Raw genomic sequence first — 144,179 nt, 5'->3', positions numbered from 1 at the left:
GGAATATTTGTTTTCAGAACATGTTGACCTCAGTTGTGCACATGTTTTCTTACACTTCTGTTAGGACAAAGATGGACACTTGGTTTGAAAGCTGCCCTCTCAGTCATATGGTTCCCTGTCATTATTCTTTATTAGTCTATCAGCTACCACTAGAACTTTTAGACCTTTGCTTTGATGCTGCAGTTTTATTTCTATAAAGTATTAAAAACTAAAACAAAACAAAACCAAAATACCCCTTGAGAGTTTGTTGTTTATACCTCTTTCTGTAAACACACTTTTTGGCATCAATGACACTTCGACAAGTGATGGACTATACCCTTAGTATTCTTGTGCTACACCATCGTTGGAATTTTTCCACAGAAACAGTTTAAGTAGCCATATGAATGAAACAGTTTTTAAGTCAATGACTCCTTTCTGCAAGAACAGGTGATATGACCACATGACTGGGCTTTCCTGCTTCCTGACAAGTTGTGGCTGACATTTAAGTTCCTTGCATGCTGTTCAAAATTGTGCTAAAAGACTGGGCCAGAAAATAGGTACCTGCTACCTTTCAAACAGCTCCACACTCCATTTTGCACTCCTGAAATGTAGCAAAAAATCTGGCCCAATAATTTTTGGTCTTAGTTTTCCTTTAGCGATGATTGAGGGAGGTCAAAATATAGATTCTGGCCTCCCCACAGAAATCTTATTCACTCCATGATTACTGTATTTTTGGTTGTATTTTATATGACTGTTTTTATATTGTAAGCTCTTTGGGGAAAATACTTTGTATGTTTTTGTTATTTGCAGAGTGTCTAGCATACTTTGGATGGTATATCAAATTAGACAGTATTCAGAACAAATTGCACCATTCATGCTTGCTCCTACAGTTTCTGTAATTTATATCCTTTTGTGGACAATTTAGAGAATCATAACTCATGAAGTCTAAATGTCTGCATACTGACTATCAAATTAGTTTGCTCTGTAGTGGCAATTTGGAATATACTTTCCTGTGTAAGAAAGCACAGTCAAAGTAATGATAAAGCAAAAATGTGAATTTTGTCGATCTAGAAAAACAAATCTGACTTTTTTTTTTTTGAGAAGGCTCATTAATGTGCTTCAGTGGGGAAAAGAAAGTAAACAGATATTGGCTGCTGGCTGAGGTATGCACTTTGCTGTTTTGTTCTATTCAACAGTAGCTGACTGTTTGTCAATAGATGTGAACATATTTGTCAAACAGAATTAAGCACAGTGATTTTTGATTTTGTTCGTTTGTTTAGGTTTCATACTGACCACTACAGAGTTGCTGCCACACACTTGGAAATCATTGGCTACATTGCTGGAGAAAGAGCATAGATTTTTGTTTTTTAGGATCTTAATTTGTCTATTCTCCAGGGCTAATTAAACTTGCCCCAATAGCAACATTAAAAATGTTATAATTGTCCTGCAGTGCTTCAGGGCTAATAACAATATAAGACGATTATGATGTGCTAGCACATTATGTACAAAATTCTCAGCAAGAGAGATACTGAAAGAAGAGCATACAAAAGGGAGTTTATATAAGAGCTGAAAGAATGTTGAGAGTATCATACAACAAAGCTAAAACAATAAAAGTTGTACAATTATTGAGAGAAAAGTGAAAGTAAGGAGTATTGTTTAGTGGTTAGAGGCAGTGACAGGGTTAGAACATCTGGATTCCCCTCCCATCTCTTCCATGGACTAGTTTAATTTTGGCACTTCAATTTATCTGTTTGTGAAATGATTGTAAGTGTTACTAATACATATATATATATATATATATATACTGTGCATCTTATATACTAATATATATATATATATACACACACTCTGCATCTTAATTGTTCTGGGCTAGATGGGGCCTTTGCTCAGTGACCTGAGTATGATACCATAACGTAAATGCATTGTGGTATTCAGAGTTACTCCCATACATTCTTCCCACCCTCGGCACACACTCATTCATTCAAGTAGGAAACTACTACAGCACTTTGCTGATTGTAACATGTTTACACCTCATTCCAGCTCAGCTCCAGGACTTGTTCTTTGGGGATACAGAGAGCTAATATTCTCCCCATTACTTCCAAGCTGTTTGATAGTGTGTTGGTGGGGAGGAGAGAATTTCAAAACACATAGGCTATGTCTACATGAGAGGGACTTTCCAACAGAACTGGGCTTTGTTCAAAAAAAAACAAAACGTGGAGGGTCTACTGCAAAATGTGCTGTCTACAAAACCTGGCATATCTGCCATCAGCATTGCACTTCTCAAGAGATTGTCCAAGGAGTCTGGCTGTTCTCTGTTCACAGAGAGGATTGCTCTTTCAATCTGCTTTTGTGTGTGAACGTGATCTGTAGATGAAAGTTTTGCTGGAAGATATCTTCCACCAGTAACACCAGTATCTTCTGTCGACAGATAGCTGTAGTGTACATGTAGCCACAGAGCATATTCTTAATCTACACTCCCATTACTCCTAGACCCAATGTCTCTTTTCTTCATGTACTTGTGCAGTCATGTTAAGGGAAGCTGTTAGTAATTGTGCAGGTGGAGTATACCCATTTTAGAAATCAAAGTAATATACATTGGTGCAAACATAGTATGGATTGGTTACACTTGGAATTTGCATGGCGCAATCACATTGCCAGTTCAGGCAAATATGTCTTATAGATATGGATTTACTGTGGATTCAACAGTAACCAAAATAGCCCACGTACCATTGCATGGCACTTACAGTTTAGTTAATAATTCTTAAGAAAAAACAGATTTACCTTATTTAAACATTTCTTCTTTGTCTGTAAATTTTCAGAATGACTTACCACCTAATCAACACAGTATTAAATGTGAATTGCAAGTATTAGCATTGAATGAATAATTTGAATTTTTCCCTCTGTTGCTTATTTATATGAATATCCCAGCAGGAAATAGAAAATAAACTTCATGATGTATAGTAGTGATGAGAGCCTTTGGCCTGCAGGCCAGACAAATTTCGTCAGGGTTACCTGCTGGTTAGCCACCGGATGGGCTTTTAACTTAACATCTGCAGCCACCCAGCCTGCAGTGAATATTTAGCAAATAATTTGTTTTGAATTTTGAAATGTTCCTTTCTGCCCAGCAATCAATTAGCATGGGTAATACTCCAGTATGATGACTTTCATGACCATCTCATGTGGTCACAAAATTAGTTGAGTTTGTATATAATAAATACATACAACACTAAATTAACAAGAATCCAATATATACGTATACATATAAAATATGGTTACTGAAAAGCCGTAATACTGTGTTTTATACTGTCTCTAAGTCAATTAATTCACATTTAATTATTAGTGGATTGACATAGTAGCATTTCCTAAAGTTAAATTTATGCCTCTGCTAAGAATCAAAATTCCTTATATTAATTTGCAATTTCCTTACAGATATGTTAAGCTTCCATCCCCTCTCTTCCCTCCTTTTTAACAAAAACTCAGAGTCTTTGAATAACATAGGCTTCCCAGGTACAGAAAGGGTATTATATAAAAGGGAACACAACTGATAGCTTTCTTATCTGTGAATTATGTAAACTCTAATTTAACTAAGTGGAGTGTACTCTTTAATCATGTGAGCTCCCGAAAGCCATGAAATGTGATATCTTGGAAATAGTAGGAAAATGTATTTGCAAGCTTGTTTGTTGAATCCCGCTCACAATTCAAGTTTGTCTTTTTTTAATATTACGTAGCCAGCCTATGTGTGCAAAAGTGCGTTGGGAAGAGCTTTTATTCATGTCACTATGGCTATTGCATATGAATGTACACATTTGGGCAAGCAGAAGAATGTTGGTGCTGCTAAAAACAATATCTTCACTGATAAATGACAACAGGACTTTGCACAAGAAGAAAGTGTCATCAGAAAGAGTGGAATTCTTGAGTATTTTTGTAGGTGTCCTAAATTCAGTTCCAAGCACTGTGGTGATTTCCTGTTTTTGTTTACACAAGGAAGTTAGGGCTCAATCTTTCCAAGCAAGACTAGATTCAAGTGCAGACCTGGGTTGTTGGACATGAGGGACTATTTTTTGTTGTTAGAAATTGAGGGAAAAGTGAAAAGTATGAAGTAAAATGTTTCAAGTATTCCACATGTGGATTCATTTTTCATTCATAAAATTATGGATCTTTATGGAATCTCATGGAACCTTCCAGACTTTCTGAGAACTATATTTTCCTTGAATATCCTAGATGCTTATCAGACATGAGCTTACTTGGACAGTCAACTGAAGCCAATGAATTCAACATGAGGACAGGAATCCAGCTTGTGCAAATCCTGGTAAGATCACTGAAATCAATTTCTACTGTGTTTTGGTAGGCTATCCTATTCTAAGTAAATATTTTAAGCAAGGCATTACAGAGTCAGTCAATGTACATTGTGGCCACATTTAAATGGGTGCTTAGCACAGGCTTCTAGAAATTGCAAAAGGTTGCCAATTTGCATGGCTAATTAACATAGACGGGGGGCGGGGGTTACTGGCCTAGGGATGTCCACATGGTCTCTGTACTGCTAGCATCCCGCTCTTCTGACAAGTGAAATCTTGCACAGACATGCTAATTAGCCATGTCTATTTTCTAATGGGCAACCATTTGAAATTTCTAGAACCCTCATTACCATAGCTCTGCCAACAGCAGTGCTGAGCTAAGCACCCATTTAGACGTGGCCTGTGACTGATAATACTTGGATGAGAAGCTGTCTTGATTTTGTTCTTAGCTACAGAAACAACATATTGGCTACCACAGAAATTATGGAAAACTTAGCTGTCAAGCTGGTCTTCAAGTGTTTATTTGAAGAAGAGACACTTTAGTTACACAGGCAGACAAGAGGTGATGGAAATCTCAGAAGAAAAAAATCTAGAGGCAGTCCTTTTATTCATTCATTGAAATTATTCAAGTGTCCATGAAAGAAAAGCACCATGAAAAGGCATACGAGGTTTTTAGTGCCCTATTAGTAAGTTGAGGGTGGATGGGGAAATGTTCTTGAACAATTGTATGAACCTTCACCACTGGCTGACTCATGGGGAGTGTTTGGACATTAATGGTGAAGACCTCTGTGCCAAATTGGACATCACATTTTGCCATGCTGGAAGCACTCTTCAGTCTAAGTTTTCTAATTCGTTCTTAATGTGGAGCTGAAGGACACTTTCCTAATGTGTGATTAGCTTTGAGGATTCTGCTCATGGTGCTGGACATAGTTGTAAATGGTGTATGAACTTTTTCCAAGTTTAGCCTCATTGCTCAATGATGGCTGATGAGAGATTGACATTGTTTTCTATTTTATCACTTGAAAATACTATCGGGCAGTCCTTCAGTCTTTCTGATGTTATACTTCTTCTCGCAAGGGAAAACGTGAGAAAAGTGACCTTTTAAACTAACTTTCTTAGGCAGTCACCTACAATAAAGCTACTTAGTACTCATTCACCCAGTCTTGGTGTACAATTCAATATCTTGATGTTAGTACATTTCAATTATAGTTGACATTTAAAAGTTCCTCTATCCTTAGAGGAAAATATTTTATTAGTTTCCATATGGCATGAATAAATACAAATTTACAAATCCTAATTGTGCAAATTTATTGCTTATTGTATAGGGATAAGTCCTGCCTACAAACTATGGATCACAGTTGTGAAACGGGTTACAAATGTACTAAAAGATAAGATATTTGAAGTTTAAGATATGAAGGTGGAGTACTGAAGATGCTTCTCACCTACAGTACTGTTTGATCTAGGACAAAGGGTCTCAATCTTTTTGGTATGTAACCCGCTTACTGAAATCCATTCCAGGGACCACCAGACAACCACCCATGACGACAAAGTACCTTTGTTTATCTCTAAACTTATTCATATTACTCTACTAGAGCTATAACATAAGGGGCCACATAATCAAAATAATTAAACAGACTAAATACATTAGTTTTTTCACTCTAATTTACCAAATTTCTTTTAAATAAAGCAAAAGAGTCATTTATGTCCAAAACAAAAGGTTTCCATGCTGTCTTTATTTACAGCAGAGGTGGGTAACCTTTTTCAGTTAAGAGACACTGATCTACAGAAAAAAATCAGTAAGGGGCCACCCAAGAGAGAGGCATCCCCCAGAAAAACAGCCCTCACTGTTGTAGCCCCCCCCCAATTGAGAATGCTTGCTCTTTTGGCACAGCAGCCTAATGTGGAGACAGGGCCATCGAGCTTCAGGGCTTTCCACAGTCCAAATTAATTTTTTTGGAGTGCCAGAGTTAGTAGTTTTTTTGAGCTCCCCCACAGGCTCTTGCATGAGGCCAAAAATGAGGGGGTCCTGTGTGCAGGAGGGGGATGTTGAGCAGTGGGCTAGGGAAGGGACTGAGGGTGAAGATCTGGCCAGAAGCAAGGTTGCTGGAGTAGGTTGGGAGTAGAAGTATGGCCGCAAGGGAGGACTCAGGAGTGGCCTGAGGGTGGGAGGTCTGTCATATAAAAAAGGTGTAGCAGTGGGTTGCAGATGGGGTGTCTGTCCAGGAGAGAGGGTGTAGGAACAAGATAGGGTGTAAGAGCAGATTGGGAGTCGTGAGTCTGGCCAGGAGGGAGGATGCAGGAGGAGATGGAGGTGAGGGGGGCGTTAGGGTGGCTAGCCAAGTGGAGGGTGCAGGAGCAAGGGAGGGTGAAGGAGCAGGCTGGCCAGGAGTAGGGGTTGCAGTAGCAGGTTGGGACTAGTGAAGGAGAAAGGGTGAAGGAGCAAGGGAAAGCTGGGAAGGAGGGGGAGCAGGAGTGGACTGGTGGTGGGAGAGCTGAGTGGGGGACATAGTAGTGGGATGAGGGTGAAGGTCTTGCCACCCCCAGATACTGCCCTCTGCTGCTCCCACTGTCCACAATTCCGGCCAAAGGGAGCAGCGGGGAAACCCTCCCACAAGCAGTTACCTGCACTGCATTCTGGCAGCCTAGGGGAGGGGAAGGGGGAGTGGCAGTGTGTGGAGCCCTCTGCAAGCCAGATCCAGCCTGTGGGATTTGGGGCTGCCCACCCCCACACCCACATGGGAAGCAGGGCTGGGGCACAAGAACCTCACAGGAGGAGGGGGCTCTGTGGGGCTGGAATGCTGGAGAGGGGTGAGTGTTAAACCTCACTGCCACGTGGCTATGCAGGAGTGGACCTTTAGTGGTTCAGAGACCATGATCTGAGAACCAGTGGTCTAGGGCCAGCCGTGCTGTGGAACATTTGACTTCAGAACCAACAAAGAAATTCAACATGTGCTTACCTTTAAGCTTGTGTCTACTTTCAGTTACTAGGTTTTGCTTCAATGAGACCAGAGTGCCCAGCCTTTATAAGATTGACCCCTTCATCTCTCTGCCTCAGTTATTCATCTATAAAAAGGTATAACAGACTTCTGCCCTCACAAGAGGGTTGCAAGGATGAACAGTATATCAATGACTAAGAGGCAAAGAGGGCCGTGTAAGAAACTGCACACTGATAAATACTAAAAATGCACAGGTCTGCTTATCTTCCACTAAGTCTTTCCCTAAAGTACTTCCCATTATCTTTAGTTTCTCCTTATTGATTAATATGTGAAAACCAAAAACCCATTAAAAATCTCAATAAACAATTTTGACGGATCTGTAAAAATCCTCTGCAATCCACAAGCTGTATATAAAGGAAGAAATGAGGCAAACCTCTGGATTGAATTGTTCTTTGTACACAGTACATTTCGATCAGATTTAGCACTGTAACTTTTGTTAATTCTTGGGATGTCTGATGCTTTAAGTAAGTATAAGTGGGAGATGGTCCAACTATTATGGGGAAAATTTTAGACCATTAACATAATCCCAAGTCAATTGATGTGGACCCTGAGACTCACTGATGTAGCTGTATTTTTGCACAGTAGACATACCCCAAGTGTGTTCATCACCTTGAAGAATGAGTTGAAATGAAGTATAGGTGTTTACAATAACAAGGTTTGGATAATGTGAGTTGTGAATTCATTGATATTGGGTAAGTACCCTTCCATCTAATAGCATATTATTTTCCTGCCACTGACAGCCTTTAAAGCAAAAGGCATCAGTTTATGAAAGGTGGTAGCAATGATTTTTAAAGTTTTTAAAATAAATAATATCCTCTCCTAAAATTAGAAATTTCTCACTTAGTTTAGTCTAGCATTCTCAGGCACTACTGTGCCTCCGAGGGTTTGATTCCAGTGATGAGTGGCATCTGGGCTGAGCACAGGATCAAAATCTCCAGAGAGATAGTAAAGTTTGTGAAAGTTGTTATGGGACTGATCTTCATAATAACTGCTGGGAATTCTAGGAGTCCCAGTTTATTTAAAGAAAGAGTTCTGGAATGCCATGGGGAAAATCGCTAATGTGAAACATCTGAATAAATTAACACTTTTACACTGAATCATTGAATTGTAAATATTTGTTTTCTGGTTACAGACTAAGGGGAAAGGTTCTTTAAGGTCCTTTTTCAGTTCATTTCATGCACGTTCACACAGCTTTCATTCACAGTAACAAGACTTCTCCATCATTCTGCGTCAAACAGGCAATTTACTTGACTTCTATGGGCCCAACGTTTCTCATTAGACCAAAAGCTCATTGGACAGAAATGGGTCTATTAATGTGAGTAAACTACAACGTATGTGTAAGTAATTGTGAACCCTGTAATGGTGTTCTTCTATATGTGATCAATCTCACTGATTTCATTAGGCATGAGGCTCCACTTGCTCAGCTCTCATCACAGGAAAAAGGTCTTAGACTGTACATTGTCAGGGCAGGGATATTGTATCTCGCTATACTATAACATGTGTTAGTATACTTCTCACAATTCAACAGCTGCAGTGTAACTATGCTTGCAGTAGGGCACTAGCATTGCAAAAGCCCAATAAGTAAAAGTAGCACTTAACAAGTGCTGTGATTTCACCATTATCTACTGACCAGTTCTGAACACTACAATTCTGACCCCTAATTTAGAGTAATACATTCCTTTGACTATGGCCACCTTTCAGCTTAAGAGATGGTGGTTAGCCATGGCAGTGAGGATCTATGGGTAGTGTTTGATTCTGCAGCTTCCCTCATGGCTTCTCTGTCCTATATTGGATTTGCACAACCGATTGCAATAACCACGTCAGTCTATTTCTGAATCCTTGAGTCTGAGAGCTTTTCCTTCTAAGACAAAGTTATTTTGCGTGGCCTGTGCATATACTATTGAAGGGTGATGTGCTCTGTCATAGCAATCGTTGCCAAGTATTTCAATTGTGTTTCTGGATGGACTTGATCTGCGAGTTATTGCAGGCATGTGAAAGTGACACCGGCAAATGCTTTACCTGTGATATTCAGTAATAAGATGCCTCTGTAGTTGTTGCAGTCATCCTTGTTGCCTTTGTTTTTATAGACAGTGATGTTGTTTGCATCCTTCATATCATGTGGGACAGCTTCTGCTCTCAAACATTTTAGGAATAAATCATAGAGGAAGGGGAAGATCACAGCTTAGTTTGCCCTCAGGACTTCAGCTGGTAAAATGTCATTTCTTGGTGTTTTTCCGTTAGAGACACCATCAAAAGCTGAGGAAGTTCCTCATCCATAGGCTCTGCATCTAGCTCAGACATTTCTGGAAGAGTTGCAATGAGGTTGTCAAGTTCAGGTTGTATTGTACACACATGGGAAATAAAGACTGGAATAGTGTTCCACCCATGTGGACATCTGCAACTTTTTATCTGTGATCACCTGTCCATGTAAATGCTTTAGTGGGTGATTTTGGTCATGTTTGGTCTGAGTGTTTTCTTCAATCCATCATACATGGTTTTCAGGTCTCCCAAATCAGATGCCTTTAAATATTAGAACATATGTCTGCTCGATGCTCATTTGCACACCACCTGGATTGTCTCTGAAGAACAGATCTTGCATGTTGGAGTTGATCTCTTGTACTTTGAGATGGGTTCTTTATATGATTCAGATGATCCTTGTGTTTTTCTTCAAGAAGAGGCCTAAGAATGTCAGCATTTTCATCTACCCAGTCTTTGTTAGAGAATTTACGTGTTCCAAAGGCAGATTTGGCACATTCATATATTGCATGTCTCAGCATAGACCATGTTTCATCAACTGTTCGTTAGTCAGATTTGTGTTCCATTTTGCAGGTGAGATCATCTGCAAAGAGAGCATTTTAGCTCATCTCTGGTATTGATAGTATTGATTTTTGGCTTATTGCTTTCCTTTGTTATGTAGAGTTTCTTTGGGATGATTTTCACTCTGCTGATGATTGTAGCCAGACAGAGTGTCCCCCTTACAAGCCAGCTTGCTCGTTGCCCCCCCCCCCCCACTGAGGAGCACACAGGGCACGGAAATGGCTGCTGACAGCACAGTCTTTGATGCCCTCATTGAGGCCCAGATATGCTGGCTTATTGTGACCCTGAGAAGAAGAAAGTACAGCTAGAAGGCTAACAGGCCAGACTGTCAACATGGGGGGGGACCCTCAAGAAATCACCCCAGCTGGCATTGATCAATATGATGCACACACAATCACCCAGAAGGGGACGTGCCCCGCCCGCACAAAAGAATGTCCTGTACTCCTAAATTGTTTATCTCTTGTCTTACAAGTGCAAACTAAGTAGAAATGCCCTTGTAACAAACTGGAGTCACAAAGACAGACCAGTATGATCTGGCACCATAGATAAGAAAGAGAATACGTAACCCAAAAGGGGGTATAAAAGATGGGTCCAGCAGAACTCTAACTTTGAGTGCATTCGACCAACTTCCTGCTGGTCGGGTCAGGTGATTGCCTCCCGAGGTCCACAGCTGGGGACGCCCAACCTCGTATTCGTCTTTCCGTCGGAATTGAGTGACCGATCCAGCTTGGCTACGCTGGTATCGAGAGACGCAGAGAGGGTAAGATACACCCATGCTAGGTCTTTGACTTTTTTTTGTGCACAGCTAAAGAATTAGAGCTCTGTAACTAGTATCAAGATATCATTGTGTTAGATGGTAACAGATATCTTTGTATTGGATTGTAACGTAACTTGTTAACACCTGTACTTTGCTAGCATATAAGAAGTAAACAATAGCCTTTTGTAACCGCACGCTTATAACTGTAGCTTAATAAACTTGTAACTAGTTAAGATCCAAGCCTAACTATTTTGTTAACCCTTTTGTCACTGCAACACAGCCGGCACAACAAAAGAACTTTAACCATTTGGTTACAACAGCCTGGCCGTAGGTAAGAGTGCTAGGAGCTGCCTGCTCTAACAGTAAAACCATGGGTTGCTTAGGACCCAGGGGAATCCGTCAGCCTGTTTTGGCTGCTTGCAGCGATGAGCTCTCTGCTCTTGTAGTTTTAAACTTGGATGATAACAAGGGCATAGTTGGTACCTCACCGCACATTACCTGGCCCACCGGCTAACAATGATCAAGGAATGATCAGTGTCACAATCTGCACCGGACCAGCAGTACGTCCTTAATTTACCTGGGGGGTTTTGGGGACCATGCCGGAGTGGGTGTTCGGAGAAGTCTGGGCCAGGCTGGGGGATGAGAGGGGAGCTGTGGGCCAGAGGGTGTTGGGAGTGGGCTGGGTCAGAGGATGCGAGGGGGCTGTGGGTGACAAAGTGTTGGGAGCAGGCTGGGCCAGGTTGGGGGTACAGCCGCTGGGTGTGGGGAGATCAGTGATACCTTTGAAAACACAGGAAATCATTAAAAATTCTGGCAAAGTTATGGTAAGAGTTCTATTACATTACAAATACTCACAGCTATCAGATGGACGCTCCTGTCAGGTGAACCATTGGTGCCTATATCAAAAATGCTTCAGTTCCCCTCCTCTTGTTAATACGAGCCACAACAGGGTAGCAGGATGAAAGCCAGAATCATATCCTAAGGAAGAGATTTTCAGAAGGGCCTAGAAGATTTGTGGCCAAATAGCATTCTGTGGCGGCTTAGTTAGAGAGATGAAACCCCAAAAAATGTGTGCATCTGTGGGAAGGATAAGATTTCAATATGGGAGTATTTTAAAATGTCTGCTAAGGAAAATTAGGGCATATTTTATAATATGAAAAAAGTAAGTTTTTTCTGAAGTATTGTTGCAAAAATTTGGAAACTAAATTGAATAATTGATATGTGAAGCTCATCATCATCATCAATAACTGTGGGCTCAGAGCCCGTTGGTGTCTGATGCCTCTCTCACTATTTCCTTCCATCTTTCTCTATCCAGTGCAGAGTGATTTAGTTTCCGTAGACTAGCTCTGCACCAATCTACTACATCATCTATCCATTCTCTGTGGGGTCTGCCTCTCCTATTCGAACCATCCATTATGCCGAATACTAGGGTCTTGATTTTTCATTCCTCGTTCATTCTGCAAATATATCCAAATAGTTGTAGCTTCCATTCTATAACTTTCTGCAGCAGGTTCTCTTTTGTCTGTATCTTCCTATATATTTCTCATTGGTGACCTTCTGCATCCATCCTATTCTTAGAATCTCTCTATAACAACTCCTTTTGAACGTCAATATTCTTCTTTTCAAATTTTTCTTTATCACCCATGTCTCACATCTGTACAATGGGCTGCTGAATACACACATTTTCAAGACGCCCAGCTTCGTTCATAAGCTAATTGCTTTGCTTTTCCAGATCTTCTCCATCTCCTTCAAACTTGCTCTTGCTTTTGCTATTCTAGTTGCTATTTCCTTCTTACAGTCTAGATCATATGTTATGTTGCTCCCCAGATATGTGAACTTCTCTACATTGTCTAGTTCAATACCATCCAGACTAATCTTTCTTCCTATTTCCTCATCTCCAAATACCATTGTTTTTGTTTTATCGATGTTCATAATCAGTCTGTACCGCTTCCCTTCTTCATTTAACACCTGCACTGTTTTCACTAGCTTCTCGTCATCCTCCTCAAAGATAACTATATAATCCACGAACCTCAAGTTGTTAATTCTTTTCCCGTGCACAGATATCCCTTCTACCTCTTCCTTGATCTTGTCCATTGCTCTCTCCAGATGTGTGGTGAAGATACTTGGCAATATTGGATCTCCTTTTCTTGTACCTTTACTTGTTTTAAACCAGCTTCCCAATTCCCCACATGTTCTCATTGCTGCCTCCGCATTATCATTGATATTTTTCAAAAAGCATATTAGTCTGCCATCCACTCTGTATGACTCCAACACCACTCAAGTCACTTTCTGATCTATACTGTCAAATGCCTTTTGCAAATCGATGAAGCAAGTGTATACATTTTTGTTCTTTCGTTGAGCTTTCTTCGCTATCAGTCTTAGTGCCAATATTTGCTGTATGGTACTTCTATCTTTTCTGAAGCCTGCTTGCTCGTCTGCTATATGTTCCTCTATCTGTGATCATAATCTCTCAGTACCATCATCAGCACCTTATCTAGATGACTCATTAGGGCAATCATTCTGTAGTTCTTGCACTCCAATGTACTTCCTTTCTTGGGTATTATCACTTGCACAGATCTTGTACATTCCTTAGATGCCTTCCCTTCTTTCCATGTTATATTACATAGTCGGTGTATTTCCTGAATCGTGCTTTTTCCACCGTATTTGATCATGTCTCCTGTGATGTTATCACTTCCAGGGCTCTTGTTGTTCTTTAGTCGTTTCACTGCTCTTTCTACTTCCTCCTTGAAATATCGGTTTCGTTCTCTATGCTTGTGGGGGTATCTCTTTCAATTCTTCAATCAGTCTCTCTAAGGCACTTGGGTCCAATTGTGCTCTGTATAGATCGGTGCAATATTTCATCCATTGCTGCACAATCTCTTCCCTGTTCATGAGCACTTCTTTGTTCTCATCATTGATCACCATCTCCTTCGGTTGCCATTTCCTATTAATATTCCTAATTGTTTTATACACCTCCCTAGTCTTATATTCACCATAATACCTCTGAATATCTTCATATTGCTCCTCTAACCATTTATCCTTATCCTTTCTGGCTGCTTTCCTTACCTCATTTCATTTCATCCTATATTGATGTGTTGTCATCTCAGAAACATCTCTTCTGATCTTCAACGTTCTTTTCTCTTGAACCAACTAAGTGTCTTCTGGGTAATCCACTTCTTATTGATCTTTTCTTCTTCTGGAACAGTCTGCTCAATTGCCTCTTCTATAGCGATGGCTATCCCTGCGACTCTCTTGTCTAGGTCTCTCTCTGTGGCGGTATTCTTAATCTTCTCTTCGAGCGCTGTTCTGTATTCATTCCCTGTTTCTTCCTCACATAGCCTCGCCACATCTCTTCTTTTCTTAAACTGGGTCTTACATTTTCTTTTAAGTTTTAGATTGATGTTTGCGATCACTAGACTGTGGTCTGAGTCTATATCCGCTCCTTGGAAAGTTCGGCACTGCTGTACTGATGTTATCCTCCTTCTTCTTATCAAAATCATATCTATCATGTTCTTGGACTTCCCATCATTTGATCACCATGTCCACTTCCTACAGTCCTTTTGTTGGAATCTTGTGTTGCAAATCACCATCTCCTGCTCTGTAGCAAACTCTAACAGTTTCTTACCTCATTCGTTCCTTTCTCTATATCCAAACCTTCCCATGACTCTCTCCCAACCTTCATTATCTGTTCCAACCTTCCCATTCCAGTCTCCTCCGATGATCAACACATCTTTCTTTGGTATCTCCTCCACTGTCTTTGTCAAGTCTTTATAAAATAGCTCAATCTCTTCCTCCGTACTGTCCAACGTGGGTGCATGAACCTGAATGACTGAGATGTTGAACAGTTTTGCTTCGAATCGTGAGACCATCATTCTTGCACTCACCAGTTTGTATCCATAATGCTCTTCTAGCTGTTTTGCTAAGAAGGAATCCAACTCCTGCTTCATGCTTTGTTTTGTTTCCTGACCAAATGACTTTGCAACTGCATATCTCTCCTGATCCCATCCAACTCATCTCTGCCAGTCCAAGTATGTCACATCAAAGCAGCTCTAATTTTGCAGTTGCCCATAGTGTTCAGACGTTCCATGTTCCAATGGATAGCATATGTGTTAGGTGTAATTTTCTTTTGGTAGCCAATTTACCAACCCAACCCCAATTGCTCGATTGGTATTGGGGACCTCGTTTATCTGAGTGACATCCGAGCTGGCATCTTTTAACATTGTACTGGCATCAGATTTCATTTGTATTGCTGTTTGACAGTCAGCACATCGACATACATCTGACCAACCCTCCTCCTTCATCCAGGCTTGGGACTGGCATGGAGCTCTCAGTGGCTTCATGGTGGAGTTAATATGTGAAACTGAGATATGTCAATCATCTTTTATGTGCACAAGTAAGTTCTCCCCTAACCATTCTGGCACCAGAATGTACACAATATTTATGAACCAAATATTCAAAATTGGGTTCCTGAAGACAGAACCCTAACGTAAGCATGATCTGAAGGAATGTTTTCCTAGCAGATAGCTGGGAGGTGGTAATACTTTGGCTGGGTTTATGAAAATAGTTTACTCCTGCTCTGCTTAGATAGCCAGCAAATAGAGTGGTGTAAAATAATCAGTAATCAGTTGGGATTGGGTTACAAATCATTTTAGTGTTGAATTTAGGGCTAATGAAATATGGTTACCAATGTTGTTATTATTGTAGGAATACAGGAAAGTAGAACGGTGCTACTGGGGCAGCAGAGGTGGCTCTGACCATCTGACATGGCATAGGCAGCACTGAGTGCTTGGCGGTGGAAGTTCAGCACAGTCCAGGCAATCCTGAGGGCTGCCTGTCCATAGGCTAACCTCCTCTGTTCAAGACCCCATCTCATCTCAGCTGACATCCCCCCATTGTTCAGGTTCTGGAGAAGTCTACCACCAACCCTGCCTTTAGCCGAAAGAATACAGGGGCTTGAATGCAAGAGCCCTGTGAACATAAGAGGGACGGAGACAATTGTCTTAGCCAGGAGGTTGCATGCCCTTTCCAAAGGTCTTCCTTGACCTGGTTTAACTCATTACTCTCCAATTTTCAAAGAAAGAGCTCAAGAGGATTTATTTGGAGCCTCTTTTTTATTTTAAATGATTAATCAGAGCTGAAATCAATTGTGGTAGAAGTGTGTTTCTGCCTTGCTTGCTAAGCACTTGAAGTCACTGAGAGCTGAAATCACTTGTGATGCAGCAGTGTTTCTACCAAGCATGCAAAAGAGGGAAAATTACTAAGAAACTGATAAGCGGAGGCTGCATCAAGAAAGGCCAGTAGCAGCAGAAGGTGACTGACACTCATCTGGTGAATAGTACCTGGGAAGGTGGAGAGGAACAACAAACAGCCATCATGGTGCTCATAGAGAAGTGTAATAAGCAGCCAGGAGAAAAGCTGATGGAGAAGTTTGAAGAGAGCAGTGACCTGGCAGCCAGGAAGGTGGCTAGTAGAGAGGTGTGGCAAGAGTGTGAGCAGGCAGCCAGAGTGAACAACCAGCTGGCAGTGGCCAGGATTAGCCAGTGAACAGCCAACAAGGATGCTAGTAGGAACGGGTGGTAAGGGAATGCCCAAGCAGTGGAGTAAGTATAGTATCTCTTCCCCCGTCCCCTCCAGCTAGGGTGGAAGATGAATCCTGAAAACACATCTCTGAACTATGGGTGTGCATGGACCAAGGAGAGCAAATATGCACTGAGTTGCTGCATTTAAGAACATGACGGGACACAGGGCACTTGCGGGGAGGGGATTCATGGTTCATGTTTATGTGCCCAGTTTGCCAAATTAACTATGAGTTATTTTTCTCCTTGTTTAAAAAGTTTCTTTACTACTCTTAGATGTTGTGATTGCAAGTGAGGATTTATTACCCCTTAGAGGCACCCAGGGTGTGTAAATTTCCCAGATTGCTGAGTAGGAGCTCAAGCCAGTCCTTAGTGGTATCGATGAAGAGGATCCTCTCCGTATTGAACAAGGCCATGGCTGCTGATGGGTACACATTTATGAAGGGTTATACTAAAGAAAATTATTTAAAAGCAAAAATATGGAGTTTGAAACCTAAATGTGGAGTCTTAGAGGGTTAGGGTTAGAAGCCTAGCCTTAGATCTCCAGCTTGGGAAGATTTGTCAAATATACATGCACACTGAAAATATGAAATAGTAAATTATAATATTTATTAAACATTTTTTCATGCATCTTTGGTCATCACATTTGTATTCTGTCTATTCTCACATTTCCTGTGGATTTAGTCAAACATTTAAAATTATAATGTGCTTCACAAGGCTTGTTTTTTGGGTACATCAATGCTTGATGGTGGAGATGTGGTACCTAGCTTGCATAAGTTTTAGTATAAGCAACTTGCCAAATATGCTTCTTTGGTCTCCAGCTGTGGAATTCCTTTCTCCATCTTACTAAAGAAGTTTGAATCCCAGGATAGGGCTTAAAAAAACCCTATTTAAATGACAAGTCTGAGATCTAACATCTTCATAGTTTTCAGAGCTAGACAGGGAGTCTTAGGATTTGTCTATGCCAGGGAGTTTTGTCAACAAAACTGGCATTTTGTTGACAAAACACACAAAGAATCCACATTCCCAAGTGATTCTGTCAACAGTAAATTGACAGAATGCAACACCTCTCTTGACAACATTCTGCTACTCACCCAGGCGACAGAATGCCTCTGTCGACAGTTTCTGTCAACAGAAAGTCAGTCTGCATGTTCCAGGGGGCCTTCTGTTAATAGACAGACATCAGGCAGTCCTGTCTGTTGTGCTTCTGGTTGTCCGTTTTGTCAAGAAAACAGCCAGTTAGTCCAGCTGATCTTTGTCAAGAGAGTGGATCACTCTTTTGAACTGCTTTGAAGTTGGGCCACAGTCTGCCAACAAAATTTTGTTGGAAGATATCTTCTGACAGTAACTTCAGTTAGATCACTCTAGTGTAGACATAACCTTATAACGCACTATAGGAAACCAGGGATCTAGAGATCCAGCATCTTAAAATGATGATTGCTCTATATCAAATAAAGCTATTTTAGGTTATATTCAAAGTTTATGGGTCCCTCTGAGACCTCTATTATTGAATTAATGCTAAATAAGAGATTTACAAATGGAATAATGAAAAAAAGAAAATTATATAAAAAATTGAAAACAAAGAAGAGGGGCTTGTAAAAAAGTGTAGAATTGTCAGAATAGGACATTGTAGGATGATAAAAGTTTTTTAATGACACGAGGGCTACATCTACACGTGCCCCAAACTTCGAAATGGCCACGCAAATGACCATTTCGAAGTTTACTAATGAAGCGCTGAAATGCATATTCAGCGCTTCATTAGCATGTGGGCAGCCGCAGCACTTCGAAATTGACGCGGCTCACAGCCGTGCGGCTCGGCCAGATGGGGCTCCTTTTCAAAAGAATCCACCTATTTCGCAGTCCCCTTATTCCCATGAACTGATGGGAATAAGGGGACTTCGAAGTAGGTGGGGTCCTTTCAAAAAGGAGCCCCGTCTGGACGAGCCGCGCGGCAGCAAGCCGCGTCAATTTCGAAGTGCCGCGGCCGCCCACATGCTAATAAAGCGCTGAATATGCATTTCAGCGCTTCAGTAGTAAACTTCAAGATGGCCATTTGCATGGCCATTTTGAAGTTTGGGGTACGTGTAGACATGGCCTAGGTGTGCCTACACTAGAATGCAATGTCGAAGTAGCAAGCCCAACTTTGAAACAGCATGCACCACATCTACACACAGCATATGCTACTTCGAAGTTGAAATCAAAGTGAGACATTAAAATCTCTATTCCTATCAGAAAATGGGAATAGCACCCTACATTGACGTCTAATGTCGACGTAGGACACGTGTAGACATTCTGCATCCTGCTACTTCGAAATAGCGTGGTCCACCATGGAAGCAATCAGCTGTTAGGCGGAAACGTGCTGTCCAGATCCTGTTGGGGCTCTATGATCTCTGCACCCAGTGGTTCTTAAAGCTGCACAGAGCCAGAAACCCTGTAGCAGGAAGCTGACACCGTGCAGGCAGCAGCTGTGCCATGAGGCACCCCTGCATGGCCCAGAGAGTGCAGATGGCAGCATGCTCACCCTCTGAGCACCCCCAGGGCTCCCCCCCAAGGCCATCCCAGGGCTCCCAGGCCTCCAGCCAGCAGAGCAGGAAGTGGGGCCCCTCCTGGGCCGACTCGGAGCTTCATGAGCTGCTGGGGCTCTGGGGTGAGGAGGAGGTGCTCCATGTAATGGGGAGCAAGTGGCAGAACTCAAAGGCATTCGCCCAGCTGGCTGAGGGCCTGGCCACCCAGGGTCACCCTGCCTGCATTCCTGACCATGACAGGAGTAATGTCAAGGAGTTGCAGCAGGGTTACACCCAGGCCCGGGACTCAGCCAGCCAGTCTGGGGCTGCCTCTGCCGCTTGCCCCTATTATTGGGAGCTCAGGGATATCCTGGGCCCCTGGGACACCACCCCCCAACCCCGGCCACCCTTGACACCACAGCCAAGGAGCCCCAGCAGGCCTTGGAGCCAGAGTTGGGTCTGGAGTCCATCTGTGCAGGCCCAGGGCCAGAGCTGGCACCAGCCACCCTGGCCAAGGTGTGGTCCAGTGAGGAGAGGGAGCTTGTGCTGGACATCCCCTCCCACAGCTCCAGCCAGGCATCCACCAGATGGGCCTCCCCTGATCATGGCAGTGAACTGTTGGGTATGTACACCACAGAACATGCACCTCCAGGGCATAGGGTGGGGGTACCATGGGACCACCCCCCCATCCCCAGCAGACCCCAGCCTGCCAGGGTCTGGGCAGACCATGTCTCAGGGACAGTGCCACAGCCACCAGTGCCCATCAGCACCCTCACCCACGGACAGTGCCATGCCTGCCCTGGTGGGAGGTAGGTGGGGGTGGACCACTGGAAGGGGCCACCCACAGGGCCACTGCACGCATCAATGGGGGACAGGGGATGGGGATGAGACAACCATGGGGGGATGGGGGTGGGCCATGGGTCAGGGCTTGATACTCATGGCCTCCCTCCCCCCTGCCCCTCCTGTTTTCTCAGCCACACCTTCCGAGGGCCAGGACAGCATGGCACCATCCGTGGTCCTGGACAGTCCCCTGAGACTCCTGGACCATCACCACAGGAGGCACCACTGGTGCCTGGACAGGCCCGCCCCTCCGGGTCCAGAGCGCACCACCCATGACCCCAAGGTGGTCACTGCCCTCCAGCGTCAGGTGGACATCATGGAGTGGAAGCTCCACTTTGAGGAGCGGGAGGCCGCCTGGTGCCAGGAGGCTTGGTGGGACTTTATGGCCACCTTTAACCATGTGGCCTCCACCTTTGAGGAGCTTGGGGCCTGGCTGCCCCCCCCGTTGTCCTCTGTGCTGCTCTCCCTGCTGCCCCGCCTGATGTCCCGCCTGCCACCCCTCCTCATGTCTTGCCGCATGTTCTGCCTGCTGCCCTGCCTGCCAGATCCGCAGGTCAGGAGTCCACTGGGGCCGAGGACCAGGCTCAGGACCCACCCAGGCCACACTTCTCCATCCTCCCAGCCCCCAGCTGGACTCACCAGGGGCCCCAGCTGAGGGAGGGGAACAGCTGTCTGGACACAGCGGGGGTGTTGCCCATCCATCCCTGCCCTGGAATGATGTGCTGATGGCTGGCCTGCCAACATCTCCCCTGTGTATATAGTTGTCCCACCGTATATAATTATTTTCTATGCTGCTGTTTGGCCTGGCAGCTAGGGGCAGTGGCCGGCTGGGGGCAGCCTGTTCCAGCCTCCAGTGCCCAGCCCTGCATGAAGGCCTCCCCCTTGCTTTGCACCAGGTTGTGGAGCATGCAGCAGGCACCTACAACCTGGGGGGTGTTTGGGAGGCCCACTTCCAGGCAGGCCAAGAGGCAATGTCACTGGCCCTTCACTTGGTGGGTGTGGTTCAGTTGGGTGTTGTGGTGCAGCTGCCTGGCATCGAAGTGGCCAGTGTAGAGGCACATAAGCCAGAACTGGAGTGGGTAGGCAGCATCTGCAATGAGGCAGAGGGTTACACTGGTGTCCCCCAGAGGGATCTCCCTCTGGGGGATGTAGGTCACCACCTCCAGCCGGCGGTATAGTCCTGAATTTCAGAACACACGAGTGTCATGGGTACAGCCAGGTCAGCCCACATATGCGTCCTGGAAGCAGCCACGGCTGTCCACTATGGCCTGCAGGACCACAGAGTGATAGTCCTTCCTGTTGATATAGTGCCTGTCAATGTGGTCTGGGGTGCAGATGGGGATGTGGGTCCTATCGAGGGCCCCGAAGTACTTAGGGAATCCCATGGTGGCAAATCCCATGAAGGCGATGTCCATGTCCCCAGCTCAGATAACCCTCTGCAGAAGCAGGACATTGAACGCACACACCACCTGCAGGGAGGGGACATGGATGCCCATGAGCGTATGTAGAGTACAACCCCCCACTGGGTCGCCCACCTCCCAATGTGTTGAGGACCAGGCCTCCTTACCTCTATTACGACAACCCTGACTGTGGCCTTGCCAACGCCAAACTGCTGGCCCACAGAATGGTAGCTGTCTGGAATGGACAGCTTCCAGACAGCTATTGTGACCCTGTTCTCAATGGTGAGGACGCACTGCTTCCAGGTGTCCTGGTACCTCAAGTTGGGGGTGAGCCACTGACAGAGCTCCATGATGGTCTGCTGGCTCATGCTGAAGTTCTGAAGCCACTGGTCATCATCCCATTCTGCCATGACCAGGTGCTCCCACCACTCGGTGCTAGAGGGGTAGCTCCTGAGGCAGCGGGCCACCCGGCAGCAGGGGGGAGCAGAAGGGCCCGATGGTCCAGGGAGTCCCATTGTGTCCCTGGGGAGGGCTTCCCTGCCAGAAGCTGCTGGGCGGCCATCCGTGCAATGTCTAGCAGGGTGCCTGCCCCACAGGAGGTGGCTTGGAGGGATTCCAGCTGCTCCTGGATGTACATGTCTGCAGGCTCAAGGTCTGTGAGGCTTGTGTTACCAAGGCAAGGCTCATGCAGCGCAGGCCAAGTGTGTCTGGGAGGGGCCCTTTAAGGGAGCGGCATGCTGTTGTGTCTTCCCTGTGACCCCGTCTGCGGGCTTTCTTGGCCCCTTATTTCGAAGGGGGGTGCTTGTGTGTGTGGACACTCTGCGTTTCCTTCCGGGGCATCCCCTTTCAACGTTCCACGTCGCTATTTCGATGTTGAACATCGACAGCACCAGCCCCGGAGGATGTGTGGACAATATGCTTCGAAGTAGCCTATTTGCATGTCGTTACTTTGAAAAAGCCTACTTCGACATAGTGTCCTACTGTAGACATAGCTACTCTGGATGAGTAGCTAAATGTAGTCATAGTGCAGTCACCAATGAATAATCCAATATAAACTCATGTCATTTAAACCTTTATACATCATTACATCTTTCTTCTTGTTCTGTCTTTATGAACTCATGTACACACTAATAAAAAAGAATAATAGTGAAATATATAAAGGTGAAATAAATATAACTAGGAAAATATACAATATACGAAATATATAAATAATAGTGAAATCTGGAGAACAGTATCAGAATATTTTAGGTTAAAACAAACAGTGGAAGAGGCCAGTCAAGTCCCTAAAATACAAAAACAATGCTCACTAAGTGCACAACAGAAAAGACACTAACTGATGCCATCTATTATTGTCCATGTACTTGCTATCTTGGATTACTCCAGGGTCAGTAAGGCATAAGTGATAAGTAAACTGGGGCAACTCCAAGCCAATAAATCATTGGAGCTGCACTGAAGTTATCCAGCTGTGTGAAATGATACTAGGAAGAAAAACATCTCAGTGGAAAGCAGTGGTATTGGGAAATTCACTGGGTATGAGTTAAATTGTAAAGTAGTGAGAGTAGCCAGGGCTAAACCAAGGTAGCCCTGGAAAAAATATCAGAAACTCACAAATGCAGACTACCATTCTAACCTGAATAACAAACTGAGAGAAATTACACAGTGTATAATAGTAGTTATTGTTTAGATGTATTGACACTCTAAGAAGCAACTTAGGGCCAAATATTGAAGTCTTTGTTTAATTCCTATTTCTGATAAATTTACTGCATTCAGAAATTTGCAGACTCTTAAGCAAAAAAGACAAAAAGCAACACGAACCTATAGACATTTATTCAATGCTTTCCATTCCCCAGCCATAAGGTCAGAAAGAGTCATCCAATGGTAGCATTGCTTCTGAACAGGATATGTAGTCAGGAGACAGACTGTTCCACAGACCAACATGGAGAAGCAGTCTTCATGCCTGAAGGGTCCCACGTCTGAAAGGATAGCCTCCATTTCCCCCACTGATTTAGGGACTCAGCAGATTATGGATACTGCAAGTATCTTCTAGAGTATGGTTTCCTAAACTGGGGGGCATACCCCCATGGGGGATGTGAAGAAATTCCAGGGGTGGTGCCAGGCAACCAAGCCACCCACCCATCAGTCATTCCCCACATCCCAAGAAAGAGCTGGCACTTGCTTCTGGCTCGCAGCCCCTGCCATTTCACATGAGCAACCCGGCACAGCCACAATAGAAAGCAGGCAGCTGTCAAAGGTCCCACATGGAGCTAGCTGCCTCCTGCAAAAGTGAGTGTGGGTTGTGGGGGGAGGAGGAGGATGTGTTTAGATGAGGGGCTGATGTTGCCTGGCTTTGGGGGAAGGGAGAGGCTCAGGCAGGCAGCTGACAGTCGGCTGGGGTGGCTGGCCAGCAATTAAAAACAGAGGTGGGGTGGAGTGAGGGTTTCTCAAAAATCAAAAGGGGGAGCGTGATGGGAAAAAATGTGGGAACCACTGTTCCAAAGGGTTAGGGAATTTTCAAATATATTAACCCATCAGATACGTCAATTTAGATCTCCTTTCCCATTTTCTTCTGCACAGGGCCCCGAGTGGGGACTTACATGGTTTAGCCCCTGTGAAAGATAGTATGAAAAGTAAATCCACAAATAATGTTCTTTATTTATTTGGGACCTGTTTCTGCCTCTGCTACACATACTGGATAGTACCTTACATTTTGAATTGTCCTATTGAGTTTAATGAAGTAACTCATAAACCCATACTCTAGCTTTGAGGATGTAAGCTGATAGGAGTCTATGTCTAAGGAGTATTCAATGACTTTCATTTCAGATGAAGTTTCTGTTAATCATACAAGGAAAATCTAAAATTGTACTAATAATAATAAAGAAAAGCAAACACTGAAAATTGAGTTGTATCACTAAAAAATAAGGAATGTTCAGTGCCATAGAAGAAATCTTATTTGTAGTGTACATTGCACAAAATACATTTAAAAATCACTTACATTTCATCTGTAGGGAAGGTCTAATATTTACCTCCCCTACTATTTACCTGGAAAATCATCTTTGAACTCAGACAATAAGTGATAGCATAAGAATGTCCCAAACAGACACAGGGATTAGGCAAGGTCAAGATAAGTTCAGAAGGAGGAAATGTGACACCCCTCCACCTCAGAAATACAAATAAGATTTTTCTGTCACTTCACTACATTTTAAGAATGAACTATCAGTCAAATTGAATAAAAGACAAAGGAACATCTCATGCCACATCTGAAGTCTTTTGACATTTTTTCTCTAGAAAAGGAGAATTTTGTGTTTGGTGAATTTCTCCATGAAAATTGTAATTTCTATATAATTATATTTCCCAGTTTGGGTTCCCTTCTAATTCCTGGATTGACTATCATAAAATCAATGCCTACCTGTTATGCACCAAGGACAATAAGGAGACTGATTGAAAGCTGGGAATTTATTCTACTCTGAATTCATTTAATGTTTCATAAAGAGAACTGATATTGTCTTAACTTGTTACAGAAGATTCCATAATACAATATATACAATAAAAATAATGACTTGAGAGTATGAAGGAAATTGTTCTTTGATAGTCATTGCCTCTTATCACTGGTAATTCATCATTACTTATCTTTTCAGTTCCAAACATTCAAGGTACTCTTAATCTCCTTTTACTTGTCAAAGTACAAACTAGCCCTGTTTAAAATTGTAAAGGTGTTATCACAATTCTATGTCACAAAAAACTTAAAATTATATAAGACATAAGGTTTTTTTCCTTTAAAAAATCAGTTCTAGCACTTTAAGATTGAGCCACTGTACTCAGAAGAGGAGAAATTTCTCTCTAGTTTGTTTCTTGCTAAACTAAAACTACAAATGAAAGTATTAAATATATAAGACGGACAAAGGATCAAAGTTTCCTCTTATTTACATAGGTAGAGGGTTTTTTAATTTTTTCATTTGCACAACTTAACTCTTTGGATGTTTCACAACTGATACCCTCTACATTCTATTTTAAAAAGCAGAAATGCCCTTGAGATCTCCTTATTTTTGTCCCATGTATAGCTCAGCGTATTCCAGATCCCTGGTTTTTGTTTATTATTTGTTTATTATTTAACCTACAAACTAGTGCAAAGGGAATTGAAGGATCTCTTTATTTTCCCTTGCTACATATAAAAATCATTAGTAGTTAGTCAAGATGGTGATTAAGCCTTTTCAGTAAACCTTGTAGATTCTTCAGGAAAGATCAGGATTCCCATTCTCTGTACATAAATACCATGGAACTCAGTTGTATATGCATACCTTTTATTCTGCTCATGCTGCAAATTTATTTCACTTAGTTCTTCAGAAGACTGGCCCATTGTTCAACTGGCCCATTGTTCACAGAAAATAAAACAATTGGCCTAACAGAATTTGAGCCATTAAATTGTGAGGTGATACACGTAAGCCAGAAATCCAAATCCAAGCACAAAGAAGTACTTTCCCTAGACTCAGGTCTTGCCCAAGTTTAGCCATCTAACTTTTGCCCAAACTTCCCAGAGGTGCAGAGTTCTTCAGAGAAGGTGAACTTGTTCATCTGAACCCAGCCCCCAGATTCCTGCAGAAGTCAAGGCAGTGGGGCATGTACCACACTCAATTGTCCCCTTTCACCCATCCCAGAGTGAAGCTTACACCTGATCTTTTTTGAACATTGCTAATGTCCTGGTCTTCACTACATTCTTTGCCAAGGAGTTCCACAGACTGACTGTGAGTTGTGCGAAAAATACTTTTTATTAAAGGTGTTATAAAACTGCTACCTATAAACATTTATTTTTAATGTCAAAATATGTTGGTTCATCAACATTTCATGTCATGTTAGTAAATACATTTAGTGACACATGATTCACCTTGACAAACTTCATCTGTGCTTTTAAAATGTGTCCATAAGCAGATCACAATTTTGTCAGGTGTATTCAAGTCACACTTATTCATAGAAAAAGTTCTGCAAATGGTTCTTGATCTGGAGGTCACTTTTAAGCAGTTCACTGTCAAGATTTGACATTTTTCCTGTCCTTTTAGTCCATGAACATTTCTAATTCTTCTAGGGTTAGCTCACTCTTAAGCAGCCACACAGATGAGTGAAGGATCAAAATATGCCACATCAGATCTGGCTTGAGCTATATGTAATGGCTGCATCCGCACCAGCAAGTTCTTTTGAAAGCCTTTTCAAAATGTATTTTGAAAGAACCCATGGAGTGTCTACACACAAAATCATTCTTTCAAAAGTATGTCAAAAGAATGCAGCACTCCTGTCGAAAGCGTTCAAGTGTGTCTACTCTAGGAACTAACTTTGAAATTAACTTCGAAGTTATGCAGTATATGGATGTAGCCTGCAAAGAGTCTACACACATTTTGCCTTACTTTGAAATTAACTTTGAAGTAGGGAGCCCAAATTCGAAGTCCTTACTTCATTCCCGGGAACATAGTAGTGCCCTACTTCCGAGTTTATTAACTTCAAAGTAGGGTGTGTGCAGACACTCTACTTGGAAGTTGCTTACTTCAAAGTACAGCTTTGTAAGCAACTTTGAAGTTATTTTTATAATGTAGACACAACCTTCCACTCTCATTTCAGGAAGAACACCTTTGTCTGAAAGCTTGTTTTGAAAGAAACCTTGTAGACAGTCCTCAGGGCTTTTCTTTCAAAAGAGCAGTCCTCACGGCCGTGGCTACACTAGCCTTCGCTTTTTGAAAGAGGGATGCTAATGAGCCACTTTGGCAGATGCTAATGAGGTGCTACCATGAATATTCAGCACCTCATTAGCATAATGGCACCTGCACACATTTTGAAAGTGCTGCTTTCAAAACACATGCTGCCCATGTAGACAGGGGCCTTTCAGAAGGACCCCCTGGATTTCGAAAGCTCCTTTTTCCCAAAACCAAATGAGAAGAAGGGGCTTTTGAAGTCTGGGGGTCCTTTTGAAAGGCCCCTGTCTACACGAGCGGCATGCACTTCAATAGCAGCACTTTCAAAATGCACAAGCCTGCCACTGTGCTAATGAGTTGCTGCATATTCATTTTTTATTTTTTGTCTATTTTGTCTACCAAATTTTAGATTCTGATTTGAGATACTGAAGAAAAAAAAATTATGTTCTTTCCTTATTTATCTGGAGTCCAGGTTTCATCAATGTAGATACAAATCAATCTCACCCTGTAGCAGCTAGTTTGCAGCTGTGCCTGAGCTTATTATTAATTTACTCTGGTACTCATTAGCATGCACCAAACTGGCTCATTAGCATCCCTCTTTTGAATGGTGAGGGCGAAGGTAGCCATGGCCCATAGCTCCTGATTTTTCCATCCCTGGCCCATTCTTTCGCAAGAGTGGGGTCTGTGAGGACACTCTCTTTTGAAAGAACAGATCACTTTTTTAATATGTTTTTTTGTGTGTGGACACACTCTTTCTTAAGAAGTTCTTTTGGAAGAGATATTTTAGAAGGGTTTCTTTCGAAAGATCTCTATAGTGCAGACATAGCTAGTGTGGATTACAATGGGGGAAGGGAGGAAGGTTCCTTAAGGCCAGTAGGTTCTCCACAGGTGGGCAGAAAGGGATGGGGCAGGGTGGAGACTGGCTCAATCCATTCAGTGCACCAATCAATGTAATTCTAAGGGACATGTTGGCTACATCTACACGTGCATGCTACATCGAAATAGCTAATTTCAATGTAGTGACATCGAAATAGTCTATTTCGATGAATAATGTCTACACGTCCTCCAGGGCTGGCAACGTCGACGTTCAACTTCGACGTTGGGCAGCACCACAGCGAAATAGGTGCTGCGAGGGAACGTCTACACGCCAAAGTAGCACACATCGAAATAAGGGTGCCAGGAACAGCTGCAGACAGGGTCACAGGGCGGACTCAACAGCAAGCCACTCCCTTAAAGGACCGCTCCCAGACACAGTTGCACTAAACAACACAAGATCCACAGAGCCAACAACTGGTTGCAGACCCTGTGCATGCAGCATGGATCCCCAGCTGCAGCAGCAGCAGCCAGAAGCCCTGGGCTAAGGGCTGCTGCACACGGTGACCATAGAGCCCCGCAGGGGCTGGAGAGAGAGCGTCTCTCAACCCCTCAGCTGATGGCCACCATGGCGGACCCCACTATTTCAATGGTGCGGGACGCATATCGTCTACACGTGCCCTACTTCGATGTTCAACTTTGAAGTAGAGCGCTATTCCCATCCCCTCATGGGGTTAGCGACTTCGACATCTTGCTGCCTAACATCGATTTCAACTTCGAAAGAGTGCCCAACACGTGTAGCCGTGACGGGCGCTATTTCAAAGTTGGCACCGCTACTTCAAAGTAGCATGCACATGTAGACGCGGCCATCCTATTTCAAGTTTATGACTCATATGATTTAATTCTGCTTTCAAGCACAGGAGGAAACTGGGTGTGTGATTATGTGCTTCTGAATCACAGTTGCATCAAACACTGCAACTATAGAACTGTTCCCTGTTCAGCTGTCAGTTGACAATTTAGCTCCAGTTGGATAACGTCACAAAGTCCCTTGTCAGCCTCTGTGGGTCCCTGCGCTTCCTGGCGGATCTGTGCTGCCTCAGAGAATCATGGAGGCCCCCCTTTTGCCCAGGCCCTTCCAAAGGCAGGGGTCTCCGCTTAGCGAGCCATCCTCATCAAAGGCAGGACCAGTACAGGGAGAATAATACCAGTCCCCTTGCAGGCCCGCTCCTGCTCCAGAAAGTGATCCCTCAGGGGAAGTGTGGGGGAGTCCAGACCCACCCTCTACCCTGGACTCCGGCACAGGGTCCCTATGACAACAGGAGGCAACTGGCAGGACCTTTACCCCTGCCCCAAAGTAGTAGCCTCACCCTGGGCCACTTCGCCCACCACTTCCCCGTGGTATCTTTTCACTGTACCCCTGCCCCTGCCCCTGCCCCTGCCCTTGCTCTGCTCCTCTGGTGCACCTCCCAAAACCTTCCCACCTGCTACCAGATGGGGAGCCTTTTATAGGGAGCACAGGGTCTATCTGACCAATGAAGGTCTGGGCCGAGACAGGGAACAGAAACACTCTGTCCTCTAGGCTGCAGGGCTGCCACGGGGATCCCATGTGGGGAGCCCCACAGTTGGGAGGTGAGGTGCTGGGGGGTGGGCAGCCTTTGGCTGTTTCAGGCCCCCCTGGGGCTGTCTTTTGGCCCCCTTTCTGGGCCAGCTTCTCTTCCCTGCCTTAGGCAGGCTGCTTTCTTCTCCCCTACCCCACCCCACCCCACCCCTCCCACCTAGTTTCTTCTGGACCTGTGCATGGGTGGTGTGAGGGGGGACTCCTGCTGCCCTGCCTCTTGGCGGGGAGGGGGGTACCCCCCTCCTTCCATCTTCTGGGGGGGACTCTGCTGGCCCTCTACTTGGGCCCACCTTTCCATCCACTGGCTGCTGCATCCTCACGGCTCCGGAGGAGGTAAAGGGCTTTCTTGGGCGGCGGCTGGGCTCCCCCCACAGCTTGCTGTGGAGTGGCTTGGGGTGGTGAGTTTGGGAGGGGCCCCTCCCCACCGGGGCTCCAGAGGGGTGGCTGCATAGTTGGGGGTGGGGTGTTAGGGTGTAGTCCCTGCCCCACCCCTGCAGCCACCGCCTCCTTCACCGCCCCACCCCTCCACACCCAGCTGCCGCCGGGGCCCTTTCCATCTGGGCCCCACCCTAATCATCTGCCCCTTCCTCCTTTCTGCCCCTGTGGGGCTCTGCAGTGGCTGCTGTGGGCCCACCCTCAGGCACCTGTGGGCACATTCTTCCCCCTAACCCCCTTCTCCTTTGGTTGGCTCTATTACCCTTCCATCTTCCCCCGCCTCTTTTTGTGCCCACGCCACCCTCCCCCTCCCCTTTCTTTTTTTTTCTGTTAGGTGCCTGAGCCCCTCCCTTTCCACTCACTCACCTCCCCACACTTACATATATAGTACCCCCACACATATCCCAGTGCAGTACCAGGAGCTGCTTACCATCTTGTGCTGGGAGTTGTGGCCTCTTGCACTTCCATTTCCTCCCTCACTCCTCCTGCCCCACCCCCATCTGGCCGGATCCTCAGCTTGGCTGGTGCGGGAGGGGCAGCCACTTCCTCCTTCCCCCCTCCTCCATTCCTCCCCTCCCCTGTGCTCTTTCCTAAAGGTCCCCACCCTCATAAATCCCCTTGGCCCTTACACCCCTCATCATGGCCACCATACCTATTGGAGGGTAACTCGGTGACACCCCCCTTCCCCTCCCCTTCACTGTCACCCCTTCCACCTCTGAAATGGAGGCCCCCTCATCCAGGGCCACCAAGGTCATTGCCTTCTTGTTGGCCGAGGGTGTGGGTGCAGGCTTCAGTGCTCCTGCCATCCCCACTGCGGCATCCTCCATTAACTTTGCCCCAACCCCAACCCCACGAAGGGGTAGGAAGGGCCAGGGCCAAAAGAAATGCAAGAGCCCCACCCAGAAGGCCAGTCCTCCCATGGTGGAAGCTCTTACCCCAGCTGCTGCAACACCATCCAGCGCAGTTTCCCCTTCTCCCCGCTCCCCTGTTCCCACCACCGTGCCTGGGGTCTCCAATCCCTCAGCCCCCAGGTCATATGCCCAGGTGGCGGCTGCCACCTCGCAGTCTGCTCCTTCTGCCTCTGCCAGGACTACCATCCCCGACGGTTGCAGCCCCTTCCCTGCTCTCACCAGGAGGAACGGAGTCCACTGCCTCCTGGTGGCCACCTCACCCCACGTGGAAACCTACTTGCAGGTGTTGGCATGGGTGGTGGGGCCCGCGGCCGTGGTGGTGGCCTCCCAGATGTTCGGGAGGATCGTCTTCTTCCTGTCTTCGGAGGCCACCACCCAGGATATGGTGGAGAGGGGCTTGGTGGTAGGGGGCATCCACGTGCCCCTGGAGCCGCTGGAAGACCTGGGCGTATGGATGGTGTTCTCCTCTGTCCGCCCTTCCTCCCCAACTCCACCCTTCTGCCTTTCCTTGCCACCCTGGGACATCCTCTGTCAGTCCTGAGCCCCCTCCCTCTAGGCTGCAAGGACCCCGCCCCTCGGCATGTGCTTTCTTTCTTCCGGCAGGCTCGTGTACAACTGTCACTGGCAGCACAGGGCGGGGTAGCCCAGGAGGGGGCCATACTGGTGCCCCATCAAGGGGCTCAGTACCGGGTCTTTTATACTCTGGGGGAGGCCCGGTGCTTTGTGTGTCAGGTGACGGGGCACATCCGGAGGGACTGCCCCCTGGTCTGGCATGAAAGAGAGGAGCTGGGGACCTCTTCCCACCCAGGAGGTGCCAGCCACGAGACAAGCGGCACCCTGACTGTGACAGGCCCTGGACTGCCCCTCTTCCTCTTGGCCCAGACGGATCCATTGCCTCTCGGGCATTGGAGGGCACCCGACTGGGTGGTGCCGGGCAGGAAGAAGTGGGCGCTGGAGCCCGAGCATACACAAGAGCTGGGTCCACAGAGGAAAGGGAAGCAGGGCCGGTGGCAGGACCCAGGCAGGGCTCACCCCAGGGCGGGCTGTCCCTTCCCCCTACTGCGCCAGCCCCTCTTTCCCTCCCTCCCTCCTCGCTGCTGCCTCAGTCCCCAGGCCCTTCCTCCTCTGCCACCCAGCCACCCTCATCAGAGGACTGGGTGCTGGTAGGGGGTAAAAGGAAAAAAAGGAGAGTGTGCGCCCGGCACCCCACCCTGTTGGAGAACAGGGTGGGTGTGCCCCGCAAGGTGACTAAAAGGACCACCATCCCCAGTCCACCTGTTGAACCCCCAGCCACTGACCGCCTGCCGGGGGTGTCCGGGGCCAAGGAGGCAGCGGCTGCCATAAAGGACGCCACCCCTCCTGCCCCAGAGTCAGAGCCTCAAAAAGCGGAGATGGCCTCCGTTGCCCTCTCGCCCTCCTCTGACACCCTTCTGGCCGCTGCCCAGGTTGCCCCTGTGGAGCGTCTGGAGGAGGTAAGCCTTGGCTTCACCCTCCTTTCGCAGGAGGTTGAGGCCCTGGGTCTCACCCCAGTGGCCCTGGATGCAGACGGCCTTCTACTGGAGGCCTGCAAGCCGTCTGTTTATTCCCCACCTCTCTTGCTCCCCTTCTCCCCACCCACCAGCGCTCCTTTAACTGCCACCCCTCCCTCCTCTGGGACGTCGCAGGGTGCGGCCCCCCCCCGTCAACTAGGGATGACCTCCCAGAGGAGGTCGGCCAGCCCCTGGATGCCCCGGGAGGACCAGAATTCTCCTTATGCCCCCTTTCCCTCCTCGGACCTGAAAACTCCCAAACAATTCCCCCCGCCCAGTTGGTTCCCGCTGCCGAGTGCGTGGGCACCATGCTCTTAACCCCAACTCCTCTTCCACCGTCTGTGGAAGTCCCCCTTCCTGAGGTGCCCTCTGCTCCCGTCCCGGCCCCTGCTCCCACCATGGCTTCCCCCTCCCCCCCACTCCTACTCTCCTCCCTAATCAATGCTCCACCCTAGAACCCATAACTCTCCTCCCTCCAGATCCTCCCCCTCCCCCAACTGGAAGGTTTATATTGTTCCCAAATCTGAAATAGTTGTGTGTGAAGACAAAGTTACAGAGCTCAGCCATCAGATGTGCTGTAGCATCATCAGGGATACTGTTCCGGACAGCATTTATTCCATCTTTGTGTGGGATGTTGATATAGAGAGCCTCGCACTTTCACAGGCCTTGGGAGGCAGACCAGTCTGTGCCCACAGACAACCTGCCAACCTGAAGCAAATCCTAACCAGCAACTATACACCACACCACAGTCACTCTAACTCAGGGACCCATCCATGCAACAAACCTCGTTGCCAGCTCTGCCCACATATCTACACCAGCAACACCATTACAGGACCTAACCAGATCAGCCACACCATCGTGGGTTCATTCAGCTGCACATCTACCAATATAATTTATGCCATCATGTGCCAGCAATGCCCCTCTGCTATATACATCGGACAAACTGGACAGTATCTACGTAGAAGAATAAACGCACACAAATCAGATATCAGAAATGGCAATATATAAAAACCTGTAGGAGAGCACTTCAATCTCCCAGGCCACACAGTAGCAGACTTAAAAGTAGCCATCCTACAGCAAAGAAATTTCAGGACCAGACTCCAAAGAGAAATTTCTGAGCTACAATTCATCTGCAAATTTGACGCCCTCAGCTCAGGCTTAAGCAAAGACTGTGAATGGCTCGCTAAATACAAAAGCAGCTTCCCTTCCCTTGCTGTTCACAACTTCAGATCAGCTGCTGGTAGTAAGCCTCATTCTTGCTGACTGCGCTAACCTTGTTATCCCCAGCCTTGCTCTGGCTTATTTATACCTGGCCCTGCAGCTTTCCAAGACCAGCATCTGATGAAGTGAGTCTGTGCTCACGAAAGCTCATGCTCAAAACTTCTCTGTTAGCCTATAAGGTGCCACAGGACCCTTCGTTGCTGTTACAGATCCAGACTAACATGGGTACCCCTCCAATACTACTTGTTCTGTCACCTCTAAGGTTATGGTTACACTACAGCACTTTGTCAACAGAAATCACTGTTGGGAGAGTTTTACTGACAAAACTTCTGTTGACAGAGTGAGGCCACACACAAAAGCCAATTGGGAGAGTGCTTAGCTCTGTCGACAAAGCAACTGGACTGCATAGCTGCTGTCTTGACAAACTAGGCACCTGAAAGCACAGCAGACAGGGCTGCCCATTGTGGTGGATGCCCTATCTGTAAAGAGAGCCTTCCCCCAAGGGGCTACATAGATTTTTGTCAACAGTATCTGTCAACAGCAGCATTATACCTCATGGCTTTAAGGCAAAACACTGCTGGCAAAAATTCTGTGTTTTGTTAAGATGTCGTTGACAAATCCCATTGTACGTATGCACTGTCCATGAATTTTGTTGACAAAACTGGGGTTTTGCCAGCAAAATTTACTGTGTAACCATAGCCTAAATAGGACGAAGAACAACTGAACAACCTTTCATTTATCTTTGAACATTTTCATTTTTTTTTTCCATTTTGTGCCTAGTTGTTGTTTCAGAGTGCTGAAGAAAATGGCACCTCAGCACCTGAATAGAGGCTTGGAATAATTCCTAATTCTCCATTTTAGTCAGCCTCAAAGAAAAAAAGAATATCAAGAGAGAGCTTTCTTCAAGATAACTGCAAGGTAATCACACTTCAAAAGAGAAAATGTCATGCAGCTTGCTGTTTTTTTCAGCATTTTTAATTATTTTACAGCACTTTTAACCATTTTTTCAGAATACTTAAGAAAATATAAAAGAAAGCAAGCGGGGTAACATATAATAAAATTTCACACATGAGAAAATTCTGACTGTAAATGACAAGTGTGCCTGAATATTTCAACAAAGTTCACTTTTCCATTACAGTTTATTTGTTATAAATTAAAAAAGAGCAAGTTCACATTGTCTTATCTCTTTATCTATTACTTTAGCAGACTTGTTCACCCTTCCTTATTATGTTGTCCAGGATATAAAATTAGAATGAAAAGGCTTTATACATTAAAACCTAGAATTTTTTTTTTTCTTTTTGAGTGAGGGGAGAAAAGGCCTGCAATATATGGAATGAACTTTATCTTGGAGGCTTTCTGGTTTAATTGATGTGATCTGACCTCGCCATTAGTCTAGCTGGAGGCAAGCTATTTCTGTCGGCATTACTTTTCATTATTACTTTTGTGTTGAACCTCAGTACCTGTTTCTCCATATAAATGTGTGACAAGAGCTAAAGAACACAGTTTGGAAAGCCATTCAATTTCTATCTGTTCTTCTAGTTTCAGTGTGAACCCACTCAATTGTACTCCTAACCAAGCACCATATATCAAAGTCTGTTTTATCAACAGAAATTTGGAATACCAAACTTTAGATTCTGATTTGAGATACTGAGGAAAATTTATATTCCTTCCTTATTTATCTGGAGTCCAGGTTTCATCAATGTAGATACAAATCAATCTCACCCTGCTAGTTTGCTGCTGTGCCTGAGCTTATTATTAATTTACTCTGTTCTTCCTTGCTGCAGAGTGAAGGAGACAATCAAGTGATACATCACATAAACAATTAAAAACCATCCTTGTGACTTTAAGCTATTGAAATGATGAAGAGCCTGTGCAAAATGTAACTGTCCTTGAATTACTTTCATTGTTAAGCATTAGACAGCATGACAAATTTTAGTCCTTCTCAGTCATTTAGAATGGTATCTACAAAGCTCTGTCAGATGTTGATTTATCTTTATTATTCTCTAGTAACTTGGGTTGACACAGGATTGATTAAAAAACACAACAATACTACATGGATTACGTTAAAAACACTTACATGCCTCATTGTTTTTCCCCAAAGATAAATGCAACAGACTTAGGTATTGTAAAACAAATGTCATTAATTCAATTTTCCTGAATGTTGTATTAATCTCAAGCAAATATCTGCCACTCTTCCTCATTTCAGGCATTAATTAAAGATGTTGGTTTACAAATACATTTTCATCTGCTTTTGTGTAGATTATTGAAGATCTCTACTGTAAAATAAGTAAAGATCTTAAAGTGGTCCAGAAATAATAACTTTTATTAAACTTTTTTCATTTCTTGGGAACTACCTTATAACACACACATACGATAACCGAAAGAAGATGATTTCTGGAGAATTTGTGGTGTACCTCTCCTCCCAGAGCTGAGCTTTTTCTGGATAAATTTGGTAGGAAGTATTTTTCCCCTTTTTCAAATAGATAGATAGAAAGCCAGGGACTATAATGCTCTATAGCAGTTGAAAAGCCGCCTCAATCAGTTTTAAAGTAATGTTGTTTTGGAACTTAACTTGAATTTTACGTTTGGAAAAATATATGCATTGTTTTGGCTCCAAGAGTCTTCAAAATGGCTTTGCCATAGAAACATTCAATTACTTCCATTTTGTTGGCATTGCTAAGAAGCCTATGTTGGTGTTTTAGTCATGGCAATGTGGAAGCTACAAATATTTTGGATGAAAACATGAAACATCTTATGACACCCTATTGCTTGTAAATATGTTTGAACCAAGATGGAGAACATCAGGGTTTAAACATCTTTTTAATGCTGTTTATGTCACAAAAGTATACCACTTGTTTTTCTATTTCGTCTTCCTTTGCTACTTTCTGCTATCTGTATCTACATGTGTACAGAGTAAGGATTAAAAAATAAATTTCAAAGTGTTTATAAATATATATTAACCAAAGAGTATGTGGGGTGTTGGGCTTATATATGGCAAAAAGCCTAATACCTGCCTTCAGTGTGAGATTTGTGATTTATACCATGTGTGAATCAAATGGACATTCTTTCTTCATGTTTATTTCCCCATTGTATATATATGCAAGGTTACTTACATGAGTTCTTTGGTGGTTTTATGAGTTACTCCTGTGTGTTTACATAAGATATCAGGGAGTTGCAGGAATGAGGCTACATTATCAAAAGGCAAGAGAAAATATAGGAAAAACATTTGATGTCATATTCTATAATAATATTAACTCAAGCCTTGAAGATATCTAATTAAAAAGCAATAGTGCATTATCTTCCTCCCACTAACGGAAATGGAAAACTGTCATTGATATCAATGGGAGCAAAATCAACAAATATAATATGAGCCGGATTCATTGTTATTTAGTCCCAGTCTGATAGAGAAGAAAAGGCTTTCCACCAACTCTGAATTATCTCTGCAGCAGCCATCCTGCCTAAAGCTCTTTTTTTTAATTCTGGTGATTCTGCAACCCTGCAATGTCTCATTGCAGCAGAGTTACTTGTTATAGGAGGTCTGAGGACTGTCCATGCTAAAACAGCCCCTGCAACACTGGAATTAAACAAGGAAAGATTAGGTCACCGCATTTCCATCCCTATTCCTTACTCTATTCCACTTTAGAAGACAGAGTTTAAAATGATGGAGAGGGAGAAGGAAATTTTGTCTTTGAATTCTTAATTTAAAAATACTAGCCAACAGAGTATACTATGAGTTCTTAGGCATGATAGCTACATCTACACTGGGATGCTACATTGAAATAGCTTATCTCGATGTAACGAAATCGAAATAAGCTATTTCAATGAATAGCGTCCACACATCCTCCAGGGCTGGTGCCGTCGACGTTCAGCATCGACATTGGACAGCACTACATCGAAGTAAGCGCTGCAGGGGAGCGTCTAAAAACAAAGCGGTGCAAATTGAAATAAGGGTGCCAGGAACAGCTGCAGACAGGATCACAGGGCAGACTAGCACTTCTGGGGCAACAGCAAGCCGCTCTCTTAAAGGGCCCCTCCCAGACACACTCAGCCTGCACAGCATGCGGTCTGCAGAACCACAAGCACGCACACCCCATGTAAGCAGCATGGACCCCCAGCAGCAGCAGCAGCAGCAGCAGCAGCAGCCAGAGGCCCACACACCCACCCCTGGAGGAGCAGTGGTTGCCCTGCTCAGTGCCATGCAGGAGGCAGCTGACCATCTTTTATTTGAGGAAGATGAGCTGTCCTCGGGGGATGAGGAAGCAGCCCCAGACCTTGCTGCCCTCCCAGCCCCCCCGCCCCCCACCGCACACGCCGCCTGCTGTGGAGATACCCCACAAGCACGGACTGGTGGGAGCAGCTGGTGCTCGGCGAGTGGGACAATGACCGCTGGATCCGGAACTTCCGAATGAGCTGGCAGACATACCTGGAGTTCTGCCAGTGGCTCACCCCTGCCTTATGCTACCAGGACATCCCCATGTGACGTGCCCTCACCGTAGAGAAACAGGTCGGCATTGCTGTCTGGAAGCTGGCCACTCCAGACAGCTACCGATCCGTAGGGCAGCAGTTCGGCGTGGGCAAGGCCACCGTCGGGGCTGTCCTCATGGAGGTAAGAGGACCGGGGGGGGGGAGCCCGGGGGGGGAGCCCTGGGGGGGACGGAGGGGGAGCCCTGAGGGGGAGGGCCAGACACACCCTGCACACCCCTCGCCAGTGCTCTCTCATGCCCTTCCCCTGCAGGTCGTCCGCGCAATCAATGCCCTGCTCCTCCACAGGCTCGTGTGGCTTGGGGACCCGGATGCTGCCATTGCAGGGTTTGCCAGCCTGGGATTCCCAAATTTCCTTGGGGCTCTGGATGGCACCCATATCCCCATCCGTGCCCTGGAGAACAGCAGAGGACGCTTCCTCAATAGGAAGGGATACCATTCCGTGGTCCTCCAGGCCTTGGTGGACAGCTGGGGCCGCCTCTTGGACATTTATGTTGGCTGGCCTGGTAGCACCCACGATGCCCGGGTGTTCAGAAATTCAGGCCTGTGCCGCTGGCTGGAGGTGGGGACCTACATCCCCCAGCGGGAGATCCCTCTGGGGGACACCACCATGCCCCTCAGCCTCATCACAGACGCGGTGTACTCCCTCCAGCCCTGGCTCATGCACCCTTACACGGGCCATGTCACAGCCAGCCAGGAGTGGTTCAACATGCGCTTGAACCATGCATGCCAGGTGGTCAAGCGGACTTTTGGCCTCCTCAAAGGGCGCTGGAGGTGTCTCCTCACCCACCTGGATGCAGGCCTCACCAACATCTCCCAGGTTGTGGGAGCATGCAGCGCACTCCACAACCTGGTGGAGAACAAGGGAGAGGCCTTCTTCCAGGTCTGGGCTGTGGAGGCTGGCAGGGCCGATGTCCAGCCACCCGCTGTCCCCAGTCTCCAGGTCGACCCTGAGGGAATTTGGGTCCGGGAGGCCCTGCGGGCCCATTTTGACAAGGCTGCGGGGTGAACGCTGGCAGGGCCAGCTGCGGGTGAGCCATCCACTGCACCCGCCCATCCTCCACAACACTCCCTGCCCCCACACCCACACCACAGAGAACCCAAGAGCACCCCCCCACACTTCTATGCAATAAAATGGAATTTTTTTAAACAAAACCCTGCAACCTTGTATTATTAATATGAAAACAGAAGAAGGGGGGAACTATGTACATGGGGGGTCAGGTACAAAACAGGGGTAGAACAAAAACTATTTACAAAGATGGGGGGAATGAGTCCAAAGGAGGGGGCCTTGGGGGTCAACGTCCTTGGCCACGCACCCCTATTGTCCTGCGCCTGGTGTTGGGGGGCGTGACCCACGTCTCGGCCAGAGGCCCGGTCGAGGCGGCGTGGGGGCCGGGAGAACAGGCAGATAGGGCCGGGTGGTGTCTGGAGGCCCATGGTCCCCCTCAGTGGCAGGCCCCAGGATGGCCGATGGTGGAGGGATGGTGGGCAGAGCGGCGGGGGGGGGCAAGTGCCATGCGATGGCATCGAACGTGTCCATGAAGGCCCCCCAAGCCTCCTGGCACCAGGCCAGCGCTCGCTCCTGGAGGGGGAGCTGCTGCTTCTCCACCTGCAGCTGCTGCTCGGACACCTCCAGCTAACGCTGGGGGGTGGCGAGCAGCTGGGGGTGCGTGTACGCCCATAGATGGCTCCGCCTCTGTCAGGCTCATCCTGGGGCTGGTCCGTGCTCCTCCATGGGGCTGGCCTGGTGGGATGGCCCCAGTGGGCTCTCCGGGACCACAGACAGTGCGCCAGTGCTCTCCGGGCCCTCTGATGGTGCAGCTGTGGAACAGAGGGGGGAAGAAGAGTTTAGACAGCCGATAGTCTGGGCCCTGACCCATGGCCCTTGTCCCCCCACCCCTCTGCTGCTGGTTCCCCATCCCCGTCCCCCGGAGATGCTGCTGCAGATTCTGGGTGTCCAACCCCGCCCCCCGGGGGACCATAGGTTCCGCTCCCCCCATCCCCAGGGATGGGGCATGGTGCTGTCCTGCTGCGGGGGCAGGGGCTGATGGACTCTTCTGAGGGAAATGCCACTGCTGTCCTCAGAGCCATGGTCATCTGGGTGTGTGGAGGGCCCTGGTCACCTCTCTTGTCCCCGCACCTTAACCCCAGGGGTGTGCACCATGGGGGTACATACCTGACGCTCCACTCCCACGGTCGGGGGACAGCCATCGGGTGGATGTCCTGCTGGAGCTGCGGGAGGGGAGGATGATCTGGAGCCCCCAATCGCTGGAGGCCTCCTCCTCCTTCTTCTCCGGTGTCCTGGGGTGGGCCCCTGGGGGGGCCCCTGGGGTGCAGGGCTGGCCTCCGAGGTGGACTCCACCTACGGGGCCTGCTGGGGCTCGTCGGCCAAACTGTCAAGGGTGGCTGGGGGGTAGAAGGTGTACCGGGGGCCCAGGATTTCCCTGAGCTCCCTGTAAAAGGGGCAAGCGGCGGGGGCAGCCCCAGATCGGCTGGCCGTGTCCCGTGCCTGGGCATAACCCTGCCGCAGCTCCTTTACCTTACTCCTGACGTGATCAGGAGTGCGAACAGGGTGACCCCAGGCAACCAGGCCCTCGGCCAGCTGAGCGAACGCATCCACGTTCCGCCTCTTGCTCCCCATTACCTGGAGCACCTCCTCCTCGCTCCAGAGCCCCAGCAGGTCTCAGATCTCGGCCTTCATCCAGGAGGGGCCCCGCTGCCTCTTCCCCCGCTGGCTGGCAGGCTGGGAGCCCTGGGTCCCCTTGGGGGGGTGCCCTGTGCGTGCTTGGGGGGCTGGCTGGCTGCCATGGGGTGCAGGGTGCTGGCTTGGGGCTGCAGAGGGATGTACAGGCTGGGCACGTGAAAGTGCTGCTGCCTGCATGAGCTCTCAGCTTGCTGCACAGGAAATAAGGGGGCGGGGAGCTTTAAGGGGCTGCTGCATGCGGTAACCACAGAGCTCAGGGGCTCGAGAGAGCGTCTCTCAACCCCTCAGCTGATGGCTGCCATGGAGGACGCCGCTATTTCGATGTTGTGGGACGTGGATCATCTACACGTGCCCTACATCGACGTTCAACGTCAAAGTAGGATGCTATTCCCATCTCCTGATGAGGATAGCGACTTCAACATCTTGCCGCCTGACGTCGATTTTAATTTTGAAATAGCGCTCGGCGTGTGTAGATGCGGCGGATGCTATTTCGAAGTTGGTACGGCTACTTCGAAATAGCCAGCTAGTGTAGATGCGGCTGATGAGATCTATCTATTTTAAACACGTCTCAGGTGAAATATTCCACTACCTATGCAGCTTTCTTATGTTGCAGTGTCATAGATATTACAAAGCTGAGTACTTTCTCAGGAAGTAGACTTTGAACAAATAAGTACAAGTAATACAAACTAAGAACTGCTTCATTTAACAGGTGGGACATTTGGAATATTGCATCTGTAAAAACTTGTATGGGAATAACTGTTATAATATATGTTAGTAATATTGAGCAGCAGTCAAATCTCATCAGTTATCTCTGCTTTCCATCCACACGACTAAATTGAAAGCTGGAAATGTGAGAAAGAAACAAACAGAAGTATAGATTTTCATATCTTATTCTTAGTTTGTAGAATCTGCCATGTTCATAGAGCCCTCGGGGATACTGCCTGATATTAAAAGTTATGAATAAAATTCCTGCTCTTACATTTAATAGTGTGGGATTTATCTAATGCATTTGGATTTTTAGTGTACCTAATAAACTGGATAAAATCCCAAATTAATAGTGTTTGCCTGTATGTGCTTGGCATGAATGGCGTTAATGAATTCACTAGCCTCTTTAACTTCAAGGCTTGAGATGATCTGAAAACTGGAATATTTTCCTTATTTGCCACTTCATTTCTACAAAAGATCCATTTGGAGCTGTCCCACACTGCAGTGTAGCATTTGATATGGTCAGATATTCAAGATTCAGTGCATTCATTAAAATCTACATTTAGCTACAGTTATTATAAGGATATATCTGAGGTATCTTATTGTACTGCTATATTTAGAATAGGACATTATCAGGGCTCTGCCTGATGCCTTGGAATGCTAGTTGTTAATATGGATGATTAATGACCATCAAAGTATTCACTTAGATTCTTGACTGTGACAAAACTATGCTCAGACACATTGGTTATGTCTACACTAGAGTGATCTGTCAACAGAAGTTACTGTCAGAAGATGTATTCTAACAAATATTTCTTTAACAGATTTCAGCCAGACTGCAAAGTGGATTGAAAATGGCCAAATGGAATCACAGCAGACAGGGGTGCCTGGTGTCCTTGGAGCTTTTTCAACTGAAAGCTCCCCAGAGTGTTCAGACTGGCTTTCTATTGACAGATATCTGACGACGGAGGTGTTCTGCTTCTTGGGGGAGTGGCAGAACACTGTCAAAAGTGCCGTGTTCTGTCAATTTACTGTTGACAGAACACCTTGAGAATGTGGACGCTGTGCGGGTTTTGTTGCCATAACTCTCTAGTGTAGACTGTCACTGAGAGGAAGGATACGAGGAAGCTGGTGGTGACTTTCTAATCTCCAGGGCTGTGTATACATCACAGAATTTTATTGACAAAACTGGGGTTCTGTCAACAAAACTCATGAAGCATCCACACGACAAATGTGTTATGTCAGTAGAATGAAGCAGTTTTCTTGGGAGAGTTCTGTGTCTCCTGTAAGAAGCATAACACCTCTGTTGAAAGATTCTGTCGACAAAAATATAGTGTAGCTGCTTTGGGGGAGGCCTTTGTTGACAGAGAGGTCTCTGGTTCACCAGGGAGTCCTGTTTGCAGAGCTTCAGGTCAGCTGTTCTGTTGACAGAGGGCTGGGCAGTCTAGCTGCTCTCTGTTGACAGACAGCTTTGATGGGTACATCTACTAGGTATGGATGTGTTCTGTTGACAGAGGTTCTGTTAGGAAATATATCCTGACAGTAACGTCTGTCAACAAAGCTCTGTAGTGTAGACCCAGTATTACAGCTCAGGTATGCCACAACTGCATGTATATACCTCCAAATTATGCTCCTTAAGGAGTAAACGTAGTGCAGCTAAATTCTACCATACTTGTTCCAGGTTCACTCATTCCATCTTCTCACCCCAGGGTGAGGACAGTCATCTGGCATAGGACTGCTTCCTGACCCCAGTTCCATGAGACAGATTTTCTACTAGTTTATCTTGAGCTGTACAAAAACTGACTTGTCAGAAAAGAAAATATGGACCTTCTACTTCTGCAGGTAAATACTGAAGGGGAAGTCTGTCTAACCTATCTCTATTCTCCCAATTCTCATTCATTTGTTCATGCAGGAACACAATTCAACTGAAATAATTTTTGAAAGAGAGAATAGTATTTTGAAGTTATTTTTTACTTCTTCAGATGTTTACTTCATATTGCCTGTAGCAGCCTTTTCTGCGCAGCTGACACTGAGAAATTTACATGCTTTCAGAAGTACTGTCTCACAGAGCTATCTGTGGATCCACACTGGAAAGGAAATTCAAAGTAATCTATGCTTAAATCTCAGAATTATTTAACATCCAGGTTTGTCAGTATCTTTAAACAGGAGCAGCAACAACAAAGTCTAAATTTTTTGGGAACCCCAGATATATCACTGTTAAAATGTAAGTGTATTATTATATTATATTAGTGTCTTACTTAACAAGTAATTCCTTTAACTAGAGGGACACTGAGACCGCTTCTACACGGGCAGCTTCTGTCAACAAAACTGGGCTTTTGTCAACGCACCTCACAGAACATCTATGTGCTTAAAATGCTCTGTTGAGTTTGTCGACAAAACTCAACTGTTCATTCGGCAGCATTATCCCTATTGTCCATCTGGTATAATGCCCTGGTTGACAGTGGTTTTTGTTTTTTTGTTTTTTTGTTTTTTTTTCTTCTTTTCTTCAACAGAGTGCCCATGTAGACAGCTCTGTCAACAGAGAAGGCTTCTGATTCCCCAGGCAGCCCTGAAAGATCTTCCAGTCAGCCGTTCTGTCAAAAGAGGACAGGGCAGTCTGGCCGCTCTGTCAACAAAGCCACTTGCTCTTCCTATCTGCTTTTGTGTATAGATGCTATTTGTCAGAGGAACTGCTAAGTTTTCTGTGTCAACAATGACCTCAGTGACCTCTGTTGACAGAGAATGACCATGTAGACATGGCCTGACAGTTTTGTTTATTTTATTTGCTTTTCCTGCCATTTAGGTGTATTTTGCAATTACAAAAGATAGACAGTGCTATGATATCGATACAGCGCCTCAGAGTTTTTGCATTTGTTGGCAGTTTCATGTGTGCCTCAGAGACTCAGAGGCCCCTTAGCTGCGTGGATCTTTCCAAAGACAAGTGTCTCTGCTAACTGAGACATTCTCATCAGAGGCAAATCCTCAGGGAAGGTGGAGCAGACCCCTATTCCAGTGTTCAGGCTGCCCATTTATCCATCAGATCAACCCTCCAGGGGAAGGGTGGGCGGAGTCCAGTCCCACCCACTACCCTAGACTTCAGCCCAGGATCGCTAAGAGACAGAGGTGGCTAGTGGGGTTCTTACCTCTGCCATAAAGTAACAGCTTCTCCCTGGGCTACTTCACCCTCTGGTACCTGGTTGCTCGGGTGGTCTTTCGGGCGATTGCTCTGCTCTGCTCTGCTCTGCTCTGCTCTGCTCTGCTCTGCTCCATCCTCTTCCTCCTTGTATGCCTCTCCATTGCTTCCCCCCTTTGTCTGGAGGGAAAGCTTTTTATAGTGAGCCAGCAGGTGTCTGATTCGCCTAGCACTAATCCTTAATGAACCGTTGCTGTGAGCCTAATTAGGAAATAGGAAGGCATTGACCCAGTTCCCCATATGCATGTCTTCTATTAGGCTCTTGCAGCCTACAGGTTGTGGTCTGCCACAACAGGTTGTGAAGAAGAGAGCATTTTATTTCTTTTACTTACCCTTCTTGTGATCCTATCCCAAAACTGAATCCCCATCTTCCTATTTCACATCAAACTATTTGTGATGTGTACAGAGAACCCTGCTAACGCTGTGCATGGGTCCAGGGTGCAGAGAACCTTGTGAGTCAGAAGAGGCTGCAGTGCCATATAAAAAGGTAAGAGCAACAAAGGGTCCTGTGGCACCTTACAGACTAACAGAAAAGTTTTGAGCATGAGCGTTCGTGAGCACAGACTCACTTCATCAGACGCTGGTCTTGGAAATCTGCAGGGCCAGGTATAAATAAGCCAGAGCAAGGCTGGGGATAACAAGGTAAGCTCAGTCAGCAAGGGTGAGGCTTACTACCAGCAGTTGATCTGGAGGTGTGAACACCAAGGGAGGGGAAGCTGCTTCTGTATTTAGCCAGCCATTCTCAGTCTTTGTTTAAGCCAAAGCTGAGGGCGTCAAATTTGCAGATGAATTGTAGCTCAGAAATTTCTCTTTGGAGTCTAGTCCAGAAATTTCTTTGCTGTAGGATAGCTACTTTTAAGTCTGCTACTGTGTGGCCCGGGAGATTGAAGTGCTCTCCTACAGGTTTTTATATATTGCCATTTCTGATATTTGATTTGTGTGCGTTTATTCATTTACGTACAGACTGTCCAGTTTGTCCGATGTATATAGCAGAGGGGCATTGCTGGCACATGATGGCATAAATTATATTGTTAGATGTGCAGCTGAATGAACCCACGATGGTGTGGCTGATCTGGTTAGGTCCTGTAATGGTGTTGCTGGTGTAGATATGTGGGCAGAGCTGGCAATGAGGTTTGTTGCATGGATGGGTCCCTGAGTTAGAGTGACTGTGGTGTGGTGTATAGTTGCTGGTTAGGATTTGCTTCAGGTTGGCAGGTTGTCTGTGGGTAAGGACCGGTCTGCCTCCCAAGGCCTGTGACAGTGGGGGATCATTGTCCAGGATGGGCTGTAAATCCCTGATGATGCTCTGTAGAGGTTTTAGCTGAGGACTATAGGTGATGGCTAGTGGTGTTATGTTGGTTTCTCTCTTGGTCTTGTCTGTAGTAATAGGGTTCGTGGCACACATCTGGGTCTGTTGATCTGTTTTTTCACTTCCTCAGGTGGGTATTGCAGTTTCAAGAATGTTTGGTAGAGATCCTGTAGGTGTTTGTCTCTGTCAGAGGGGTTGGAGCAAATGCGGTTATATTTTAGTGCTTGGCTGTAGACAATGGATCGTGTGGTGTGTCTGGTCAGTACTGACCGCTACACTACCTTCATGCCTCCAGCTTCCATCCCAGACACACCACACGATCCACTGTCTACAGCCAAGCCTTTCACAGGCCTTGGGAGGCAGACCAGTCCTTGCCCGCAGACAACCTGCCAATCTGAAGCAAATCTTAACCAGCAACTATACACCACACCACAGTCACTCTAACTCAGGGACCCATCCATGCAACAAACCTCATTGCCAGCTCTGCCCACATATCTACACCAGCAACACCATTACAGCAGCTAACCAGATCAGCCACACCATTGTGGGTTCATTCAGCTGCACATCTACCAATATAATTTATGTCATCATGTGCCAGCAATGCCCCTCTGCTATATACATCGGACAAACTGGACAGTCTCTACGTAAACGAATAAACACACACAAATCAGATATCAGAAATGGCAATATATAAAAACCTGTAGGAGAGCACTTCAATCTCCTGGGCCACACAGTAGCAGACTTAAAAGTAGCTATCCTACAGCAAAGAAATTTCAGGACCAGACTCCAAAGAGAAATTTCTGAGCTACAATTCATCTGCAAATGTAACGCCCTCAGCTCTGGCTTAAACAAAGACTGTGAATGGCTGGCTAAATACAGAAGCAGCTTCCCCTCCCTTGGTGTTCACACCTCCAGATCAACTGCTGGTAGTAAGCCTCACCCTTGCTGACTGAGCTTTCCTTGTTATCCCCACCCTTGCTCTGGCTTATTTATACCTGGCCCTGCAGATTTCCAAGACCAGCGTCTGATGAAGTGAGTCTGTGCTCACAAACGTTCATGCTCAAAACTTTTCTGTTAGTCTATAAGGTGCCACAGGACTCTTTGTTGCTGTTACACATCCAGACTAACATGGCTACCCCTCCTATATAAGTAGGTGTAATATTTCCATCATGGAGTTGTGATCTCTGAGGATTACTTACAGCAGTCCATGGGCCCACTCAGCCAGAAATTCTTTATCACAGATGGCTTAAACAATTTATATTAGCCTTCAAGACCATCCATGACACCACTTCCCCGATTTACCTGACCTCATTTCTTCTCATGAAAATCTGGTCCAAGAATGCTAATGTCATGTTTGTTCACATTTTCCATAGACATCTCCTTCCTAATATGAAGCCACCAGACACTTAAGTCAAACGCTCCTGAAACCTGTTTTTGACCATGAAGCCTACGGTAAGTGAATCAAAAAGCTACTTACTATCTTTAAGGCACAGGTTCCTGACAATATTCCTGTAAATGCCTTACTACTTTATTATATCCTTATTAGGTCTATCACCAGTCCTATGAGAAGCTGCAAGGAAAATTGGCATAAGGAAGCCCAGATATCTTCCATTTGAATATTTTTTAAATATGATACAAGTCTCTGCATTCTTGAAAGCTGTTTTCTTTCCCTTTTTCTTTTTCTTTTTCTATTTTTTTAAATCCAAAATAAGGGACAGTTTGTGGCATAACTGCAGCCTGCATGTTGTTGTGCTGAGTTCTGCGGTGGTATGCTAAAGAGTCTCACTTCAGCAGAAGACTTCTGGCAGCATTTTCTTTTATGCTTATCTAGCTCCACTAGTCAGAGCAGAAATCGGAAAGAAAATTATTTAATTGTTTTGTAATGTCAAGGCTATGCCGACCACTTGCAATCAGACACAGGCACAAACTTAAAAGGCAAAAAATATGTCTGGGAAAGCTGTAGATCAGATGGTTTTTAAAAGAACCCTCTAAGAAGGTTGCCATGAAAAGTATTACTCAACCAACTACTTCTGCATACTATATTGTAAAAATATGATATTTAAGTATATCTGTCTTTTTTCTCTATTTTTTGTTCTTCTTCAATCTATCAGTCTATAATCATTTTGAAAGACAGCAAATTGTCAGATTAGGATTAGAATAATTGGAAAAAGATGATCCTGGTCATGGTCAATATACTTTTGCAGCACTTGGCTGAGTACAGCCCTAGATAGGATTTCAATGCAAGCTTAAAATAAACAAATAATTTCAGATATGTTATTACTTTCCATTCTCTAAAATAAACTATTAATTCTCCCCTGTACTTGATATTCCTAACATTCACTGGAAAAACCTATCTGATCAAGGTATTATTGATCTACATAAATACATGCATGTTGAGCTTTGCGACTGGGTGCTTGCGAACAGGGTGAGTGCTAACAGGAGGGAGTTTTGAGAGGGGAGTTTAGAGGGGGAGCTTGGAGGGAGCCAGTGACTTCTATTGCCCTTAAACTTAAATCCTTTATAACAACCTCTATCTGAAATATTTAATTAAACCCTCATATATAATTAGAGTAGGAAATGGAGGCAGAAGCCCAGCAGCAGAGTGGGGGCTATCCTGTTTATTGTGTCAAGTGCAATATGTATGACTACCTACCCTGTGGGTGGGTGGCGTATGTGTGCGCTCGATGCAAGGAGCTCCTGGCCCTCAGAGACCGAGTGCGTGCTTTGGAGGCCAGGGTGGCTGAACTGGAGGAGCTAAGGAAGGCAGAGGTGTTTGTTGATGAGACTTTCCGGGACATAGTAGGGCTGTCCCACCTCCAATCTGACAGTCCTGATTCTGTTACGGAGGATGAAAGGCTCAGGGAAGCAGAGCAGTCAATGGGAGCAGAGGGAAACCATCCCATAGTTGGGACCCTCCTTCCAGAGGGTGCTATGGTATCCTCTCGCGCCGAGGATACTTCTCCGGGGGAGGGAGCGCCAGCTGTTAGGAAGAAGCAGGTTTTAGTAGTGGGGGATTCGATCATTAGAAATATAGATAGTTGGGTTTGTGATGACCGGGAGAACCGTATGGTGACTTGCCTGCCTGGTGTAAAGGTTGCGGACCTCTCGAGGCATTTAGACAGACTTATGGGCAGTGCTGGGGAGGAGCCGGTGGTTGCGGTACAAGTCGGTACCAATGACATAGCGAAGGGTAGAAGAGATGTTCTGGAGGCCAAATTTAGGTTACTAAGAAAGAGACTGAAATCCAGAACATCTATGGTGGCATTCTCTGAAATGATTCCAGTTCCACGCACAGGGCCAGATAGACAGGCAGAACTTCAGAGTCTCAATGTGTGGATGAGATGACGGTGTAGGGAAGAGGGGTTTAGATTTATTAGGAACTGGGGACACTTTTGAGGTAGGGGGAGCCTATACAGGAATGAGAGGCTCCACCCAAATCAAGGTGGATCCAGACTGCTGGCACTAAACATTAAAAAGGTCATTGAGCAGTTTTTAAACTAAGAGGTGGGGGAAAGCTGATTGGTGCGGGGGAGCACCTGGATCGGACGGAGACTTCTCTTACACGAGGCTCCATAGATAGGGATTCCCTAGAAGTTAGTCAGATAGGGAATGTGGGAAATAATATATGGGCAAGATCAGATGTGAAACAATCACCTATAAAAAAATCCAAGGCGTCTGTGAAAGGCGGACATATAAATAGTGGTAGTTTTTTAAAGTGCTTTTACACAAATGCTAGGAGTCTGTCTAATAAGATGGGTGAACTGGAGTACCTCATATCAAAGGAGGAAATTGACATAATAGGCATCACAGAAACATGGTGGAATGAGGACAATCAGTGGGACACTATCATACCAGGATATAAATTATATCGGAAAGACAGAACAGGTCGTGTGGGTGGCAGAGTGGTACTATATGTGAAGGATAATATAGAATCAAATGAAGCAAAAATCCTAAAGGAATCAAAATGTTCCATAGAATCATTATGGATAACAATTCATTCCTCTAATATGAATATGGCATTAGGAATATATTACCGACCACCTAACCAGGACAGTGATAGTGATGCTGAAATGTTAAGGGAGAATAGAGAGGCTATCAAAATAAAAAACACAGTAATAATAGGAGATTTCAATTATCCCCATATTGATTGGATACATGTCACCTCAGGACGGGATTCAGAGATTAAATTTCTTGATGCCTTAAATGACTGCTTCTTGGAGCAGCTAGTACAGGAACCCACAAGGGGAGAGTCAATTCTCGATCTAGTCCTGACTGGAACGCAGGATCTGGTCCAAGAGGTAACTGTTACTGGACCGCTTGGAAATAGTGACCACAGTATAATAACTTTTAATATTCCTGTGTTGGGAAGAACACCGCAGCGGTCAAACACTCCGGCATTTAATTTCAAAAAGGGGAATTACACTAAAATGAGGAAGCTAGTTAAACAGAAACTAAAAGGTAGAGTAACTAAACTAAAATTCCTGGAAACTGCATGGAAAATGTTTAAAGCCACCATACTAGACGCCCAACTTAAATGTATACCCCTAATAAAAAAACACAGTAAGAGACCTAACAAAGAACCACCATGGCTTAACAGCCATGTTAAAAAGGCAGTGAGAGAGAAAAGGGCAGGTTTTAAAAAGTGGAAGTCAAATCCTAGTGAGGAAAATAGAAAGGAACACAAACACTCCCAAATTAAGTGTCATAATGTAGTAAGAAAAGTCAAAAAAGATTTTGAGGAACAGCTAGCCAAAAATTCAAAAAATGATAGTAAAATGTTTTTTAAATACATTAGAAGCAGGAAGCCCGCTAAAAAAGCAGTGGGGCCCTTGGACAATAAAGATATAAAAGGAGCGATCAAGGAAGACAGTGCCATTGTGGAGCAATTAAATGATTTCTTTGCTTCAGTCTTCACGGCTGAGGATGTTACAGAGGTTCCTAAATCTGAGCCAGCCTTTTTAGGTGACAAATCTGAGGAACTCTCCCAGATTGAAGTGACATTAGTGGAGGTTTTGGAGTTAATTGATAAGCTGAATAGTAACAAGTCTCCAGGACCAAATGGTATTCACCCAATGGTTCTGAAAGAACTCAAATGTGAAATTGCGGAGTTATTAACAGTGGTTTGTAACATATCCTTTAAATCCGCTTCGGTACCCAATGACTGGAAGATGGCCAATATAACGCCAATATTTAAAAAAAAGGCTCTGGAGGAAACCCTGGCAATTATAGACCGATAAGTCTAACATCAGTACCAGGCAAATTAGTAGAAACAATAGTAAAGAATAAAACTGCAAAGCACGTAGAAGAGCACAAATTGTTGGGCAAAAGTCAGCATGGTTTCTGCAGAGGGAAGTTGTGTCTAACTAATCTATTAGAATTCTTTGAAGGGGTTAATAAACATGTGGACAAGGGGCACCCAGTGGACATAATATACCTAGATTTCCAGAAAGCCTTTGACACGGTCCCACACCAAAGGCTTTTATGTAAATTAGGTGGTCATGGGATACGAGGAAAGATCCTTTCATGAATCGGGAATTGGTTTAAAGACAGAAAACAAAGGGTTGGAATAAATGGTCAATTTTCACAATGGAGGCGGGTAACTAGTGGTGTTCCCCAGGGGTCAGTCCTGGGACTGATCCTGTTCAACTTGTTCATCAATGATCTAGAAAATGAGGTAAGCAGTGAGGTGGCAAAGTTTGCAGATGACACCAAGTTGTTCAGGACAGTCAAAACCAAAAGGGATTGTGAAGAACTACAAAAAGATCTCAGCAAACTGAGTGACTGGGCAGCAAAATGGCAAATGAAATTTAATGTGGGTAAGTGTAAGGTAATCACATTGGAAAAAATAACCCAAATTACACATACAACATGATGGGGTCAAATTTAGCTACGACAGATCAGGAAAGGGATCTTGGAGTTATAGTGGATAGTTCTCTGAAGACATCCACGCAGTGTGCAGTGGCAGTTAGTAAAGCAAATAGGATGTTAGGAATTATTAAAAAAGGGATAGATAATAAGACAAAGATATCACACTTCCCCTATATAAAACTATGGTACGCCCACATCTTGAGTACTGTGTGCAGATGTGGTCTCCTCACCTCAAAAAATATATATTGGCATTAGAAAAGATTCAGAAAAGGGCAACTAAGATGACTAGGGGTTTGGAACGGGTCGCATATGGGGAGAGGCTAGAGAGACTGGGACTTTTCAGTCTGGAAAAGAGGTGATTGAGGGACGATATGATAGAGGTATATAAAATCATAAATGGTGTGGAGAAAGTGAATATAGAAAAATTATTTACCTTTTCCCATAATACAAGAACTAGGGGACACCAAATGAAATTGATGGGTGGTAGGTTCAAAACTAATAAAAGGAAATTTTTCTTCACACAGCGCACAGTCAACCTGTGGAACTCCTTGCCGGAGGAGGCTGTGAAGGCCAGGACTCTATTAGGGTTTAAAAAAGAGCTTGATAAATTTTTGCAGGTTAGGTCCATAAATGGCTATTAGCCAGGGGTAAAGTATGGTGCCCTAGCCTTCAGCACAAGGGCAGGAGATGGATGGCAGGAGATAAATCACTTGATCATTGTCTTCTGTTCTCCTTCTCTGGGGCACCTGGCATTGGCCACTGTCGGCAGATGGGATACTGGGCTGGATGGACCTTTGGTCTGACCCAGTATGGCCATTCTTATGTTCTTATGTTGTTATAAATACATTGCAACAAGCTAAACATAACATGATAATTTTTCAAATAAATTTGTTTTTGTCCCCGTGCCTCCTTAATTTTGAAATAAAACTAATCATTCTGATCACAACTTAAGCCTTTCACATTGTATTTATTGATGACAGACCTAAGTACTACAGGTTGAACCTCAATAGTCCAACACTCTCTCGTCTAGCAACCTCCATAATCTGGCATGATTTTAGATAGCCAGACAACCACTTATGGCTGTGGCCGATGTTCCCAGATCCCATAAAGTGTGTTTATGTTTACAGCCACCAGTCTCATCTCTCAGTGTTCTGTACTATTAATTGGATGTAATTTACCCCTAAATGTCTCCTAAGAGTCCAGTAAGCAGTGGAAGTGTTGGAATATGACCTCCCATAGTCTGGCCAATTCTGTCATTTGGCACCAGTCAGGTCCCTGAGGGTGCTAGACTAGAGAGGTTCAACCAGTGAAAATGTATTAATTCAAACCTAAGCATGTATAGCGGCTCAGCCTGTAGTAGTTAATAAAATGCAAAATAGATTATATTATATTATATTATATTATATTATATTATATTATATTAGCGCAATCATTCATCATTCTTATAGCATTTTTTCAGGGGACTGCAGTTTAAATAATTCCAGCCTTCCATTCAAAACTTTCTATTTTTTCACTGATTTGTATTAATGTGACTGTTAAACCACTTTCAATACAAGCTTTCAAGCTACAAGCAAATATATTTAACAATCTAACAATGGTTTCACAATTTTTAAACTATGCCTATAAATTAATTTACAATTTATGGGGCAATGGGACGCAAAAATACACTATATTTCACTTATGTAAATAAACTGGCAAACAATCTATAATATAGTCTAATTACTTTTATTTTATCTAAAGAAAAAATTAATCTGCTGCATTCATAAACTAAGAAAGGCAGCAATAAAAACTTATACACTGGAGTTTTAACATGCATGGTTTTCAGAATATTGGGGTTTAGGTTTATGTTTCACAGGAAATGTAATCTCCGACTTTTTTCACTACCATTCAATCTGCTTCTGAATCTAATTAAACCAGGAAGTTCTATTATAATAGTGGTATCTTATACACAAGTTTGGACAGCAAGACTTTCTTTGGCCTAGTTTGCAGTTTCCTCGACATGAGTGAAATGTTGCCTTGGTGACTTTGTTATAAGTAAACTTGCTTACCACTGCTATATAGGACAAAGGGGAAGTTTTCACCGCAGGAATTAAATTGAAGCGCACCAGACACACAAAATATGCTGCCAAAAAGCAATTAAGAAAAAGGCCAATAGATAAACTGGAATGTTTGAAAAAGCCCTTATATAGAGAAAAAGGTCAAAATGACCCTGTCAACATACAGAATCAGTACATAATAAATGAGCTAAAAGAAAGACTTAAGAGGAAAATATCAAATATAACAAAAGTTATGCCAGTTGGAGTTTATTGTATGAGTTAGGCTGGCTTGACGTGATATTTTCCTTGACAAATCCTTGCTGAACATTACCACCTTATTATTTTGCAGGAGTTTGTAAACTGATTGCTTGATTATTGGCTCCATTATCTTTCCATCCACATTACGATGACTGTTCTGTAATTCCCCAGATTACCCATGTTTCCCCTTTTAATACATTTTCACTCTGTTTGCCCTTTTCCAGGCCTCTGAAATCTATCCCTCTTCTATGACTTTTAAAAGATAATCGCTATTGGCTCGTCTATCTTCTCAGTCAGCTCATTATTCTAGGATGTATATCATCAGTCCCTGGAGAATTGGAGACATCTAATTTCTTTAAGTAATTTTTAACATGTTATTTTTCTATTTTCATATCTAATCCTCCTTTGTTTTCACTGGCATTCACTATTTTAGTAGTCCAGCCACTGCTATCCCTTTTGGTGAAAACCAAAAAAAGAAATTACTGACCATTTCTGCTAGTTCCATATTTTCTGTCATTGTCATTCTGCTCCCCTCCACCTCTATTGAATGAAGGGGCTACTCTATCCTTGGTCTTCCTTTTTCTTCTAATATATATGTATAATATTTCTGTTACCAATTATGTCTCTAGCTAATTTAAATTCATTTTGTGCCTTAGGCTTTTTAATTTTGTAAAAAAACAAAATCATACTCCTGTTTTTTTTTTTAAGTCATCCTTTGAAATCTGACCTAGTTTTCACTTTTTGCAGGGGTTTTTTTTGAGTTTCATACCTCTTTTTGATTTACAAGATCTCCTGGTTACTTTTCCTATAAAACATGACAGTTTAATTCTGTGCATTTAATACTGCCTTTTTGAAAAAAAACAAAAAAACAAAACCTGCAAAGTCTCTGTAATAGTTTCCCCCTTTAGACTTGCTTCTTACTGGATCAGCTCGCTGAGTTTGTTAAAGTCTGCCTTCTTGATATCCATTATCTTTATTGTGCAGTTTTCCATCATATCATTCCTGAGAATCATGAACTTTATCATTTCATAGGCTCAGAGGGATAGCCATGTTAGCCCTTAGCTTCACAAAAAACAAGCCGTCCTGTACCATCTTAAAGATTAAGGGTATGTCTACATGGCAGTATTATCTCAAAATAAGTTATTCCAGAAGAGGGATTCCAGAATATTTTTTTTCAAAATAATGCTGCTACACACAAAAAGCAATTCAAAATAGCACTATAGCATATTCTGAAATAAGTTCTATTCCTTGTCTATACAACCCTTATTTTAAAATAGCTGTTGCAAAATAGGCACTATCCTATGTGGAATGAGGTTTACCAATTTCACAATAAGCCAACCACTATTTTGAAATTCTTTTGAAAGAGAGGTTGTGTTGTGTAGATGTTAGTGAAGTTATTTCGAAGTAATGGATGCTATTTCAAAATATCCTTGCTGGGTAGACATACCCTAACAAATTTATATATTAGGTAATGAGCTTTTGTGAGTAATACCATGTCTTCTGAAGAAGTGCTTCTTACCCATGCAAGCTTATTATCTAATAAATAAATTTATTATCCTTTCACATGTTACAGAAATACTTTTTTCTATTGTTTCATGATCACTTTCCCGTATTTTTCTAAAAAAATCTGGAACAGCTTCCCCCATAGGAGCTTTCCCCTGCTTTTAAAATGAAATGTGTAGTCTCCAAAACATTCCAGGATCTTGTAGGATAATCTGTGTCCTGCCACATTATTTTCATTACTTTCCCAACAGATGGCTAAGTAGTTGAAGTCCCACATCTATCTATCTATCTATCTATTTATCTATCTATCTATCTATTTGTTATTTTAAAAAAGCATCATCCTCGCCCCCACAACCTTGCTGGTTAGATGGTCTGTAGTAGATGCCGCACTATGATATCAGCCTTGTTTCGTATCCTTTTATTTTTACTCAGCTAGTTTCCACAAGTGATATTTACATCTCAACCTCAGTTCAAATGTACCCATTTTGAATACATAAGGCAGAAGCTACTCCTTTTTTCCCCTTCTCTGCTTCCTGAAGAAGCTGTATCCTTCTATACCAATAATCCAACCATATGTATTATGACATCGAGTCTCAATAATGCAAACTGAATTGACTGAACTGACTTGTTTTCTCTTCTCTTGATGTTCATAGCTCCTCTCTGATAATGTCCACCATGCAAGGCACTGCATTTAGCCATTTTGAGTGGAAATCCATCAACCTCATGCAAAAACTTGCACAGATACAGACAGATATCATCTTCCTCTCCAAATGAAAACAGATGGACATCATACCTAAAGGACTGAAGGTGACAAACCCAGTGAAATCCACATACTACACAGATTATAGTGAGAGATTGTGCCACGCACTCTCTAATAAACTGAGAAACCACCTGATCAGCATCCTGTACAGCAAACAGGAAAGCATCAAAAAAATAACTCTCAAATCTCTAGATTCTCATAAAAAAGCAACCTTCCACATAAACCTTCACATGGCTGGACTTTACTAAAACAAGACAGGAGATTTACAATGCACATTTCTCTTCTCTACAGAAGAAAAAAGACTGTAAAGTACCTAAACTCTTACTTTCCATATGGGGACATAAGTGGTACCCTTAACACACCCAGCAATATTGTCAATCTATTCAACTACACACTCAGCCCGACAGAAGAATCTGCCCTTTCTCAGGGACTATCTTTTTGCCCCACCACACGCACAAACATGATATAGTTCTGTGGGGATCTGGAAGCCTCCTTTCTCTGTTTCCATCTGACCATCAACCTTAGCCTGGACCAGTCTACACAACAGATCCACTTCCTGGATACTGCTATGCAATTAAGTGATTGTGACATCAACATCACCCTATACCTAAAACCCACAGACTGCTATGCTTATATACACATCTCCAGCTTCCATCCAGGGCACACTACACGGTCCATTGTATACAGCCAGGCACTAAGGTAAAACCACATCTGCTTCTATCCCTCAGACAGACACAAACATCTAGAAGACCTTTACCAAGCTTTTCTGAAACTACAATACCCACCTCAGGAAGTGAAGAAACAGACTGACAGAGACATGTACCCAGAAGACACCTGCTACAAGACAGCCCCAACAAGGAAAACAAGATAACCCAACTGGCCATCACATACAGCCCCCAGCTAAAGCCTCTCCAAAGCATCATTAGTGATCTGCAACCCATGCTGGACAACGATCCTTCACTCTCACAGACCTTGGGAGGCAGGCATATCCTTGCTTACAGACAGCCTGCCAACCTTAAACAAATTCTCACCAGCATCTACAGACCACAACACAGTAACTCTAAACCTGGAACCAATCCCTGCAACAAACCTCGCTTCCAACTTTGGTCACATATCTACACCAGCAGTATCATCACAGGACCTAACATCAACCACACCATCATGGGCTCTTTCACCTGCACATCTACTAATATAATATATACGATCATGTGCCAGCAATGCCCCACTGCAATTTACAGTGGCCAAACTGGACAGTCTCTATGTAAATGAATAAATGGGATAAATCAGACATCAGGAATGGTAACATACAAAAACTTGTAGGAGAACACTTCAGTCTCCCTGGATGCTTAGAGAAATATTCAGAATAGCCATGCTCATGACCAATTTAAAGAATACTAATGAGGCACTGAAATGCATATTCAGCACCTCATTAGCATGGTGCCAGCCACAACATTTTGAAATTGCAGCTTTTCACTCCCGCACTGCTTGTCCAGAGGGGTGTCCTTTTCTACAGGACCCTGTCAACTTTGAAATTCCCTTATTCCTATCTGTTGATAGGAATAAGGGGATTTCAAACTTGACAGGGTCCTGTAGAAAAGGACTCTGCCTCTGGATGAGCCACGTGGGAGCGAAAAGCGGCAATTTCAAAGTGCTGCAACCAGCGGTGTGCTGATGAGGGTTGCTTTATTAATATTCTTCAAAATGTCCATTAGCATGGCCATTTCAAAGTTTTCTCTAAGTGTAGATGCAACCTCAGTAACAGATTTAAAAGTAGCAGTCCTACAACAAAAAAAAAATCAAAAATAAAATGGAAAGAGAAATTTCTGAGCTGCAATTCATTTGCAAATTTGACTCCATCAACCAAGGATTGAACCGAGACTGGGAGTGTTTGGTCCATTACAAAAGCAGTTTCTCCTTTCTTGATGTTCACACCTCCACATTAGCATCTGAAAATGGGCCACACCCTCCTTGACTGAACTGACTTGTTTTCTCCTCTCTTGATGTTCACAACTCCACATTAACTGTTGATAATGGACCGTATCTACCCTGACTGAATAGATTTTGTCAGCTCCAGCTGTCCCCTTTACTGAGACCCGTTCATTAAATCCTCCTCTGAAACCTCTTCTCCCACTCGTGCATCTGATGAAATGGGTCTTTGCCCATGAAAGCATATGCTCCAAAATATCTGTTAGTCTGTAAGGTGCTGCAGGACTTCTTGTTGTTTCTGAAGAAACAGATTAACTCAGCTACCTCTCTGAGAATGATGCTAACCATGTCACATTTGTTTATTAACTTACATTTTGATTTCTTTGTGCTTATTCCACACTTATCTCATATAGACATAGAAGATTCTGAATTGACTTTGTCCCTATTGTTCTCTTTTGTGTTTCCCATATCCCTGCTCTAGCAGCCCATGGCTACGTCTACACGTGCAGCCAACATCGAAATAGCTTATTTCGATGTTGAGACATCGAAATAGTCTATTTCGCTGAATAACATCTACACGTCCTCCAGGGCCGGCAACGTCGATGTTCAACTTCGACGTTGCTCAGCCCAACATCGAAATAGGCGCAGCGAGGGAACGTCTACACGTCAAAGTAGCACACATCGAAATAGGGATGCCAGGCACAGCTGCAGACAGGGTCACAGGGCAGACTCAACAGCCAGCCGCTCCCTTAAAGGGCCCCTCCCAGACACAGTTGCACTAAACAACACAAGATACACAGAGCTGACAACTGATTGCAGACCCTGTGCCTGCAGCATAGATCCCCAGCTGCCGCAGAAGCAGCCAGAAGCCCTGGGCTAAGGGCTGCTGCCCACGGTGACCATAGAGCCCCGCAGGGGCGGGAGAGAGAGCATCTCTCAACCCCCCAGCTGATGGCCGCCATGGAGGACCCAGCAATTTCGACGTTGCGGGACGCGGATCGTCTACACGGTCCCTGCTTCGACGTTGAACGTCGAAGTAGGGCGCTATTCCTATCTCCTCATGAGGTTAGCGACTTCAACGTCTCGCCGCCTAACGTCGAAGTTGGTGCCGCTACTTCGAAGTAGCGTGCATGTGTAGACGCAGCTCATGATTCCTTCAGATTTTGATCCTTCTTCCAGGTCTCCTAGCTTTGAAGTCACCTGTAGGTTTATTTCTTCTTTTTTGTATTAGCCCAACTGTTTTTTATCTTATCCTTTCCTTTCTCCCCTAAAATTAGAGGGGTGCTAACAAGATAATTCATCTTGACTGTTCTCTTGAAATATGGACTGAATACTAATGCTAACCAATCTATTCCAGAATGTGACAATCTGAAACTATATCTCAAACCTGAAGAAGAGCTCTGTGAAAACTCAAAACCTTGCCTCTCTGACCTACAGAAGTCAGTCCTATAAAATATTACCTCACTTAGTTTGCCTGTTTAATTCTATAGTACAGAATTACTAGTTCGCAGTACAAGTTCTTCAGTATGCGTTGGAAACCTCATGAGTGTTAGTTAGAGTTGAGTACATGGATTGCTGACAATATTTGGCCATTAAAATACAGCAAGATTTAATCTGCATTTTTAATCATGTACATGTAGTTTTAAAGAAAAAGAACCATTAAGTTGTGACTAACCTGTATTTTAAAATTTGTAAGTTCCCCTGGTGACAGGAAAAAGAAAAAAAAACCTACTGGTTGCTTGTATTTCTAGGAAGATATGCTTTATGGCAAAAATTCAGCCAAACAAACAAACAAACAAACAAACAAACAAATAAGACATGATTAAGCCTTTTTCACAAGGGAAAAAAAGATATTACCCTCGTTACACCTCCATTGATCTTTAATTGCTAGGAATAAATAAAACACAAATGTGTTTAAACTCTAATGTTTTGGATAGCTAGTGGTTTGTATGCCAGGAATCTGGGCAAGACTAGGAAAAAAATGTGAAAGAACTACAGAGAAATAATAATTGTTCTATACCCTTCCTAGAAAAAAGGCAGGTGTATTTTAGCAAAGTCTGTCCTTTCAAGATTCCTAAGCTAATTTGCCTTTGCAAAAGTTTAAGTTAGTTCAAAGAAGTTTTAGAAAAATATCAAAGTTTTGCATGTCCATATTGCAGAATCACAAGAAACAATATATTTCAGACATACAATATGTGATGCAATAATGAAAGACTTTTTTGTGGTGGTATAAAGAAATAGCATAATCAACAATATAATTACAAGCTTTCTAGTTCTAAAGGTTGATGCTAATGGGAATCTCATAACTATATGTCTGTACAGCAGACTGAAATTAATTAATTATCCCATTTTGTCATGATGATCATGCATCTGATGAAGTGCGTCTGCGCTCACGAAAGCTCATGCTCAAAACTTTTCTGTTAGTCTATAAGGTGCCACAGGACTCTTCGTTGCTGATGATCATACAGTAATCCCTTGAGGTATGCAAAGGTTGTGTTCCACGCAACCCTCACTTACCTTCAATTCACATAAGTCAGGGAGGGCCGGGGAGATGTTAGGGCTCTGGGAGGAGGGCAGAGGGTGACCATGGCTGCTGCTTCCCTGGAGGTCCAGGAGAGGAGTTCCAGTAGCCGTCACTTCCCCAGGGCTCTGTGCAGGCAGAGCCCATGGAAGCCACTTCTGAGGGGCTCTCAGCAGGGGGAAGGGGGTTTTAGCCTGCCTGGCTGGCTGCTGAGGCAGGCAGCTAAGCAAGCGAAAAGCCTTCCTCCTACTTTCCCAGAACAGTGCCTAGTTCATCTCCAGGAAGGCAGAGAAAGGGGCTTTTAGCCTGCCTGGTTGCCAGCAGCTGCACTAAACTAGGCTGGCTACAGCCCAGCAACTTGGAATTAATGCAAAGTTTAGAGCAATGTGAAGCCGCGTAAAATGAGGGATTGCGGTATTTATCTGATGTTTCTAGGAACTTCACCCTGTAAAAATTCCAAGTCTTAAATATAAGTAACAACATTTTATTTTGTCTTGTATTTGGTTCAAGAAGTAGGAGTAACTTTTTTGTATCCCATGTCTTTTCTTGGAATTTCTGTAATGATTTGAGTACATTTCCAAATAAAATTATATGTCTAAGAATTAAACACTAGATTTTAGACTGCAGTGCCCAGATTATTTAAATTAACTGGCTCCAATGACTTCACCATAGAAACAGTAGGCCAGATTTTTAGGCACATGCTTGACAAAACTTTTGTCATTCATAGGTGCTTTAGGAATGCACACGAACAATGAAGTTTTGTCCTGGCAAGTGCATCTGTGAATGTTGCTGTGTTAGCAGAAAAAAGTTTTCCTGCTGACAAAGTGAAACACGTTCATTAGTGGAAGGAGCATTCTGTCAGCAAAAGTGCCAACAAACAGAATTCACACATAGAGTCATCGGGCTGGAAGACACCTCAGGAGGTCATCTAGTACAGCCCCCTGCCCAAAGCAGGACCAACCCCAATTAAATCATCCCATCCAGGTCTTTGTCAAACCAAGACTTAAAAACCTCCAGGGATGGAGATTCTACACCTCTCTAGGTAACCCGTTCCAGTGCTACATAATCCTCCTAATAATTAAAATTGTTAGTCTTTACAGTGTAACATGACTGCTTCTTTAGGTTTGGTTTGGTCTGATTTGATTTTGTGAAGCTGCAGACTAAAAAGCTGCCCCTCTGAGACTAACCATGCTCTTACTGAAACAGACTTTCCTAACAACCAAATTAGACCTCCCCCACTATTGCTGCCCCTCGTTATGTCATCTGTCTCTACTGAGAACAGCCTCTCTCCATCCTCTTTGGAACCTCCATTCAGGTGGTTTAAAGATGCTGTATAATCCCCCTCACTCTTCCCTTCTGCAGACTAAAGAAGGCCAAGTACCTCAGCCTTTCCCTGTAGGTCATGTGCACCAGCCCCCTAATCATTTTCATTGTCTTACACTGGACTCTCTCCAATCTGCCCACATGCTTTCTGTAGTGAAGGACCCGGAATGCATGCAGTACTCCAAATGTGGCCTCACTATGCGAAATAAAGAAGAATAATCACTTTAGATCTTTAGAAACATTCCTCTTAATATAACCCAATATGCCATTAGCCTTCTTGGCTAAAAGATTCATACCCAGTTTTACATCCACTGTAATCCCCAGGTCCTTTTCTGCCAAACTGCTGTTTAGCCCGACAGTCTCCAGCCTGTAAAAGTACCTGGGATTCTTCTGTTGAATGTCATCTGATTTCTTTTGGCCCATCCCCCAGTTTTCCTACCCTCCAACATATCTACCTCTCTTCCTAGCTTAGTGTCATCCACAAACTTTCTGGGAGGCTGAGAGTTCAATCCATCCCCTCATCGAGGTCATTAATAAAGATGTTGAAGAAAACATGCCCTGGAACTGATCCTTGGGGCACTCTGCTTGAAACTGACTGCCAGGAAGACATTGAGCCATTGATCACTGCCCATTGAGCTCTACGATATAGTCATCTTTCTGTTCACCTTACATGCCATTTATCCAATCCATACTTCTTAACTTTCTGGAAAGAAGTATGCCAGGAACCATATCAAAATCTTTGCTAAAGTCAAGGTATAATATATGCTGTCCTGGCTCCTTCCCCACTCTAGCAAGATAAATGCAGAAGCGGGGGCCAGCAGAAGTACCTCCAAAAACTTATCTACCAAGTTTTGGTACAAACTCCCCTCCCAAAATCCTAAAAACCCTCAGATTTTGGGGATAAAATTCACTGCCACCACCCAAGTAATAATAAGGAAACCAGGGAGAGACTACTTGGGAAATCTCAGCCCCAAAAGTAAAAACCAGGACACCAACATTAACCAATACCAAGTTAATAAAAAGAAAAAGAGAGAACTTTTATTATTACAACAATGTTCGTGTTGCAAGCCTCATGACAAGATGGAAGAGTCACAAAATAAAACACATGGGGAGTCTCCACCATGGGTCTAGAACTTAGTTACGAGGAGAGTAAAAGAACATTTCTAAAAAGTGCACAGACATCAGATCCCACTTCCCAAACCATAAAACAATAAAGCCTAATGGATCTATCTAAACTTTACCCTACTTACAGAAGATTGGAGGGCCTGTTCTTGGAGGGAGATATTCTGTGTCTCTCTCCCTCATGGCCGGAAAGAAGAAGCAAAGATAGAGAACAGAAGAGAGAGGAGCCAAAATTCAATTCTTACCTACATTCCTATAGGCCAACCCCACCTGGCTAAGGAGGTTAACCCTTTTACTTCCAGGCTGCTGGCTAACCCTCATGATCATGACATATGCACTGACTTCCCCATGTCCACAGAGTCAGTAACCATGTCATAAAAGGGAATCAGGTTGCTCAGGCATGACTTTTCCTTGGTGAATCCATGTTGACTATTTCTGATCACTTTCCTTTCCTTCAAGTGCTTCAAAATATATTCCTTGAGGATCACCTCTGTGATTTTTCTGGGGACTGAGGTCAAGCTGATCTGTCTGTAGTTCCCTGTATTGTCCTTCTTCCCTTTTTTAAAGATGAGCACTACATTTGCCTTTTTCCAATCATTTTTGAGTTGTCCCTGATCTTCATGAGTTTTCAAATATAATGATCAAAGGCTGCAGTCATATGTGCAGATGCACCCTAGGATACATTAAATACAGCCCCATGTATTTGTGTATTTCCAGTTTTTCTAAACAATTCTTAATGTGTTATTTCTCCTCTGAGGGCTGCCTACATCATCTGCCAGTAGGTTACCTCCCTCATCGTGTAAGGGTCACACGCCTTCCTAGATCATCCTTTTTTTGCTAACACACGTGTAGAAAACTTCCTTGTTACCCTTCACATCCCTTTTGAAGCAATTCCAGTTGTGCTTTGACCATCACAAGTACACCTGTGCATTCTCAAGCATTATATTTATACTTCTCCCTAATAATCCATCCAAGTTTCCACTTCTTACAAACTTCCTTTCTCTGTTTAAGCTCACCAATGATTTCATTGCTAAGCCAAGCTGGTTGCCTATCTTATTAGCTTTTCTTACTGCACTTTGGGACAGTTTGTTCCAGTGTCTTCAACAAGGCTTTTTTTAAAATACTGCTGGCTATCCGACTCTCCCTTTTCTTTCATGTTATCATTTCAGAGGATCCTGCCAATCATTCCTGTAAGGCAATCAACGTCTGTTTTTCTGATGTCCAAGGAGTGTATTTTGCTGCTCCCTTTTTCTCCTTTGGCCAGAATCCTGAAATCTACCATCTCACTATGACTTCTTCCCAGGTCGTCACCCACATCTACTTCCCCTACTAATTCCTCCCTGTTTCAGAAACAGGTCAAGCAGCACATGGCCTTCCTCCCAAGGTCTGCAAGTCTGCCTAAGAAGATGCTCTCCCTGCTCTTCATTAGATGGATCTCATCTCTTCCTAGCAATCCTTGTGTCTGGTACAGCATCCCATGGTTAAAGAAATCTAAGCCTTCTCTCTGACACCACCTCCACAATAACACATTTACATCCAAAATTTGATGATCCCTACCTGGACCTTTTCTTTCTACAGGGAAGATCATAGAAGCATAGAATCACAGAGTTGAAAGGGACCTCAAGAGGTCATTGAATCCAGCCCCCTGCCACAAGCAGGATCAACCCCAAATAAGTCAGTCCAGCCATGACTATGTCAAGCTGGGACATAGAAACCTCTAGGGATGGAGATACTACCACCGTGCTAGGCAACACATTCCAGTGCTTCACCACCGTCCTGGTGAAGTAGTTTTTCTTAATATCTAACCTACTCCTCTCCTTCTGTAACTTCAGACCATTACCCCTTGTTCTGCCATCTGTCACCACTGAGAACAGTTTCTCTCTATTCCTTTTAAAGCACCTCTTCAGGATTTGAAGGCTGCTATTAACTCACCCCTCGGTCTTCTCTTCTTCCAGCTAAATAAGCCCAAATCCCTCAGCTTTTCCTCATAGGTCATGTGCTCCACTTGCACCTCAAACTCCTTGATCCTTCTTCCCAGAAGACTTTTAGTGATTAAAAGCTGCATAGTACAGACATTAGGTGGTGTAAATCAGCATAACTCTGTAGAATCTCATGGAGTTAGATGATTTTCACTAACTGAAAAATCTGGCAAACAGGTTTTGCACAAGAAACTCTGCATATTGCATATACTCACTTTTTTTTACATAAAGATACATTAAGTTAATAAACATGATATTTTGTTTTACTTGTATCTACAGTAAGTTGTATTCAGATTAATGAATGACTGCAAATGACATTTTATATATTAATGGTTATCAGGGTTTCAATTATTTTGTAAATATACTCAAATGTACATTGTGTTTTATAACTTTTATGTCAAATACGACCTAAGTTTTGTGGAATTGCTTTCAATTTATTAAATGCCACCCAGTGCCCTGTTTACTAAAATACCCTAAGGAAAAACACTAATTTTGGTTCCTTTGAGTAGTTGCTCTATAGTTACAGATATTATTGTAATAATTTGCATTTCTTCGCCACTATATTGCCACATCCAGCAATTCCTTTGTAACACAGCCTCCCTCACTGACTTTAGTAGATTTTGGAGTGTGAAGAAATGGCAGATTTGAGATGATTCTAGGAAAGTGGGGAGATTATTACTAGTTAATCTAAATTGTCAGACGTTCATTCTTAGGTAATGCCCTGCAGTATCAGCATACTTTCATAAATCCCAGTCTACTAGCAGTGACTGTCATGGAAGAAGAACAAACTAGAAGCACTGTTTGGGGAAAATCAACACATTTTTTCTCCCTTTTAAATTGCTATCCTGTTTGTCTCATGATAATTACTTTCTTACCTGTTAAATAACTCCTACATAATTGATAGGGAAAAATAAATGCAGCACACGATAAATAGGCAAGTAAAACTTCTGGAATTAGAGTAATTACTTTACATATCTGGGCTGTGTAAAATAAATTACCTAATCTTCTAACTTTATGTGGTAATATTAATAATTTGTCTTTTTTCAGAAAATGAGACAATTAGACGTTGAATATGCACTAGGTTTGAAGGTCAATTGATTTAAGAACATCATTTGAATTAATCATAACATCATTCAAATAGTTACTAGCTGAAACAGATAATTGTCTACCTTAAAATTATCTTACCTTGAGATGCACTAAATGTAGATTAGGAATGGGAAATGGGTTGGAAGCAATCCAAGACTACTTGACTATAAAGAGTTCATTTCACTGGAACGTATCTGAAATGTTACTAAATCACTTTATTACATCCTAGCTCCTGATGAGAGAGGAAATCTAAAGGAAGACGGGACATATCCTCATGACAACTGACACCATCTGAGAATCTGTCTTTAGGCCCTTGAGGCTTAAAAGACTCAACTATAAGCACAGACATGGGAAGCAGTGGTGTGGGGTGGGGGTGCTGCAGCACCCCTTCAGATTTTGCACTTTACCTGGGGAACCTAGCTGCCAGCTCACACCTATGGAACCTGCTACTCCCAGCATCTCAACCACCATCTCCAGTGATTCCCAGCCACCAGCCCAGCAGCTGCTGAGGGTCCTGGCCATCAGCCTAGTGGGATCCTTTGCTTCCCAGGGTCCCAGAAACACAGCCCACGGGCTCCACTGCAGGCCTCAACCATAAGGCTAATACCTGAGACCCTGCAACCACCCATTGCTGCAGTCCCAGCCTCAACCACTGAAGGGCACAAAATGGGTAAGGCAGGGGTTGGGAGGGCACAGTTCAGGACCTCCATCCCAAAAATTGTTTCAGTGCCACAGAGGGTAAGTTAAGATTTGATACATTGAAGGCAATTCATACGCATATGCATATTTTGTTTAGATTTTATTTTTACTGGTTGCTGCTCAACATGCTGGGAGACTTCACAGACTTCTCCTCACTGAAATTTACCAGCCTGACACACAAACATTAGATGATATATGAGCAATTCACAAAAACATAGGAACATCTTATGGAAAAGACATCTTGTGTCTCCATAAAAACAATGAGAAGTCTTGTGGCACCTTACATACTAACAGATTTTTTGGAGCATAAGCTTTCATGGCCAAAGACACATTTCTTCACATGCATCTAATGAAGTTGGTCTTTGCCCATGAAAGCTTATGCTCCAAAATTGTGTTAGTCTTTTGGGTGCCACAGGACTTCTCATTGCTTTTCCAGATGCCAACTAGCACAGCTAACCCTCTGATACTTGTGTCTCCATGTTTATCTCTTTGCCAATACAAGGTTATTCAGTTCACTGTACTCTGAAGTGGATTTTCTAATCTAATTTTAAATGACTCAGACAATAAAGTTTCTATCAAATTCTTTGTTTGACTGTTCAAATGGAACATCATTGTAGATGGAAGGAACCAGAAATCTTTTAATTATGGCTATAATAAAAAAAAACAAAAAAAAATAACAGAAGGAAAATAGCTTAGGTTACAAAATACAGTTTTGTTTTGTTTTATAAATTACTGCAGCCTTAAGTGTACATGACCTTCACCTAATTTGGTGTTTGTGCACATATTCACATCAGAAAAGGGGATGACTTTAAATTCTACTTCAAGAACAAGATCGGAAAGTCTACTCAATTTGTGGATTAACCACATTTAAATGAGAGTCCAAAGCTTTCCAGTATACTTTCTGTACCACCTATGATAAACAGGTTGAAATGAAAATATTATGGAGACAAAGAAATAGAAAAAAATAGCATTAACATAGTGAATTAAGGACATTTTATAGACAGTCTTGTCAATGTTGGTAGATGAATGAGAATCTTTAATTACCATTTTGCTAAGAAAAAATGGCTTAGAAAAGTAACTGAGTGTCTAATAGATTGAGAGCCAGATCTCTGTTGCGTAATTTCCAGCACTTTAGTTTAGAATATGTATTGTGCATATGCTTAAGAATTATTTGTCAGTTACCTGTGGGTTCTGTTAACTGTTTTCCTGACATACACAGTGTACATTTAGTGGTTCAGATTTATGCAACCTTTTCCATTTTAATAGGGGTTTTGCCAGTCCAGGAGCCAAAGTATCTAGTCCTATTTGTGAACTCAAAATCTGGAATAGACCTGGCATTTTGAAGGTTTTATACATTTTATTTTCAAGGACAAATTTTAGCTTGGGAGGAAGTGTGACCTTGACTCTTGATATAGAAGTGAATATGGCCCTAACATCACTACAGATCATTTAATTTAATCTCTTTAGTGGTACAGCAAGGAAGACTAGAAGTAAGTCTGGGAACAGAAAACGACAAAGGGTAAAACAGCCGACATGAGTCAAGTCTTGTTAGTATCTGGGGTTTTTAATATTTGAGCTGAAATCCTCAGCTGCAGTGAATGCAAACTTGGTGTAGACAAAATAAAGTAGGGAGAAGAGACACTAAGTTTTATTTTCTGTTCTTATGATTCTGATGTGGCTGGGGAATGAAACAACCCCTCAGCATACAGTACTGCTGCATTATGAGCTTCTATAAATTATATTGGCTGCAGTTCACAAGGGCTTCTGTTTCAACTGAGTATCATGCAGAAAGCATGGTACTCTCCACACTTTGCATCTGTCATTGGCATGCCCTGACATAGTCCCCATACAGCATGTATGGGGAGTAAACAGGAAGTAGCTTCATGGCTGCTGAATTTATGCATAGTACTCAGAAGCATGCCCAAGAATCTGAATATTGACGTCCATTATTTTCTGTTTGGGAGGAAAAGAACAAAACAAAATAACTCCTCTTGAGGTATAAGTATTCTGAAAACATAAATACTCGATTGTGAGCAGACATTACATTATTAAAGTATGGCATCTACTAGAGAAAACATCTTAATCTGACAAAAACGCAAAGATGTAACATAGATGATTTTTTTAAATAAAATTAATTGGAAATACAGTGATGGGAAAAAAAGTTGCTTTTATGTTTAAATTATCCTGTTTGTTGTTTTTCTTAGTACTCACAATAATGTGGGTTTCCAGGTTCTAGTCACAGGGATTTGTTTCTGCTTGTTATGCACTGTGCAATCTTTCTCTTTTTTTTGTTGTTGTTGTTTCTATCAAGCCCACATAAAGACATCACTAAGACAAAAGTCATGGCATTTCAAATGGGCAATAAATGCAAGTGTCCATTTTAAAGACGAAAGGCCAGATTTTAGGTATTTAGGTATTAGTATGCTCTGTGTTGCAATGCCTTAATGAGTTAGGCTGTGTCTACTCTCCAAATTAAAGTCACATTTTTGAAGTCAACTTTTTTACCACTAGACTCTATAAAGTTGAACATGAGTGTCCACAAATGTCCAGAAAGTCGACATATTGTGTTGCCACATTGCCTTGGCCAGGTTTGACCATGTCAGCAATACATTTTGGCTATCTATTGCACAGTGCCTGCTGCCCTGTTGCATTCTGGGTTTTTGCCAGAGTGTTATGGGAAGAAGTATGCTGGAAGTGCCTGTGGGTGTCTGATGTTATTATGCCATCATGCAATGCTCCCCCGCACACACACACTGCCACCTCTGGAAAACAAACAGTCCAAGAAATTTTGCACCATTTTTGGGCCATTTTTCCAATGCTTGCCCTGGCTCCCACTATTGTCTGGCACTAGCATGGGTCCTGAACAGCTTGGAGTCATTGTGTAGTGTGTTATGGCCACTTCCCAAAATGGCATGCAGTATTTTATTGGACAAAGCCAGTTAGGTGGTGGTAGATGAAGATGATTTAGATGATATTGAAGGACCAGAGATCAGAACTGCAGAGCTGCTGGATGCCCTGGTTTCATTACATGTAGTGGAATGCTAGTTCTGGAGACGTGAAACCAGTACTCACTGGTGGGACCACATCCTTTTGGAGGTCTGGGATGACCAGCATAGTCTGCACAACTGCTGCATGTGTGAGGCTATTTCATGGAACTTCATGATTTGCTGCCCCCAGCCCTGAAGCACAGCAATACCGAAATGAAACCTCCTTTTTCAGTTCACAAGTGAGTAACAATTGGTCTGTGGAACTATGCAATGCCTGATTGCTACTGGTCAGTGGGAAATCAGTTTGGGATGGACAGATCTACAGTGGGGGCTATCAGTACACATTTGCTGCAGAAGACCATGACTCTGGGAAATCTGCAGGACATAGGGGACAGCTTTGCTGCCATGGGGTTTCTTAAATAGGGTTGGACAATAGGTGGAACAGACATTCCCACCCTGGGATCAGACCACCCAGCCTCAGAGTACATAAACTGCAAGGGGTACTTTTCCATGTTGATTCAGGCATTGGTGCATCACAAAGGTAATTTCACTGACATCTATATGGGATGATCAGGAAAGCTTTGTGATGTGTGCATCTTTAGAAATTCAGGTCTGTACAGAGAGCTCCACGATGGGACTTTCTTACCAGACCAGGAAATCAAGATTGGGGATGTGGAGATGCCCGTTGTGATACTGAGCAACCCTGCTTACCCTCTGTTCTCTTGGCTCATGAAGCCATACACAGGCATTCTGGATTTCAGGAAGGAGCACTTCAATTACAGGCTAAGCAACTGAAGAATGGAGGTGAAATGTGTCTTTTACCATTTAGAAGTCAGATTCATGTGCCTTTTGACATGTTTGGACTTTTGAGAAGCCACCATCCTCCCCCTCCCCTCCCCACTACCCCATGGTTTCAGTCTGATATATTTTCCATAACATCTGTGAATTAAAGGAGGAAAGTTTCATGCCAGCATGGGTTGCAGAGGCAGACACCCTGAGAAACTCTTATGCACAGCCAAGCACAAGGGCAATTAATAATTCACATACAGAAACAATGAAAATCAGGGAGGCTTTGTAACTAGCTTTATCAATGAGCAGACAGCAACATGAATATGCTTCATGTAACTATTGTGATACCAGCCCCACCCCCGCGCAATGATGTGTGTTTGATCTTTATGAAAGCACCTCCAACTGCACCCTGTCCCATGTCAACCAATAAATGTCAGCCAATAACTGTGGCTTCATAAAAGCATTATTTTTATTTGGGGGGGTGAGGGTTAACAAGTAGGAAAAAGAAGGGAATCCAGACATCATGTGTCATCAAATTGAACCTTTTGCAATGTGGAGAGGCCATGTGAGTGGACCATGATACTGTCCTTGCCCTCCTCCACCCACCACATTCGGAGCTCCCAATGTGTAGGGGTCAGGCAACATCGAGGAAAGGTAGGGCAACAGACTGAGGAGGCCACATAACTGCATGTTTTGTGGTAGGTGTCTCTCTACAGTGCCAGCATGGACAGTAGAATGTTGGTTTACACCTTGACAGCTGTCAGGAGCTCTTCCAAATCCTAGGTCCTGCATTGGAGTATGCTTTGCCACCATTGCTAGGTCTATTTTATGTCAGCAGCAGCTTGGGCTCACTTCCTCTGTGCTGTTGAAGCTTCTGCAGGATGAGGTCCTGTTTGATCTTCTCCTGAGGCACATCACAGCAACATTGTCTTGCTGACTCATGCTGCCTGTTGAAGACAGTCAGGGTCAAAATTTAGATACAATTTTTAAATGTGACACAATGCACTGACCCATACAATGAGTGGGTCTCTGACAATCACCACAACTTTTGTTTGGCTTCTTAAGGATGACAATGAATCAACCTCTGCAGAACAGAAGCTATTAGTTCTCCAGACCATTTCACTGGGGACATAGTAAGATCCTGGCTGCTAAAGGAGGTTGAGGGGTTGAAACAAAGCCATGTAAAATGGAAACCATATAAAAAAAAAAACACCTTTCTCTGAAGTTCCTCCTAAATCCTCTTCAGGGAAAAAGCCATTTAAAGCTGGGAATGCCTGCACTGGACATGCTAGTGTCTGGGACCAGGGTCTGCACAGACCAACAGTCCTGTGTTTGGTGGGAGGGTTTGAGCTCACCAGCCACACAGTAGGCTTTGGCCGGGGTCGGCATTGTGGCGGTGGTGGGGGGGTGCACGGCAGGGGGTTGTTCATCCATGTGAAATGTAAAGCACAGGAGAAAGAAAAAAACTTTATCCTAGATCCTGTGCAGGGAAAAAGCTATTTAAAGATGGAAAAGCCCATGTTGGACTTGCTTGTGTCCAGGGGCAAGGTCTACATAGCCTGGTAGCTGAATGGTAGGGGGGAGGTGATGAGCTTGCCGGCTGCGTGGCAGGCTTGGGGTGTGGGTTCATCCCTGTAAATGTAAAATGCAGAAAAAAAAACTTTCTTGGTGGTTCCTTATAAATTCTTTGCAGCGCTGTGGTTCCAGAGGATAACCAGGGAGCCCTCCAGAAGCGTGGTGGGAGGGGAAAGGGCCAGGCGAGACCACCAGCGTGGCAAATATAGAGCCTGCCAGCCATGTGGGGCAGCAGGGCAGTTCTGGGAAATTTAAATGGCTAGGCAGGACTGTGATAATATTAAGGAGACAAACTTTAGTGAAACTTTCTCTGCTTCTTCTTGTTTGCAAAAAGAGAGATGAGCATACTAAGAATAACAGAAAGTGAAAAAGAAAATAAGTTCATACTGTGTGAGCACTGGGCTGGATAATTTGCCACAATACTGTGTGGGGTCATGAGGCCAGATTACTTACTGGTGGTGTGGCATGGAAAGGTGTGCTATAGTAGAGGCAGAATAAATCGGGCCTCCCCAAAAATATCCTGTGAAAAATAAGAGAATACCTGATTGAGACCTTTATGTAGGGCTCCAAAAAGGATAAGCACTATACACACAGAAATATTAAGGATCTATTCTAAGGGGTATAGATCCACTGCACCTAACCTGCCACACTCTTGTAGCAGTTTAAAAAATATGCTCAACAGAAGTAAACCTATATGCCAACCCAGCCTCAACCCACCTGTAACAATTTAAAAAATATACTCACCAGAACAGCCCTTTTCATCATTACTGGACTATGAAGTATCAGGTGTCAGTGAGGGGACTGTCCCAGGGTGAAGATCTCCTGGGTGGCAGGATCACCTGCCTCAGGCATCTGCTGATGGGTGGTGTCCTTCTCTTCATCATTCTCCGCTTCCTCCTCATTCACTTGGCTCTCTCCAGAGAGTTGAGTGTGGTCTCCTGAGGAGTCCATGCAATCCTTGGTGACCATGGTTGGGTCCTTCCCAAGAACTGCATTAAGTGGCTCATAAAAGTTTTGAGAGATGTCCCAGATCACCCACAAAGCACATCACCTTCTGATGTGCTTGCTGAGCTCCTTGATTTCTATCGGGCATTGCTGAGCATCCCTGGTGTATCCTTTCTCCGTCATATCCTGGAAAATCTTCCCATAAATGCTTCTTCGCAGTTTGCTCAGCACAGGTTTGTCACCCCACAAAGAAATAAGTTCCTGGATCTCCTGATGGCTCCATGGCTCTTTTGTGACCTTGAGAACTCTGATGAGAACTAGAATCCTGAGAAGTCATGATGACTATGTGATTGCTCCTGAGAGGTGCGCTCCTGAGGTGTGCTATCTGCACTGGTCAGAAAGAAAATTAATTCAAATGCTCAGGCTTCCTGTTATCTACTTTCTGCACTCCTGGAGAGCAGCGGAGGTGAATACGACCAGAATGAACATATGTAGGATATTATGGGATACCTCTAGAGGCTAATAAAATTGATTTGAAGTAACACTGTTTCCACACTAGAATTAATTTGACTTTCTAAATTTGAACTTGGAGTTCCACTGCCTGGCAGTTTCTACACAGGCCACTTCCTTTGGAAGTGGCACGCTAATACACGGAGAGAAAGATGCTAATGCGGAGTGGATGCAAATTCCCCGCACCTCATTAGCATAACATCACATGATTTGGAGTCTGGAAGACCGTTCTTCAGGACTCCAAAATGCCATCTAGAAGCTTGGCCCTGCGGGAGTTTCCAGAAAGACTTGCTTCTTCCAGAAGCCCCTTCTTCACAAAAATTTTTGGGAAGAAGTGGCCTCTGGAAGAAGGACTTCCTTCTAGAAGCCTCCCCTGGGGGCCACACTTCTACATGGCGTTTCGGAGTCTGGAAGTATGGTCAAATCACGTGACGTTATGCTAATGAGGCATGTGGAATTTGCATCCACACCTCATTAGCATCTTTTGCTCTGTGTATTCTGTACTGAAATGGCCCCTGAGAGGGGCAGGGAAAGAAAGTTGACCTTACCACCCTTTAAAATTCGTATTTGCAGTGAAGTGTAGACATAGCCTTAGTCACCTAAAACTCACTTCCAAATGGAAGTTAAGCACTTAGGAGACAAGCAGTGAGATTTATCTTGCTATGTTTCTAATCCCCTTGGAAAATGGGTAAGATGAAAGAGTCATTTTTAATGTGACAGATCTTACTTCTCTGTGTCTGTTACAAAAGTCTGATATGGTTGCCCTTCAAGGAAAAAAAAAAAGATGAACTCAGAAAGGATGACAGAGGGAAAAAAACTAACAAAAATAAATAAAATGTTCTGTTTGCCATCTGATGTTCATAGCTTGTTTATTGAAAGAATGTGGACACAGTGCAATGCTCATATCTAGGTTATCAACTTGTGGCTGGTTATTCTCAATATCCTTAATCAGGAGGTAAAAAGAAACAGGGATTGTTTAGTCCCTTGTATGTTACACTAGCCACTAGCCATCACAATGGCACAATAGCAAACAGAGATTCAAGCTGGTCACAAAGGCATTTTGCAGTGCTGAAATATGCCAGGAACTGTTATCACACTGTAATGGATAAACCTCCCTCCTACACACTAAGAAAACATAGGTCCCTAGACCAATATCTGCCACTGCAAATATTCTTTGTTTATCTCTATAACCAGTGATGTCCTGCAGTAATGGATTTTTAGATATGTGGTTACTTTAAAGAAATTTCCTGGTAATTGGGGAGTGATGAAATCTGGAAGATTGATACTCTTTTGCACAGAAACACACTTTTTTATTACCTTTAAATGAACCACACTACCTGTTTAAACATTTCAAGCTGGTTTATGCCACAAATCTGTATCTTCTTGCAAAAGGGAGCGTGGAGAACAATTCCTCAATGGGAAGCCATTGTGTTTTGGACTGACATAGATCCTGCTTAGGGAATCAGTCTCCACTCTAACAGTGAAAAAGTGCAGAATAAGCTCCTTTGCATTCCTGGATAGTGCTGTTGTCTTCAGCATAGAAAGTACAGCTATTACTTCACTTTTTTTCTGCCAGCTTTTGAAAGACTAACACCTGTAGCTGTAGTACTTTTCATTATCCTTTTACTCAAGGGAGCACAAAAACCATAGTGCAGTTGGCTTCCAGCAGAGGAGGGGACTTTTGTACTGTCGCCAACCTGCATATCTGTGCTGCACTGGCCAAAATCTTGCTTCAAAGAGCTGGATGCAGAATAAGGTTGCTATTTATCTTACATTTCTGCCTATTTACATAGCAATTAATAAAAGGAAGGGTTTTTTTCAATGTTGATGGAAAAGAGATGTTATAATCTTTAACTGACACACATCTACCTGGAGCTGGGGAACATGGTTGAGATTTGAGAGCTTATGTAAGTGGAATATGGACGTTTGCAAATTTGGGAATATATAAGATTTAGCTCTTGCACTCAGCTGGAAAATACATCATCTTTGGAATATAATGTGCATACAACTTTACTGAGAAATGCTTTATTAGGGATATTACAGTACAGAAATACAAGACATTAGGTGATAAAAAGCCTATTGAAAATAGACAGGCGCTAAACAAATGAGTCTTAATATCGGACTATGCTCCTGGTAACAGACTTCTGTTCTTTCTTCTGGTTCCAGTGAATTCACAAACTTCACTGCAATGTAATAAATAACAAGAAAACAAACAGACAAGCAAAAACAAACAAACAAACAAACAGCAAAAGCCACACATTAAAAGGTGTTCTGAACAAATCTGTAATCTTTTGTTCCATGTAAAGTGAGAAATGTATATTTCTTCAGTGTTTTAGCATTTAACACAAAAATTCATAGCAAATAAAATATCCATTCAAAATAAATGCTAAAGAGCCTTTTTTGTGATAAGCAATGCAAATCAATTGGCTATCAGTATGGTAATTGAAATCAATTAAAAGATATTTGAAGAAGTGAAAAAGGTTGAAACTAAAATATTACAAAACTTCTCTCAAACACTGGGGTCAGCAATCTTTCTGTGGCAGAGTGCCAGAATTTGACTTTTGACCTCTATGTACGGTCCAAGTGCTGGTTATATTTTTTAAAGTTACTAATAGTCCTACTTGCAGCAGCATCATTAATAAATAATGATGAAAAGTATTACCGTTGAGGTGGTGGTTGGTAGCATTAGTTGGTCTTTTGTTAATCCACATAATCCATGGGGGAGTAGGAGTGGGGTTGAGCTCCTCCTTCAAGTGCTAATGAAAATTGTCATGCGTCTCATTCTTAGCACCTGTGCCAGGGGTTGCCGTCCCTTCTAACACTATTGGCTAAATGGCCCAATTGACAGCATGTTGCATTCCCCTATCAGGAAAAAAAATATCAATGTTAGCATCACATAGCACAGTACTCAAAGGGACAAAATCTGTACAAAAAATTCTCCATTTTCATTCTCAGAGAACCACAGAGAAATATTTATTCAAGTGCAATACTGATATCCCAGAGGAATGAAAATGAAGGGGACAGAGGTGGCATGGCATCTAAAGAGGTTCATGAACTTGAGTGGCAAGTTCAGCACAGATTGTCAAAACAGGGTAGATATCCCCAAATATTGAAATGTTTTATAATTATACTTCACCAATCCAATGACAACTCTTATCTCCTGGGGTGCTGTAATGGCTTTACCTTAAAGTTCTCTTGAGAATTCCAGTCAATCTTGTTACTCAGGCAAGCTGCACTTAGTGGGTTGTCACATAGCAAAAATCACAAAAGATGCATGTTCCTTCCAGTTCCCAGAGATCAATCCCTTTCCCCAGCAAATTGCATCTCAAATTTCACACCAAAGACAATGCTTCAGTCAATCCTATAGTACACTAGGGATTTATTAATTAGGAAAAATTAAGGAAATAAGTAGTTACAGGTTAAAACAGATAACTATAAATACACAAATTATTACCATCTTTGGTTTTAAAAGGTGACAAATTTGTAGTTACTAGACAGTATGGAACGTCTTCTAGCACTAACCTAGACTGATACTAGGGATCTCTGCTTTTCCATAGCTCCAACCCTATTACAATTGAAAAAGTTGTACAGTATCTTTCTTTCTTTCTTTCTTATCCGTTTTGCACATAGCATGCTGTAGCCAGACAAAGTCTCCCCCTTACAAGCCAGCTTGCTCGCTGCCCCCCCCCGCCACACCGAGGAGCACACAGGGCACGGAAATGGCTGCTGACAGCACAGTCTTTGATGCCCTCATTGAGGCCCAGATATGCTGGCTTATCGTGACCCTGAGAAGCAGAAAGTACAGCTAGAAGGCTAACAGGCCAGACTGTCAACAAGGGGGGGGGGACCCTCAAGAAATCACCCCAGCTGGCATTGATCAATATGATGCACACACACAATCACCCAGAAGGGGACGTGCCCCGCCCGCACAAAAGAATGTCCTGTACTCCTAAATTGCTTATCTCTTGTCTTACAAGTGCAAACTAAGTAGAAATGCCCTTGTAACAAACTGGCGTCACAAAGACAGACCAGTATGATCTGGCACCATAGATAAGAAAGAGAATACGTAACCCAAAAGGGGTATAAAAGATGGGTCCAGCAGAACTCTAACTTTGAGTGCATTCCACCAACTACCTGCTGGTCGGGTCAGGTGATTGCCTCCCGAGGTCCACAACTGGGGACGCCCAACCTCGTATTCGTCTTTCCGTCGGAATTGAGTGACCGATCCAGCTTGGCTACGCTGGTATCGAGAGACGCAGAGAGGGCAAGATACACCCATGCTAGGTCTCCGACTTTTTTGTGCACAGCTAAAGAATTAGAGCTCTGTAACTAGTGTCAAGATATCATTGTGTTAGATGATAACAGATATCTTTGTATTGGATTGTAACGTAACTTGTTAACACCTGTACTTTGCTGGCATATAAGAAGTAAACAATAGCCTTTTGTAACCACACGCTTATAACTGTAGCTTAAATAAACTTGTAACTAATTAAGAGCCAAGCCTAACTATTTTGTTAACCCTTTTGTTACTGCAACACAGCCGGCACAACAAAAGAACTTTAACCATTTGGTTACTACAGCCTGGCTGTGGGTGAGAGTGCTAGGAGCTGCCTCCTCTAGCAGTAAAAAACTGGGTTGCTTAGGACCCAGGGGAGTACCTCACCGCACATTACCTGGCCACCAGCTAACACAGGCACAGGGATAATTAGCCAGGTCTTTCTACTGTGATGTTCCATGGGAGTCGTTTTAGTTTTGAGCATCCACTCTGATGGTCAAGACAGAATACCTTCTTGCAGGTTGAAAATGTTAGGAATTTTTTAAGTTTTGTAAGGCAAAAATATAAATATTATATTATAGCATGCGATGAAGATTTTGTGATAAGTGCATATTAGAATCAGGGAAAATATTTCCATTGACTTCAAAGGCTTTAAATTCCTTTCCCCCCACCCCCACTTTGAGTGCCATCTTCCCAATAATGTAAAGCAATGAAGACATTGAAAAAGTGATGAATAATTTGCTGGCTTGATAAGTGCTGTGCTTTGGGTCCCAAAGCCATGGAGTGTACCAAGGATATATTGGACAGCTTGTTATAATTCAAAAAGCTGCAGACTAGGTCTTCTCTCTCTCTCTGTTCTCTTTCTGGTTGTCTAAAGCAGATGCCACACTATAAATCAGGCCAACAGTGAACTTCAAATAATAACTAATATATAATTTCAGTCTCACTGGTTGGGTCTGCACTTGCTCCCAACTTTGAAGGGGGAATGGAAGTGCTGGCATGTGTGTAGCCGTAGGCACTTTGAAGTGCCCATGCAACTTCAAAGTGCCTGTGGCTGCACTCATGCCAGCACTTCAAAGTTTGAAGCTTCGAAGTTGCCACAAGGGGAAATTATCCTAATGAAGTGCTGTGTATTCACTGCAGCACTTCATTAGTGACCTCCTGTGGTCCTGATTACCATTCCCGCTTCGAAGCTGGGGGCAAGTGTAGACAAGCCCACCCAGATTAAAGGATGAATTGGAAGTTTCTCATAAGGCAATTCATAGCTCAGTTGGTCTCATGAATTGTTTGACTCAGACAGGTGAAATTTCCCTTTATTATATAGCACAAGTGGATGTTGATTCTTCTGAGTCTGAGCCTGCCTAAGTCCGATGAGGCATCCCTGAATCACAGAGTGTGACAAGTTATCAGAAGCAATTACCTGCAGATCTTGTGATAGACACCATTTCCAAGGAAATACCCAGCTCATCTCAACCACGTATACAAGTTTCTCAGAGATGCAGGTTCTTCTCTCCCCTGTTTGTTGCCACTACCTGACTGGGAATACTTCTTTTGTCAGTGATTTCAATGGTACATATTGTTCCCGCAGCAACCCATGCCTATCGCCACACTAGTCCATTCCCACTCCAAGCTGCAGCTGCTCCTGCCTTAGACAATCAGCTTATGACTCTGAGAGTGAGGAAGAGAAGCCTAGGACCCCCAGGCTGCAAACAGATGTGTTTTTGGCTGCATTTACTATCAACAATAGAGCCACTCACAGCAGTGAAGTAAAGAACTTGTGGAATTATTTGCAGGATTAATTCAAAGCTCCCATCGTTCTAAATATGACCTAAACATGAATTTCTACTTTGAACCAGAACCCCTTTACTATACAGAACTGTTCCTGGTATATAACATGAGCCATATCTATCGATATGATTAACTTAAGTGTACCTGCTTTTTACTCTTGTTTGCATTGGATGGTCAACATAAGTAAGGGAGACTGAAGCAGCGATTATATTCAGCTTGTGCATCATCAGAGTTGTTTACTAAGTTCTATGCAATTATACCTGTGCAAATCCAGCAGAAGCATGAGGAGGCACAGGTGCAAATGAGGGACTAATTTTGCTTGCAGAATCTTTATTATTGATGGTAATGTGTGAGATGGAAAGGATCCAATATGATTCTCAGAGCACTGGCTGGGTTTGCAGGGCTGACAGGAAAACACAAATGTTTACTTTGTAACATGAGGATGTTGGCTAAAAAAACATTGAAAAACAATAAATGGCTTTAAAAAAGATACTTAGAAGGAAATGACATTTAATATTCCCCACCTCACTTAAAAATCCATGCTTTTGTTAATATTGTGACACCCATGTCATTTAGCATTTCTCAGGAGTCACAGCTGGGCTGATAGAGCCATTACGTATGATGATACATAAATATTTCTCTAAAAAAACTGCATCAGTGATCTGTGTTGTCACAGTTTGGACAAAGTCAGAACTCTTGACTAGAGGCCAAACAAAGTCTTTAACCAGAAATAAGCTCAGTGCAGGACCACAAAATTTATATTTAACCAAGTAAATGTAATGCAACAATACTGACAATATTCAATACAAATTACAAGCATTCGAGTGAAAGTTTGAGTCCTGCCCAGGCCCTGCCCATGTGTAATGATACACAGCATGCAAGAATGGTAACTCCTTCCTTTGTCTAGTGGAAGGCAAGGAAATCTGCCCCCCCCCCTTTGGAATTTTGACCAAATCTCAGTGTTAGGATAAATGAACCAACAATGGGGCCCTATAGAAGCCCTCACCCAAGGGTTATTCTGCCTACCCAGAGCTGTCGAGAGACTTCAGCAGGCCCTGGGCAGAGCTAGCTCAGGGGCCTACAGAAGGGTTGGGCCCTTGTGCAGAAGGGGTTGAGCTGGGGGCTAGTCTCCCCCAGCCAACTAGTAATGCCATGGAAACTGGGGCCTCCAGTGACAATTTAGAGTCCCCAGGGCTCCAACCACTTCCATTGCTGAGACTGCAGTTGCAGCAACCAGAAGCCCCATTACCTTTTATGTCTCCAGGCACTGGGGCAGCTGCTCCATTTGCCCCCACCTGTCAGCAGCCCTGTCCCCATCAGCATGCAAAGGTTGAAACTGGCCCGACCACAGAAGAAGATTTGGGCAACCCCCAAGAGGAACTCATGGCTGCAAGCCTTATTTCCTTAGGCACTTCAGGAGGCATGGTGGAAACTCCAAATGAGACATAAAATGGGCAAACATTGAATAGTGAGATGCCCTTGATTCCCACTGCATCCAAACTTTTGCTGATAGGAATAAGGGGATTTAGATGTTTACAAGGTCTTTCTGAAAAGGACCCTATGCGTAGACAAGCTGCACACAAGAGAAACACAGCACTTTCAAAGTGCTAAGGCCGACAGCATTCTAACGAGGCGCTGAATATTCATTTCAGCACCTCATTGGTATTCTCCGATTTGGCCGTTAGCATGGCCATTTCGAAATTTTCCCCTAGTGTAGACGTAACCTGTATGTTCATTCTGAACCCAACATCTATCTTATCTTGGGTCATTTAATAAAGATTGTCATAAATTAAAACATTGTTACTAGGAATAAAGGGTAGCGATAACAAGTTACTGGCTGTAACCTCATTGAAAACACTACATTGAGTTCCCCAAAGCACTCCACTTAGTAGATTTCTGAAAATCATTATTTGCTCTCCTGTGACATACTTGCTGGCAATTAGCTTCTATATCATATTAATCTTTCCAGTCACATAAATGATATTATCGGGTGTGCTAGATTCACGCTAATAAACCAAGTTCTTCTAAGATATGATCAGAAATACGAGATATGACTGAACAACCTTTTCTTACTCTGCAGCACATCCATGGGTTTTCTCTAAGCAGATGTTGTGCATTAACTGTTCATATTAAAAGAGTAAATTATGTACATATTAAAAGGTAATCATGTATAATTTTAATTTACAAATCTGTTAATTTTACAAGTGGAAAGGAATGCTGGGAATTTGCGCGTCTTGAAACTCTGTGTCTGTAAGCTTGTTTTGCACGACTCTGTTAGATGCAATCCCTTGGCAAAAATAAAATGAAAATAATGTTTGCTTGGAATTCTTTTCGCAGAGCGTTGCACTGTGCCTCAATTTTGGCCTCTTTTCTACTCCATAAAAAAGTCATCCTCTTTCTGTAGAAGTAGAAATTTTTGAAAAGAGGCAAAGTTATTGTACTTACCTGTAGCAGGTTAACTTACAGATTGAGTCAACATCCATTCAGGTAAAGAAGAGTCTTTCTTTTTGACTCAATGGGGCTACGTCTACACGTGAAGCCTACATCGAAGTAGCCTATTTCGATGTGGCGACATCGAAATAGGCTATTTTGATGAATAACGTCTACACGTCCTCCAGGGCTGGCAACGTCGATGTTCAACATCGACGTTGCGCAGCACCACATCGAAATAGGCGCAGCGAGGGAACGTCTACACGCCACAGTAGCACACATCGAAATAAGGGTGCCAGGCACAGCTGCAGACAGGGTCACACGGCGGACTCAACAGCCAGTTGCTCCCTTAAAGGGCCCCTCCCAGACACACTTGCACTAACACCACAAGATCCACAGAGCCGACAACGAGTTGCAGACCCTGTGCATGCAGCATGAATCCCCCGCTGCAGCAGCAGCAGCCAGAAGCCCTGGGCTAAGGGCTGCTGCACACGGTGACCATAGAGCCCCGCACGGGCTGGAGAGACAGCGTCTCTCAACCCCCCAGCTGATGGCTGCCATGGAGGACCCCACAATTTCGACGTTGCGGGACGCAGATCGTCTACACGGTCCCTACTTCGACGTTGAACGTCGAAGTAGGGCGCTATTCCGATCCCCTCATGAGGTTAGCGACTTCAACGTCTCGCCGCCTAACGTCGAAGTTAACTTCGAAATAGCGCCCGACGCGTGTAGCCACGACGGGCGCTATTTCGAAGTTAGTGCCGCTACTTCGAAGTAGCATGCACGTGTAGACACAGCTTGGGTGTGTCTATGCTAGGAACTAACTTTGAAGTTAACTTTGAAGTTTGGCACTACTTCAAAGTAGCCTGCAGAGAGTCTGCATACATCTTCCCTTACTTCAAGGTTAACTTCAAAGTAAGAGAACCCAAATTAGAAATCTTTATTCCATTCCTTTGAATGGAGAAGTGCCCTACTTCAAAGTTTAACTTCAAAGTAGGGTGTGTATAGACACTCAACATCGAAGTCTGGTACTTCAAATTTGTACTTTGAAGTAAGCAACTTCAAAGTTATTTTTGTAGTGTAGACACGGCCAATGGGTTTTGTATAAGATCCATACAAGAGATTTCACCAATTTGAGATGAATTAACAATTTAAGAGGTATTGCCCATTTGAAGCAGAGGAAAATATTTTACAAATCCATAGAATCTTTGAAAAGAGATTAAACAAAAAGGGCTTGTCTACACTACCTCCCTACTTCGAAGGGAGGATGGTAGCAAGTTGTTGGGAGTTTGTCAATGAAGTGCTGCGGTGTATAAACAGCACTTCATTAAGCAAATTGTTGTCCCCCCCCACAACAACTTTAAATTGTTAAACTTTGAAGTGCCAGCTCATGTCTAGCTGCAGCTCACCCGCCGGTACCTCAAAGTGTCCGGGGTACTTTGAAGTCCGTTTATTCCTCAAAATTTATAAAGGAGTAAAGGGACTTTGAAGTTGCCCAGGCACTTGGAAGTACTGGCAGGTGAGCCGCAGTTCAACACGATCTGGCACTTTGAAGTTTAACACTTCAAAGTTGCTGTGGCGGGGAATTTGCTTAATGAAGTGCTGCATATGCACCTCAGCATTTCATTAAGAAACTCCCAACACCCTACTTACCATCTTCCCTTCGAAGTAGGGAGGTAGTGTAGACACAGGCAAAGAGTCTAATTTATTTTTTAATAATGCATGGAAAAAGTCTGGTTGATTTCAATAAAAATAGCCTTGACAAATTGGAGAATAGGTCTAAAATCATATAAATGAAATTGAAAAATGAGAAGAGCAAAACTATTTCACTTTAGACAGGAAATCTGAAATGCACAACCACAAAATGGGGGATAACTGTGTGAGTGGTAGTACTGCAGAGCAGGATGTCAGTAATATAGTGGACCAAAAACTAAAGATTAGTCATCAAAGAGATGCGCCTGATAAAAAAGCTAATATGGTTTTGAAGTGTATCAGCTTGAGTGTTGCATGTAAGACACAGGAGTGTAATGATGATGCTCTACTCAGCATTAGTAAGGCCCCAGCTGGAGTACCATGTCCAGATATGAGCACCAGTTTAGGAAAAATGTGGACATACTGTGAGGAATCTAGAGGACAGACATGGAAATTATGAAAGATTTACTAAAACAGGTCTGGTTGGAAAGTCTGAAAACCTGGGGAATTTTTAATATTTTGAGAAAAGAAGACTGAGCAGCATTGTGCTATCTCTCTTCCAATATATTAAGAGCTGTTATAAAGAGGATGATGATAATTTTTCCTAAATAGCTACTGAAGTGAGGAAAAGAAATAATGGGATTAATCTGCTGGCTGGATATCACTTTAGGTTGGATATTAGGAAGCACTTTCTTACTGAAAGGGTTGTTAAGCTCTGCAATAGACTTGCAGGCAAGGTCATGCTGTTTCCATTATTGGAAGCATTTAAAAAATTGGACAAACAGCTGTCAGGAAAGATCAAAGTTTACTGTTTCTTACTATCATACAGGGAGCTGTATTTAACGATTTCTCAAAGTTGCTTCCAACTCAACATTTCAATGGAAAGATTAAATTGTGTGTCTGGACTTTCGGTACAATCATAGAATCACAGAAGACTAACATTGGAAGAGACCTCCAGAGGTCATCTAGTCCAGCCCAATGACTGAATCAGGATCAACCTCAACTAAATCATCCCAGCAATTTGTCCACCTGGGCACTAGGAAAGCCTCTAGGAATAGTGATTCCACCAACTTCCTAGGGAACCTATTCCAGTGTTTCACCATCCTTCAAGTGAAATAGATTTTTTTCCTAATATCCATACTTGACATCCCTTACTTCAGCTTGAGACCACTGTTCATTGTTCTATTACCAGCCACCACTATGAACAGCTTATTTCCATCCTCTTTTGAACCTCCCTCCAGGTAGATGAGGGCTGCTACCATGTCCCTCTTCACTCTTCTATTCTTCAGAGTAAATAAGTCCGGTTCCTTCAGCCTTTCATAAATCAAATGTTCCAACCCCCTAAGTAGGCATCCTTCAGTCTGCATAGACTATGGATTGCACCCTTTATAGTTTCAATTGAGGGCTTCATTCACAGCATCTACTGTAACTATGAAGACCCACACGAGAGTGACAGTCCTTGCTGCATCTCTTGCAGATGTGGTGGGTGTCTGGCAAGTCCTTATTGTGCTTTCTGTGCGCTCGCTTCTCCTCTGCTAGCTGTCTGATTCTCATCTCGCCCTTCTGAAGGCCCCTAATTATTTTCTTTGTCCTCTGCTGGACACACTCCAATTTGTTCACATCCTTTTTCTATTGCAGGATCTAAAACTGAATGCAATACTCATGATTTGGCCTCGGATGGCCAAATAGAGGGGAAATCACATCCCTGAATCTGCTAGCAATGCTCCTACTAATGCAGCCCAATGAATGTGGAGAGATAGGTGCCTAGAAATAAAGTCCACAAAATCTAGCACACTATATTTGGGGTTGTCTAAGGTGACTAATGGGAGACTCTGACAAGAGAGGGGAGCCCTATGCATTGATGATAGAATCATAGAATCACAGAGCTGGAAGGGACCTCAATGGGTCCTTGAGTTCAGCTGCCTGCCACAAGCAGGATCAATGCGAATTAAGTCATCCCAGCCATGACGGTGTCAAGCTGCGACTTAAAAAAACTACCCTCCCCCTCCTGGTGAAGTAGTTTTTTTTCCTAATATCCAACCTACTCCTCTCCTTCTGTAGCTTCAGACCATTACCCTTTGTTCTACTGTCTGTCACCGAGAACAGTTTCTCTCCATCCTTTTTAGAGCACCCCTTCAAGAAGTCGAAGGCTGCTATTAAATCACCCCTCACTCTTCTTTTCTGAAAAGTAAATCAGCCCAAATCCCTCAGCCTCTCCTCAAAGGTCATGTGCTTCAGCCTCTTAAACATTTTCATTGTCTTCTGCTGAACCACTCCAGCACATTGACATCCTTTCTGTACTAGAGGGGCAAACACTGGACGCAATACTCCAGATGAGGCCTCACCAGTGCCAAATAGAGGGGAACAACAACCTCTCTAGATCTGCTTGAAACGCTCCTTCTAATTCACCCCAATATGCCATTGGCCTTCTTGGCTATAAGGGCACAGTTTACTCATATTCAGCCTTTCATCTGCTATAATCCGTATGTCCCTTTCTACTGCACTGCTGCTTAGCCAGCCGGTCCCCAGCTTTATGATTCCTTGGGATTCTTCTGTCCCAGGTGCAGGACTGTACACTTCTTCTTGTTGAACCTCATCAGATTCCTGTTGGCCCAATCCTCCAATTTATCCAGGTCACTCTGGATCCTATCTCTACCATCTATCTTCTTACAGGGATTGTGCTTAAATACAGTCTGTGGAAAGGCACATATTTCTGCTTGTGATCTGATATCAAGAACTGTTTTTCTGGAGTCAATTAGTCTGTTGTGAGAGTGGTTATGCAACCACCACGCTCACTGCATTCAAACCAGTAGCAGCAGCAGCAGCCCATCATACAATTTTGGCTCAAGTGGATATTAGAGGTCATTAGTTATTTTCTCACCTGCTTCCTGCTGGGGAGAAATTATGTAGTCAGGGTTTTTCCACCTCTCAGAAGAGTGCTCTTAGCACTGAGCTATTGGGTAGTGTGTTGCGGGGCTCCCCCAAAATCTTCTGTTGAATCTGTTGCAGTTTTGAGAAATAATTAAAGTCATTGTACTCATGAGAGTGGACCCTGGGTATCCCACCTTCCTGGCCACCAAGTAATTACACACTGTCTCTTTCTCTCTGAATCCTGCTCAAATGTTCTTTTTCCATTTGGTGAAGGAGGGAGTTGAATTTGAACCTCTGAGATCCTCAGGGCTCCGACCTCTGTGCTAAATGATGCAAAGTTAGAAGCTTCCATCACCTAGATTTTGCATGTGACCCAAGCTAACAAATGGCCTCAGATCATGCATATCACATACAAGAGAGATGGAAAAAATGCCTTCCCCCAATCTTTCCCCTATCATGGATCACCTTGGGGATTCTGTTGAAGATAGGTATTGAGATGCCAAGACTAAGGCAACAGTACATATGTAAGAAATGTAGAAGACTAAAGAACACTGAGCCATGTAAGACAATGTAATCAGCCCTTGTGCTGCATACATACTGTTCGCACATGATAACTTTTGCTAAAACTTGCACAGAAGCCTCAATGTACAAGGCCATGTTTTGTCTAAAGATACCCACTCTATATGTCAGTCACTAATTTATCGATCACAAAAATTCAGGCAAGTTATTCACCAGCTATTAACACCTTGGTTCATGTAAAGTAACAAATTATTTTACGTCAGGTTATGCTGAGTTCAATGGGACTACTCAGGTGCCTAATTGCTCATCATTGTGAAAGTCATAATCTTGTTCATTGTTAATAATTAATCCATGAGGCTAGTTGAGTTTTTAAATAGGAGATAAGAGAAGGAATAGAGTGCAAGGGAAAGTTTTTCCACAGAGTATCTCTTGGGAAATTTTCACTTATTTATTGCTCTCTTGTAGTCAGGCAGTTTAAAAGTTTCATGATGTTATGTAATTGCTAATTACAGAGCTAATGCCAGAACCGGATTTACAGCATACTTTTTACGACAGCAGTATTATTGTTCTTGTAATGCTTTTGATCAATAACAATAGAAAAATCACATATTAATTATTTATCTCCTGGCGTCATAGATGTATCTACAAATAACATTACTAAGTTATTGTTACTGAATAGAGCTCTTTGAGTGAGTCACTGCTGGAGAGGTTTAACATGAATTGCAGTGAAAACCCACAGAAAATGGGTTCTGGAAAAATGAGCAATTCAAAGAGCTGAAATTTTAAATCTAAGAACAAATCGAGGCTATAACTTGTCTGGGTTAAAGGCACCATAAAAATTAAGGCACTTTTCTCTGTGTGCATAATTAGGCAACAGAGAAGCTTCATCTTCTCCTTCAGAAAAGTTTTTTTTTGTTTATATTTTTTAAATACATAAAAGAGGAGAATAGGAGACATATGTGTTTATGTCACAAGCTTTACTGTTGAACATACTGCAGATCTGATATAGGACAAAGGAATGCTCTAAATAACAAAAATTGAAATAATTTTATACTATTCTGACTATACTATTTATATAACATGACAGGATCTTTATTTCAAGATTCTATTGTGACAATTACAAGAAGTTTTAGCAGTATGTATGTGACAAAGTTAGACGTGACAGCTTCAACAGGGTTAAACAGGGTATAGGTTAAAACCTCATGCTCTAGATGTCTCTAAGCCTTTGACGACCAGAAGCTGGAAATGGACAACAGGGAATGGATCACTCAGGAACTGCTCTGTTCATTCCTTCTTAAACATCTGGCAACAGCCACTGTTAGAAGACAGAATATTAAGCTACATGCATAGGTGCTCACTCGAAGGGTGCACCAGGGCTGGAGGACTCATGGAAAAATATCAGTGGATGTTTAGCACTCTCTGGCAACCAGCTTCCCTGCCAGTGCCTCCTGTCTTCCAGTAGCTTCACAGAACAGCTGATTGCAGAGGGCAGGAGGTGCCCAATGGAGTGTGGAGGATTGGAACAGGACATGTGTAGGGGAGGTTGGAACTGAGGGGGTAGGGAAGAAGTTAAGGGGTGAATCAAGGATAGGAAGATGCAGTGGTGTTTGGGGAAAGGGAGTGGGACAGAAACTGGGGCAGAGCACGAGTATGAGCACTCCTGGAAGAAGCTGGTGACTGTGGCTAGATGGATTATTGATGTGACCCAGCGTGTCCATGTCTATGGTCTCATGCTGAAATTTGGAAGATTCCATTAAAGGAAATGGAACTAGAGATACTGCAAGACACAACAATAAAAAAAGATAGATTCTGCAGAAGGAAATAGATCTCAGCACTGAGAAATGATTATTTGAAACTCAGGAAATGCAGAGGTATCATTGCATGTATTAGCTTTCAGTTTCACCAATTGAACCTCAACACAAGAACAAATGGACAAAGTCATATGGCCTATGATATCTACCAGGTTAGAATAAGTGATCCAGTTGTCCTAGCTGGCCTTTACATATGCTCTAAGAAGACCTACTTAATGTGATTTCCTGGGTGCTCCTGTGGAGTGTTGCCCGCCCTCTACGCTCATTGAAGTTGCTAGAAATTGAGAGTGATCAACAGTGCCTCAGGGCTGAGCCAGTAGAAAGAAAATGCGTTTTTCCCTGCCTCCATTCATTCCTTTGCTTATCTATTACTTGCTGTTAACAGTTATTAAACTATATTGTTTAAAAAGTTGAAAACAAGCAACTCCAAGGGGAAAAATTGCTTTATTTTAGGATTTGTAAGTATTACTTATTGTGAATTATGGCCCATGAACATGTAGAATAAAAAACTGTACAGTTTATGTTACCTGAATGTTTCACTAAATTGGAAGGTATATTATGCATAAATAGGTTTGTATTGTTATATTTTTGGTACAATATACAAGTAAATATTATAAGAATAAATGGCATGACTGACATTTTTAAACAGCAAGAAGCATCTCTTGGGACATGTGTTTTTGTCTATAGTATATAGCAATATTTCATATTAGTTTCTTCCTTCTAATGATTATAGAGTTCCATACTGGGGAATATGCCATTCAGAATCAGCTGGAGTGGAAAGCATTTGAATCTTACACCAAAGAAGAATACAAATGCTGAATCAAGTTAACAGTTTTGTGTGTTCAATGACTGAGTCTAATCTTTTATGACAGCTGGTACCTGCCAGTGAGTTATTTAACCTAGTCTCCACTTCACTAGTTGTTCAATAAGCCTCTTCACGGAAGTGAGATTTGCTGAGCAGCACAGTTCTTCTGTCTTGCTTTCTTATTCTACAGTAAAATTGCACTGAAACTATTTCCATCTCTATCAATACAATACAGATTTTGAAAAGAAATAATTGTGTTGTGGCTGAAATACTTGTAGAAGGTCACCCAAAAGGTGAGTTTGAATTCAGGGAAGCAGTTCACAGGCACTGCAATCCTACACATCACAAAGCAAACAGGAAAGTAAAAAGATTTACCTGCTTTTTTATTCTAAGCTGTAGGAATGATTGGAATTGAAAGAGAAAAATTGGACACATGAATTCAGGGATCACTATGTTCAAAATCGGGGTCTGATGTTAAAGTTGCATTTAAATACACACTTGTGTTGGCTGGTTTGCACAAATGTGAGCTTCTGTTCTAGACAGTGGGGGCTGTGGGACTACTCAGAATTTCCAAAACTCAGGTCACTTATATGAACAGCCATTTTAAAAAAAATCTCCGCCAGAGTATTTGTAATGGTGTATTAGATAATGTACAGAAAAGAGAAGGATTATTTCTGTGTGGATTTAGAAGCCTGGGCTCAGTGTGGGTGTGCTCCCTGTTGCCTGGGAGTGGCATAACAGCTGTCTGTTCTATTACCCCTGTCGATGGCTTCTCAAGTCCCATAGGTGTGCTGCCATCTGTGACTCAGACCTCAGGTAGGTCATATTTTAGTTATACACCCCAGCTGGCATAACAAAGTCCAGCAAACGAAGTCCAGTACATAGTTCAAAGGCTTGAGTCCATCCCCTGACTCCAGGCCAGTGGATCTTGCATCCATATCTCTCCCTTCATGCCTCTTTCCAGGAACCCAGGCCCACCCTGGGCTACAGTTGCTATACCCTAGGAAAAGCAGCTAACGTCTTCTCTGTCAGACTCATTGCCATTTCCTTCTTACATGCTTTACTAGTATTAGCTTTTCTTCAACCATTTCTCCATGCATCACTTCCCGGAAGTCTATTCCTACCCTTGTGTTAGGTGAGCCATAAGACTTAACTCCAAACCTGCATCTCCCAGAAGTCTCCACTTTCTATTTCTCAGTGAGACTGCAGTGTTCTCCCCTGTCTCTTTGCCCCTCAAACACCTGAACAATTGCCCCTTAGGCTTACTGTCACTGTTACCTGTGTTTTACTGCCTCTGGCTTCTTTCGGGCACAGGTAGGACCATGTCTGGCCCCAGGTTTCACTGATTCCACCCTCTTAAGCTTCCTTTTCACCTGGGGCCTTCTGATTCCAGATCCAAGCATTTGGTTTCCTAGGCTTCTCTCATCCTTTAGTTCAAGACAGGAAACATCCAGCATTCTCTTGCTGAGTTCTCCTCCCTATGTCTTCTGCCACTGTGTTTCTTATATGAAGATCTAGCTCAGGGGTGGGGAATGTCTGACACACTAGTTGCATGCAGTTCATCAACATCAGACACTTATGGGCCATCAGATGGATTGTTTACACAAGCATCTGCAGCCATATAGACCCACAACTCTCAGGGGTCACACTTTGCCATTCCTGGCCACTTGGAGTTGTTTGAGAAGCAGTGCTGGGCAGGTCACTGCTTCCCACAGCTCCCATCAGTCAAGAAAGTTTAACCATAGGCAGTGGGAGCTGCAGGCCTGCATGCCTGTGAGCACTTAGATAAACAAACTCTCTGGAGGTCCACTAGAGGCTAATCCTGAAGAACCACATGTGGCGCACAGGCTTTAAGTTACCCATTGCTGGATCTAGCACCTCACCAGGTGAGTTAAATCACAAATGATGCCAACCAGCGCCCAGTTCTGGCTTCACCTTCTGCTGCCCCATGGTTAAATACTGGGAGGTTGCACACCCTGTCACAGTAAAGAGCCAGATCATGGTAGTGGAAATAATAATACAGTTTGAACATCGCCAGTCCAGCACTCTTTCATCTGGCAAAATACGTAATCTGGCATGTTTTTAGTTAGCCAGATATCCACTTATCATGGGTGTGGCAGTTTCCCTTATTGCCATAAAGTTTGTTTACAAACACCAACCCTGGCTGTCAGTGTTCTGTTCTGTTATTTACCTCTAATTTACCTCTTAATGTTTTCTAACAGCCCAGAAAGCAGTGGAAGTGTTAGTAATGCTGCTAAAAAATATTGACCTCCTGTGGTTCAGCAAATTCTCTCATTTGGCACTGGCCAGGTCCTGAGGGTGCCAGACGAGAGAGGATCAAATATAATCATAATAATAATAATAATAATAATAATAATAATAGACAGTTTTCTTTAGTACATCTCCAAGCAGTTTATAAAGGAATAAAATGCACAATTAAGTACTATGAAATACTTTAAAGATGTTGTTTTTTCTTATTGACATCTAACTACTGCATCTGTTTGGCTACATATGAAGGAATATATATATATATATATATATATATATATATATATCATTCATATGTAGACAAAAAATGCAGTATTTAGATTAATTTTTAGATTAGTATTTAACTATTAATTTTCCTTAACTTATTGTGTTGTATCAGGGGAAATAGCAAGGTAGAAAGCATCTTGCCAATTGATTATTTATTTCTTGTTTTAGTTATTATCTGTGACATGATAGGGCCTATAGAAATACATATGAAGTCACATCATCTTTCCTATATATACATGTGGGGTGGGAGCATGCAAGGTCACAGCTCCTTCAGCTGATTTCCACTAAGATTCTCACCAAACTGTGGCAAGAAGAAGCTTTGTAACACTGTAAGGGAAGGAAGTGATGGGACCTGCTTGCAGTCACACAGGGGATGTGTGGTGTGGATGACCTAGCCTGTGTCTTTATGGAGCTCTTCTCTCCCTCCCTCTTTCACTGTGGCTAGAAGCAGCTTGTCCCTTCCTGCCATAATGCCCAACTTCATGTTAGCTGAAAATTTTATGAGTAGATTCCTACTTTAAGTGCTAAATAAGACTGGGCCCAAGACTGGTCCTTGAGAAACTCCACAAGTAACCTCCTTCTAGCCTGACAGTTCACTTTTCAACATATTGCATTGTAGTCTGTCTTTTAACCAGTTCTTTAACCTCTTTTCAATTTTTTTTATTAATCTCAAAGTTTTTCAATTTACTAATTTCCAGTTTGCAGTGGTACACTAGATATATCTCACATATAAGCTGTGTCTACACGTGCACGCTACTTCGAAGTAGCGTCACTAACTTCGAAATAGCGCCCGTCGCGGCTACACGCGTCGGGCGCTATTTCGAAGTTAACTTCGACGTTAGGCGGCGAGATGTCGAAGTCGCTAACCTCATGAGGGGATCGGAATAGCGCCCTACTTCGACGTTCAACGTCGAAGTAGGGACCGTGTAGACGATCCGCGTCCCGCAACCTCGAAATTGCCGGGTCCTCCATGGCGGCCATCAGCTGGGGGGTTGAGAGATGCTCTCTCTCCAGCCCCTGCGGGGCTCTATGGTCACCGTGTGCAGCAGCCCTTAGCCCAGGGCTTCTGGCTGCTGCTGCGGCAGCTGGGGATCCATGCTGCAGGCACAGGGTCTGCAACCAGTTGTCAGCTCTGTGTATCTTGTGTTGTTTAGTGCAACTGTGTCTGGGAGGGGCCCTTTAAGGGAGCGGCTTGCTGTTGAGTCCTCCCTGTGACCCTGTCTTTAGCTGTGCCTGGCACCCTTATTTCGATGTGTGCTACTTTGGCGTGTAGACGTACCCTCGCAGCGCCTATTTCGATGTGGTGCTGCGCAACGTCGAAGTTGAACATCGACGTTGCCAGCCCTGGAGGACGTGTAGACATTATTCATCGAAATAGCCTATTTCGATGTTGCTACTCGCTGTGGCTTCACGTGTAGACGTAGCCATAGACAGTCATATTTATCCTAACATATTCCTGAAATATGTAAATTAGATCCCTGACATCTAGTTTTGAAAGCAGTCGCGTCCTCCTGGAGAGACGTTGTATTGTATGCATTTTTGCTACCAATGCACAGCTGTCAGCTTACTGGTTTCTGGTATCACTGATCCCAAACTTAGCTTCTTCAATACATACACACATTTTAACAAGTTTAGAATCAACTACTACTACTTTGTAGTTTACCTGTTTAATATGAATACTTAATTCGTCTGTTGAATTTTTGATTTCCTTTAGGGCATGCTGCGTCATTGGATCCATACAACAGGCTTCACTAGTGAAACATGGGAGCTTCTGGGGATCACACAGGAGGCCAGTTACCCAGTTATTTTACTTGAATGGCATTCATCCTTAGGCCATTTCTTGCCTGTTTGATCATATATAGGTCCTTCTGTTGTGTGCCGTTAATTTTCCTTAACTTGCTGTGTTGTATAAGGGGAAAGGGAGGTAGAAAGCATCTTGCCAGTTGATTGTTTAGCTTTTGTTTTTGTTCTTATCCATAATGTGATAGGGCCTATAGAAATTCTGCTGGCCACCTATCAGCCCTTTACTTTCCCCTCCCCTCCCCCAGCTGTCCTTTCTCTGCTTTGGCCCTTCAACCCCAACCTGAGCTCTGCTACTCTCCTATACTGCTATAGCGGGGCATGTCTTATTTCCATCACTGTGTAGACACCCCAACCATCGATTGGATTATTTAGCTTACCAACACCCTGGCTGGTAGGCTGCTTTCTTCTGTCACTGCTTCTAGATGAAGTGAGGTGGTACCCCAGAAAATCCCAGTACCCCAATGAACTGCCCTAATAGTACCAGAATTACAGATAAATTCATCTTCCTCTGTGCAAAACTTTTATGCAGAACAGGCTCATAAATTGTCCACCTGCTTTATCAGTAAAAGAGAGACCTGCACAATTGTTGCACACTCCCTCCTCTGGTAACAAATATTTACACTGAGCTTAATAATAACCAAAATTATTTTATTAATTATAAAAAGTAGGATATGAGGAATTGAAAGTGATAGGAAACAGATTAAATACCCCACTAACAGAATTTGTGGCAAATCATAACTTCTCAGACAAGCTCTCCTTTCAGGTAAAGTCCATCTCAGGCCAGCGATGTCCTTTCTGACTTGGGTGCAGTAGTTTGCTTCCAACCCACTCTTTACAGTCCTTTTGTTTAAAGGGCTGCATTTACACTTGCATTCTTCTTTTGAAAAAGGAGGGAAATGAGGGAAATGAAAAATGCAAATGAAGCACTGATTTACATATCTCATGCTTCATTTACATAATCTCTTTGTGGAAGAGATTCTTTTGAAAGAAAAAAAGCAGTGTATGTGGAGCTGTTTTGAAAATAAATTCCATCTTTGAAAGCACCCTTCTTCCTAAATAATACAGGAAAAAGGGTTCTTTCAAAGAAGGGGTTTATTTTGGAAAGAGACCCATCTACACTGCTTCTTTTCATTCAAAAGAATCTCTTCCACAAAGAGATTATGTAAATGAAGCATGAGATATATAAATCAGCGCCTAATTTGCATTGTTGATTTCCCTCATTTGCATCCCTCTTTTGGAAGAGGAATGCAACCATAGACACAGCCCACATTTTTCCATGTATCTTCTTGGGATGGGGAGGCAGTCTGTAAAGCTAGTTGAAGACAATTGTTACTTACTACCCTTGCCTTATAAGGCATTTCTCAAGGATATGAAACCTTTGCTCAATTCCCTAACACTTCAGTGGAAAAGTAGAAAATTCTAGATGGATTCTTGTATTAGGTGACATGGAAAAAGTCTTTGTAGCAGGTCTGCAGGACAGTTCTCCCCCAGTCAACTGTCTCTTGGTAATTGGTTATTAGTTCTGGGTCTGACTTCTTTATTGTCGCTTCTGCTGGGCTGGAAATAGCTGTTTCCCAACTTAAACACATTGATAATAAATCTACAGTCAAGATTCCTAATCTGAGATACAGAAATGGAACATTCAAACGAATAAAATATATACTGTCAGTGGATTACAACCTTTCCAACAATAAATTAAATTAACTTTTTTGAACAAACATATTCGGGTTACACATATTCATATTTTATAAATTATATGAAATATGCCATCACAGTCACCTTTTGAATTTTACTTTTTTTATTAATCTCTGTTCTCCTGCTTTATGGAAAGATGGTATATTTTTTCAGAGTATGGGTGCTACTTTCGCAAATTGTTTGACAAATGATATTTTAATTTTAAGAAAAGATTTTCCATTTTGCTATTAATGAGATGTCATTGGAATAATCTGGAACCACATCCACTGTCTGCTCAATGACTTGCCATTCTTTCACTGACTTCTAGCCTGACTGATGTGCAGCAAAAAGTTCATGCTTATACAGCAGTTCACCTGGCTCAAAGCTAGTACCTGTTCTTTCTCTATGAACTAAATGACCCAGTTTTATAACATGGTTTGGCCTTATTTGTTCTTTCTCTTCTTTCTGTGTAAGATTGCCACCCATACTGGCATTTTAATCCTTTCTGTTTACAGATGGCTTTTGGGGCTCATCAATATTGTGTTGCCTCAAAGGATGGTTTCCCCTCCCTGGGGTAATGGCAGGAGGTGGATAAAGTTATGTTTTTTTTTCTTTTCTTTTTTTTTTTTTTTTTTGGCAGTCCATGCAGCAGACAGCTCTGAGCATTCACTGTAATCTGTAAGGCTTAGAGTTGGGGACTGCGGAACTTGAAGAAGCCCTTCAACAGCAGTAATGACAATGGGTTTCAGGATCTGCAGGGTAGCAAAGTTCAGAGTGCACAGATAAGGACACAATTTCAGAGCCCTTCTGAAATTGATGTACCTACACACTTCTTCGCAGAACAGAAGAACAGAAGATAATTGGCTGCTTCAAGAAGTTGTTGGGCCAAGAGCTTTCAGGTTCTGTGGGGATTAGGAAATTTGCTGTATCCATCTGAGACTCAGCAGTTCTTCTGGTATCTTTCTAGGATATCCGTGTTATATGTGGACAAACTTGAAGAGTACCTGATACTCTCACAATTCACTTCTGCCTTAGTTGGCTATTGTCGAGGGCATAAGGATTTAATTGTTTACATACTGAGGTTAATAATTCATTTTGGATCCTTCTTTAGACCCTTTGGACTGCTTCAGAATTTTCAGGATAGCACCAGAGAGAAGATATTATACAGTTGTCATCCAGTAAGGGACTTTGGGAAGGTGAAGAATTGGAAAGCCATGTCTCTCTGTTGCTCTGACTTGAAACTTTTTTCAGAAGTCATGACAAATAGATTGAAAACTGTGATTAGTTAAGTTGTGCACCCTCTGAAGGACTATTAAATCTCCAACAGGTCAATTTGGGATAAAATTAGCCATTTCAGAAGATAATCTTGCCTTAAAAATATTCAGTTTGAAACATGGATTTATTTCAATTCCTCAAGAGAAGACTTTTGAGCATGGCGATCACAGATAGCTATATGGCACACTTTTGTGATTTTAGTTTGTGCCCAAATTTTTCCCCCTAGCTCATTTACTGTCTGTCTACTGGTATAGTCTACTGAAGGTGAATAGTGTTTTGAGATCTCCTTTTCATGTCTCTAGGGAACTGGGGAGAAATTGTTCCATGACTGTTTTATTATATCTTCTTTCTGCCAATCCCCTGTTATGCATACTGAAAAAGTGCCTAACTAACCCCTCTCTCTCTCTCTCTCTCTCTCTCTCTCTCTCTCTCTCTCTCTCTCTATATATATATATATATATATATATATATGTTCTAGCTCGGACTCCAGGGAACTTATCTCAATATATCAAAATGTGAATGTATTTATTACTCATGATTGTGAGGTCAAGATTTCAGATGAATGTCAACACTTTTTAAAGCAGACTTCCTTAGTCTGTATAAATTGGGAGAACAGTGAGACACGCTTGCTGGGGGCTTGTGTGATCTTGTATTTCCCACATTTGTCATGAGATGCTATTGTGGAGCTGAACTGGCTTTAACAACAAATATTTGGGTGAGAACTGAGTGAGAGTTATTGAAGGAGAAGCTGTTTGCTTCAATTCTGAGAGTGAACTAGTTGTTAATAATTTCATTACCTCTATGTTGTGGCATAAGTGTATCATTTTAGATACCTCTCCACTCATTTAACAAAAATGGCAGAAGGATCTGAACTTTTTCAGGGATGACGTGAGTTGTTACTGGATTTTCACAATTACAAAATCATTTCTGTGATCACTATATTAGGTTTACAACAAATTTTGCACCATGTGGGACAAGTGAGATGTTTAATTAAAGCAGGTGATTCACTGAATCAGTTTATGCTTGTAAATCTGTGCTGTGTCTGTATGTAAAGTTTTATATATATATATATATATATATATATATATTGGTTTTATACTTGAACTAGATATGCTTTTTTTTTGAGATTCACAATAGGAGGTGTGATTACTTCCCCAGACAGGTGACCTGGGCTGAAGAAAGAAACAGAGATCAGAGATGTATGTTTTATAGAAATAGACTGGGACGTGCTGGCTAACCCAGTGAACAATGTCAGAGTGCCACCACAGATAACCTGAGCAGGTGACCCTTCAATGCCTGTGGAAGAAGAAAGGAATTTTTCCCTCCATCTGGCAAGCTACAAGATGGCCCTCGCAATGACCATCTTTGTTCTTCAGTCCCCATGGACTAAGCCTGCGTGGACGGAGGGCTTATCCTTCAGAAGGATGTATTTTCAGAGACTCTCTAAAAGTAGCACATCGGCTGAAATCCTGAATCAAAGCCTTAATTAACGTATGTAATGTACCACTTTAACAATTAGTTTCTGTCACCCTATTCTTGCTTTCTTTGTTGCTAAACCTGTAGATTTTAGATTCTAAAGGTTTGGCACAGCATGTGGTTTTGTGTAAGATCTAGGTATATATTGATCTGGCAATGTGGCTGGTTCCTTTGAGGGATGAAAAAAAATTCATGTGTGGATTTGGTGAAACAAGTTTTAATAACCTGAGTTAAGGAGGGTTACTGGCTGGGTGTTAGGAGCAGCTGGAGAATCTGTGGGTTTGCTTGCATAACTTCTGGCTGTCCAGTGGGGTTGTCAGCAGTAATTTTATGGGTGGCTTGGTTTGCCTTGGAGAGAAGGAAATCACAGCCTGGGCTGTAAGTGGCCCAGTTTTATGTAATTTGCCCCATATTGGTTCTATCAGCTGTGCCCAGAAACACTGCCTCCTCCTCCTGCATAATATTACAACATCAGTGGCTGGGTTAGAGTACTTTGTATCTGCCTGCTGTGTCAAGAGAGTCAAGTTTTCATTGATCTTTTCAAAGAAGTCACCACTTTATAGTTCCAGTCTCTTCAGTAGCTGTTCTTTATTGGATGAGATGGTTCCTTTGCAGCAAGTGACCTTCGTTTTTCGGTGGCAGATGGTGGATTTTGGTTTTGACTGGGAATTTTTTTTTTAACCTGGGAACCTCAGCTGTGTGTGGTGTTACCTGATTTTATCAAAGACTTTTTAACTCTTTGATATTTTTTTAAACATGATGTTGCAGGAAGGGCAATGGGACTTCCAGAGGCTACTTATTGGACCTATAGTTTATAATGCTGCAGCGAACATTCCTATTCTTGTTTGTAGGAGTTTTTCTTCTTTCCATATTGAAACAGATGTAACAAAAAATATTCAAATTGATTTTACTAATTTTCCATAGGTCTCAGCAAATGTCTGTCAGTCTTGGTTTTCATTTTGTTCACTGGGTGTTTTCTGTTTTTATCAGAGATAAAATCAGCTTTTTCCAGGGGCTGCACTGCCAGTGAAGGCAGTTGCCTCCTGGGGTGGGACATTCCTGATTTTTCGTATGTTCCTTACTTGTTCCAGGTCACAATCATTATTTGTTTTACTTCAGTGTAGTTGCTTGTTTCTTTTTTTTTATTTTTATTTTTATTGTCCCTTGACATCTTTCCAACTCTATTCATTTTAACTAAGTGTAACTTAACAAATAGATCTGTGGCACACCTTGCAAACTTTATATTGGGTCCAGCACGAATTGTCATTTTAAAAAGTAGTTGATATAAATTATTTGCTAGTGGGATTTCTGATGTTCTTTGTTTTGTTCAATTTTTAATATTTTTCCACCTTCATTTGGAGTTTAGATATTGTATTCTTATAAGCAATTTGGTTCAATTTATTCAGTGGTAGGCTATAAGAAAATGCACTTTATACTCTTTGGGATGGATAATTATGTTTTGAATTTTAAATTTATTTTTTATGTTTTTACTTTGTTTCTGTACTGAGTCTATTAACAATCAAAGTCTCTCTCAATTTCTCTCTCTCTCTGAACTGTGTACTGACACCCTTTACCATGGTATTTAAATGCCTAAAGATAACTATATTCTATATTGAAGTTTCTGGTGGGCTACATGGTGTTCTTTTCCATAAACTCTGCATTATATTTCTTTAAGATATCATAAAACTGTGTTAATGTATTTGGGCCAGGAAAAATCATCACTGAACCCCAGGAAATGTTACACTATTTGTTACAATACAATTGCTGTCATACAAGCTGAAAATGAGGAAAATACAATTAAATAACAAGGCACAGCGAGAAAATCTTGCAGAAAATCTATCAGAGAAGAGCCACTGAAAAGCTCCAACAGTGGAAAAACCCAGGCACATAGGAATATTAGATTAAAAATATCATGAAAGAAACATTACAGTACAATGATCTCTCATGGTGAGATTGTGAATTTTCAGTTCATATACAATGAATGTAAATGTAAATCTTTTGACTCAAAGTAATTACCACAATCACTCAATTCCCCATTACATTCTTTTCTTTGTAAAATATTGGAGTTATTCTGTACCATGTAACTATGAGCATTATGGCAACTGAATAAAAATGTTGTTTACAACTGAAAGTTGGAGTGTAAACTATGAAGCTTGTTAAGAATTCTTTGTAATGAAGTTACAGAAGAAGCCTCCTCTGGAATGTACTATCAGAATTATAAGGTTCCAGTTTCCACATTCAGTCAAGAAGCTAGACATTTTCTGTAACATACAGTCTTCCAGCTAGACAAAAGAAAAAAAAAACAACAGCCTTTTGAATCTGCATCCAGAAGTGGCAGTGTAATGTAGCCCGGGGGGTATTCAGGATGGTGCAACACCACAAGACCTTTAGCATGAGGAAGTCTTGTTTGAACCTGATATGGAGCAGCTCCCAAATCCATTGGCTTTGGGCTGCACAATGATTTTTTTCTAGACCTACACAGGCTCTGCCCTCTGCCTACAGGTAAGCAATAGGCACAAATCAACCCCTGAGCCTCCTGAGTATCTCCCTGAAACGTCCAGTTTCTGTCCCACTAGACTGTCACAGTATTCTTTGATTCACTATTTCCAGGTTACCATTGGACCCCTCCCCTCAATAACCAGTTTCACCTCAGATCATCATTCAGCTTTAAACACAAAACTGAGGTAACTTTATTGTGAAAAGAAGCAACAGATTATTTTAACACAACATAACAGATAGAAGTACTGGATGGTTGCATACAAAATAAAATTATAACACACATTCTAGAACTTAAGCTTACTTACTAGATATTTTCATGTCCAATAGAGCAATACCACCAATAAAGTCCTTTCAGTGCTTTACAGACCAGTTAGGCTGTGAGCTTCTCTTCAAGAGACAGACAAACTTTTAACTTGCTTCCTTGGTAGAAGTTCAAGGGTATCCTTCTGCATTTTCAGTCATGATCCAACTTTCCATGATCTTTCTTCATAAGTGGGATCTCCTCATTCTGTCTATTTCTTTTTGAATATTCTACTCTTGAAGAAGTCACAATCTCTTGGTTAACCTTTGGCTAAGTGTGCAAAAATGGGTACACTAAGAGACATAGACTTCCCAGTGAAAACATGACCAAATGGAGACATTAAAATCTGTTGCCTGGAAGGAAACTGTCTGAGGTATGTTCACATCCTGTTCATTTGCTTCAAGAACATAATGTTCATTACAGAAACATAACTGCTTAAATATTATCCATACTAGCAAGTTTACCTGTTATTGCTCAGGTCCTGAAGTCAACAGTGATCTGGGTTTAGTTTAGTTTGGTTATGAAACTAAAAGGATGGCTGGCAGTCCTGCCCAGGGAACTGGCAGCTGCTGGCTTTCCGTACCCAAGAGCCCCAAGGGAAGTGGCTGCTTGGCCACTCTGGAATAACTGAATTCGCGAACATTAAATTCACATATCTTGAGACCCTACTGTATGCTTAAAGTCTTTTATTATTTTATGTAATTTTGGGGTGAATTTCTTCATTGCTTCCTTTTGGAGCCCTTTTTCTGGATAATTTATATTTCTTTATATAATTTTCCAGATAAATTGTACCATTACCAATCTTTTCGTAAATTTCATACATTTACAATAACACTATTCCCCCATTTATTATGGAATTATATTTTAATACAAATATACATAAAACCCATATGTTTGTAGCCCTTCAATGTGCATATCCTATTTGTGTGCATGTATCATTCCTGTATGTGAAAGTAGGAATGCAATGTGTAAACCTATTTATTAATCTAGGTCTTCTAGGCTACGTCTACACGTGAAGCCTACATCGAAATAGCTTATTTCGATGTAGCAACATCGAAATAGGCTATTTCGAAGAATAACGTCTACACGTCCTCCAGGGCTGGCAACGTCGATGTTCAACTTCGACGTTGCGCAGCACCACATCGAAATAGGCGCTGCGAGGGAATGTCTACACGCCAAAGTAGCACACATCGAAATAAGGGTGCCAGGCACAGCTGCAGACAGGGTCACAGGGAGGACTCAACAGCAAGCCGCTCCCTTAAAGGGCCCCTCCCAGACACAGTTGTACTAAACAACACAAGATACACAGAGCCGACAACTGGTTGCAGACCCTGTGCCTGCAGCATGGATCCCCAGCTGCCGCAGCAGCAGCCAGAAGCCCTGGGCTAAGGGCTGCTGCACACAGTGACCATACAGCCCCGCAGGGGCTGGAGAGAGAGCATCTCTCAACCCCCCAGCTGATGGCTGCCATAGAGGACCTGGGAATTTCGACGTTGCGGGATGCAGATCGTCTACACGGTCCCTACTTCGATGTTGAACGTCGAAGTAGGGCGCTATTCCGATCCCCTCATGAGGTTAGGGACTTCGACGTCTCGCCGCCTAACGTCGAAGTTAACTTCGAAATAGCGCCCGAGGCGTGTAGCCGCGACGGGCACTATTTCGAAGTTAGTGCCGCTACTTCGAAGTAGCGTGCACGTGTAGACACAGCTCTAGTGACTCATTTTTGGTACTTAAGGAACTTAAGGACCTGGTGATCAAGACAAGGATCTGTGAACTATCCTTTTTCCTGCAAACCTAAACTGTGACTGGTTCTACAAAGATATGTGAACATGCTGCCTTGGCTGTGTCCATACTAGGAAGTAATTTTGAAAGTATTTATGAAATGAAGGGTGATTTTGAAATGAACAGTAGAGCAAATACACACACATTGCACTTTTCAAAATAAACTTAAAAATAAAAAGGCGGTCATTTCAAAAACATTGTTCCATTCCCATCTTGGAAACAACACCTCATTTGAACATAAATTTTGAAAGGAAATGTGTGTAGCCACTCTCCTGGCCGCCATTTTGAAATTACAAGTCCTGCAAGGTGCTGGTCCCCCCAAGAGCAGAGACTCCCTGGACAGAAACCCGGGCTCTACAGCTGGCAACTCTGGGTGTCTTAAAGCTGCAGGGACATACAGACCCCTTGCAGGAAGCTGAGAGTGTGCTGGCAGCTATAGGAGCATGTGCCCACAGCTCCACAGTCTCCAGCACCCCCCAGAATGGCAGAAAAGTATCCAGCCAGAGCCAGGACCAGCAGGCAAGACTCCTGGGAGCCCCAGGGATCCCAAGGCACTGGGCGACAGAGCTCTTAGGACCTTGGGCAGCCAGCAAAAAGGAGGGGAGGCTTTTGCTGGAGGCTGAGGTCTGGGATCTCCTGGCCATCTGAGTGAATGAGGATGTCCTGCTCTGAATGGAGGGGAGGAAGGAGAATAACACTGCTTTTGCCCTGCTGGCTGATAACCTTGCCAAAAGGGGCCACTTCCCTGAACCCCCAGCCACATGCACACCAAAGTAAAGGAGCTGCACCAGTGTATGCAAGGGCCAAGGACTTGGCCAGGCCACTGGGGGCAATGCCTGTCAGCTTCCCTTACTTCGCAGAGCTGGGCCAGCTCCTCAGCTCTGGGGAAGCAGGACCCCCAGAACAGTCCCTTAACACTGCTGAGCTGGAGAGGTATGGTGAGGAGGTGCTGCAGGACGAGAACTCACTGCAGTGTTGGGGCTGAGCAAGGCTCCACTGGTGCTGTGCTGGACGACATGTGTTGCACACAGCCTGAGTCCTCGGCACATACATAGTGGGGGAGGGCTGTCTGGGAGGGGCCCCTTCAGGGATCAGCTGGCCTGTGTTTCAGGAAGGGCTCGTTGGCCATTTGACCCTTCTGATGTCGTTTCCTGTCCCGTTCTTTCAAAAGGCTGTTCTGTGCTGTATAACCTCTCCCTTTCTAAAGGATGGGTGGGTGGGGGTCTTTTCAACTTTGCAGATCACCACACTGATCTGTGCTTTGTGTATAGTCACTTAATATCAAAATGACTCTCTTCAGAATTATGGATCAGGATTTCCCCTTTTGAAGTCCCTTGTTAGTGTGGCCACAGTGCTCCTGTTGGAATCCATCTTGAGACTGGAATTTTTCCATGGGAGATGGCAGGGGAGAACATGAAAGGAAAAAAAAAAAGAGATTTCACACCCTGGGGAAATTCTAATTAAGGAATATGAGGCAAAGTCTTCATAGGTTTCATAAACTGCTCCACACCACAAGAGGACATGTGACAAGGCCTGGAAACAAAGAACTCTAATGAAGGGGAAAGTTGTTAGACCCAGTTCAGAAAACAAACAAACAAATAAAAGCATCTCTGAACTGAAGAACTTCACCTGAAGTAAGGGCTAGAGTGAGGAAATATGGTAAATAGGAAATTATCTCAATGCATTAGACTTAAGTGGTGTGTTTTGCTTATTTTATCATAGTACCTTTGATCTAACTGGGATCACTTCCAACCACTTAAATCCTACTTAATAAAATCATTTTTGTTTATTTTCAAACCCAGTGTTACCTTTCTGTCCAGAAAAATAGCTATGCATATCTCTCTTTCATTGATAAAGAGAGCAAACTTTCTGAGCGTTCTCTGTGTAAGTCATCTATACATAGTTAGACGGATGTATTTGGGGTTCTAGTCCCTTTGGGTGCTATGCTCCCGTGTGCTGTCTAGTCTCTGTAACTGAGCCCTCCCAGAGCAGAGTTGTTGTTAGTGTCTGTTACTCTGTTGGGCAGCTGTTACCCCAACTCAGTGAGTTTGCTGGAGGAGACCAGAGCTTCTGGCTCAGTAGGTCAGGGTGGTGGGGCACCCCAGGTGGTAGTCAGGCAGGCTCAGTGGTACAATCAGCCTATCAGGTGACAGTCTCAAGGGGACCTCTCTGATCCAACCTTTCATGCTGCCTTTTTAAAAATTCATCCAGAATCTTATATATATATATATATATATATATATATATATATATATATATATATATTCTAAAACTCATGCCTACTGTAAAAACATCATGCAAATGTAATGTCCTTTACAAATAGTATTGATAAGACATTGCAGGTGCACTTAATTACATTTCTTTATATTTAATCCAATTTCAAATCAAATATCGTGTATAAACAATTATATTTAAAATGGTTCTCTTTTGAAAATGGTTTCAGTGATCTTGCTCCTATTAAAATCCATGGCAGTTTATTAACTTTAGTGAGAATTGGTTTGGATCACTTCTGTATTGTGCCAACTTTTCCAGGATAAATCCACTGTGACTTGTAACGTAATCTACCATTGTGTGAAACAGATAAACTCATCTAACATATCCTTTAGCAGTAGAATACAGGTCATACAACACTATAGATATATAATCCTTCTGAAACATTTTAAATTTGTGTATGAAATAGAGAATTACAATGCAAAATGCTGATAAATTTAAGAAGCTATCTTCCTGTGTTACGTACTGCAGTAGAATATAAAATGTGGTACTGTTTAGTAGTATGTGTATAGACCCAAAAGATTAAAAAATATCTCAGACATACACCCAGTCAGGTGAAAACTGGGTCAGAATATCAAGCGAGATTACAGCCCTTTTGTGCCTTTAAAGACTGTACATTAGTCAGAATTCATTTTTATTCACTATTTTTAACTTGCAGCCCAGGTTTCTGACCCTCAATTTGCAGTTATGAATTTAGCTATGAAAAATGTATATTTTTTCCTATTAGGAGAACATTACTTATCTTAAAAAGTCTGAGAGAAGAATAATGATATATGAGACTGTCAGTATTTCACATTATATTACATATGTTCTTTATTCACCCTTGATGTGAAACTCTGGGCCTCATTTCTTTAGATCTTTTGAACAAAGCTTTTTATATGATTAAATTTTTTCTGACTGACAAAGCAGCAGCATAGGGTAATGTGACACACTTGAATAGCTAATCAATTATGTAGTAAGGAACAACAGGGCAAACATATTAATATATTGCACTTTACCTTTTAAATTGTAGCAAGGCATAACTGCATGCAAAATCAAATTGTTTGAGTAAATGAGGAGAAGGAAATCTCCATCATGAGGGCTGCACACACTACATCAGGATTAGCTCCTGGCAGGTCAACGAGATGGTTTGTTTACTGACTCATCCGCAGACACAACTGCTCCCAGCTCCCAGTGATAGCAGTGTGCCATTCACAGACATTGGTATCTGTGAGAAAGAGGGGTCCAGTCATCTAACATTGGCCAGGAACAGCAAGCTCTGGCCGCTGGGATCTGCAAGCAGCTGTGCCTTTGGAAAGTCAAGTAAGAAAACTGGTGGCCCACCAGTTGGTAATGTTGATGAACCATATCTGGCTCCAGCCATGCATGCTGGAGGTTCCCTACCTCTAGAGTAAACAAACAGAACTCTGAATACTGGAGTTTATTAAAGCCTTTTCCGTACTACTGAATTTTCTTGACAGAAGTTATGCTGCTTTAATTGATGCACTTTAATCGACCTATAGTTGTACGTGCTGTCTTTCTTTTGTTGCCAGAGCACTTAAAAACAGGCAGCGGTTGCACTGACACAGGCAGCATCCCACTCTGGTTAGCTGCCCACGTGCATAACTGGCCACAGGGGGCTTCAGGAAAGTTTGTTTGTTTGTGTGTGTGTTTGTTTTTGCATGCCTCATGGGGCAGGTACAGCATCACATGAGAGGCGTTTCTCAGTCACATCTCTCCAAAGGCATCCTACTAAATTGCCAGAAACTTTTCAACTGAAGTGTGGGAGGGTATGAGAATGTGTCATGAGGAGTGTGTGAGGAGGGCATGAGAAGAGACAGAGGACATGTTGTTGAGGAAAAGTGTGAGACTCGGGGGCAGTATATCTGTGAGAGAGACATGGCATATGTTAGGGAAGTGTGTGTGTGTGTCTGTGTGTGTGTGTGTTGTGAAAGAGTGTATTGGCATGCTATCCCCTGTCTGAGGACAATCCTGAAGTAGGAATAACGGGTTACTTCACCCCCCCACACCCATCAGCTCCTGTCTCTGCACAGCATTATCCCCGGCCTCATTCCACAGCACCAGCTGCTCACTCTTCCTTCCTTTGGATTCTACATTAGCGATTATGTCATAGCTTCCAAGTTCTCTCACAAGCACCTCAAAAAAGAAACATCTCTGTGAGCTCCTCGCAGTGAGGAACATCAAGGATTACTGGAGCTTTAAAATATGAGGGGTGAATGCCTCTGGAGCTAGATGCAGGGCAGCTGAGTTTGAAACAATAGGCAGAGTACTCTTAGCAAACGTTGTGGAATACTGGTGAAGGCCAGCTATGGTGGCTTTACATGTCTATATTTATACTTTGGCACTTTAACTCTTTCACGTTAACAACAGAGATTTGCTGAAAAAAGTAGCTTTGTTGGGCATGTACCTCTAGTATTTTGTGTTCAAAGGCTGCCTTTTGGAAACAAAGTTGTGTATTATGAGTTACAGATTATGAGTGCAGATGTTTCGGATGAAGCAGCCACTAATGTGGCTGGGTCCTGGGTCCGATGCATTGATGGCTTTAGAAATCATGACTGATGTGTTGAAATAACAATGTAGCAGTGTAGATTAGAAATACAGCCACCTCCTACACCAGCTGAGGTCTCCACACTCCTTTCAAGGAACAACAATTTCTCGTAATCTAGTCTGGAAGTGAGGAACAATTGTGGCCACAACCTTATTGTGGATGAATAGAGTTCCCTAGACAGATAAACTGCATCTGCGCTAGCATGGCCTTTCAAAAGGAAAATGCAAAACAGGGCATTTTTGAAAGAACACATGGAGTGTCTACACACAAAGCACACCCTTTGAAAAGGAAATCAAAAGAATGCAGTGCTACTTCCAAAAGTGCTCATCCAATGCCGGATCATGACGAACGGCTCCTTTCAAAAGAATCTTTCAAAACACAAGTGTATATATGTGCCACAACCTGTTCGTTCAAAAGAGGAGTCTGCCATGGTGCCTGCCAGCTGACATGAAGAGAAGCCCTGGCTGGCAGCAGCAGATCTCTACGCTCCCTGCATCCAACCATGTTTAAAGCAACAGGGACCCAGAGACCCTGTGGTAGCAAGCTGAGAGCATGCTGGCTGCAGGCAGACCACGAGCCAGGCACAGAACACCCTCCCAGCCCTCACCGCAGAGCAGACGCCCTGCATGGTATGCAGCCTGCCTCCCCAGGAGACCCAGAACCCCCCTCAGAGGCCTCACAGGAATCAGAGGCAGAGCCCCCCCCCCAACAAAATGGGTCCCATCCTGGACAGAATCTGAGTTACAGGAGTTCCTCAGACTGTGGCAGGAGGAGGAAGCCCTGAGGGAGAAGGGCACTAAGCACTACATTGAGGCCACATTTGCCCAGCTTGCCACCAGCCTCATCACCTAGGAACACACTGCCTGCAACCTTTACCAGGTACAGAGCAAGGTGAAGGAGCTGCTGCAAAACTATGCTCAGGATGGTTCAGCCTGGCATTAAAGACTTCCTGGCTGGGGTCAGGGTGGCTGGTATAAGGCTTCAGCAGCCTGGGCTGCACGGTATGTGTGGCTTTCATCATCATGCAGAGTAGCATGGTCAGGTCCCCAACAGGGAGCTCCCACTGGGGGACATATGTCCAGCCTCCATATGGTGGCAGAGGTCAGAGTTCCAGAACACATGGACATTGTGGGTCTGGTCTGCCCACCCCATGTAGATGTCCTAGAAATACACCATTGGGACCGTCAGCACCTAGAGCACTACCAAGTGGTAGCCTTTGTAGTTGACACAGGTCCCAGTACTGTGTTCTGGGGCATGGATGGCTATATGCATCCTATCCAGATCACCAAAACAGCTGGGGAACCTGAGCCCCTCAAAGCCAGACAACCCTCTGGAGCAGCATCGCGTTGATGGCCTTCATGACCTGCATGGGACATAGGGCAGGCACACCTTTGACAGCATGCCGGACTATGAAGGGCCCCTCCCTCCAGGTCCCTTATCCCCATGCCTCCTCCCCTGGGCCCCTCCCCTCAGTTTCCTCTCCCTCTGGGCCCTCAACAGTCCAGGGTTCCTGATTCTTGGAAGTCCTCTGCCCTGTCCCCTGGTGGGTGCCTGACCCAGGCATGCTTTATCTCCATAAGGACAGCCCCAACAGTGGCCTTGCCCCCCTCTCAATTCATGACAAACGGACTGGTAGCTGTCTGTGTTGCCAGCTTCCAGATAGCGATTACCATCCTCTTTTCCAGGTCAAGGGCAGGCCTCAGTCAGGTGTCCTGATGCCTTAGGGTGGGGATGAACCAGTAGAAGATTTCCAGAAAGTCGCCCTGCCCATCTGGAGGTTATGGCACCATCTGGCAGTGTCCCAGTCCTCCAGCACTTGGTGCTCCACTAATCAGAGCTGCTCGGGTGCCTCCACAGAACACCAAGGCACTCAGTGGGGTGGGGTGGGGGGGTTGGCGTGGTACTGGGTTGAGGAGCTCCAGAACTCTAGTGGGGAGGACTGCCCCTGGAAGGAGTTCTAAGGAGGCCACGAGGGCCTCAATAATGTCCAGCTCACAGAAGAGCTGCTGCTGTGGGTCCATCCTGCTGGTGCATGGGGTCTGCTGTGCTTTGTGGAACTCAGCAGCCATCAGCATGTGCAGGGTGTGAGTGCTTGGGAGGGGACTTTTAAGGGAGTGGCTATCTGCAGGCCCCAGAAGGGCTTATCAGCAATGTGACCCCATCTGAGGCATTTCCTGACTCTCTCTTTCACAAAACAGCAATGAAGGGTACTGTGGCACTTTACAGACTAACAGAAAAGTTTTGAGCATGAGTTTTCATGAGCACAGACTCACTTCATCAGATGCTGGTCTTGGAAACCTGCAGGCCAGGTATAAATAAGCCAGAGCAAGGCTGGGGATAACAAGGTTAGCTCAGTCAGCAAGGGTGAGGCTTACTACCAGAAGTTGATCTGGAGGTGTGAACACCAAGGGAGGGGAAGCTGCTTCTGTATTTAGCCAGCCATTCACAGTCTTTGTTTAAGCCTGAGCTGAGGGCGTCAAATTTGCAGATGAATTGTAGCTCAGAAATTTCTCTTTGGAGTCTGGTCCTGAAATTTCTTTGCTGTAGGTGAGCTACTTTTAAGTCTGCTACTGTGTGGCCTGGGAGATTGAAGTGCTCTCCTACGGATTTTTGTATATTGCCATTTCTGATGTCTGATTTGTGTGCATTTATTCTTTTCTGTAGAGACTGTCCAGTTTGTCCGATGTATATAGCAGAGGGGCATTGCTGGCACATGATGGCATAAATTATATTGTTAGATGTGCAGCTGAATGAACCCACGATGGTGTGGCTGATCTGGTTAGGTCCTGTAATGGTGTTGCTGGTGTAGATATGTGGGCAGAGCTGGCAATGAGGTTTGTTGCATGGATGGGTCCCTGAGTTAGAGTGACTGTGGTGCGGTGTATAGTTGCTGGTTAGGATTTGCTTCAGGTTGGCAGGTTGTCTGCGTGCAAGGACTGGTCCGCCTCCCAAGGCCTGTGAAAGTGGGGGATCATTATCCAGGATGGGTTGTAAATCCCTGATGATGCACTTTAGAGGTTTTAGCTGAGGACTGTAGGTGATAGCTAGGGGTGTTCTGTTGGTTTCTCTCTCGGGCTTGTCCTGTAGTAAAAGGCTTTGTGGCACACATCTGGCTCTTTCAAAAAAGAGACTCTGGCTGTTTATATGCTCTCTTTTGAAACAGTGGAGAAGAAAAGCACTCTGCTGCTTGGGTGTGGATGTGATCTTTCGAAATAGCAGGTCAGAAGGGCAATCTGCTTTTTGTGTGTGATAACACACTCTTTCAAGAGGGACTTCTCTGGGGATATCTTCTGGATGATTGCCTCTCAAAAGCATGGTGTAGTGTAGACATAGATATAGAGATGGAAAAATGCAGCTTTCACCACTTGGGTCATACTCCAATGCACACTGGAGGCAATGAGACAAACCATCATTGGGACAGGATCAAACAGCAGGTCCACATGAATCCTGTTAGTTACTGCAAATGACTTTGGATGAACCCCCTAATGATGAATTGAGAAATGCATATAATTAAATGTCTTTCAAACTGAGACCAATGAGAGAAAGTTTTAGCTTCAAGGGCGTATTGGGGACAAACTGATTTTTTTAATCCCAAAGAAATCCTTCTCTGTCTCAACTTTAATAGTGATAACAATGCCATATTGCAATAATTTGATAAATAATACAAGATAGAACAATGGCTAAACCTCAGTTCATTTATTTAAAACAAATACAATCCGTATCTCTAGATTTACGAAAATTCCTGTCTGGATATATTAACCTTAGTGGTGTTCTTTTTGCATGATTATTTTTCTTTTCTTTTCTTTTCTTTTCTTTTCTCTGCTCAGAGTTTTAAGACACAGAAATCTACAAAACATGGAACATCTCAGAAGAAGAAATATTTTAATTTGACTTATTGAAATAATCCAATATTTGTTTGTTATAAACTTATGGACAAAATTAAGGAAATATTTTTAGAAATAATTATATGTCAATTCTTATCTTTGAAGGGTTCAGGAGAGTTTAAGCTTAAATTGAAGTTTGAGCTCTTAATGGATTTTATGAAATTATTTTTTAAATTTAGCAAAGAGAAGACTTGGGTATATAGTGTCATAATTTTTGCATTAATATGATTCATTTGTACTTAAGAAATCTCACTCAGGAAAAAAGAAATTAAAATCAGGAATCCTGTATAAAATTACTGAAATTCTTTCACAGTGACTCAGAATGAGTTTAAATAAAATCCTCTGATTATTTTAAAGTGTGCACTTATCCACAATTATTATATACTAATGTAAAAGCAAAACATTTTGAAATGAGATACAGAGAGACTTTAATTTGCAGTAAGTTCCCAGTTTTACTTGTTTTATCTCATTAAGGCCATGTCTACACTGGCAGAAAACTTCAAAATTTCCATGTAAATGGCTAAATCGAAAATTACTAATGAGGTGTTGAAATGCATATTCAGCACCTCATTAGCGTGCCACCAGCTGCAGCTCTTCAAAATTGGCACTTTTTGCTCCAACGTGGCTCGTCCAGATGGGGGTCCTTTTCCAAAGTACCCAGCCAACTTTGAAATACCCTTATTCCTGTCATCTTTCACCAGAACTGCACCCAGTATTCCAGTAGTGATCACATCACTGATAAAAAGGAAGTACATGTTAGCCAATCAGAGCAAGGGGGGGGCAGTTCCAGGGAGAGACAGGAAGAAAAACCTCTCTAGGGAGCTGGGAACTGCCATTTCCCCACCCAGGGGGAACAGATCAGGAGTGGTTGTGGCAATGGCACAGATGGTGGCCAGTAGTGGAGCTGCTGCTTCCTACCCCCAGCAGGCAGAACCCATGGGCCAGATCTGGCCCTAACTTGCCTGATCCAGCCCGTGAGGCTCGGGGCTCTGCAGTCCCACCCCTCCCACCACACCAACAATCTAAAACTGTTTACTACCTTTGCATTGCTTTCCAAGGCCTTTTGCCTCCCAAAGATGATCTTAAAGTCTGCCTTTGTGAACTCCATTATCTTTGTTGTATTGACTTCCCTCCTGCTATTCCTTTGAATCATGAATTTTGCCACTTCATGATCACTTTCTCTTAATCTGACTCCAAGTTTCAATTCTTCTTCAGCTGATAGGAATAAGGGGCTTTTGAAGTTGGAGGGGTCTTTTCAAAAAGGACCCCCATCTGGATGAGCCACGCAGGAGTGAAAAGTGCCAATTTCGAAGAGCTGCAGCCAGCGGCATGCTAATGAGGTGCTGAATATGCATTTCAGCACCTCATTAGTAATCTTCGATTTAGCCATTTGTATGGCCATTTTGAACTTTTGTGCCAGTGTAGACACATCCCCAGACTGTTTTGCTTACTAAGGAATAGTCAGAGGGAAATCAATACAACAAAGATAATGGTGTTTACAAAGGCAGACGTTAAGATCACCCTGGAGTTGGTAAGCAAAAGGCCTTGGAAAGCAATGCAAAGGGAGTAAACAGTTTTAGATTGTTGGTGCGGTGGGAGGGGTGGGACTGCAGACCTCTGTGCCGGATCAGGCAAGTTAGGGCCAGATCTGGCCCATGGGTTCTGCCTGCTGGGGGTAGGAAGCAGCAGTTCCACTACTGGCCACCATCTGTGCCATTGCCACAACCACTCCTGATCTGTTCCCCCTGGGTGGGGAAATGGCAGTTCCCAGCTCCCTAGAGAGGTTTTTCTCCCTGTCTCTCCCAGGAGCTGCCCCCCGCTCCTTGATCTGATTGGCTAAAATGTACCTCATTTTTGTCAGTGATGTGATCACCGCTGGAATCCTGGGCGCAGTTCTGGTGAAAGATGTAGATAAATTGATAAATTGCAAGGGGTTCAAAGAAAAGCCATCAGAGTGATTAAAGTTTTGTAAAACCTGCTCATAGTGAGACAATCAAGGAGCTCACTCAGTTTAACAAACATATGTTTAAGATGTGACAAAAAGGCGGATAGATGATGAAACCCCAGCACCACCACTGAAAAAAGGAGAATAACAGTGAATTAAAAATCTCATGGTAATGAGTTATAAACTTTACAGATATCTATTATTCCACAATGAACTTTTTCACATTTATTTAATACAGACAAAAGATGGTCCTGGGCAAAAACTGAGAACACAGTCTCCAGATTCAAACTACACACCTCTATAATGAGCAGAACCCGTATTCCATATAAACCACTATCAGGGTTGAACTCTATGCTCAAACTGCAAATTCGTATATAATCCCAAGGTAGGACTCATGCTCTGTTTCAAGTCTCTTTTCTCTATGAATCTTCCTTTACATGGTGTTCTGTATATGAAAAACAGGAACACCATAACTTTTTCCACCCCACCTTTGGGATTTCAAGAACTATGAAGTAAATGTCTGAGGTTGCAGAACTATGAAGATTTATTGCTGCAGTTGTCACCAAATTGTTTGGAAATCAGGCATATAAATGGGATTGACTAATTTGAAAATGCATCTGTTTAAAGATTACATTTGTCTCGATTTCTTTTACCTATCACCCTTACTGGTAACACCTATGATTACTATTACCAAAAGGGATTAGAGAACATAATACTTTTCACTATCTTTCCAGTTACTTCTCTGTATGAATTTGACAGAACTTCATATATAGGTACTTTCTCTTTTTGTCCTGTGTAATCAATCTGTCATTTTCTTTTTTCCTTGTGTGAGTTTTTCACTCAGCAACACAGGAGAGAACTATGTATTTAAAAAACAAAAAAGTATGATTAGCAGGGGGATTCACTGACAGATGTAATGAAGTAACTTCTTACCACATTTTAATTTTTATTGTTTGACTCCATTTCAGTGGCCCTTTAAGCATTTTTAAAATAATGATAATAAATATTTTCTTTAAGGTAAAGACTGACATCTGAAATGCAGCATGCTGAAAAAGTAATCAATAATGCCTGTTTTCATCAAACGAAGATTAAAAATTCATTCAAGCTAAAGGCTACATCAGAGAAGATAAACTGACCTTTGTAAATGTACTTTTGATTTTTCTAACGTACCATAAGAAAAACTTTCAGAGAGAAGTTGAAAATGTAATTGGAAATGCAATTGAAAGAAATGTGGCACAATTAACTTTGTAGTGCATAGATGGATATCACAGTGGTGCACTTCATATCTTTAGTGAAGATGTTGACAGAATTTCCACTATAAAAAATATAAACCCAGTTGTAGGTGGTTAAGAACTTAACCATAGAGAAGCGATTCCAACCTGAAACATGGAAAACAAAGCCCAAGGAAAAAAAAAAAAAAAAATATATATATATATATATATATATATATATATATATATATATATATATATATATATAAAATTTACTTAAATGAATTGTATTAACTGATCTTGTGCTAATGAAGGGCAGCTTTGTCTTCCAGCACTTTTTTGGGGGAGCATGGTAATTTATAGAACTACTCACAGGATATCCTAATAAAAACCCCACTGACTTCAACAGTGTCAGGATTCCACCCTGTTGTATAACACAAAATCATTCAGAGGCAAATTTGCCCCAGAATATGTGAGAGAAGGATGATTTCATTGACCTAGCTAAAGGTTGCACATCCAAAAACCAGCATTATCTTTTTCTGCAACATCCCTCATCCAGTAAGAAGAGGTATGCTACTGGACCAGAGGGTCAGGGCAGGAAGGCACCCAAGCTGGCCTCCAAAAAGCCGTGCAGGGTGAAATGGGTCCAGGTCCAGAGACATCCCCTGGCAACCCCTCAGCAAGCCAGGGGTAGAGTGCCAGCATCCCCCAGCATGCTTGTTTAGAGTCATGGTTGGGGAGCTAGCAGCCCCCAATAGTCTGGAGCAGAGCCAGCAGCCCTGCAAGCCCCATTTAAAGCCGTAGTCAGGGAGCCATCAGCCCCCATCAGTCAGGTGCAGAGCTGTGGCTGAGGAACCAGCATCCCCTGGCATGGAGCCATGGTTGTGGAACCATCAGTACCCATCAGCTCAGAGCAGAGCCAGCAGCCCCAGCAGCCCCACATGGAGTTGTGTTTGGGGAGCTGGCATCTCCCAGCATGGAGATTTTGTTACTTTGTTACTGAGTTCACCACTTTCTGATTATTTTGAAGTGTAACTAATTCAAAATTGATTTTCACTAAGCACTTGAATCAATTCTAAGTTTAGACAGGATTACATTCCAGATCTGAAGAAGCGGGTCTGTCCCACGAAAGCTCATCACCTAATAACATATTTTATTAGCCTTTAAAGTGCTACATGACTGTGGTTTTGTTTTGTTAAGATACAGACTAACACTACTACCTCTGTGACTCTTTTCAAAAGTGGTTTGATAGGTTTATGAAGTTTATTTGATTTATTAATTGTGCCTCCCTTGCTTATCTTACTGCTAATTAATGATCAGGTTATGTTTGGGTAATAAAAGATGCATTTCAAGTGATCATTTATGAAATACTTAGAAATTAGATGCTGCTTTTCATTTTCAAAGTTTTTTAAAATAGTGGCTAACCCTTATGACATAATGGCATACTCATCAGCTAATTACATAACACCACAATACCTAAAGATGAAGAAATAGAAAAAAATATTAAAGAGAATGTAAGTAATTTGCCCAAGACCAAAGCAAGGCAGTGGAAGAGGTAGGATTAGAATATACAAGTTTGCAATTCCCGGCCCTATGATCAATCCATTAGACCATGGAGCTTAGGAAAGCATATTGACACCTTGAATGATACCCAAGCCACTGCAAGGATGAAAAGGAACCAGCTGTCTAGTGCCCCAGAGAACTCCGAGTAGACCCACATTTTTGAACACAATCGTGCTGTAATTACATATCACCACAGGTGTTCTCAATATGATTACTTTCCACAAAGCTGTGAGAGAGGCATGTGACAGCTTAGACAGCTGCAGGAAAAATAATCAAGCAGCAGGGGTTTTCCTCTTTTTGTATATGCTCGTCTGGTGCTGTTTATTTAGGCATTCAGTTCCCTTGCATTAGTGAGGAAGTTTTGCTGTCTTAAGGAACCAAGTTAATATGCATACTGTCCCATCACAACTGAAATAAGGCAAGAAGCCATTTTTGACAGTACTGCACCCAGAAAAATGATTTATATCTTTCCCCACCCACTTTAAAAAATTCTAATTTAATTCTGATCTTATGTATAATTTCATGAGCAATTACACTTGTCACTGTTAAAAATATTACTCCTTAACAAATAATTATTTTGGAAGTAACTTAACTGAGAACTTTTTGATGTTTGCTAATTACTTGTCTCCATAATAGTCATAATGCTCCTCCGCTAATGACTTCATATTTGGTTAATGTCCATGTGAACAATATAGCACAATAACTCATATGGGGTCTTTATATATATGTTTGTATAGTGATCAGAAGACTACATATCTTTAGATAGATTTTTCATGGATTTTGCAGTAATGGTTGGCAGAATGAAATCCTATGACAGATATAAGAGCACCAAGTCTCTTTGCAATTTATGCTACTGATTATTATTTTTGGTATGAACAGCAGGAACCAAAGCCATTCTAAGCAGTGAATAAAGATATTTTTGCAGTAGATTCTGATCTCAGTTTCACTGCTGGAAGTCGAGACTAATTCCCTGACGTGAGTGAGTATTCAGGGTATAGTCAAGGTATGAACAGTAACAGACCCACTCTGAGTCACATTGCTTCTGACCTGCTGTGGATGTTCAGGGAATGGTGAGGTAGCAGCACTCAAAGAATCTTTCATATTTCCATTTACTGTTCACTTACAGTTTACCTATTGAGGAAAGCAAGTCCTGCATTTTTGGGACCTGCATCTGACAAAGTGGGTCTTTGCTCATGAAAGCTTATACTCATACATTTCTGTTAGTCTAAAAGGTGTCACAGGACCCCTCGTTGCTTCTGCAGATCCAGACTAACACAGCTACCCCTCTGATACTCGAATTGTAGTTCGGTGTCCTTTTTCATCCTTTCAGATAGTGGCTTGTAAAAACACTCCATCTAATTCATGGGAACCAAAATTGTGGCTAAAGATTGATAGGAGTATCTGGCAGAGTTAGTCTTTACACTTATGCACAGTGTAGGGAGTGGGGTGATTGTGCAAAAGGAAGGCCCAAAGAATTTGCTGGTTTTGGTTGTCACATGTAAGGACAGGTGGAATCACAACCCTCACTGAATCCAGTCTACAGAGAGCTTGATGAGAAAGCTGTGCTGGTGATAAACTGAAGTGTAGTGGAGTTATTCTGATCAACAAATTCTGGTCTACAACAAAATTTTTGAGGAAGACTCCATTAAAAGCGAATTATCCCGTTGGGAAAGATTCTGAACCCCACTGAAAGGGTAGTCAAATCAGTGAGCGAAGCACTGGATTATATTTGTATCAAGGTCAATGAACTCTAGTCTTTGTAAAAATCTGTATCCCCATATATCAAGAGCTAGTAAGGCTTCAGACTGCATCCAAGTTAACTTCTAAAAAACTCACATGGTCCCTGATTGATGGAGAAAGCCCTAGAATTATCTGAACATCTGATAGTTTTCCTAAAATGCACACTGTGAGAATCAGAAAAGGTATTTGAAGACTGCTGACAGCACAATAAGATTCATCAGAAAGTTTATGTCCCAGGAGATGTTTATACCACAGGAGCTCTCTTTGAAAGACTTGCAGTCTTTGGGCTGGAGGAAGAATCAGAGTGTACTGACTTACCATGCACTAAACTTTGTTAAGGCATGCACGCCTAGGATGGGAGAATGTTAATTTTGTGCTACAATTGAGACATTGCCCATCTATTTCTTGCATCTGTTTAGTGGACTGTGTTTAAACAATTAATCCTCCACAAAATAAAAATAAGCTAAAAAGGTAACCATAGGGAAAAAATACAAAAGTATGTCTGTAAATTAAACCAACAAGGAAACCAGTGCTTAAACATTTTCGAGGAAACTAAAGACAGGAGTGAGCAGGAAACATTGACCCACAGGTATTACAGCAGTCTGCTCAGTGCTTGTGGTGACAGAATAGAGAAGTCTGAAGAAAAAAGAAAAAAGACACGTGCTTAAAGAAGAAAGTGAGATTTTGGCTAACAGTAAATACCAGGAGTTTCTACCAGGGCTTTAATGAAAAAGAGGACATAGCACGACTGAATCAATGAATTCTGCATGTTTCTCTAGACAACTGCTGTTGGTAACATTGTGCAACAATACTGTCCAGACTTCATAACGCAAGCAATCTCACGTGCAAGTATTCAAAAGAAAGGGAGGATGCTTTACTATCTAAATGAATAGAATGAACTGATGGAAATGTAGCGTCTAGTATGATTTTTGATGCATCTCCTAATGCTTTGGGATTGTTCAGTTCTTGACCTTTTTATTTGAAAGGGAATAAGCCCACATGGTTTTGTTCTAATGCAATATTCATCTCGTCTTCTGACACCTGATTTGTTGATGTGGCAATAGGTGAACTGTTTAAGATGTGTCAATGAACTTGGGAATGTGTGGCCACATCACAAATTCTTCTTCCTAGTATGCATGGGAGATAACTCTCGGTCAAAAAGCTAGAGCAAGCACTGCTCATCTGATTAATGTTGTGCTGTCCACAGCTCCTGCAAGAAAAGCAATGAAAGATCTGAAACATTGCACTGCAGGAGTCAGGAACATTTTCAGGCAAAAAACAAGTCTTGTTTGAAGGTTTTGTTTTACACAGTGGGAGATGAGTGTGGAGACAACGGCCATTAGGTACCTCTGATATGACACATCAGTGGATGAGCTCATTGTGGGCAGTTGGCTATATCCAATGTTTTTTTTTTGGACTCAGCCATCTCCCCCCATCCATTGCCAATCCCATGGCTGGGGCTGCCAAGGTGCTGGTACTCAGTATAGGCAAGAACCAGTATGGAAAAAGCACTGGCTATATCGAACATTGAGTCTATCTGGCATGCTGCCAGAAGAAGATGCATGTGCAAACTGTCCATGAGGCTATCTGATTTTATTATGATAATAAAAACTGTTTCTTGATACCACCATTATGTAACTGCAACAAATTATGCCAAGTATGACACATGGTGATAAATGATTAAGCATCCTGTAGGCTAACTGACCCCAGGTAAGCTTATGGAGACGTATTAGATAGTTTGTAAATGGTAAGTAGGCACATTCAGTGTTAGATAGGTTAGAATTTTTAAATGGAAACCTAATTGTGTGTGTTTGTATATCTTTTTAGATGTTAGTCATGAAAGTGGACAGTTTATATGAATTGTAAAGCTGCTGATTAGGCAATCAAAGGGACTATTAATATTTAAAGGAATCATGGGTGAAATAATTTAATATTCTGTATGTTTCTTTAAAGCTTAAAGACTAATAGATTTATTTGGACATAAGCTTTCCTGGGTAAAACGTACTTCATCAGATGCATTTGGGACAAAGTGGATTTTACCCATGAAAGCATATGCTCAGATAAATCTGATATTCTTTAAGGTAAAACGGGAGAAGAGCTCTGAAATGGAATGTACCAGGACCAGAAGATTTGTCAACCTGGATAACAATTTTTGGACCTCTGTGATTTATGTATTGAGTCTGTTCTGGTATGGTTATGATGTGAAGAAGTGGATCTGTCCCACGAAAGCTCATCACCAAATAAATTATTTTGTTAGTCTTTAGAGTACTATATGACTGCTTTTTTTTGATAGAACACAGACTAACATAGCTATCTCTCTATCACTATTTAATGAATAAATTACCTTATATTCATTACCATGATGTTTGGGAAATTGAAGGCTACATCAAAAGCCTATTGCTTGCCCTGAACTTTATGGAGAAGAAGCTGACAGAAAAAGTATAAAAAAGACAATGGGGTCCTGATCTTGTCATCTCACATTTGCTTAAGGTTTCATGCGGGGGAACCCTAAATCATAAGGACTTAGATCCCAGTCCTAAGCATGTACAACCTGAATATGGTGTTGGACATTGGCTATAGCCTCAGACTAAATTATTAAAAAAAATATTTGCTGAGATAACCATCTCTGATATGAACATGTTCTTAGAACTTTACTCATATCTGTATGTCAACTGTATGTTAACAAATACTTTCTTTTTCATCTTAATACATTTTGGGTGAGCTAAATTGCCCATTGGGGCAAAGGGCTGGACTCGATGGCCTCTCGAGGTCCCTTCCAGTCCTAGGATTCTATGATTCTAATAAGGATTGGTTATAAGCACGTATTTGGGATAAGATCTGAAATATTAATTGACCTAGAAGGTAATGCGTACAGTCTTTTGGTATTGGTAGATCATGATTTGATTTGGGTGTCTAGGTGGAAGCACAGAGCTGGATTTTTTTAGGGGAAATAACTGTGTTGGTTTTTGGAAAAACAGTAATATATCATAGAACCTGTTTTGTGCTGGCTTGGTAAATAATTCTTCACAATTCACCCTAATTGAGTAAACTCAGCTGGATTCCCAGGGACCCCAGTTCCACTGTGATACATCACCTCGTCAATTTCATGCATGAAGAGTGGGATTATTCACTAGCCTGTAAATAGAACAAACAGAGAAATCATTGAGGTAATTTTTCTGTTTCCCTGCAATCAGCAAGGAGATTTGTGAAAGGAAGGGTGTCTTCCCTTCCAATAACCTCCACCCCAGCCAGGAACTGGGGGAATGTGGGAAATGGCTGTATGTGACACTGGGTCTCTCTGGTAAGCTGTGTAGAGGTGTCTGGGCAACCCTATCTTGACCAAAATAATGTCTACCATGTCTGTACTATATAGCATACAGATTTATGACAGAGACAAGCCCAGGCCTGTCTAAAGTTTGATGCAGGCATGGCAAGGCAGAGGAAGCTGAAAGAGGCAAGAATGTATGTATCATCATTTGTCTTTCCTAGAGTACAATGGGACCTCACTGGGCTCAAGAGTAACTGGTCCTAGTACATTCTCTTTCAGATAAGGAGATAAGGACCCATAGAATTCCTAATTAATTACTTCGTTAATTATTAAAATGAGCAAGTCGAGCATAAATATTGGTGAAAAGGAGCTAATCAGGCAAAGGGATTGGATAAGACAACCCCACTACCTTATTTACAGCAACTAGAAGCTAAAAGCTATTCTTACAGGTAAATGCAATGTGGACACTTCTGTGCATGGGAAAGAAAAAAGGCCAAGAATTTCCATCTGACAATTGCAAGTTTGCCAGTGGTAGAATTGTATATGAGTTATAAAATAAGTTCATGTAGATTCATATTATCAAAATGGAGTATTGTGTGTATTGTCTTGGGTGTAAACATTTTTAAATTATCACTGTGATTTATTCTATGTATTAAAATTGATCTTTGTCCCTCTGCATTTTTGTCTGTATTATTTTGTGTATTAATAAAGCTTGGCTATGGTTACACTAGAGAGTTTTGTCAACAAAACTAGTGGCATGTCCACACACAAAATGGGTTTTGTTGACAGTATTTTGACAAAACCCAGCAGATTTGCCCACAGCATTGTGACTGTCTCCCATGAGGCATAACACTTTCATTGACAGTTTCTGTCAACAAAAAACATGGATGCGCTAGATGGCCCTCTATCAACAGACAGGACTTCTGCTTCACTGGACAGCCCTATTTGCTGAGATTGCAGGTCCCCATTCTGTTGAGAAAACAGCCAGGGCATCTGGCCACTCTCTGTCAGTGGAGCAGATTGCCCTTTTGATCCACTTTTGTGTATGGCCATGATCTGTCGACAGAACTTTTACCAGAAGATCTCTTTCAACACTAAGGGTGCATCTACACTAGCACTCTATTTCGAAATTAATTTTGAAAGGGTCCTCAGTTTTGAAAGAGGCTGTGGAGCATCTACACGCTCAACAGCCTCTTTTGAAATTGTTTTTGGCAAAAACGGGTCCAATTTTGAAATCACTCTTCCCATCTGGGATTGGGAACAGAGGCCCCTTTTGAAATAAAATTTCAAAATGGGGCATGTGTAGACATTCCACTGCCCACAATTTTGAAATTGTGGGTCCGCCAAGGCAGCACCTCCAGGGATCGCGGGAGATGCGCTAGCAAGCCTCAGCGGGGCTGTATGGTCCCTGGGCCAACCCCTTAAAGCTGTGAGGCTCTGGAAACCCCGTGCAGGAAGCTGAGAGCATGCCTAGGGCTCAAGAAGCATGAGCTCAGCCCTGTACACGCTCCAGCAGCCAGATGGCTGTGCCACCCAGCCCATCAGTGGGATGGCGAGCCCCCCACACTCTGGGGCACCCCAAGAGGTCCCCTCTTCCCCACCCGAGGGATCGCCAGAGGAGAGCCAGGGCCCGAGAAGGAGGGGCCCGTCCTGGACCGAGGCTGAGGTAAAAGACCTCCTCGGCCTCTGGGTGGAGGAGGAGGTGCTGCTCCACAGTACAGGGAAGCCTCACAACACAGCTGCCTTTAAGCAGCTGTCCCTTGGGCTGCGGAAGCGTGGACACCCCGAGCACACGCCTGCTTAGGTCTGCTCCAAAGTTAAGGAGCTCAGGCAGGCCTACAGCTAGGCCATGGATTCTCACAGCCGATTGGGGACTGGGGCCAGGGCCGGACCGAGGTGCCCACACTACCGGGCCCTGCAACAGCTCCTCGGCCCAACGGATGTCCCAGAGCCATCGGTGCAGGTGGACACAAGTGACCCAGACCTTGACCAGGAGATAGACTCGCTGGAGCAGCCAGGACCCTCCAGCCAGACCACACCTGTGGGGACGGGAGCGACTCAGATGAGGGGGGCACATTACTCATCACAGAGAGCTCTGAGACCTCCAGCCAGGTGCCCTCGAGGCCGGTGTCCCCAGATCTGTTCTCCGGAGTTCCAGGAAGGTGACAGGTGGATCAGGTGGCCCGGGTGGGGGGACCTATCCCAAGGTACCCTGCCCCGTCCCAGACCCAAGCATGGCGCCATCCAGCACCTGCACCCATGGACAGCACCCTAGCCTGCTCGACCGGGGAGGGATGTGGGGCCAGGCCGCAGCCAGCAATTGCCCCACAGATAAGGTCCTGGCAGGCACATGGGAACCCCAAGCGGGGTCGCCAGGGGAGGCACCACATCGGGGGATGGCCTGGGGATGGCGCGGGTGGAGACCCCAGTTCCGGGTGACAGCACTGAGGGGTGGCCACTCTTCCCTTGTGTCTCCACAGCATCATCCTCTGAGGGCTGGACCACACCCGTGCCACCCTCAGACAGATCTGGAGAGCCCTCCTCCTCATTGCCCCAGGTGCCGCCTGCCCAGACCCGGACGGCCTGATGCTGGAGGCACTATGACGACCGGGGTGGGGGGGGCGGAGGCCTACACCGCAGCCATCTGGGAGCAGACTGGCATGCTCCAGGAGTGGCTGCTCAAGGAGCGGGAGGAGAGGGTCTGGCAGAGGGAGGACAGGGCCTGGCGGATGGAGGTCTGGTCTGAGGCGGTCGCAGCATCCGACGGCTGGCCCCCCCCCAGCTGGCCCCCCCACCCGCCCCCCTTGCTGCCCCTGAACCCGCCACCCCTGCTGCCCTTGAATGCCCCCCCCCGCTGCCCGCGAACACAGTGTCCTCATCCCACTCACTCTCAGCCCATCCGCCCATCTTGCCCTGGCCAGCTGGCTGGTTGCCAGTGCCAGCCAGGAGAGGGATCCCCTTCCCGGCCGCCCCAGCCCCCACCCCCACCCCACCTCACCCAGCCCACCCTATTCTTCAGCCCCTGAATGACCCTAACTCCCCGTCCTTCCAGCCCCCTCCTGGCTCCGACAGGGCCCCTGCACCAGGGGCGGCAGGGACACCCGTACCTGCTGGGGATCTCACCCCTCCACCCTTGTGGGAGACTAAGCCTGCCCATGCCTGTGGCCCTGGCCATGGGGGCATGCCCCTGCCCCACTGTATATAGTTCTCCCCCTGTTCACCCCATATTTAGCCCCAATAGGAAGACCCCACACCATTGTTTAACAGCCGTTTATTTACATAGTTAGTCCCCAGTTAATAAACCTTTTTTGTGCAGCCCAGTGTCCCCTGTGTGTGTGCGGGGGGCCATGCTGCAGGGTGAGTGTGAGCCATGTGCCAGGTGGGGGTCAGCATGGCTCCTGCTGAAAGGCCTCCCGAAGGAGGAGGTGGTTGATGGCCTGGACCACCTGTAAGGAGGCACTGACATGTGGGCCGGCGCATCGGGGCCCCCCCTGCCCCTGCAGGCCCCTCACCCTTTGGCCCTGTGCCCCCTGCCCCTGCAGGGTCCGCACCCAGGGGCTCCCGCCCCTCCCTCCAGGAGGACAGCTCCCATGGTAGCCTTGCCCACCCTGAATTGGTGCCCCACTGACCGATGGCTGTCCAGGGTGGCCAGCTTCCACAGGGCAATTCCCACACGCTTCTCGACTGGGACCGCGGGCCACATGCAGGTGTCCATGTGCTGAAGGGCAGGTGAGAGCCACTGACACAGCTCCATGAATGTGTGCCTCATCATTCTAAAATTGGCGAGCCACCTTTCATTGTCCCACTGGCCCAGGACCAGCCTCTCCCAGCAGTCCCCACTGCTGGGGTGGCTCCAGAGGTGCCATGGGGGACGGGGGATGGGGAGCGGTGGCTGCCCTCTTGGCAGGGCCTGCAGGACACGTGTGGGTGGGAAGGTGGGCTCCAGGGCATCCACCAAGCCCAGGATGGCAATGACCACCTGGGTCCCAGTGATGGTGCCAATATCAGACTCTGACAGCTGCTGCTCCTCCATTCTCCTCTTGGTTCTGGGTGCACAGTCCACGCAGTGCTGTGTACTGCTCTGCTGGGCTCTGTGTGTGCAGGGTGGATGTGTTTGGGACGGGCCCCTTAAGGGCGCTGCTGGCTGTGTGACCTGGAAGGGCTTGTCAGACATGTGAACCCATTTTCCAGTGTGGATGCTCTCTTTCAAAAAATGGAGGGTGTTCTTTCGAAATAGCTGATCAGTACAGCGATCCATTTTGTGTGCGTAGCCGTGATATTTCGAAATCCCTTATTTCGATTTTCTTTTTCGATGTTCCCCCTTTCAAAATTTCTTTGTAGTGTAGACACAGCCTAACTTCTGTCAACAGATGGCTGTAGGGGAATTGCAACCTTAGAGTAGATTTTATCCCTGGTTTCTACTGGGTCGTTCTGAATTCAAAGCCCCAAACACACAATAAACTGCCAGTGAAAGCTGCATATGGAAAATCTCAAATTTACAAGCTTTCATGTGCTCACTGATAGGGGCAGCCAAGTCCTCCATAGCAGCATCTTTTAAGGCAGCAGTGTGGACAAGCAAAAGTAAATGCAAAAAGTAGCAGGGAACTTAGCAGGAAAATTAGAGGGCAGTTATTGGGCTAAGACCAGAACTGGACAGGCTGATATTTGCTCTAAAGTGGAAATGCAGAGAAGCCTTGAGGTTCACACCTCAGGCTGTGGAGGAAGCAAACATGTATAATTATGCTTCTGTAGGGTGTATTTGAGTTTCTGCTCAATGAATATGCAACTGTAACCAAAGACTCCAGTTTGTATATGTTCCTGTATGTCTGTTAGTCATGTATGAAGACATAGGAAAACCAGTCTGTGTGTCCATATATCATGTCCAAAGGCATGCCCCAACATCTGTGTTTCATGACTGCCTGTCATGTTGACTGTGCTAATGGGTGCCTCAGATCATCCTCAGTTTGTTGGTTCCAAAGCAGAAACTCTGAAGTCTTTGGCAAATTACTAAAACTACTGCCAGATTCTGTGCATCTAGGTAATGTTCATTGATGAAAACTTGGAATCACCTTGTGTCACACAGAAAACAATGGAAATAACATAAAAAGCCAGAAGGAAGTTTCAAGAAGGTAATTAAGTAATTTAGAGGTGAATCAAAACAAGCATAAACAGATGGGTTCTCAAGAGTTATGGTCTGACCATAGTTAATGATTAAATGACAGTTAATCAAAGAGTCATCTCTCATTCAGTAAGAAATCCCTTCAGAGTTTTATCATTTTGTAATTAGAACAGCAGAACTACAAAAGCCTTGTTCTTTGACCATTTCTTAGATCGTGGTGTCTTAAATGAAAGAATCAGTGAAATGTGCCATTTAATTACAGAGATGCCTTAGTGTTAAAATTGATGAAAGTATTAAAAATGGCTCTGCATTTTAAATAGAGGCTATTAAAATTTTTGAGACACTTTTCCTTGTAAATGAAGTTCATTTATACATAGCAAAAACTATTGAATGGGCACCTTGGAATAAAGTATTTTCAAGATTTCTTAATTAAGCACACAATGATATAAAAGATAAAATTACAGGAAACTGAATCACTAAAACAGAGAACTTCTACTGGAAGAAATACTTAATTTCTAATTTGGTTCTGATCACATATTAGATATTTTTACTTGCAAATTAGTTTACCACTGTATTTTATTATATGAAGTATAACTTACATGAATTACTTTAGTTCCACAGTGAAAATGTGTAAGACTAAGTATTTTGTCATTTCATACAATTTGAACATTCCACAAAATGGATAAAACACATTATTAAACAGTAAATGAGAATTAAGGCGTTTCATGCTGTAACTCATTTGAGAGATTCTAGTGAACTCCCAAATAAAATTAATGCCTCCTGACCACCTGTCTGACATTTCCTTTCAGTATTGTGATCTCACTATATTTTGACTCAAACCCTGAAGACAGCGAGAAAACCATCAGTCCCGTGAGTTATTTTGGTTTTTATTTTGCTTGTTTTGTTTTTCCTTTCTTGTTATTAGACTATAGTCCCATCCAACCATCTGATCCATGTGAACAGACCCTAATGCCAGCATTGAGTACTATTAAAATCAATAAGCATTCACCTGGCTGCAGTGCAATGTTCCCTCTTTTTTTTTCCCATCCACGTGTGAAATAAATTTTGTAATGTGCACCAAGGTAAGTCATATGATGCCAGCCATGGGCACTGTGGGTGCTCTGTAATCAGTTGGGCAGTATTTGAATATCTCCAGGGTGGCCACCCAAGTTATCAGCTTACAGGGAACAATGGTACAGTGACACCCTCCAAGGCCTTGTGCTTCCTGGCATAACTGGAATTGCAGCTAGCAAGGGATGTGAAAGGTAACAAGCAAAGCTTCTACAGGCAAGTTAGCCGTAAGAAGGTGGTCAGGGAAGGTGTGGGCCCCTTACTGAATGGAGGAGGTGACCTGGTAAGGGATGATGCAGAAAAAGCTGAAATTCTCAATGCTTGTGTTTCCGCTGTCTTTACAGGCAAGGTCAGCTCCCATACTGCTGCAGTGGATGTCACAATGTTGGAAGGAGGTGAGCAGCCCTTAGTGGAGAAAGAACAAGTTAAGAACTATTTAGAAAAGCTGTACATACACAAATCCATGGGACCAGATCTAATGCATCTCAGGGTAATGAGGGATTTGGAAGAAGTGATTACAGAGCTATTGGCCTTTCTCTCTGAAAATGTGTGGTGAGGGGGGAGGTCCCAGATGATTGGAGAAAGGCAAATGTGGTGCTCATCTTTAAAAAGGGAAGAAAAAGAAGAATCTAGAGATCTAAAGGCCTGTCAGCCTCATCTCAGTTCATGGAAAAATCATGGAGGGGATTCTCAAAGAATCCATTTTGAAGCACTAGAAAGAGAGGGAAGTGATCAGGAATAGTAAACATGGATTCACCAAGGTCAAGTCATGACAACCTGATTGCCTTCACTGACAAGGTAACGGGCTCTCTGGATATAGGCAAGGTGATGGATTTGATATACTTTTGAATTTAGCAAAGTATTTCATAGAGTTTCCCACTGTATTCTTGCCAGCAACATAAAGAAGTATGGAATGGATAAATGGTTTGTAAGGTGAATGGAAACCTGGATAGATCACCTAACATGACTCAATGTTGATGTAAGGAATGTGCCAGCAGGAGCTCAATGCTGCTGAAGGATCTGGGAAATGTGTCCCTTAGAAATCATTTGGAGGAAAATGTAAAGGTGTACATATGTAATGCCTTGTAAACAAAGTCTGATGGGTAGCAGGTGAAACAATGAAGTTTTGTCTATTGTAAACAACATGTTATAAAGTCATAATTTATGCCATCCCTGTGTGTGATCAAGAGATACATGGTTCTATATTATTAGAAAGTGAATCCTCAAGAGAACCGACCACCCGCACCTTCTTCTATCCTCAGAAGAGGCTCCCACATCTCCTATTATGCCCATGCTCAATAAGTGGGATAAAGTTGAACGCCTGTAAATAGAGGCACCTGGAGTAATACACCTGGTGCACAGACTTTTGGAAGCCATAGTGGGTTTCCTCAGACCTTTAGAGGGGAATTCACATGGATGGTGTAATCAGAATTGTGATTTTCAGGGACGACAAATTCTCAGCTGTAGGGAGGAAGTAAAGAGGTTTCATCTATTGTAAACAACACATTGTTATAAAGTCATGATTTATGGAATCATCCAACAGAAGAATTGTAGCGTCTCACCAATGCTTGAGGTTATTGTGGCAGTACAGGGCAGTCATCACTGCTGTGTAAGATATGGATTGCACAGGGCTTCCTCCATATAAGCCTTGTGAGGTTGAAGCATGGAGGGATAGTGGTTGAACCATCTGGCTGGGACCTGTTGGCCATACAGCTGTGAGACTGATTTAACTAGTTCTCCCTTTCCCTCTCCCCACTGTTCAAAGATAGATCTAAAGCTGGGGTCTTTAGTTATTTTGTGAGAATCCACCTGGGTGGATACTGAGATGTTGTGGCTAGGCCCAGAGCTGAATCCACTATGAGCTGAAATCACTGGTAACTGAAGCCACAGGGAGCTGGAATTTCCCAGGCTAATGGGTGGGGGGCTTGAGCTGTTTCTATGTGAGTTGGATAAAAGGAACCTATAGATCATGAACCTGGCCCTGGTTACTACTGACTGCTTCTGGCAGAAAGGTTACTTTAGGTTGGTTGTCAGTATCAAGCATTAAAATGCCCTAAGGGCTGGTTCTGGGCAAGTTTTGTTCAATGTCTTTATTAATGGGTAGAGACAAGGTCCAGAGTGACCTACACAAATTGGAGAATTGGGCCAAAGGAAATCTAATAAGGTTCAAAAAGGACAAGTTCTGAGTCTGCAACTGGGGCAAAAGAATCCCAAGTATGGCTACATGCTGAGAACCAACTGGATAAGTAATAGTTCTGGGGATTACAGCGGATGAGAAACCAGGTATGAGTCTTCATTGTGTCCTTCTAGTCACGAAGCTCTATTGGGGTGCATGAGTAGGAAGCACTTCCAGCAGATCAAAGAAAGTGATTATTTCCTTTGTTCAGCACTTTTGCGGCCACATCTGAAGTACTGTGGCCAATTCTCAGGCTGCATTGCACAAAGAATATGGACACACTGGGGAGAATCTAGTGTAAAGCAACAAAAATCGTTGGGAGGCTGGAGGACATGATTTATAAAGAGAGGCTCAGAGATTTGTGCTTACTTAATGTAGAGAAGAGAAGAGCAAGGACAGGATTTTATAGCAGCCTGAAAGGTGAGTTCAGATAGAATGGAGAGAGGCTGTACTCAGTAGTGACAGATGACAAAATCATAGAATACTAGAACTGGAAGGGATCTTGAGAAGTCATCCATTCCAGTCTCTTGCTCTCACAGCAGGAATAAGAACGATGTCTATCATTCCTGACAGATATTTATCTGACCTGTTCTTAAATACCTTCAATGACAGAGATTCGACAACCACCCTAGAAAACTTATTCTAGAGTTTAACAACTCTGACAATCATGAAAATGTTTCTAATGTCCTTTCTAAACCTCCCTTTCTGCAAGTTAAGCCCATTACCTTTGTCCTTTCCTCAGAAACTAAGCAGAATATTTTTTTATTTCTCCTCCTAGTAACACCTTTTTATGTATTTGAAAGCTGTGATCATGAGGTGTTTCAGTGGGTAAGGTCTATGTTGGACATTAGGAAAAACTTTTTCATTAGGAGGGTGATGAAGCACTGAAATGCATTACCTGGAGAAGTGGTGGAGTCTCTGTCCATAAAGGTTTTTATGCTCCAGGTTGGCTGGGCCTTTTTTAGTTGGGATTGATGCTGCTTTTAGCAGGGGGTTGGACTTGGTGACCTCCTGAGGACTCTTCCAACCCTAAGATTCTATTTTTCTGTAACCAATGCAAATAACCACAGTGCATCTTTAAGCAGAGGGTGAGGAGATTTGTCTGAATGGCTGAATTAAAGGAAGAGTAATTTATGATTGCTGGAAAGAGGAAGAGGTCAAAGGTACTGCAAAAGGGATAAGGAGCCATTGAAATGATAATGATTCATCCTCTGGGAACTGGATGGGCAGAAGTGTTTAAAAGAAGCAGGCTTTGTGTGAAACCCCTTTTTAGATGAAACAAGATGAGACAGCACCTACCCCCTCTTCTCTTTATGTGGTGAAATGACAGTTTTGTTGAAGACCTGCTGTGAGCATTGTATTATGGGCTGCATTTTGGGGCGTGAGGGTATGGGGACAAGGTCTGCAAAGTAATTTTTCCCTTACCGACACTTTGACTTAGGTGGAGTTTGGACTGTTTTGCCTTGTCCACAGAGTATTCAGGAAGAACTCTGATGACGTTTGCCATGAAGAATGGCATGTTATTATTTTGCAGCTCATTATATAAGTATGGGAATCCTACCACCTTTTTAACAGGACACCTTAACTCTTCTACAAAGAGTGGTGGATGGTAGTTTCCAAACAATGGGTTTTCTTGAAACCTGAATGTAAAGGGAGGGGGGGCTGGCAGAAGCACCTCATATGATTTTTGAATGAACATGGTGCTACATGCCCTGTCATCTGCACAGTAGTCTCAAACATCCAATAATAAAATTGTGATCTGGTTAAAACCGTATCAAGTGTGCCTCATCCTTCTTTAAGTATAACTGGATGAGAGGTTGGACAGCATTCATCAGTGAGGTCCACTAGGTCTAAGAGAGTCTTAATTGCTATATCCCATGCAAGGTAAGAAGCAGAAGAGCACAAAAGAGCAATAAAGTAAAATCACTGGGAATATAGTAGTTTTCTTCATCTGCTACAATAACCATTTGTGTAGTAATGTTGTGTGCTCTCAAGCACCTGTTTTACTCATAGGTATACTGGATATTGCTTATGCTTTGAGTCATTAAAATATAATATTCTATAAACATATATTAGTGTGTTGGAGGCACATGAGTTTTAAAAAATATGTTAAAAACCATAACAGGAGTTTACATTTTTGGAAAATAAAATTAAAATGACAAGCAACACTAGTTAGCAAAAGTAATCTTATTTTCAATCTCTGATCACAACACTACTACACATTAAATACTAAATCATTTTTGTGTCTGTCATTTTCACTTGACTTGCTAGTATCCTATCTTTTAAGATCCTCAAAAAAGGCAACAAAGATTAGATCAAATTTACTCCAGACAACCAAATATAAATGGTTTCTAAACCACCTCATTTTGCAGTTCTGTCAAACGCACACATTACATTGAATATGAATATCACTTTGTTGATAAATTAAAAAAGGTAAGCTAATGTAATTTGTCTTGTGGTGCACTTGAGTAAACTTGAATTACTTAACCACATTGATGCTATTCTATTACTTGTTACCACACCCATTATTTCCAATAATTCTTGTCTTGTATCAAGAGACAAGATAATAAACTTACAGAGATTTATTTTTACATAGAAGACATATTAACCTATAAAAAATCTTGTTCAATGTATGTTTTCAAAACTTTTTCCAATTCATAGTTTGCATATTTATTAATTAGTTCTTTGTCTGTTGTGTTTAAATAATATTTATAATATCCTTTCAAAATACCTATCACTGTTATTTGAAATTTTACTTTTGCTCTCTAGAAATATCTGGTTAGACATGAATACCCCTTTCTGCGAGGAAGACCTGTTTCATTGTCATGGACTGATAGACTCATCATGTTTCCCATCTCCCTGAGGGAGAATAGTTGGTTTCCAAGTCTATCCATTGTGGGGTGGGACATAATTATCATTTTTTGTATTTTATCAGTGATATGATACCTCCTAAGAAGCTATCCTTCTTTGTTTTCTTTTCACTATGGAATGTACAAGACCTCTGATGGATGAAATACATCAGGCATAGACTAAAGGTTCAATACGAGAAGTCACTTTCTAATTGTATTATAGAAAGCTTGTAAATCTTCTTATCCACCTCTGGGATTGCAAATTATATCCAAGATACCAGTTCAGTTGTTTTCTATCCTTGTGTGTGAGGCACGAAAAAGGGTAGGGTACTTGCACTCTAAAATCATGGGGACATGATTTCGAGGAAGGGATTTAGACAGTTTTGCCACTTTACTTCTCAGGATGCCTGTGTTCTGTGACTTACTATATGCTTGCCCCTATAGCTTGTAAAAAGAGATGTATTTTGGTCCACTTATGGTGATGTCAGATTATGGAAAAGAAAGGCATTGGCTTTATTTAAGTACACAGTAATGAGGATTGATTTACTTTACAGTTTCACTCAATTCCTTTCTTGTTTCTTACCTTCTTTGGCTTCAGATGCAATTTTAGATGTTGAATTTGATATATACAGCTTCCTTGATGTTTGGTAATCAGAGGTACTACTTCTCTGTTGTCCCATAAACAACTGGAAATAATTGATCTCAGATGGGCATCTGTAGATGGGAACATCTGAAAGTGGGGAGCTGAATATTCTCAAGACAGTGCATTTTGGAACATGTTTCTTCCATGAGCCCACAAAGCAGAGGAGGGTAAACTACAGTACCTCCAGCCACATCCCACCTGTTAAACCATTCAGTCTGGCCTCTGGGCTCCCATCATAGAGCAGGGTTGGATCAGCCTCCTGATCCACCACAGTAACATCCCTTATAGATTCCCTACCCATGATACATCCCAATGAGTCACCATCCTTCTCAAAACTTATCCACATTTATGGCCCTCCATACAGTTTCTGTACCCAGATCTGGCCTTCAGATCAAAATGTTTGCCCAGAACTTTTTTGGTTTTTTTTAATCTTTAGCTGGCTCATATATATTTTGGTTTGTTTGGGGTGCAGATGGACCAGTACCTATATATGGTACGCAATAAATCTTGCATCCCCTTTGTTTCGTAGAAAAAAATGTAAAAACTATCCCAACATTCTGACACACAATGACATGGATTCTTTTAAATATTTTTCTTTCCCTTCTGCAGCTGTGTAATTTGTTGTGGACTAGAATGATGAAGAGAAGTAATCTTTTTATTTTCTTCTCATTTTAGCTGACTGGTTTGCTTGCTGCAGAAGACAGGATAATGCACAGGGCTTCTCTGTTGATGACGTCAAACGCTTTGGTCAGGTCTATAAAGACAGTGTACAGATCCAAGTTCTGCTCTATGAACTTTTTCTGGACCTGATGAACAGCAAAGATCATGTCAATAGTGCTGTGGCCTGGGTGAAAACCACACTGTGCCTCTGGTAGGTTATCCTCTGAGATGCTGTGATAAGATGGTTGAGGAGAACTCGAGCCAAGATCTTCCCAGCATTACAGAGAAGGGTGATGCCCCAGTAATTCCACAGTCAGCTTTGTTGCCCTTGTTCTTGAACAGCGAGATGATTGTGGCATCCTTAGAGTCTTTGGGCATGTCTTCTTCTTTCCAGATGCTGATCAAGATGTTGTGAAAGGCTTCAAGCGACACTGGTCCTGCTGCTTTGAAAATTCAGCAGGGATACTGTCCATCCCAGGGGCTTTGCCAGAGCTGGTTTGGCTGATTGCCTTTTTGACCTCATCCATTGCAGGGGGCAGGTCAAGACTGTCTATTGTGGGTTTCTGAGGGATCTGGTCTAGGGACAGAGGGTTGACAATGGAGGGTCTGTTGAGAAGGTTGCTGAAGTGCCCTCTCCACCTATTGTTGATGCTGTTCTTCTCCCTCAGAAGGGTCATACCATCTGCAGATAGGAGATGGCTGCAGATACAAGGCTGGTAGTACTTGGCTGTGAAGGTCTATATATAGCTTTAATAGCACTGAAGAACATCTTGGAGTTCTTCGTGTCAGCACAGTTTTGGACTTCATCAACTTTACTCTCCCACCACTCATCTTGCATTTTGCGAAGTGCCATTTGCACCTGGCTCTGAAGGTGTATGAAATGATCATGTTTGGAGATTGAGGACTGATTGTTTTGCCATAGCAGATGTGTTCTGTTTTCCTCTGAGATGTTCATGATGGCCTCATCATTTTCATCAAACCACTCTTGGTGAACTCTCTTTTTCAGTCCTAGTGTTGACTTAGCTGACTCTGTCACCGGGGTTTTGAACTGGTCCCATGTTTGTGTTAGGTCTCCAGTCAGAGATCAATGAGACATCAGCACTTCATCAAGACAGACTGCGAATTTCTTACGATGACCAGTAGGTTGCAGCTTCCTGATGTTGAAGGAGGGTTTGACAATCTTGAGCTTCTTGCAATGCAGTGGTGTGATGTGCAGCGTAAGGACTGATCTGACGAGTATATGATCAGTCAAGCACTCAGCTCCCCACATGGCCCTGGTGATCTTAGCAACTCGGATGTTCCACCTGCGACTGATGACATAGTGAATCAGGTGCCACTGTTTTGATCTTGGGTGCTTTCATGTGGTTTTGTATTTATCGGCTTGCCTGAAGAGAGTGTTGGTAATCGTCAGGTCGTTTTCTGCACATAAGCTCAGTGGAAGATGGCCATTGACATTCATGTTAACAACACGATGATGCCCTAGCACCCCTTTCCAGGTCCCCTTTCATATAATCCTTGCTGACCCTGGTGTTGAAGCCACTCGACAGGAGAAGCTTGTCACTAGGCGTTGCTTTCACAAGATGGTCAAAGTCCTCATAGAAACTTTCTTTTGCTTCATCACTGCTAGTCAGTGTGGGGGTGTAAGCACTGATGACTGTAACATGGCAAGAGGTGTTGAGAGGGAAGTGGAGCTTGATCAGATGCTCACTGATGCAAGTTGGTAGGTCAGGAAGCTGGTGCAGAAGTGATGTCTTAATGGCAAGTCCCACTATGTGGATTCTGTCTTCATTTTCTTGCCTGCCTTCCCAGAAGAAGGCTTAACCTCCTTTTGGTTCGCAGATGTATTCTTCCTCTGCCAGTCTGGTCTCGCTCAGGGTGGCTATGTCAATGTTATAATGTGCCAGTTCTCTTCATACGAGGGCCGTTCTTCTCTCAGGCCTCATAGCATTCTGCCTGTCCAAGAGGGTGCAAATGTTCCATGCTGCAAATATCATCTTTCTTTTCACTGTTTTTTTTCACTTCTGTGAGAGTAAAACTGCCAGCTACGGCATGCTGGCCATTTTGGTTGGGACAAGCAATTTTTGGGACACCTTTTCTAGTCCTCTCCCTCATTTTGAAGGTGAGCAGTGCTGTTCCTAAAAAGGCCTACTCAGTCGCCTGGGACGCTGTCCAAGTCCTCTGTCATCCTGGGGTCAGAGTCAAGCGACCAAAGTCCACAGGCCACCTACATTCAGGTTTAGAGCTATGACTCCCAATGGTCACCTCCACTTGTCGCTTTGCCCTCTGCCATCATCGCAGGACTTTGAGGTAGACAGAAGTGATGAGAATGTGCAAAGAACCTGTGCGGGAGAATATTTAAAGTGGAAAAGCTGTTGCACAGGGGCAGTTCCACTCTCTTGACCTCAGAAGCCTCGTTCCAGTCTTATGAAAAGTCATCACAAATGGGACTTCCTAGGCTGCAGTGGATGGCCTTGCCTTCTTTGATGCCTTCTCATGCCCTTTGCTCTCCACAGAGTGTTGCAGAACAGTCTTCATGGCCATTGGATCTTGCTGTTGAACTCATCTGTCCAATTTGCCTGGGCCGACTTTGCATGCTGGGATGGCAATTACCTATCTCACCGCAGGTTTCAGACCTTAACCATGCCTGATTAAGCCCGCCTGTTGAAGTGGTTAATCAGTGTGTGGCCACTGCATGCTACAGCTTCTTGGAGCCACAGGTGAGAGCTGGGTGCCAGGTGGGGACCAAAGGTGCACAAACTGCCCCCAAAGAGACACAACAAGTCCCCACACCAGAGGTGCTACCCCTCTTTGGACACCCCATACACCCAATTTGAATGAATGGATAGGCATAAAGTGCAGGTAAATACTGCCTTTCCACAAACAATGTGCTAGCTCTATGGTTTGGAAAGACATACAGAAAAAGAAGTAGGTACTCCAGTGCATATATAGATACATGTATGCTTTGAAGTTAATATTAAGTGTTATGGATTGACATAAAGCTCTCAGATTATTGTTCAATTCATCAGCAGTCTATGAATTAGTCAGTTTCTATGACTTTTAGTATGTGCAATGTTAAATTTACATTGTTCCATTATTTTAAAACTATCCATCTAATTATCTAATAGTCTACTGCATCAGAATTATTACCTTTATCAACCAAACTTGTAGTTTTAGAGAAACAGATCAAGTTAGACAGGATCTAATTTCCATCAAACCATATTAATATGCAGATACAGTGGCCTTTTGAACTGAGTGATCAGCTTTCTATTATGATATTAAAGCATGCTAGCACTGAGGGACTGGTGCTGGAGATACATGGGTAATGTGCCCCTATCTCATTCATGCTGAAATCCAATAGATCCATGTAAGTGTATATTACCAAACTATTGTCCCTCAACAGAGGAAGAGCAAAGTAGTTATAAAGTGTACCTTACATATGAGACTAGAATGGTTCTATTGACATTTGGAAGCTTGGGTCCTTATCAATAATACAGAACTTATACACATAAAGTTAAGCATAGATTTAAATGTTTTTTTTTCTGAGTTGGGAACTAAAATAAGGAATGTCCAAACAGTTCTGAATGGCAAATTTTATGTAATACAATTTTAAAATGTTTATCTGTTTTGAAACTCTATACACACATTATAAAGTTAAAAGAACACTGAATAATTCAGTACCAGTCCTTGACTATGCTATTTTTCAGCAAGAAATAGTGGGGGGAAGACAGTGAAGATATAAAACATTTTAATCTTGAGAGCAAATTCAGAATTTGATTTATCTCACCATTAAGTATCACTTCTTAATTCCCGAAGTTTGAATACTGAATGAGAACATTAATTACTCACCACCTTGACCAGTTATATATCACAGGTAAGTTAAATATTTAACTATTCATATTTAAAAAGCTATATTAAGAGACAATGTAAAGCAGGCAATAACATATACACAAGGATGGTCAAGGAAGCTAAAATAACTATAATTGCCCTTCTTCTATGAGGTTTACAGTCAATCATCCACATACAGTTCCTCTCCCTACATCAATATGAAAGAAAGAGAAAATAATAAATGGCAAATGTGAACTGTCTAAACAGCAGGACTCTAAATTTATATTTTACTTGCTGCTGTTTAGATTTGTGATATTCTTCTATTGATTAAAAGAATCACATATAACTTATGGCAGTCTAATTTATGAACTATATGCATACAGTGGTCTTCCATGCCCACTTTTAAGCTATTTCATTGATCCAGTCCCAATGGAAAACCTCTGCCATACAGAGATTTCCAAGTCCACTTCGCACTCACAGGTCCAAGCAGGGAGACATGCCAGGGTCAGAGATGTGTGGCTTCTCTGACTATACGCAAAGGCTAAATCAATCTCCAGTCAGCCTAAAAGTCAGGTGGCTAACTTGCTACATTTGCCTGCCATTCAGGGTCTGCACCAGGCCAAATTCAGGTGCAGCATTGAACTGGGGCCAAGAGCTGTATCCCTAAATATTAAAACTATGAATTCATTGAGATTCCTTATTGCTAAATTGTTTATGGTACAATCATATGGCAAGGACATTCAGATTATTTATATGAAATCTTTTAAAATGTCTGTAAATGTACATAATGTAAATTTACAGTTTGGAACAGGAAATCATCTTGTTTCCCAACATTATGGCTATGTCTACACTAGCACACTAAGTCGAAGTAGCTGATTTCCAAGTAAGACCATCGAAAGAGGCTACTTTGAAGCGTATCATCTACACATCCTCTGGGGCTGGTGCCGTTGACATTCAACGTTGAAGTAGCGACAGGGAACATCGAAAGGAGCTGCCCTGTTAGGAAATGCAGAGCATCCACACACACAAGCTCTCCCTGTCAAAATAAGGGGCCAGCAAAATCTGCAGACAGGGTCACAGGCTGGACTAGCCCTTCTGGGGCAAAAGCAAGCCACTCCCTTAAAAGACCCCTCCCAGACACACTTGGCCTGCACAGCATGAGGTCCTCAGAGCTGACAACAGGTTGCAGACCCCATGCACACAGAATGGACCCCCAGCTGCAGCACCAGCAGCGGCAGCCAGAAGCCCTGGGCTAAGGGCTGCTGAATGCGGTGACCATAGAGCACCACAGGGGCTGGACAGAGTGTCTCTCAACCCCTCAGCTAATGGCCGCCATGAAGGACCCCACTATTTCAATGTAGCGGGACGCGGATCATCTACACACCCTACTTTGATGTTGAACATTGAAGTAGGGTGCTATTCCCGTCTTCGGATAGGAATAGCAATTTTGACGTCTAGCCACCTAACATCGATTTCAATGTCGAAATAGCTCATGGTGCGTGTAGAAGTGACGCGTGCTATTTTGACATTGTGCCAGCTACTTCGAAGCAGCTGGCTAGTGCAGACACACCCTATTTGTGAAAGCAATCTTTAACAAAGAAAAGATATAAATGACTAATCAAATAAAAAATCTGAGAGTCCTGAAGATCTGGGATCTTAGCAAATACTCTAAATATTCAATATGCAAGCCAGAGTAATATGAATTGCCAAATAGATATCATTTCCACTACGGATTTTTCAGTGGGCAGCTAAGCTGAGCAAAGTATAAGTGAGCTGCATCAATTTAATATTTCTTCAACACTTTAAGAACATAGCAGTGGTATAATATTGGCAAGATAAATAGTCCTAAGTTATCAGTATTCAAATACGTCATTAACTGAGAAACAATTTCCTATTTTTAAGTCTCATTATAATCTCAAGTTAATTTTGCTCTAATTTCTACATGTATTCATGTGAAAAAAATAAATTAATTCAATATATCAGACCCAATAATTTTAGTTAAGATGTTGTAGCATTTACATCTTAAAATACTGAACATTAAAACCAGAGCTTTGTGTAGAAAAGGAGTGCTTTGGAAACTGGTAAATACACAATGCATCTGGTCGTGAGCCTTATTCATGGCGTGACCATCCACCTTGTTTTCAATGGGACAGTCCTGTATTTTAGGCTGGCATCCTGTCTTTTTTAAACAAAAAATCTAATTGTCCCATATATCCACTCTTCCTGTTGAGCTGCCCTTCTCCAAGTCAACACAGCTACAGCTGCAGGTAAAGTCAATGAGGAGCTGGCTGAACAGCATGTACAGCACATACTGACCAGCTAGTACAGGTAGAAGCAGGACGGAAAGCCAGGGGCCCTGCCATATAGGTAAGGCAGGGTATGTTGGTGGGTAGGGTAAAGTATTTTTTCCACCAACTCTAAGATTTAAAGAGGCACCTGAAGCTGGGGAGACCACTTTGGGGAGGCAGCCCAGTCCCCACTGAAGGACACCCTCCTATGTAGCTGCCTGTCCCCTCCCCATGGGACAGCCACGTCTGCATCTAGGACATCCCCAAAGCCAGGGAAATCTTCTTCAGGGCAGCAGCCCCACTGGCAGTGCCCCAAGTCATGGAGCAGCTGGGGAGATCCTCAGCAGGATGGTAGCCCTGTTCCTTGTGCCCTGAGGAGTGGGTAGCCAGGGAGGTCACACACAGGGCAGCAGCCCCATTCCTGGTGCTTGGAGACATGGGACAGCCAGGGATCTCCCCTGTGAGGTGGCAGCCCCGTTCCTGGTGCCTTGAGATATGGGACATCCAGGGAACTCCTCTGTGAGGTGGCAACCCCATTCCCATTGCCTGGAGGTGTGGGGCAGCTAGGAATTGCCAAAATAGGGTTCATCAGCCTTCAGCCACCCACTCCTTGCAGGGCAGCCATTGCTGGAGCCAGGGAACATCCCTGCAGCGTTCCTAGAGCCCAGCAGCACGGAGCAGCTGGTGACCCCACCCCTTTCTGAGGGGCAATCACACCTACAACCAGGGAGCTTCCCTGTGGGTCAGCAGCCCCGGGTGACCTATGGCATGGGGATGCTAAAAATCTGCACTCGAGTGGCAGCCACGTCCAGGGATCTGTGTTTGGCATACAGAAAGATGGTTGCCCTACTTATTCACCCACGTAAAACACTACAGAAGCCTGGGTTGAAAGCCTAAGGGCAGAAGCTATGACATGGATACAATGAGCTCAAAGGCAGTTCAACTCATTTATTGCATTCCTGAAGACTATATATGATAATAATAAAGCCAACCTAGTCTCACTGAACAAAGTAAACGTCTTGAATTTATTTGCAAAAGTCTCCCCAAGGGAATGTCATAGCTGAGATTTTCAATTTGCCAAGGTAACTGGATGGAAATGTATTAGCTTTATCCAGTGTTTTCTAAGACTTTCAGTGGAAAGTAGCATCAAAGTTGGCATATCTAAGTGACCTTTCTTTTCCCCCTTTCATACAGACTGTGGGAAAAGTCAGAATGTTATTTGATGACCACCAACAGATGTGGGGAATGGTTGAGGGGAGGGGGAAGAAAGGGGGAAATGGTTAAACACCCTGTTCTGTACTTTTCTGCAATTCAATTAACTAAAATCTGTTCTCAGTATTTCTAAACTCTTCAGACTTAACCATAATTGCCCTGTCTATAAGGGCTACACTATATACAGTGGCTACGTCTACACTAGAAGCATCTGTCTACAGAAGTTTCTTTTGGAAGAGATGTTCCCACATAACTTCTGTCAACAGTTCTCATCTACACATAAAAATGGATCCATCTTTTGATCCGTGTTGTTGACAAAAGGACCCCCCAGAGCATTTACACTACTTTTTTTGTCAATGGTTTCTGTCAACAAAACGCATTTTGTGTGTGGACACTCCACCAGTCACATCTACAAAACTTGCTAGTGCAGACATAGCCAGTCAGTCCTAGACAGTTCCAGGAATATTTAGGGCTTGTCTACACTACCTCCCTACTTCAAAGGGAGGCAGTAAATAGGGTATTGGGAGTTTATTAATGAAGTGCTGCACTGCATATGTAGCGCTTCATTAAGCAAACTCCTCCCTGCGACAACTCTGAGGTTTTAAACTTTGAAGTACTGGTTTGCATGTTAGCCGTGGCTCGTCCGCCAGTACTTCGAAGTGCCTGGGGTACTTCAAAGTCCCTTTACTTGTCTCTCCAATGGAAAAGCTCCAGGAAATAACAGAACACCAGTGGTCATTACCTACAGACCCCAACTCAAACCACTGCAACGAATTATTAAAGACCTACAACCTATCCTTAATCAGGATATCACACTCCAGAAGGCCCTAGGTGACAGGCCTGTTCTCTCCTACAGACAACCTCCCAACCTTACGAGGATTCTCACCCACAACCACAGTCTATGCCACAGTCCTGGAAATTTTCCCTGCAACCAAGCTCGCTGCCAGCTTCGTCCGCATATCTATTCTGGAGATACCATCACTGGACCTATCCAGGTTATTCACAGAAACACGGGCACATTCTCATGTTCCTCAACTAATATCATATATGTCATCATGTGCCAACAATACCCAGATTCTTTGTATATTAGACAGACTTCAAACTCTCTCAGACAAAGAGTTAATGGGCACAAAACAGACATTAAAAACACCCCTCATCCACAAACCAGTCAGCCAGCATTTTAATGGAGTGGGCCATCCTGTTAATGATTTATGAGTCTGCATGTTACTGAAGAGGCATTTTCACAACACTCTTGAAAGAGAGGCTGCTGAACTCTCTTTTATATTCAAATTTGACACATTAACATGTGGTTTGAACTGGGATAGGAATTTTCTGGGTCATTATAGGGGCTCATTTGCATACTTGGCTTAATCTAATTTTTGACATACATGCCCATCTCCCCGGTCCTCTACTCCCTGATTTGTTCATCTTTATTTTTTTTTCTGATTTGTCCACCTTGATACTATTTTTGGTTCTCTGTGCCTTAAATATTGAGTCTGTTCTGGTACGGCTATGGTCTGAAGAAGTGGGTGTGTCCCACAAAAGCTCATCACCTAATAAATTATTTTGTTAGTCTTTAAAGTGCTACTTGACTGCTTTTTTGTTTCGATAGTCTATAGACTACCACGACTTTCTCTCTGTTACTACTTAACATAAAGCTGTGGTTTGTTCATGCTATGCATGCTTTTAAGGATGGTATGCAATACAACTGGGTAAGTGCTAATATCAGTAAGCATTCATTATACAGTTAATTAATGTGCCCTTACTTGGTCCCATGAGAAAAGCACATCCTACTAGGGTCTTAAAAGCTGGACAGATATTTACTGTCAGTACTTTATGGAAAGGACACCTGTAGAAATAAGTTTATATTAGATACAAACAAGGAGGAAAACACATACACCCACTTATTCATCAAAGCATTTAAGAGTATGCTTAATTTCAGTCATACTTAAGAATTTGCTTTAGAGTTTTCTTAAAAGGGGTTGTTATTTTGTCTGCAGCCGATGTATTAAACTAACTAAACGAAGCATCAATCAATAATATTTTGTTACTAATATGAATGATGTTTTGCTAATACTCCTTGTTATGATGTACATCATATATCTGGAGCACTGGCACAAATAATAAATGTTACAGTTTGATCTTCTCTAGACTGCCACTTTCTGGTCTGGCAACAGCTGTGATCCAGAATGATTTTATGTATCTGTATGTCTGCTTGTTGTTGGGGACAAGTTTCCTGAACCCCACTTTATTCTTGTCCACATACCTGAGGGACCCTGGCTAGGAACACATTTGGGGCCAGCTGCAAAGCACCAGGACACAGCCAGGAAGAGAGCACAGAGGCTGGAGGCCAGGACAGGTGGCAGCAGCAGAGGGCAACCACGAAGGCAGCAGAAGGCTGGCAGTGAGTACCAACATGCTGGCAGCAGGGATCCCGAATGGCAGGAGAGGGGCTGATGTCCAGAACATAGAAGCCAGTGACTGGGACACCGAAACTAGCATTGGAGCCCGTGGGCCGTGATTGATCTCCCATGGGTTTTGCAAATTCTCCAGGTTGGCACCAGTCAGGTAAGGAGGATGCTGGACTAACTTTTCAAATATTGGGAAATTACTACAGCTCTGAGAGGATGAAGACTCCCCCAGCAGAGATGTTAAAAGCTTCATTAACCTCTTAATAACTTCTACACAGTGCCAAAATCAGTCTAAACACATTCTCAAAACTACCC

This window comes from Carettochelys insculpta, chromosome 1 (genome assembly GCF_033958435.1).
Source record: "Carettochelys insculpta isolate YL-2023 chromosome 1, ASM3395843v1, whole genome shotgun sequence".
NCBI lineage: Eukaryota > Metazoa > Chordata > Testudines > Carettochelyidae > Carettochelys > Carettochelys insculpta.
The sequence above is the reverse complement of the archived record's forward strand: the minus strand, read 5'-3'. Positions refer to the sequence as shown.